The sequence below is a fragment of the Pecten maximus genome, chromosome 7, assembly GCF_902652985.1.
Source record: "Pecten maximus chromosome 7, xPecMax1.1, whole genome shotgun sequence".
NCBI classification, from domain to species: Eukaryota; Metazoa; Mollusca; class Bivalvia; order Pectinida; family Pectinidae; genus Pecten; species Pecten maximus.
The window spans coordinates 7783730-7895334 of NC_047021.1; the positions used below are offsets into that span (position 1 = coordinate 7783730).

The window sequence follows — 111605 nt, forward strand, 5'->3', positions numbered from 1 at the left end:
GGTATTTAATAGAAGGATCAACTTAAAAACACTGGGACGTCTGTAATGATATGACTTAATGTACTTTTGCCTTAAATCAGTATAACAGTTACACCTTAGAAGAAAATGAAATTCATCCTCAACATCATTAGAATTGCATACTTCACATATCCTATGATCTCTAGGACGGTTTCTATACCGTCCTTGTTCAATATTTAAATTGTGTGAACTAAGTCTAATACGTGCTATATTCTTTTGGTAAGAACTACTAATAGGTTTAGTTAAATAAAATTGTAGTGTAAAATTATCGATAAGATGTCGGTATAGAAAACCCTTTGCTTGTATGTTTGATAAAAGTTCTTGACGATAAACGTCGTAAAATCTATTTTCAATAATTTTATAAGCTTTCCTATCATTGCATGTTATATTGTTCCAAAGATAAGATAATCCTAATTTATCTAATTCTGCTCTTATGTTTAAAATCCAACTGTCATTTGATCTTATCCTTTCCTCATAGCAATTTCTTAATATACAATTATATGAATTTCTCAGTTTCAACCAGTACTTAATTATACGAAGTTTTCTGAATGTTGACAATGGTTATCTTCCGAGTTCACAATATACTAAATTATTACATGTACTTTTTTTCACACCAAGTACTTTTTTACAAAAATTAATATGTATCTTTTCAATATCTAAGGCTTTGTGGAAACCCCATACCTCGGCACTGTAACTAAGTATGCTATTTACATATGTGTCAAACACAGAACATTGGGTATTAATGTTGAAATCATGATTTTTGAACTTATTATATATAGCGTAATATGCTTTATTGCCCTGTTCAGCCACATGCTTTTGGGTAACATAAAATTTACCATTATAATTGAAAAGCATCCCTAGATAATTGAATTGGTCTACAATTTGTAGTTCAGTTTCATTGTAAAACCACTTTTCGTTATTTTTAATATTCCCGCCGTTTCTAAAGACCATTATTTTCGTCTTGTCTGTGTTCAAAATAAGACTATATTTATTGTTATAAGATTTGAGAGCATCTATGACCTGTTGCAAATTCTCTGGAGAGTCAGCTAATAACACTGTATCATCAGCATACATAAGAAGAAAAATGCTGATTAAGTTAAGTTCAATTGATGGACAACATTCACTTATAAAATGCATTTCACAGTCATTTACAAATAATGAGTACAAAATCGGGGAGAGGATTTCTCCTTGGAAGAGACCGATTGTGTTGGAGAAGAAATCAGAGTAATAACCGTTATGTTTCACACAAGATTTAACTGAATTATATAATGATTGAATGACTCGTAACATTTTCCCCCTCACACCTTGTCTTATTAGTTTACTCCATAATTGAGACCTTTCAATAAGATCAAACGCTTTCTTGTAATCGACAAAGCAGCAGTATAACCTTCCGCCCTTTTTATTTAAATACTTGTTAATAAATGTTTGAAGTACAAATATTGCATCTACGGTAGAATGATTAGCTCTGAAACCAAATTGTGCATCTGTTATGATATCATTCTCATTACTCCACTTGACTAAACGCTCATTCAGTATGGATGTAAACAACTTACCCATACAACTAACAAGAGTAATACCTCTGTAGTTATTTGTATTATCAGCATCACCTTTCTTAAAAACAGGTGTAATAGCACCAGTAGACCAAGCCTCTGGAAATATCCCCGATTGAAAAATAGAGTTAAAAAGTTTAATAAAAAATGGAGACAGTATATCTTTACAATCAATAAAAAGTTCATTAAGTACTTTATCCTCGCCACAACTTTTGTTTCTTTTCAATTTACGTATAGCCAATAACAGCTCTTGCTCGGTGATATCTACATCCAATTCTTCAAATACACAAGACATATTGTTTTCATCATCGTCAATATTACCTTGCTCACTCGCTGTGTTACTTTGACCTGCGAGATTTTTAAAATGTAGGAAGAAATCATCAATTGGAATTTTGTTATGTATTTTTGATCGCCGTTTGCCGAAGAATTTATAAAAATGTTTTGGATTATGTTTTCTAAGGTATTCCATCATATCACCCTCTTGTCTCTGATATTCTCTTTTAATTCTTACCTCATATCTTTTATAATCTGTCTTTTTTCCTATAAGTGATCTATAATTAGTCTCACTTTTCTGAACATTAAAGTTATGCAAAGCGTTTTTGTATTCTCTGTATTTCTGCCTACACTGAATATTGAACCAAGGTTTATCATCTTTCAATTTAGATTTCTTCCTTTGACATATATTGGTTTCATGTGATTTACAATTAAAAACGTCACACATTGGTAAACAAATATTACATAAAAAGGAACAAACTTTGCCAATACATCTTTCAATATCTAATTCATTGATCAAGGGAGTTCCAATTATATCATTTAATGAGTCGATGTTTTGTAAAAGATTCTGTCTGATTACTTTTACATTTTCATTCTTCCACCGTACATTTTCAAATACACACCTAACATGAAGATGATCTTCCACTGGCCTTACTTCAGGATCTTGTTCTATTATTAACGTGAAGGATATGGGTGAATGATCAGAAACTGTTTCAAATTTTCCAGATTTAAACTCAACTATATTTTGAAAGCTATGTTTTTCTACTAAAAGGTAATCAATAAGGCTGGTGCCATTAGCACTACAAAAAGTAAAACTTCCATCAGGATCACCAGGATGGCGTCCATTCATTATTCTAAAACCAGTGTTCTTACAGAATGACAATAATTTTCTACCAAAAGAGTTAACTGTTTTATCCATATTGTTACGTACTGTTATATCATGTATATCATCAAAACGATAGTCAACAGATTAGCTAATATTTATAGCTAAATCATCATTTTCTATCAAATCGAGTTTACCACCAGTTCTCGCATTCAGATCTCCGGTTATATAAATTTTGCCATAATCTCTATATCTAGCTGATGCATCCTGTAGGTTTTGAAACAAATCAATGTCTTCAACATTCTCATAGAACACACTTCGCACTGACCGGAAGAAAAAATTAACATCCAGTCTTTCATTGTTCGTAACAAGCCAGCATGTGCCGGGTTTTCGTCTGTTGTCCTTTGTTTTTCCGTTACGGGTGATCGCCCTTCCTAGGTGGCGCTGTGACGGATTAAATACACAAGTGATCAGATTAACTATCTGGGCTTGAAAATTGTAATAACCGTACATTTGTTTATTAATTATGGTATTAAAATAATTGATTTGTGGCTGTTGGTCGTTTTAAGACCCGATTACATATAGGTGAGTAAAATAAACATCGTAACGTTTGATTTTTTTCCGGTCAAGCGCAAGTGTACTGAACTGAACTGAACTGTTGTTATTAAAACTTGAAAAAAAACATGTTTGGTTTCAAATATTTCAGTAGAATTATGCTATTCTTTCTCACTTCATTTCTATTTTCGCTCATGATGGCCACACCACGTAAACGTAACGAGTTATCACTAAAAAAGAAAGTTGAACTGATTCAATGTGGCAATGGTCGTAGCCAGCGACAACTTGCTGAACAGTTTGGGATCGGCAAAACACAGGTCTAGAGCATCTTGAAAAGTTTGTGAAATGTACATACAGTACATTGGTGTCTTTTCAAACTTGTAATGACTTAAGAGCATATATTGAAATATTATTTATTAAATGAAGATAATTATTAATTAAATTGTAAGAAACAAACAATTGTCTTTGTTTTTTGTATATAGATTTAGATAAAAGATATTGAGGATCATTGTTTTGCAGATAAAAATAGAAATAGCTACATAGTGTACTACATTGTTGAAATAACTCAGCACGTATATCGCTGTATGTAGGACATCAACAGTGTTCCTCATTTAAGTTTGTGTAACGACCAGTCTCTATCACTAGAGGTAGAAATTGACGTAGTATTCAGAAATAGAATCCTTTTAGAAACATCTGTATGTCCGAAGTTTGTTTCCCTGGTTTCGTCGGTTGTTCCATAGATTTTTTAACCGCGTATATTCATTAGACACGATGAGTGCATTGCTAATGTTATGCATTTTTACTCTAATTGTAGTGTTACTGTTAAGTATATGTAATATATTAAATTCACTCGTGAGTTTCTTCACACGCGCTTCCCACGCATTGCCTCTTCTAGATGACCATGTAAAATCCTGTGCGTGTCTACAATTTGAAGTCGGGAATACATCCTTACGCTGTTTTGATAAACAAGATGACCAGCCCATATCTCTATGAGCTCCGACATTTGATGCGTGCTTCCCTCTGAATTCCGAACACCGGACCGATTTTGAGTCCGGGACCTGTTAAAATATATCAAAAGTTACTTCTGAAAACCGGCTTACCTGAGCGATTATGACACGAGGTCAGGCCAGTCAACCGTGAAACAACACCTGGTATTGTGTGAAGCCTAATTGTCTCGAGACCTCCGTATACATGCAGGTGATTTGTACAGGTATCCAATATATACCCCCAAGGGGGCATTATGACGGTAGGTCTAGTGTATTTAATCAACACAACAATTATGAAACAATGCCACGCTTCATTGAAGCGCGTCGATTTCTTCTCAATGCAAGTAGAGCTAGAAGCCCGATCGCGAGTTTCACATCTAATTTAAATGAGGCCCAAAAATGGGTGTTTTTATATGGTCGTAAAAGAAGCCCGTGGTAGTTTTTTCTTGTAACACATGGAAATAAAAGAATCTAAATCTGAATCTTTAGGCAATACCGATAACAGAAATACGACCAATATCAACTGATCACTTGTAAATAATATTGAAACCAAAACTCTTCACACCCTTTCATATTCTTCGATGTGTATCGGCCACATCCACATGACGAAGCTTCAACGTATGTAAAAAATGTAGGTCGATCGTAAAGTGCAGCTGTACATGTAAACATACTGTTTAAAACTACAGTTATAGTCATTTGTCTGTCTTGTATAATCTGCAACATATACATTGATTAACGTTCATAATATTCATATTATTCAGACAAACCAAATTGGCTACTTATGTACGTGCCGGTTTGTAATCGGGTACTTTCTAACAAAACATCATCCAAACCAATTGTATCCGGAATTCGACCGGTCATTTTTCGATCAAACTTCTCCAAAAAGAACCCTCTGTAAACCAAACAAATATCCATGTCCCGTGCATGTTCGGTTATAGAGGTTCCACTGTATATATCTTTCTCAAGCATTTAATCGTCTGTAATCCATGAGACTATGACATGAGAATGTTGCAGGTTCCAACACTGGTTTTCATAAGGTAGAGATTTAGTCTATTTTCGATTTTGATGATACTATATAATATATAATTTTTTGAATAAATTAAGTGTCATTCATGACTAAAAGCGGGTTTCGTATAGAATATAATGCATAAGTTGAATGTACGTGTGTATCGTTTTGTCTCATAAACCATAGTATCCAGAACTGTTGGTATGTTTATTTGAATATTAATATGTGAATGAAATGGCACATTCTTTTATAAAAAAAAGTGTTGATGCCGTGTTTCTTTTAACAGTATTAAAGTAATGAGTAAGAAATGGTAAACATATACCGTAACTAATATACATTTATTGTTGATTGACTGATTATTGGATTATTGCCAATGTGCAATCAATATTATGTATATATATATATATATATATATATATATATAAGGGTCAAAGAAGTAATATGAACAGTATAATCCAGATAACACTGGATCCTCACATAAATGTATGGAGGATACGAATTACTTGTAATGATTATATGGGGCAAAGAAGTAATTCAAATAGTGTAAACAATAAGGCTTGTTAAATTTTCGAGGCAATCCGCCCCTTTATCAAACAAAAAAATACAAATACAATCACATAATATATATAAGAAGTACTGGAAATACAATAAAATACAATAAGAATAATGTTTTAGTAACTGGAGAAACCACAATGAACCCTTCGGCAAACGTGGGCCGAAGGCGGATACTAGCGTGACTGCATCATGTTCAACACTAGAACGCTATGCGACCAACGGCAGAGATATTTTGAATTCCCCCGCACGTGAAAGTATATCGAAGAGTTCAAAGACGATTCGTCCCTAAATACTGCTAGTGGACGACATTGCATTCATATAAAAAATGTTGCATTATCGTCTCCACAGTGATTGATTAGATATTGTATACAAAGTCTGAAAAACTTTAGAAAAATATGTTTTAGATCATTAGAATTATAGAGAGTGGTGTGAAAAAACTACTACAAATATTTATCAAGACTGAAAATATAAGAAATACGAATGCCGAAGTGTCCCTACAGGACGCTACGGGAAACAGACTATTCGGGCCAACTCGGACCAAGATGCTGTTGCATGATGGCGGGAGGCGACTAAATGTGGGTCTCAAAGAGCAACAATGAATAGATGCCCCAAAAAGTACAGCAATTATGAAAATTTTAACAAATTGAATAATAAACTACATGAATAGTCAAATATAATGGTCAGATGGAGAGTACATCCAGAAGACGTCTTTAACGTTCGTTCATACCCCGAGGGTAGCAGGTTTGGAGATTGGTAATCCAGTATCTTTCTCTGGAACGACGTTTCGTTTCATTCCAGGTAGGACAGTGATCAATGGCGACCACCTGCATATCCTTCCAACTGTGACTAGGTAAATTGAAATGCCTTGCCACAGGAAAGTCTGGTCTGTTTTGCTTGATGGAGCAATGGTGATTGTTGATTCTGATGTTGAGCTTTGTGCTGGTTTCTCCAACATACTGCATTTTGCATTTTTTGCAGGAGAGGAGATATACAACATTGGCTGATGTGCATGTCAGTGTTTGTAAAATGTGATAAACACGGTTGTTTATTACACATTTAAACGTGTCTGTGGACAGATGCATATTGATGTACATGAAACATGACGGTATAGGTTAAGTCATATGACATAACAATCTTAAATTCTTACTTTGCGTGTTTTAATCATATAAGGATCAAGCCAAACCACGTGTGAATGGTCGTAATGATGAGGTAAATTGACGTTAATAAGTGGTCTTTGGGACTGTCCAAAGTGGTTGATATACAGAATAGCGGGGTGACCATGTAATATATAGTAAGACAAATGACGAGGACATACAATTTTCATGAGTCGTGACCCAACAGGGTCTCGAACTCATGATCTCGTTATAACCGGAACAAGGACGTTTAGTCCCATCAATCAAACTAATAACACATGCTATGCTTATATTACACATGTTTTTCTATACGTTATGCATTGTAAAAATAAATTGAATAAAATCGAACGAGCATCGACTTTGTGATCTGTTTATTTCGTTTAAAACAATTTATTATTAAGTAATACATGTATATACACTTACATCAAGATATAATTAAATGGCTTATCATTTACTGGTCCTTTCCAAGAAATCTGGTTAGCTGATTGTTGTAAAAGAAAAGAAACAATGAGGAATAGAAACATATGTATTACATAGTATTGTGATACACAGTGATTTGATTTTTATTTCATTAGGCCGGGTATCAGTCATTTCATGCGCGAATACTGCGATATGGAACAATTGTTATGCATAGAATTCATTCTATTTCTATCACGGGTGCATTGTTTGCAGTTAACATTGTCATTTGAAGACCAATATGAATAATTGCAAAGTCTCTACTATCTTGAAAACGACACATTTTATAATATTACCACTTCCGCATTGCCAATGTGCAATCAATATGATGTATATATTATATATATCGATGTACATGAAATATGACGGTATAAGTGAAGTCATACGATTAGATAGTGAAGAGAATACAACATTGATTTTGAGCAATTTTTAGAAGTTATAGAATCATAATCCAGTTATAATTTTTACCTGTGGTAAGGCAGCGTCACTGAAAAGCGCGCATGCCGAGGTGACCCCTGTTTCCCTGGGCACTGATCTGAGATAGGTCGTCACGCATGACTGCTGTCCAGGTAAAGTAGGAGGCAGCGCGTATGGCTGGCTGTGCTGGCGTTGCTGGTCGATAGATTAGCCAAAGGCTAACAAAACCATAAATTGCTCATTGACCCAAAAACTGAATGGTGGGTCATGAAAACTTTATGGTGTTGCCAAAACTGAACGATATGCCGAAAACTGAACGGTGGGTCGCGGGAATTGAATGATTTCGTTAGACTGAACACTCGAATTCAAAATTCAGCGGTAGACCTGCAAACAGAACAGCATCCGCGAGGTATACACGGTTCCTTCACACGAGAATGCTGTCCGTGAAAAATAGAGACTTTCTGAATACTGAACGGTACAACTTGAAGAATGATCGGTAGAATGTTAAATGAACAGTGTACCGGGAGGGGTGAACACTGATTTGAAGAATTAACAGTAGATTGCTAGATTGAGCGGCAGACACGAACTATGAACGGTACATTGTCATAAATTAACGATTTTCTACAACAGAACGTTTTTTAACGTAATTGAACGGTCTAGGGCCCTCAGTGATATCTTCTGTTTAGTTGTGACGTTCGAGGACAATGTCCACTTTTTAATCAACAACACAGATCCGTCTTGTCAAACAGCTAGATTTACACCACTTGACCGATTGACAGGAAACTGGGGCATACCGACATTCGACCTAGGACATGTTCGTTTATGTACAGGCGTCTGCTTAATTGTGATTAGTATTTCATAGAAAAAAAATTCTACTAGACACTCTTATTATAACAGCAAGGTGTATGTAACACTCGAAGGTCGAATGTGGAACGGAGGGCGCTCGGCTATGGATCTTACAGAGCTGTCGACCAATCAGATTGTCCCCTGCATACAACTCTAAGATAGACAGACTACTTCCGTTCCACAGTCGAATCATTGTCGGCTATCACGATCGCTTTTGATCAATTTTCTTATCTTTAGATAATTGTCCCTCGACGAAAGAATACCATGCATTGCTATTTAAGGATTCTAAACCAAGCTACGCTGATTAAACTTAAATTAAAATTCAAAGTAGATCGAAGCTCAGCCCCCCCCCCCCCCCCCCCCCCCCCCCACACACACACACTTCCGACTTTTCGAGTTTTACATCTTGTTCATGTAGTAAGAGTATGAACTACTAGTATTTCTTATTGATAATAATAAACAGAAGCAGCAGACACCTTATAGGTTTGTGCGGACAAGCCAGTGCGTCTGTTTTCAAATGTAACATTTCAGGTAAGTCCGTCCTAACAACCACCTCTGGTCTAACCGTTTGGATCACGGCCTTGCTGGTCACGTGTGAGAGACAGACTGACATAGTGGAAATGCATGACGTAACTGTTTCGGGTAGAGTGACAAGATTATCATTCTGTGGTATAGGTTGTCATTGCTTCACCTGATGGTGGGTTGATCCACAGCTGTGAGTTGACCAGAGTTCCTTTTTGTCCGAGGTGGTCTATATCCGTCTCCTGTCCGAGGTGGTCTAGTATCCGTCTCCTGTCCGAGGTGGTCTATATCCGTCCCCTGTCCGAGGTGGTCTAGTGTCCGTCTCCTGTCCGAGGTGGTCTAGTGTCCGTCTCCTGTCCGAGGTGGTCTAGTATCCGTCTCCTGTCCGAGGTGGTCTAGTATCCGTCTCCTGTCCGAGGTGGACTAGTGTCCGTCTCCTGTCCGAGGTGGTCTAGTGTCCGTCTCCTGTCCGAGGTGGTCTAGTGTCCGTCTCCTGTCCGAGGTGGTCTAGTATCCGTCTCCTGTCCGAGGTGGTCTAGTATCCGTCTCCTCTCCGAGGTGGTCTAGTATCCGTCTCCTGTCCGAGGTGGTCTAGTATCCGTCTCCTGTACGAGGTGGTCTAGTATCCGTCTCCTGTCCGAGGTGGTCTAGTATCCGTCTCCTGTCCGAGGTGGTCTAGTGTCCGTCTCCTGTCCGAGGTGGCCTAATGTCCGTCTCCTCTCCGAGGTGGTCTAGTGCCCGTCTCCTGTCCGAGATGGTCTAGTGTCCGTTTGCTATCCGAGGTAGTCTAGTGTTCGTCTCTTGTCCGAGGTGGTCTAGTGTCCGTCTCCTTTCCGAGGTGGTCTAGTGCCCGTCTCCTGTCCGAGGTGGTCTAATGTCCGTCTCCTTATGCACTTAACTGGGTAGACTGACCGCTAAGTTTTGTAAAGAAATGTGCATCTGTATGGTGGCACATTTCTGCCAAGTCGACATATTTTTCGTTTCATGTCGGCATATTTTTTGATGACGTCGACAAATTGTCAGAAATATGTCGACATATTTAAGTCGTAAGGCGGCAACTCGATGGCAGAAATATGCCACCATACAACTGAATTCCAATACTAGATTATTTCCCCCTAATTTGAAACATATCCTTGGACGAGAATTATAAAGCTTAATTTCATTTTTAATTGTGGAAAGGTATCGGGCTACTTTCCCGACCATTAAGGTTTCCCCCGGGTACTCCGGTTTCATCCCACAGCAAAACCCCTTGCGCTTCCATCCAGGTCAAAAGTAGTACAGTAAAACTTGTTTCGCAATTGTTGTAAAATGAATAAAGATCACATTTTACATTTAAAGTTTTGGGGTATTAGACAATAGTCTCAACATTCCATGATAGTTAAAAGTTGGTTATTATATCTAATTCTTAGAAATTAGAAAACGGTCTACAGAGCGTTTCATACCTGGGTTCATCTTTTAATTGGTCTCTAGTTGTGCGCAGATATATTTCTAATATCCGGATTTGCCGAGAAAACATGACAAGCTAGACATCTTACTTAACGTGTTTTTGAAAAATATGAAATCGGCGACGACAGTTTTGATATAAGTGTATTCCAGGTATCCGTGATACTCTTTAGAACACTTGTTAATCTGACCCTCCTCCTCAGGCGACTCGTCACGTGGCTCTTCACTCTTTCCATCAAGTATCATGCATGGACTGTTGACTTTCGAATACATATGAATAAATCCGGGACCTGACCTTCTTTCTGACTTTTGACCCGTGTCATGATAATGAACTTGGTTTTAAACTTTACCCCTACTCGATGTTACAGTTCTCCACATCCGCCATTTATATATAGTACTTAGTCATGATTCATGCATGTCCCATGCTATATGTCGATTGATAAACAGCCCCCGGGAGTTTCGTTCGTCAGCGCAAGGAAACAAAAACAACCTTTTACAGTTTCCTGTAACACATCTATAACATTCAGAAATTCTCACAACTTAAAACATCCCACTCTAATTATTTTTTTGATGCTGTATTTTTTTCAGTTTAAATGTTGCTATCTGCACCTGGGTCAGTTCTTTAAAGTTAAAAAACATGTACGGAATAACGAGTTATTTAAAGTTAAACCATAACACAGCTAAATGGGTTATTTAAGGCTAAAAAATACGGAATAATGGGTTATTTAAAGTTAAAAACATACCGAATAATGGGTTATTTAAAGTTAAAAACATACGGAATAATGGGTTATTTAAAGCTAAAACATACGAAATAATGGGTTATTTAAAGCTAAAACATACGAAATAATGGGTTATTTAAAGCTAAAACATACGGAATAATGGGTTATTTAAAGTTAAAAACATACGGAATAATGGGTTATTTAAAGCTAAAACATACGAAATAATGGGTTATTTAAAGCTAAAACATACGAAATAATGGGTTATTTAAAGCTAAAACATACGAAATAATGGGTTATTTAAAGCTAAAACATACGGAATAATGGGTTATTTAAAGCTAAAACATACGGAATAATGGGTTATTTAAAGCTAAAACATACGGAATAATGGGTTATTTAAAGTTGAAACCTAAACAGAATAATGAGCTACCTAAAGTTAAAACATATACGGTATATTTAAATGGGTTACTTAAGGTTAAAAACGGAAAAACGTGCGGAATAATGGGTTATTAGAAATTAAAAACATACGGGATGAGTCAAAACCAATACACAAAACCAACTTACATAAAACCAAAACATAACACCAAGTTACTTAAAACCAATACAGAAAACCAACTTACATAACACTAACTTACATAAAACCAACCTACATAAAACCAACTTACATAAAACCAACTTACATCAAACAAATACATAACACTAACTTACATAAAACCAACCTACACAAAACCAACTTACACAAACCAACTTACACAAAACCAACCTACATAAAACCAACTTACATCAAACCAACTTACATAAAACCAACTTACATAAAACCAACGACAGAAAACCAACGACAGAAAAACCAACCGACACAAAACCAACCGACAGAAAACCAACGACACAAAAAAACACTAAAACCACCGACAGAAAACCAACGACACAAAACCAACGTTACACAAAACCAACTACATAAACCACTTACAAAACCCAACTTACAAAACCACGTACATAAAACCAACCTACATAAAACCAACTAAACCCAAAAACCATACACAAAACCAACTTACATAAAACCAACACACAAAACCCAACCACATAAACACCTACATAAAACCAACTTACACAAAACCAACTTACATAAAACCAACTTACATAAAACCAACTTACATAAAACCAACCTACATAAAACCAACCTACATAAAACCAACCTACATAAAACCAACTTACATAAAACCAACTTACATAAAACCAACTTACATAACACCAACTTACATAACACCAACTTACATAAAACCAACTTACATAAAACCAACTTACATAAAACCAACTTACATAAAACCAACTTACATAAAACCAACCTACACAAAACCAACCTACATAAAACCAACCTACATAAAACCAACTTACATAACCAACACACTACAAACACCAACTACATAACACCAACTACAAAAACCAACACAAAACACACTAAACATAAAACCACTACACAAAACATACACAAAACCAACTTACATAACACCAACTTACATAACACCAAGTTACTTAAAACCAACTTACACAAAACCAACTTACATAAAACCAACTTACATAAAACCAATACATAACACTAACTTACATAAAACCAACCTACACAAAACCAACTTACATAAAACCAACTTACATAAAACCAACTTACATAAAACCAACTTACATAACCAAAACAAAACCAACGTACAAAAACCAACCACAAAAACCAAGTACAACAACCAACTTACACAAAACCCACACATAACACCAAGTTACTTAAAACACCTACACAAAACCAACTTACATAAAACCAACCTACACAAAACCAACTTACATAAAACCAACCTACACAAAACCAACTTACATAACACCAACTTACATAACACCAACCTACACAAAACCAACTTACACAAAACCAACTTACACAAAACCCAAACACAAAACCAACCTACATAAAACCAACCTACACAAAACCAACTTACACAAAACCAATACATCAAACCAATACATAACACTAACTTACATAAAACCAACCTACACAAAACCAACTTACACAAAACCAACTTACATAACCAATACATAACACTAACTTACATAAAACCAACCTACACAAAACCAACTTACATAAAACCAACCTACATAAAACTAACTTACATCAAACCAACTTACATAAAACTAACTTACATCAAACCAACCTACATAAAACTAACTTACATCAAACCAACCTACATAACACTAACTTACATCAAACCAACTTACACAAAACTAACTTACATAAAACTAACTTACTTAACACAAACCCCCCTAACATAAAACCAACTTACAACAAAACTCAAACCTCATAAACTGTAACTTAAAATCAACCAACTTTACATAAAACTAACTTACATCAAACCAACCTACATAAAACTAACTTACATCAAACCAACCTACATAAAACTAACTTACATAAAACCAATACATAACACTAACTTACACAAAACCAACTTACATAAAACCAACTTACATAAAACCAATACATAACACTAACTTACACAAAACCAACCTACATAAAACCAATCTACATACAATCAACTTACATAAAACCAACACACAAAACCAACTAAATTAAAACCATTTTACAAAAAAACATCTTACAAAAAACCATCCTACAAAAAAAAAAAAAAACACAAAAAAACAAACTTGCATGCAACCAGTACCTATGTATCTCTTAGAGATATGTCTGATTCCAGAGTTTCAATTAAGGAGAAGATATGCTCGTATAAGAATTCAGTTACCCGATTCCTTACCAAAAACTTCCTGTTTATGTCGTGGTATGGTCATATTTTAGATTTTAATAATTTTCATCTTAAAACCTTATATTTCACTACGGAAAATGTAATAAAACATCGAGATCATGTATATAAATACCATTTATCAACATCAGAATCCGGTCATGTTAATGTAATAAGGTTGCAGAAAGATCAAGTATGTCAAATGAACTATGACCAACTACATCAACAGTACGGCCCGGAGCCTATCACTAAACATACAATGGCTAGGGGATGAAGTGTGATTTCTGACTAATAGAATCGTGATATAGAAAAAAATGATAAAAACGCGAAGCTCGTAACTAAATCCAAAGTTTGTTTTTTGCGTTTACCGCCCCGTGAACAACCAGGGTCGGCGGGGTCTTCTTGTAGTAGTTGGTGACAACCTCACTGAATAACATAAGGGAGCCCGTCGCATTTCATTCCAAAGGTACAAGAACCATAGGTATTATAAATGAAATAAGAAAAGGGACAACGTATCCTAATGTCGCAGTAAAAATAGAACCGTTTCTCCGGTGTTACACATATGTATCATTTTGTTTACGGCTCAATATGGTATGGTGTTATAATTTCTAGGATAATAGAATACCATTAACAGCTTCTTTTATCTCCGAAATTAAGTAACTTATGCACTCAGGGTCTGGACTCGTTCAAAAAATTATTTTCCAATTGTTTCCTCGTTTTGTCAATGTATAGTTAGAGTGCGGACCTCTCCGATCATATGGTCGTATTCAGCTTAACATTTTAGCTGTGCATTAACAGGGACAATGTAAATGCAATCACATTTACAAAAAACTGAAACCATTGTAAAACACTTAAATCATCCTTTCTATAGATCTTCCACGAAAATGTCTTCTCTTCACACTCCTCCCCCTTTCCCCCCAAAAATGACATGCCTACTGGAGATCGTGTGACGTAGCCAAGTATTCGTCACGCGATATCACCAGATGGGGAGTACGCGGAGTGCTGTGACGCCTTGTTTACTCAGGTTTGCACATTAAAAACGGATGTAGAGGATTGGGCAGTCATTGACCACTTACTGGTCTTTAGTTCGCTTAAGTGACCAGTCGAGTGACCACATACTGGATTATTGTTGGAATTTTGCCTTTACACAGAAACAAGAACAATGAACCCATGGAGAGTTTTGCTTGTTTTGATTTCTGTACTGAAGGTAAGTGCATTGTTTCTTTTAATGCTGTAAATATAGATTAATTAAATCTTTCAAACCTGGCGACATTAAATGAAAAATACATAATGTGCTACCTGAATACTATTTAGATGTCTCAAAGACCTTGTACATTGATCTCAGGAATAAAATGAAGGATGCAAGATTGAATTAATTATCGAAGTGAAACCGAGAGACATTTCCTATAAAAAGACAAGGTTTTGTGATTCGGTCCTAATTCCAACTGCTGATAACTTTATTAATATCAATATCCTCGCACCCTATCTTTCTTATGCTAGACACGAAATGTTCATATGTTGTTTTATTTTGATATATTGTACAATATATATGATAACACATATTACGTCTCACATAAGTTCTGGGTATGAACTTCACCCTTTAAAAACAAACTATTTTGATGGTATAATGGCGGGTAATTGGCCTACATATTCTAACTGAGATTTCTGGGCCAATTTTACGTAAAACGATCCCACGCTTACTAAATTGTACGTGGCCTGTGTATCATTTCTGTAACAAAATGTATCAGAAAACCGATTGCAGTGTAGACGAACAGTAGACCCCTTACAATTAATTAAAAACCCACAGAAAGCTTAAGTTTGTATCAATAAATGGACAAGGATAGTTGATGACCACAGAAGAACCATAACAAAGTAAACAAGCTCGACTAAATTGTCCCTCTAAATACACCAAATGTACCTTTAAAAGTCCATGAATACCAAGATATAGCGCATAGGTGGTCGAAAAAGAAAAATCTTGAGTGGAAAAAGAGTTAAATAATAACATGAAAACTGGCAGGTTTTCCCCAAGTTAGCATATTTTGAACAAAGGAACATATAACGGCAGCATAATTAGGTGGAGTTTTGTGTAAAATGTATTTAGTATTGTCAGAAATAGGACATGTTTATGTGATGAGACAAATGTAGGTTGCAGAACTAAAACAAATATAGCCTTTTTTGTAATTATTGTATGTCAAAAATGTAAAATTTCCGTACTCAAAACCTGTTTATATCCACCATTTCATGAAATTTAACACCAGTAGATTTAGGTTTTGTATAACAGATACCATCTGTATATGTGTAGTGTTGACTGTGGTAGCATGAGTAACTCAGCTGTCAGCCTCTTCATCTACACCTTACCACGTCGGAAAACCTCTTGTCACTGTACGATAGAAAAAAGACGGTTTGGAGGAACCAATTCGGGATGATAATTGTTGATGTGATAAAAAGTCAAACGTTTACATTAGTCTATTTCAAATTCTTGTTATTTGTTCTGAATATTGTTAAAGTTTGGAACCCTTGTGGTAAGAGTTCGGGACTATAAAACAGTTTAAAACCGATCATTGGTTCATGATTCAGACCGTTAAATCTTACTGTCCCTTAAATACAAATGGGCATAAACTATAGTAAATATGAAGTCATACCTCAGGAACAATGTATATATTACATCCCCCAGGAACAATGTACATGTATATTACATCCCCCAGGAATAAGATACATTACATCCCCCAGGAACAATGTACATAACATCCCCCAGGAACAATGTACATAACATCACCCAGGAACAATGTCTATTACATCGCCAAGGAACAATGTCTGTTACATCCCCCAGGAACAATGTCTATTACATCCCCAAGGAACAATGTACATTACATCCCCCAAGAACAATGTACATTACATCCCCAGGAATAATATACATTACATCCCCCAGGAACAATGTATGTTACATCCCCCAGTATCAATGTACATAACATCCCCAAGGAACAATGTACATAACATCCCCCAAGAACAATGTACATAACATCCCCCAGGAACAATGTATGTTACATCCCCCAGTATCAATGTACATAACATCCCCCAGGAACAATGTACATAACATCCCCCAAGAACAATGTACATAACATCCCCCAAGAACAATGTACATAACATCACCCAGGAACAATGTACATAACATCACACAGGAACAATATTTATTACATTTTTACCAGTGAAATATCGAAAATTATTCATTCTATAAAAATATCATTTTTTTCTGATTTGACCAATCAGAACACATCAGAATATTTGCATATATAGCTCTCCGTCATATTAAATGACGTCATAATGCGTGATAGAATACATAACGTCACGTTTTGGCGTACATTTGTGAGCTGTTGACAGTGGACCGCAATGAATTTTGAGAGAGATTGAACTGCCTCGGTATATTTTGCTATAAAATGTAATAAACAGAATATATAACAGTATCTTCAGTAAAACCCTATATATATCACTCGTGTCAATAAAAAATATATAATAAAATATGAAGTCATCATCCAGGAACAATGTCTATTACATCAAAAAAGGAACAATGTACATTACATCACTCAAGAACAATATTTATTACTTTTTTTACCAGTGAAATATTATAAATTATTATAAATAGTAAAAATTATTCTTTCTATAAAAAAAATCATTTTTTTCTGATTTGACCAATCAGAACACTGCTTAAACGACAATGGTGAAAATAAAGATTTGAATCTATAACTCTCCGTCCATTCAAAAGAAGGAAGTCAAATATTTTGTTAAGTTCTAGACTGGGTCTAGAGTGTCCGCGGACATTTTTTTAACGTCCCAAACATCAATAACTCATAACCCTGGTATACGATATTGACAGAAGTTCTATATCATTTCGTTTGCAGACGTTTGCATTGTTATTGAAAAATTTAATGTAGACAAATTGACAAAGACTAAGGTCATGGGCAGTAAAGTACCTTAAACTCTAATGCCAAGTTGATATGTTGAGAAAATTGAAATATGTACTGAAGGAAGAAACATGTGTTAAATATACATCGAATGTTATATCATTAATTAAAGTCATAATCCATGTTATGACGTAACAATCTATTTAAGAAATAATTAACGATGATTAGTGTATTATTGCAGGATATACAGCGAGGACGAGGATATTTTGCAATTGAATTAATAACGAAGGCCGCAGGCCTGAGTTATTAATTAAAATTGCAAAATATCCGAGTCCGAGTTGTATATCCTGCAACAATACACGAGTCAAAGTTGATTATTTCTATTCTACCATGTACTGTTTAGTTCTGAGATCGACCTCTTTCTAATAGAAAAACAGCAAAGAAACCCCGAGAAAACCTCTTGAGTATTGCATAATTTGTTGATGAAATATACAGGCAATACAGTACTACGATCAAGATAATCTATTACATGGCAATGATTTTGAAAATTAAAAAATAAGGGGGATAAAAAAAAAAAGGGGGGGGGGGGGGGGGGGGGGGGGGGCTTGGTAGGATTCGAACTCGCGTCGTGATAAAAAATTATTGAAAGACTAACCCATTAGCCCACTCGGCTATAGTAACATTTTGTTAAACGGGTGATTATTAGATATATAAAATTGTTGCAGCCGTGAATCCCGACCGTGTATTATTGGCACGAGCGTGGGTTATTGGAAAATAATACATGGTTTTAAACCAATCAAAACTGGCGTTTTATAGCAAACATGGTAGAATTCTGATAAGCACACTCATACGTATATCAAACTTTAGCTAGTGGCTATACAAGATATTACATCGGCGAATTCACTACATAACAGGCCGATTATGTGATAAATGGATTTCTTCTAAAGACAATTTAACAAATACCGAAATATTTGTTTTGCCTTTCCTTTAGATCATGATTGTTTTCTATCTGCATCTTCTTAATTCTCGTAAATACTTCAGCCGTGAAATACCTTGCATATTGATGTTAGATCTTTGTCATTTCCTTACAGCCTTAAAATTGTATAACCTTGCAACGAAGTCACATCCTTGTGCCTGCTTCATATTACACACGCTTAACGAATGATTCGGTAAGTTCCCAAAATGTTGACAGTCCTGTTTGTTTGTTTGTTTAAATAAATTTTATTGCAGATAAAATCAAATGGATTGGACAAAAGTTGTACAACTTACTTACGTCCTTTCCGTAACAAGGGGATATATACAAATTTTGTCACGCAACATATTATTTGAACTTATATTGTATTTTAACGAAGACGGAAATAAAGATAGAAAGGGGCAGAATAGATAAGGAACATCAACGAAAACAGAATGTGGAGTATTGTTAGACGAAGATCGAGTATGTGGTTTATCTAAGTCCATGTTGTCATTGTGGCGAATACCACGGGCGTCTGCTTCTGGTTAGTATCTGGGGTCTCGGAACCCAAATTGTCATATATACATGCATGACATTTTAACTGGTCCCTAATCCCAAACGGTTATTTACATACATGTAGTAGGACATTTTAGTCCCGAACTCCAAATGGCCATACACATCCATGTAGGACACATTTTAACGGGGTCCGGAATCCCTGTTCCGTTCCAAAAGGAACGCTGTGGTATGTAAATATCGGCTCTACGAAAACTCTTACAAATAGTCACAGAAAAAACCCAACATAAACAACGCGTTAAAAAGTTAGGTAAACAAAACAGTACAGAATATAATCTAACGCTCATGTACTTTCCCATTGTGATCCACCATACCAAACTACATCGTCGGAATCCCAATCTGCTCTTGATGATTGACCCAAACAAGAGCAGACGACGATGACCAAACCACGTACATTCCGGCGGGAAATATAAACAGGCGGAAGTAGAGTGTCATGACACGGCGACCTTACGACAACGATCTGGTCTAAACACATTTTCAAAAAATGTTGAAATTTTTTGTCAACACTGCAAACCACAAAAATAAGTTTAATAGGGACACGAGCTCATCTTGTCTACAAGTGTGCGCATGGAGATGCTATTGAGCTTCGGCACACATAGAGGACCTATCTTGACCTGGTACTTGTAGTCCCTGAAACCTGAGCAACCCTTTACTCTCTTCACATCGAAAGTGTTGATTCACATAATAGCATTGTCACGTATACGGATATATAATACAATGAACGTATGGAGACGTCCCCGGTAATACTTACATATAAATCTTGTTTTTTTTGGCTATCATCTATTATATATTTTACGAATATCTTGCTATAAATGCAAGATATTCATAAGATATATAATAGATGATAGCAAAAAATATATATTTTATAGTATGCATTTTAATTAAGATTATACAGAAAAATACATGATTTCGCCTTCAATTGGAATACAACTTCTAAGCATTTAAATCATTGAGCTGTTGTCCAGCCTACATGTAACTGTAACAATTTCAAGGTTTGTTCATGTTAGTTACATAAGATTTGTCATCTTAACCAACCCCCACCCCCACCCCCCGCTTTGTTCTGATCATTACGATTTCTATTTGATGTCAACATAAGCCCCGATTAAGCTTCATAATTCCAGGGAACACGAAAGCTTATCGAAAACGTAATCGTGTGGAATTCCACGTATGTGAAATAAAGTAGAGGAAGTGTAGCATGTGTTATATACAGTAGGGGAAGTGTAACACATGTTATATACAGTAGGGGAAGTGTAACACATGTTATATACAGTAGGGGAAGTGTAACATTTGTTATATACAGTAGGGGAAGTGTAACACGTGTTATATACAGTAGGGGAAGTGTAACACGTGTTATATACAGTAGGGGAAGTGTAACACATGTTATATACAGTAGGGGAAGTGTAACACATGTTATATACAGTAGGGGAAGTGTAACACATGTTATATACAGTAGGGGAAGTGTAACACGTGTTATATACAGTAGGGGAAGTGTAACACATGTTATATACAGTAGGGGAAGTGTAACATGTGTTATATACAGTAGGGGAAGTGTGACACATGTTATATACAGTAGGGGAAGTGTGACACGTGTTATATACAGTAGGGGAAGTGTAACACGTGTTATATACGGTAGGGAAGTGTGACACATGTTATATACAGTAGGGGAAGTGTAACACGTGTTATATACAGTAGGGGAAGTGTAACACGTGTTATATACGGTAGGGAAGTGTGACACATGTTATATACAGTAGGGGAAGTGTAACACGTGTTATATACAGTAGGGGAAGTGTGACACGTGTTATATACAGTAGGGGAAGTGTGACACATGTTATATACAGTAGGGGAAGTGTAACACGTGGTATATACAGTAGGGAAGTGTGACACATGTTATATACAGTAGGGGAAGTGTGACACATGTTATATACAGTAGGGGAAGTGTAACACATGTTATATACAGTAGGGGAAGTGTGACACGTGTTATATACAGTAGGGGAAGTGTGACACGTGTTATATACAGTAGGGAAAGTGTAACATGTGTTATATACAGTAGGGGAAGTGTGACACGTGTTATATACAGTAGGAAAGTGTAACACATGTTATATACAGTAGGGGAAGTGTAACACATGTTATATACAGTAGGGGAAGTGTAACACGTGTTATATACAGTAGGGGAAGTGTGACACGTGTTATATACAGTAGGGGAAGTGTGACACATGTTATATACAGTAGGGGAAGTGTAACACGTGGTATATACAGTAGGGAAGTGTGACACATGTTATATACAGTAGGGGAAGTGTGACACATGTTATATACAGTAGGGGAAGTGTAACACATGTTATATACAGTAGGGGAAGTGTGACACGTGTTATATACAGTAGGGGAAGTGTGACACGTGTTATATACAGTAGGGAAAGTGTAACATGTGTTATATACAGTAGGGGAAGTGTGACACGTGTTATATACAGTAGGGAAAGTGTAACACATGTTATATACAGTAGGGGAAGTGTAACACATGTTATATACAGTAGGGGAAGTGTAACACCTGTTATATACAGTAGGGGAAGTGTAACACATGTTATATACAGTAGGGGAAGTGTGACACATGTTATATACAGTAGGGGAAGTGTAACACATGTTATATACAGTAGGGGAAGTGTAACACCTGTTATATACAGTAGGGGAAGTGTAACACGTGTTATATACAGTAGGGGAAGTGTAACGCGTGTTATATACAGTAGGGGAAGTGTAACACATGTTATATACAGTAGGGGAAGTGTAACACGTGTTATATACAGTAGGGAAGTGTGACACATGTTATATACAGTAGGGGAAGTGTAACACGTGTTATATACAGTAGGGGAAGTGTGACACGTGTTATATACAGTAGGGAAAGTGTAACACATGTTATATACAGTAGGGGAAGTGTAACACATGTTATATACAGTAGGGGAAGTGTAACACATGTTATATACAGTAGGGGAAGTGTAACACGTGTTATATACAGTAGGGGAAGTGTAACACGTGTTATATACAGAAGGGGAAGTGTAACACGTGTTATTTACAGTAGGGGAAGTGTAACACGTGTTATATACAGTAGGGAAGTGTGACACATGTTATATACAGTAGGGGAAGTGTAACACGTGTTATATACAGTAGGGAAGTGTGACACATGTTATATACAGTAGGGGAAGTGTAACACGTATTATATACAGTAGGGGAAGTGTGACACGTGTTATATACAGTAGGGAAAGTGTAACACATGTTATATACAGTAGGGGAAGTGTAACACATGTTATATACAGTAGGGGAAGTGTAACACATGTTATATACAGTAGGGGAAGTGTAACACGTGTTATATACAGTAGGGGAAGTGTAACACGTGTTATATACAGAAGGGGAAGTGTAACACGTGTTATTTACAGTAGGGGAAGTGTAACACGTGTTATATACAGTAGGGAAGTGTGACACATGTTATATACAGTAGGGGAAGTGTAACACGTGTTATATACAGTAGGGGAAGTGTGACACGTGTTATATACAGTAGGGAAAGTGTAACACATGTTATATACAGTAGGGGAAGTGTAACACATGTTATATACAGTAGGGGAAGTGTAACACGTGTTATATACAGTAGGGGAAGTGTAACACGTGTTATATACAGTAGGGGAAGTGTAACACGTGTTATATACAGTAGGGGAAGTGTAACACGTGTTATATACAGTAGGGGAAGTGTAACACGTGTTATATACAGTAGGGGAAGTGTAACACATGTTATATACAGTAGGGGAAGTGTAACACGTGTTATTTACAGTAGGGAAGTGTAACACGTGTTATATACAGTAGGGGAAGTGTAACACATGTTATATACAGTAGGGGAAGTGTAACACGTGTTATATACAGTAAGGGAAGTGTAACACGTGTTACACTTTCCCTACTGTATATACCGTAGGGGAAGTGTGACACGTGTTATATACAGTAAGGGAAGTGTAACACGTGTTATATACAGTAGGGAAGTGTAACACGTGTTATATACAGTAAGGGAAGTGTAACACGTGTTATATACAGTAAGGGAAGTGTAACACGTGTTATATACAGTAGGGGAAGTGTAACACATGTTATATACAGTAGGGGAAGTGTAACACATGTTATATACAGTAGGGGAAGTGTAACACGTGTTATATACAGTAGGGGAAGTGTAAGACGTGTTATATACAGTAGGGGAAGTGTAACACGTGTTATATACAGTAGGGGAAGTGTAACACATGTTATATACAGTAGGGGAAGTGTAACACATGTTATATACAGTAGGGAAAGTGTAACACATGTTATATACAGTAGGGGAAGTGTGACACGTGTTATATACAGTAGGGGAAGTGTGACACATGTTATATACAGTAGGGGAAGTGTGACACGTGTTATATACAGTAGGGGAAGTGTGACACGTGTTATATACAGTAGGGGAAGTGTGACACGTGTTATATACAGTAGGGGAAGTGTGACACATGTTATATACAGTATGGGAAGTGTAACACATGTTATATACAGTAGGGGAAGTGTGACACATGTTATATACAGTATGGGAAGTGTAACACATGTTATATACAGTAGGGGAAGTGTAAGACGTGTTATATACAGTAGGGGAAGTGTAACACGTGTTATATACAGTAGGGGAAGTGTGACACATGTTATATACAGTAGGGGAAGTGTGACACATGTTATATACAGTAGGGAAAGTGTAACACATGTTATATACAGTAGGGGAAGTGTGACACGTGTTATATACAGTAGGGAAAGTGTAACACATGTTATATACAGTAGGGAAAGTGTAACACGTGTTATATACAGTAGGGGAAGTGTGACACGTGTTATATACAGTAGGGAAAGTGTAACACATGTTATATACAGTAGGGGAAGTGTAACACGTGTTATATACAGTAGGGGAAGTGTAACACGTGTTATATACAGTAGGGGAAGTGTGACACATGTTATATACAGTAGGGGAAGTGTGACACATGTTATATACAGTAGGGGAAGTGTAACACATGTTATATACAGTAGGGAAAGTGTGACACGTGTTATATACAGTAGGGGAAGTGTGACACATGTTATATACAGTAGGGGAAGTGTAACACGTGTTATATACAGTAGGGAAGTGTGACACATGTTATATACAGTAGGGGAAGTGTAACACATGTTATATACAGTAGGGGAAGTGTAAGACGTGTTATATACAGTAGGGGAAGTGTAAGACGTGTTATATACAGTAGGGGAAGTGTAACACATGTTATATACAGTAGGGGAAGTGTAACACATGTTATATACAGTAGGGAAAGTGTGACACATGTTATATACAGTAGGGGAAGTGTAACATGTGTTATATACAGTAGGGGAAGTGTAACACATGTTATATACAGTAGGGGAAGTGTAACACATGTTATATACAGTAGGGAAGTGTGACACATGTTATATACAGTAGGGAAGTGTGACACATGTTATATACAGTAGGGAAGTGTGACACATGTTATATACAGTAGGGGAAGTGTAACACATGTTATATACAGTAGGGGAAGTGTAACACATGTTATATACAGTAGGGAAGTGTGACACATGTTATATACAGTAGGGGAAGTGTAACATTTGTTATATACAGTAGGGGAAGTGTAACACATGTTATATACAGTAGGGGAAGTGTAACACGTGTTATATACAGTAGGGGAAGTGTAACACATGTTATATACAGTAGGGGAAGTGTAACACATGTTATATACAGTAGGGGAAGTGTAACACGTGTTATATACAGTAGGGGAAGTGTGACACGTGTTATATACAGTAGGGAAAGTGTGACATGTTATATACAGTAGGGGAAGTGTAGCATGTGTTATATACAGTAAGGGAAGTGTAACACGTGTTATATACAGTAGGGGGAAGTGTAACACGTGTTATATACAGTAGGGGAAGTGTAACACGTGTTATATACAGTAGGGGAAGTGTGACACGTGTTATATACAGTAGGGGAAGTGTAACACATGTTATATACAGTAGGGGAAGTGTAAGACGTGTTATATACAGTAGGGGAAGTGTGACACGTGTTATATACAGTAGGGGAAGTGTAAGACGTGTTATATACAGTAGGGGAAGTGTAACACGTGTTATATACAGTAGGGGAAGTGTGACACATGTTATATACAGTAGGGGAAGTGTGACACATGTTATATACAGTAGGGAAAGTGTAACACATGTTATATACAGTAGGGGAAGTGTGACACGTGTTATATACAGTAGGGAAAGTGTAACACATGTTATATACAGTAGGGAAAGTGTAACACGTGTTATATACAGTAGGGGAAGTGTGACATGTGTTATATACAGTAGGGGAAGTGTGACACATGTTATATACAGTAGGGGAAGTGTAACATGTGTTATATACAGTAGGGGAAGTGTAACACATGTTATATACAGTAGGGGAAGTGTGACACATGTTATATACAGTAGGGAAGTGTGACACATGTTATATACAGTAGGGGAAGTGTGACACATGTTATATACAGTAGGGGAAGTGTAACATGTGTTATATACAGTAGGGGAAGTGTAACACATGTTATATACAGTAGGGGAAGTGTAACACATGTTATATACAGTAGGGAAGTGTGACACATGTTATATACAGTAGGGAAGTGTGACACATGTTATATACAGTAGGGAAGTGTGACACATGTTATATACAGTAGGGGAAGTGTAACACATGTTATATACAGTAGGGGAAGTGTAACACATGTTATATACAGTAGGGAAGTGTGACACATGTTATATACAGTAGGGGAAGTGTAACATTTGTTATATACAGTAGGGGAAGTGTAACACATGTTATATACAGTAGGGGAAGTGTAACACGTGTTATATACAGTAGGGGAAGTGTAACACATGTTATATACAGTAGGGGAAGTGTAACACATGTTATATACAGTAGGGGAAGTGTAACACATGTTATATACAGTAGGGGAAGTGTAACACATGTTATATACAGTAGGGGAAGTGTAACACATGTTATATACAGTAGGGGAAGTGTAACACGTATTATATACAGTAGGGGAAGTGTAACACATGTTATATACAGTAGGGGAAGTGTAACACATGTTATATACAGTAGGGGAAGTGTAACACATGTTATATACAGTAGGGGAAGTGTAACACATGTTATATACAGTAGGGGAAGTGTAACACATGTTATATACAGTAGGGGAAGTGTAACACGTGTTATATACAGTAGGGGAAGTGTAACACATGTTATATACAGTAGGGGAAGTGTAACACATGTTATATACAGTAGGGGAAGTGTAACACATGTTATATACAGTAGGGGAAGTGTAACACGTATTATATACAGTAGGGGAAGTGTGACACGTGTTATATACAGTAGGGAAAGTGTAACACATGTTATATACAGTAGGGGAAGTGTAACACGTGTTATATACAGTAGGGGAAGTGTGACACGTGTTATATACAGTAGGGGAAGTGTGACACGTGTTATATACAGTAGGGGAAGTGTGACACGTGTTATATACAGTAGGGAAAGTGTAACACATGTTATATACAGTAGGGGAAGTGTAACACGTGTTATATACAGTAGGGGAAGTGTAACACATGTTATATACAGTAGGGGAAGTGTGACACATGTTATATACAATAGGGAAGTGTACCACGTGTTATATACAGTAGGGAAGTGTAACACATGTTATATACAGTAGGGGAAGTGTGACACGTGTTATATACAGTAGGGAAGTATAACACATGTTATATACAGTAGGGGAAGTGTGACACATGTTATATACAGTAGGGAAAGTGTAACACATATTATATACAGTAGGGGAAGTGTGACACATGTTATATACAGTAGGGGAAGTGTAACATGTGTTATATACAGTAGGGGAAGTGTAACACATGTTATATACAGTAGGGGAAGTGTGACACATGTTATATACAGTAGGGAAGTGTGACACATGTTATATACAGTAGGGGAAGTGTAACACATGTTATATACAGTAGGGGAAGTGTAACATGTGTTATATACAGTAGGGGAAGTGTAACACATGTTATATACAGTAGGGGAAGTGTAACACCTGTTATATACAGTAGGGGAAGTGTAACACGTGTTATATACAGTAGGGGAAGTGTAACACGTGTTATATACAGTAGGGGAGTGTAACACATGTGTTATATATAGTAGGGGAAGTGTAACACGTGTTATATACAGTAGGGGAAGTGTAACACATGTTATATACAGTAGGGGAAGTGTGACATGTAATATATACAGTAGGGGAAGTGTAACACATGTTATATACAGTAGGGGAAGTGTACCACGTGTTATATACAGTAGGGGAAGTGTAACACGGGTTATATACAGTAGGGGAAGTGTAACACGTGTTATATACAGTAGGGAAGTGTAACACGTGTTATATACAGTAGGGAAGTGTAACACGTGTTATTTACAGTAGGGGAAGTGTAACACATGTTATATACAGTAGGGGAAGTGTGACACGTGTTATATACAGTAGGGGAAGTATAACACATGTTATATACAGTAGGGGAAGTGTGACACGTGTTATATACAGTAGGGGAAGTGTGACACGTGTTATATACAGTAGGGGAAGTGTGACACGTGTTATATACAGTAGGGGAAGTGTGACACGTGTTATATACAGTAGGGGAAGTGTAACACATGTTATATACAGTAGGGGAAGTGTAACACGTGTTATATACAGTAGGGGAAGTGTAACACATGTTATATACAGTAGGGGAAGTGTAACACATGTGTTATATACAGTAGGGAAGTGTAGCATGTGTTATATACAGTAGGGGAAGTGTAGCACCTGTTATATACAGTATGGGAAGTGTAACACATGTTTTATATAGTAGGGGAAGTGTTTTCATTTCAACAAATTTTATTGCAAAAAGCAAAAGGATTTGGCATCAGGCAAAGCCTATTTTAGCCATCTCCAAACAAATCCGGTATGGTACAATGGTAACAAAACATATTAACAGTAAACAACATATTATATTAGTGTATCTCCCCAACCCATCACACATAGTAGAAAGAATCTAGGCAAATCTTCCAGTTTCAGTTACGTATTCTGATATACATTTTAACAGATATAAATTTGTTTCTTCGTTACAATCATGACAACCATGCAATAGGGTTTTAATGTTAAAATGTGAATGGGGAATAATAGGATTACTCACTTGGATTCTGAGTGTTGCTCTTGGTTCATTAAATAATGGACATATAAATAAATAATGTTCAGCTGTTTCATTACCGAGGTTGCAAGAACATACTGGAGAATCTCGTAGATGATCACGAAAGAGGTCAGAATTTAGATTGCTAGCAGAATTTCTGAGCTGGCACAAAATAATATTCATAATTCGCGAACCGTTATTCATAAAAGCTTGTGTTGCACCAGATTCCACTTTGTTAATTTGAGAAAGAAGTGTTTTGAATTGCGTAATAGAATGAACATTAGATAGATCAAAATTTAAAGCAAAGGAATTAAATTCCCTAAAGGTACTAGGGGAAAAGCTGCTGTAATAACTTGCTGTTCTACATATAGGAGTGTTAAAATGTCTGGTCATTCTTAGCGGACATCTTTCATTTTCAAGCTGATATAAAAAAATAGCTGTACAATTTCATTCAAATGTTGTGGGGACATGCCGTGGAGTATCTTAAACATAAGTATAAGTTTGTGTTTTTGACGCCGATCAGAGAGAGATTCCCAGGCAAGTTCTTTATATAGTATATTATGGGAGTTACCTCTGCGCAATCCCGTTATAACCCTGGCAGCTTCTAAATGAACAGATTCTAGTAGATTTTTACATTGATCAGAGCAATTATCCTATAAAACATCTGCATATTCTAAAATAGGTAAAATATAAGTTTTGTATATGTTTTAGAGAGTTTTACGTGAAACTCTTGATTTTAATGTTTTTAGAATATTTATTCTTTTAAAAGCTTTCTGGTATACATAATCAATATGATGAGTCCATTTACAATCATCAGATAGTATTACTCCTAAATGCATATGGGTGGTGGAAGATTGAACTGTATTAATATCAAAATATATATCGGGATGAACAACATTTCGTTTCCTGGAGAATATCAATGATTCAGTTTTTGTGGGGTTAAACTTTATATCCCATTTCTAAGCCCAGGTACTAATATTTGATAAGTTATGCGAAAGTGTATTGGCTGCATTAATTTGGTTATTATCAATGACTTCACTTAATGAGGTGTCATCTGCAAACAATTTACAATCACTAGTGACAACATCAGTAATATCATTTATATATAATAAAAATAAAAACGGGCCTAAAACCGATCCCTGGGGAACCCCAGCATTAACATGTTTAAAAGTGGAGAAGATGCCTTCAGTTAAAAAGCGTTGCTTTCTATCAGATAGATAATTTTTAAACCACCCTAATAATTTTCCTTTGAAACCATATGATTCTTATTTATATAATAATCCATCATGCCACACTCTATCAAAGGCTTTACTTATATCACAGAAAATAGAAGATTGCTTATTATCAATTTTTAATAGAGATTTAGCTATTTTCCACCACTTATCTGGAGGCAAGTTTTTTTTTATTTAATGATGCTTCAAGTTTCATGAGGTATTGATTTTTTGTTTCTCTAATTAGATCAATAGTTTCATTTCGAACTAACCTGTACCTTTCCCAGTGAGTAGGAGAGTTAGAAGTAACAGCCTTTTTATGAATACGATTCCTCTGTCTAATTTTTAATCTTATCATATTAGTAAACCAACGCTTATCATTTGGTCTCACTGTTACTATTTTCTGAGGCACATAATCATGTATTTGCGTATTGATTGTTTCAACTAAAATAGGAAGTGTAACATATATCAGATATAATAGTTGAAGTGTGAAACGTTTAAGACACAATAATGAAAATCCAGTGAACATCCTAGGTGCGTTGTCCGACGCTTCCTACCAGTTTTGGTTTGTGTTTATCGAGAGTCACCAACTACTACAGGGAGACCCCGCCTCAAAACGACCCTGGTTGTTCATGGGTCAAAGCAAAGCATGAACAAAATAGAATGTTAAATCTGAATATATGATTTTTTCTTCTTAAACCAGACTAGAACTGATTTCCAGCAACGTAATTATATTATACATTTTTAGAAATATTCCTAATGGAGACTGGAACAACACAAATCGAGGAAGAATTTATTAGGAGGCATTGGTATTGGTAATCATTAAAATATTTGTTAATTTTTTTTTACTCGTTTGTACACAAATGCTATGTTAATAATTAATGTGATAAGTTGTTACAGTTTAATCTTAATTCGGAATTCAATAAAACTGTTAAAAAATGCCACATTGGGGATATATCTAGTTGTTTATATACGTTGGTATTGGAACTCTTACAGACGTTTTTTTGGGAGGTATAGAATACTTATGATTAACAATGTTCGCTGTTCTTCCAGGTAGTTTCCGGAACAGCCAATATAAAGATCCGCCTGTTGAGATATGTTAACCCCGGAGGCAATGGTAACAATGGTCATCCTTGCGATGGACGCTGGATATTTAACGGAAGTCCATGTGACCACAAGATTATCCTGTGTATGGATAGTGTCAGTGGGTGAGTAGTGATCAGATCGTCAAGTGGTCACTCAGTTTAAAGCTCTATACTCCCCAAAAGATATATATAAATGCTTACATTTTACTTCTTCACAGTTCAAAACTTAATATATACCTAACAAATTATCGCGAATAAAAAAAAATTGGAGGAAAATGTGTATTTATGAAAGTATATGGGAAATTATCAAAATTAATAACTGGGTCCGGCGGACTAAGTTTCTATGCGAATTCGTACCACAATGCAACGAGTGGGTACTCAGTCAACACAAAATGGCGGAACGCCGAAAAGCGTGGTCCTGCCAAAACGCAGACTGATTCTGCCAAAAAGAAACGTTAAAGGGACTGGAATCGACAAAACCTCATAATTTTCTGAGAAAAAAAAAAATGATTCGTTGGAACTTAGTAAGAGAAGAATATGAGAAGAGACTTGAATTCCGATTTTCCCGGACGTCTATTGGATTGTTGGTTAGCGTTTTCCGTATTCCTCGAACATTGCCAACTTCACCCATCTGAGTTTTTTTTATATTTTGTTGTATTGCATATATATCAAGTATTTTGTTTTACGATAATATTTTGCTAATATGTTCAAATGAAGGCATTATGAGGCAAGTTCACGTATACTCGATATGTAAACAACGGCTATGTGTGTAGTCTATGTGAAGTGTACGATGTTGTAGTCTCGTTCTCGGCTACGTTACAAATCTCGCGATAAAAATAAATGCGGAGAGTAATTTTTATACACTGATGTTGCAAGAATTCCCCCAGTCAACCCTCTAGTCTAATGGTCAAGCATCTTGAATTGCAATTAATACATGTTTGCAATTAGAATTTTAGGTTATTTGGCTTTAATAGGGTCACAATATGTGATGATTAACGGCCAGTAGGAAATTTAAACTTTCGGTGTTATTATCCCTTGAGGGAACCTCACAACAATAGGCCGGTATTTGTTCAAACCTGAGATATTTGACAGATCGCAAATGTAATTTAATCTTTTAAGCCTTTTTAGAATATTATACAATACATGTACATGGCAGGTTGTTTGCTCATGAAATGATACACTGTATCAACCCCAACGGCTCCATGACTGTGGTTTTATAAAAAGCAATAAGACAAATGAACGACTGATTGAAGATATTGATTACCAGTTATACTCTCTTGTTTCAGCTCCTCGTCCACAAACAGGTGCGCCTTCGGGCGAGCGGATACTGGAGAAATCAGTAATGCTGACACCATCACCTTCCATCGCCGGGCGGGCCGTCTCCCAAACCCATTTACCTTCAGAGTGGCATCATGGCCGGTCAGTTGTTTACGGTATTTTAATATGCTGGCAATCAAACCAAAATATACAGTATGTTTACAGAGATTTTGCATCTCTGAGTAATGCAAAACACCCACTCCTCTTCCTAATTAAGTATTTGTTTATAATTGAAATTGCGATGGCATCCACAATCACTCGAGGTTTGTCAGAAATTAACTCTCCCTCTGACATTACTCAAGGATATCTGATACTGGAGCTAATTTATGTTGTATAATTATTTGGACAAATTTTCCTTCTGGGTTCCGTCTAGTCCCTAGCATCGCTAACATGTCCTAGAACGGCTGTAGGTCAAGTTTTATATCCATTATGCGAAATTGAGTGTATCTGATGTAAATGTATGTTTAAAAGTGCTGTTCAAATTCTAAAGAATAATCACTGACACTACTTAAATGACGTAATTACCTGATCATGACCTGGTAGTATATTACGCTGATTATTGTTTATTTGCCGACATGGGTCTGCTGGTAGTATATTACGCTGATTATTGTTTATTTGCCGACAGGGGTCTGCTGGTAGTACATTACGCTGATTATTGTTTATTTGCCGACAGGGGTCTGCTGGTAGTATATTACGCTGAATATTGTTTATTTGCCGACAGGGGTCTGCGAAGATCAAAGTGAGAGTGTTTGATGTGGATGACAACAATGATGATTTTGTTGATTACATGCAGAAAATCTTCACAGTGGTTCCAAGTACTTCACGAACAACTCGTTTAGTCGTCAAACAAAGGACTACGTACGTATATAATTAGTCGTCAAACAAAGGACTACGTATGTATATAATTAGCCTGAACTAGTATAGTCGATGTCAATGTATTGAGGAGGTACGGGAGTAATTTAGAGTCCCACCTTCACTGTTCTCAGTTTGTATTGTGCACAGTAATAAATATGTCCAATATATTTTTCAATTGCAGTGTTCAAATTCATTGAGAATACATAAAGGTTGAAAATATCTATAGTATAAAATAATCCATGTTCACGTGTATGTATCTGGTGACGTTTTGGTTGGTATAGAGGTAAGGATGTGATCCTCCGTTAGTATAGAAGTAAGGATGTTATCCTCCGTTAGTATAGAGGTAAGGATGTGATCCTCCGTTAGTATAGAGGTAAGGATGTGATCCTCCGTTAGTATAGAAGTAAGGATGTTATCCTCCGTTAGTATAGAGGTAAGGATGTGATCCTCCGTTAGTATAGAGTTAAGGATGTGATCCTCCGTTAGTATAGAAGTAAGGATGTGATCCTCCGTTAGTATAGAAGTAAGGATGTGATCCTCCGTTAGTATAGAGGTAAGGATGTGATCCTCCGTTAGTATAGAGGTAAGGATGTGATCCTCCGTTAGTATAGAAGTAAGGATGTGATCCTCCGTTAGTATAGAAGTAAGGATGTGATCCTCCGTTAGTATAGAGGTAAGGATGTGATCCTCCGTTAGTATAGAAGTAAGGATTTGCTCCTCCGTTGCAGACTATCCATGGACATCAGTGTGTTGTGTGATCCAAACTACTTCGGCCCACAATGCAGTTTATTCTGTCGTCCTAGAAACGACTGGATGGGACATTACACATGTGGCGGCACAGGCGCGAAGGTCTGCTACCAAGGTAATGGTTTCTACTTCACACACCTTTCATAGTATAGCATATACAAGTCAAAGAGTGTTGTGACACTGTGAGACAAGCAAACACACAATTGAAAAGCCTTGTTTTAAGAAAGATAAGCATGAAAACAAACTGGATCTCAATGACACCTCCCAAGTCATCAAACCTGTCTTACAGAATTTTAGAATAACTTTAACCAAGCATTTGTCTTCAGACGTCTTCTTATATAACTTGATTGGAGCGATTAAAATTTGTATACTGATTCTGTGACAGGATGGAAGGAACGAAACTGTAATCGTCGTATAGACGTATGTGCCCCATGTCAGCACGGATCCTGTGACCAAACGGCGACTGCCTATAACTGTGTGTGTGAAGCTGGCTTTACAGGTACGTAAGGTGATGCTGGCTTTACAGGTACGTAAGGATTTAGCACACCTATAACTTTGTATGTGATGCTGGCTTTACAGATACGTAAGGATTTAGCACACCTATAACTTTGTATGTGATGCTGGCTTTACAGATACGTAAGGTTTTAGCATACCTATGACTTTGTATGTGATGCTGGCTTCATATATACTTAAGTCTTCAGCATACCTGTTACATATGTTGTAACTTCCGTTTTGGTAACGTGTGTTGAAATTCGACGTGATACATAATTATTGGCTTCCTCCTCTGCCGTATCTCATATTGTTTTAAATAATTTTCATTTCATACCAGGAGAAACTACATCCACAAGACCATTCACGCGATTGAATTGTGTAGATTTAACTTCATCTGCCATGCGTGAGATCACTGCTATGCAAACATCTTTATAACTTTAAGCTGTTCCAGGAAAAGTGTTGGCATTGATGATTCATTCATAACCTCAACTACATCAATATATCAAGAAATTCTTTAAAAAGTCTATCAATAACTATCAGTTTGTAGATATTTGTTTCAAAGCTTATCGATCCATGCCTTAGTTAAAAGAAGCCCCAACAACAGATATTTTTCAATTTTGATGTTTATACAAAATGCTTTATGAATAAAACATTATACAAGAAATGTTCAATATATATATTCTCTGTTTCTTGCTAGGAACTAACTGCCATATCGACATTGACGAATGTGCACCAGAACCGTGCCAGAACGGTGGTCAGTGCTCCAACTTCATCGGACATTACCTCTGTTTGTGTTCCGTTGGTTGGAACGGCCCTGACTGTGGTGATGACGTGAACGAGTGTCAGCAGGTATCGTGTCGAAATGGTGGCACATGTGTCAACACACCTGGCGCATATAGATGCGAGTGTGACGAAGGATGGGAAGGGACGCATTGTGACGTCGACGTCAACGAATGTAACCGAGGTCATCCATGTAACACAAACGCTTCTTGCATCAACGTACCTGGAACGTTTGAGTGTGTGTGTTCTGAAGGATTATCCGGAGGTACATGTGAGGATATAAATGAATGTGTAGAAGATAATCCTTGCTTTGGAAACTCCACATGTATCAATGAACATGGATCGTTCCAGTGTTTCTGTTCAGAGGGTTGGACGGGAGATCTTTGTGACGTTGATGTAAATGAATGTGAGGCGAACCCCTGTCTATCCAACTCAACATGTACAAATCTAGACGGGTCCTTTGTCTGCGTTTGTCCTGTAGGGATGACTGGGATGTACTGTGATGTAGATATCGATGAATGTGCTGCTGTTCCGTGTGTTGGGAAAGCTACATGTGTAAACCAAGAAGGCTCCTTTGCTTGTTCATGCGCCGAAGGATTTGCCGGTATGTTAAGCTTTGTTGATATACATGTTCAGTGTTCTACGCTTTGTTTTCATGATCATGGTTAGGTCTTCTGTTTTAATCCGAATGAATGATTTATAAGTGAAATAATTTGAATACATATAATTATATGAAGTAAAAAAGGGAATGGTATGTTTAAGAAGTAAGAAACAGTTATGTATTTATTGAAGGTTCTTTGTGCGAGACAGACATTGACGAGTGTGCCAGTAGTCCTTGTGCCAATAACGGGACGTGTGCAGACGAAATCGGAGGCTTCAATTGTGAGTGCCAGAGCGGCTGGACTGGGGAGACATGTGAAGAAGAGAGGGACGAATGTGAAGGTAATCCGTGTTACAATGACGGTTCTTGTATCGATATGTTTGATGATTTTGACTGCATCTGTGCTCCAGGGTGGACGGGGAAAATCATGCGATGAAGACATTAATGAATGCAAGGTGATTGCTCCTTGTTCCAATGGAGGGAATTGTACCAATATACTTGGGTCTTTTACTTGCGAATGTCCGCCAAACTGGGAAGGCCCTACTTGCGATGATGATGTAAACGAATGCCTTTTGTCACCATGTAGAAATGGCGGCACCTGTGACAATCTGATTGGTCGATACTCATGTGTGTGTGTCGCAGGATTTATGGGACAGGATTGTGAAGAAGACATTGATGAATGTGTAGCAGACCCTTGTCTCAATAATGGAACTTGTCTTAATATGAACGGTACATACTCCTGTGCATGTTCTTTAGGTTGGAAGGGGGTAAATTGTGAACAGGATCACGATGAATGTCACACCAATCCTTGTACTAATGGCGGGTCGTGTTTAAATTCTATGGGATCATTCACCTGCAGTTGTTCGCTAGATTACACTGGAATGTTATGCGAGACATTCATAGACAACTGTGCCAGTCATCCCTGTTTAAATCACGGAAACTGCACCAGCGTTGATGGTACCTTCAGATGCGATTGTTCCGGCCCATGGACCGGCAAAACATGCAGCGAAGATGTCGATGAATGCGAGGGAAACCCATGCCAATCTGGTTCCACTTGTATCAATACGAATGGATCTTTCACTTGCCAGTGTCCACCTGAAATGACTGGTCCAATATGTAATACAGATGTCAACGAATGTTCCTCGAATCCATGTAATAATGGAGGTTTATGCATTAATGAAGTGGGATTATTCCATTGCGATTGTCGTTCAGGATTTAAAGGACGTCTTTGTGACCAGTTAGACTTCTGTGGGTCGTCCCCTTGTCGACACAATGGGACGTGTCTTGCTGAAGGAGAGCCACGCTGCCTTTGTCCTATGGACGTTTTTGGAAAATTCTGTGACATCACCCTGAGAAATGCATGCATTAATGGTGAGTCATTGGATATCTTGATGGATAGTGCATATCTTGATTTCCGGCCTACTATATTTTTCTCATGGATCACACACACCATTCTGTCTTTCTTCTTGACCATGCGCACCTTTGTTATGATTTCATGTCCTTAAAGGGACCTATTCTGGATAGTTGTTTTTGTTGCTCCGTATCTTGTATCTTGCATTTACAGTTTTATGAAGCGCTTGTGTGATTATAAACAAGAACGCAATTTATAAGCTTATCTGAAAAAAAATCACTAAGAAATAATTTCCGATGCCTGATTTACAAATCCTTTTATGTAGATTTTGCTTCCTGATGTCATTTACACACCTTTTACTGTAAATCCTGTTTGCTGATGTCATTTACACACCTTTAACTGTAAATTCTGTTTACTGATGTCATTTACACACCTTTTACTGTAAATTCTGTTTCCTTATGTTCTGTTTCCCGATGTCATTTACACACCTTTTACTGTAAATCCTGTTTGCTGATGTCATTCACACACCTTTTACTGTAGATCCTGTTTCCTGATGTCATTTAGATACCTTTTACTGTAGATTCTGTTTCCTGATGTCATTTACATACCTTTTGCTGTAGATCATGTTTCCTGATGTCATTTACATACCTTTTGCTGTAGATCCTGTTTCCTGATGTCATTTACATACCTTTTGCTGTAGATCCTGTTTGCTGATGTCATTTACACACCTTTTACTGTAGATCCTGTTTCCTAATGTCATTTAGATACCTTTTACTGTAGATCCTGTTTGCTGATGTCATTTACATACATTTTGCTGTAGATCATGTTTCCTAGTGTCATTTAAATACCTTTTACTGTAGATCTTGTTGCTTGAGTCGATTACAAACCCTTTACTGTAGAAACTGTTTCCTGATGTCAATTTCATACTTTTTATGTAGATCCTGTTTGTTTCGAAATGTTATTTACATACCACCCTAAATGCAATAAAAAGACCGTTCAATGCATATATTTACATCAAACAAACTGTCGAAATACCTTAGGAAGGAAATAAAAGTTGTAATATGTAACGACGTTGGTAACTGCGGCAGCTGTGGTTGCTAAGCTAATTATTGCTTTCTATCACATTTTGCGCTGTCAGTGAGACCTGTTCTTGTGACGTCATGACTACAGGCAACCGTTTCCAAAGGAAAACGTAGTGGAAATACAATGTAATATTTGATGGAAATAAACACAAAATCATCAATTTGATTTCAACACTTAAATAAATATATTCCATTACGAGAGTTTTCAACAAATTTTAAAATAAAACTACATAAATTGGTGCAAGTTACATTGATCAATCGTATTATTTATCCGGTAGCACGAATTTCGTTACATTACCGATGAAAGTGATATCTGACCTGTTTCCTAGTTACCACTGACAGTGATTGCTGAGAAGTTTCCTAGATACCACTGTCAGTCCAATCTGACATGCTTTCTGCTTCAGAGTTTGTGACATTCGACATAATTATAGAGTGAATAAAGGAATGAACAACTGACTGATTACTAATAAGATACGTGAAATAACAAAGTGTGTTATGATATATAACATGACAAATCATTGTCGAAATCATTATGTAATACAAACCTTTCTCCGTCTCTACAGATAATACAGATCCTGTTATGGTGAACGTCCATGGGAATCTTGATACGACTGCTCTGGAGACGTTAAACGACACACTGCTGAATGTTCTTACTAACATGTTTATGATTGCCAGAGAGGACATACGCCTGTCGGTGACATCCGAGGACTGGGCTGACAATGAAAAGTAGGTATCAGTTGTTTAGAAATACATCATTACATCATGTAAGGTATCCAGGTTAATCCTGTGTAAGCAAAATGTACATTGTCGCTCCTTTACAGGTTTTAGATACTTAAAATAAACATTGACATAACAATTCAATTCCTTTCTAGGTTTCAGCGTATCAATTACATTTTACATATAATGATAAGTCACGTGACACATTAAGTAGTAGCGTGCTTATTTATTATTCAATGTTACATGCATCTTTACGTTCATGCGCCAAAAGAATGCTGACGTGAGAAAAACGTGCTTTATCTTATTTTTGTACAGATGAACGACATCTTAAGGAACAATCGATGCAAATGAGAGTTATTTTCAGCAACAAATCATAACAAGCTTCATGTTTAGAGGCATTACCGTATAATATGTTTGGAGATTTTTTAATAACAGTGCATATTACTCTTTCATTTAAAGTTATGTTATATTATTTTCTATAATTATCAATATCTTTACCTCATACAGCGAACCCATGACGACTGTTTTTGTGTCCGCCTACGTCCAGGAATCTCAGATATGCCGGGATGAATTGACAAATATCTTCAGCACCGAAAACATTTTGGAGAAAGCTCTGGCACTCACTGCTTCAATAGTATATCAAAAGTCCATTTCTGATGGAAAAGTTGGTAATCTTCATGGAACTGCCATTATTGATACTAAGGTGAGCTATTCATCATATTTCATTACTTTTTGTTTGCTTTATGTTTTCATTGTTAGACGATATTTCATGAAGAATGAAAAAAAAACTATTAATCATTATCAACCGATAGATGTAAGCCTTAGTATCGCACAACGCTTTTTGGTTTGTGATTCCTTTTAATCAAATTAGATTTAATATCAATTAATGGAAGTTAGATATCGGACGTCCTGGCCTTACACTCTTTGCTCTGATTTCCAGGAGAGCTGGTTGATGTCCCGTTGGTACGTACTGGCGGTGATAGCGGGTGTATTTATAGCATTAGTGGCCATCTCCATTGTGATATTCAAACACAAGCGGCGGTGAGTACATCTAAGAACGGAATGTAAATCATCACTATTGGTTGACGTCGAACAACCTTATATTATAGTGTTCCACATTTTCCGTTAGAATATCATTCAATGAGCGATATAGTATCTTGCATTTAAAAATTAAAACATGATTACAGCGAGAATAAATGGTATGTATTGGTATTATTAGTAGTTCATATTTGTAAGGTAAACGTTCAAGTATATCCGACCATTAATCACTTTCAAGATGTCACTGTTTTCGTGAGAAAATTAATTCAAAGCGTTTCACACATTGGTGTACTCGGTTATGTGTAATGTAAGCTCTTTTTCGACCTTACAGACCGAAGACAAAGGTAATCGCCGGACGGAACGGTTCGCTACACCAAAACGGAAGTCTGACCATGCCTGAGGATACAGGAGACGAGACGAGCGCCATAGCCACTCTGTCGTTTGATAATGTTCTGTACACTACATTCCAGCCCCAGGGACCAACCCCTCGTCCAGACAATTCTGACAATGAAAACGTATGTTCGTGATAGTAAATCGAACCATCAAATTGTTGTTGTAATTAACCAAGATCATGTTAAACTACAATGTTCCAAATGATCCTATATATAGAGTATTGTAGTAAGAAATGTAATACAGTTGTTGGGGCCATATTGTGTTTGATATATGATCGTTGTGGCATTTGAGCTACTGCCACATTAACCATCTTAATGCCGTTTTTTTTTGTATTTATGTTTCATTAACTTTGTACAGATTATGACACGCATAAGAAAAATCAGACGAATATCGTCTGGTTATGTTAATGATATTGAAAGTTGATGACGGAATAATAACAAAGAAATTTATATATGTTTGTTCATTAAAACCAGTCCAATTGTCATTCATATAAAGATGATTTGTGACGCCAACTTTCATCCTTTGTTCAAACTCAATTGATCATGACACTATATGATATATTATATATTACGGCGCTAACATTTAACCGTGTCCTAACTCAGTTGATCATTCCAGCATTTCGATTACAAAAAGGTACCTACAAAAATGTATATTCATCTATCGTCCGAATTCGAATCGAGATTTGCATTTAGATACGTGAAACCTGTAAACGTTCGTGCTTCTGTTTGCACCGAAGATGCATTTTAACCCTGAAAAAAAATTCTTTATTTTCGAAACACAAATATCACGTGTAAATTTCCATTAACAGACCACTTTTTTTACAAATTAGACTGACATTTACTCGTCATACAATTTAAATGTCACCATAAACCTGTAGGTGTTGATAAGTGGTATTCATCAATGTGTGACGTTTTTGTATTTAAACTCGCACTTGATAAACCTTTAGTTGATATTACAATGATGCGGTTGATATTTTTTCATTTGTTGATTTTTGGTTGAATTGTTACTTTTGTCAGCGTCCGAGATGAATGCTTTTTTTTCTAATAATGACAATTGTTTCACATTTCAAGTGCAAATGTAGATTTATTGTCATAAATGCAATATAGGATATATGAGATGTTTTATGTACCAACAAAAGGAACTGGTGAATTTTATGGCAACCATGAGTGTTCATAGTTACCATAAAATTCCTTTCGGTAATCCGATGAATAATTCTGAGAAATAAATGTCACATCTTGCATTCGATAAAAGCGATTAACAAATCATTAATGAATATAGGGAACTCGATACAACGAAATAACATTTATAAATCAATAAATCACTTCAGAAGAATTCGCTTTACTTTATATATATATTGATCAATCACTTCAGGGAATTCGATATATCACAATTCATAATATGAGGGAATGTCCTCATAGACACGAATAAACGTATTCACTAATCACGCGAGGAATTTTGATATATCACAATTCATAAATAATGTCCGCATAGACCCGAATAATTCACGCGAGGGAATTTGATGAATCCCCGAATAGAAATCATGAGTGACTGCTTTATACCATCCTCGATACTCCAGGGGTTACGATCACATAATTAGATATTCATCAGATAGATATATAGACTATTTTGCTGTATTACTGAAATAATCAGGCTTGCTTTTGATAAAATACTTACTTGACGTTAGCTTTTCATGCACATATTCCCCGATAACACCAGAAAACGCTAAAATTGCGCTGATCAGTCCTTTCAAAATGGCGCCGTCATGTTGACGTGGAATAACGTCAACATATGACAGAATTTTTCGATATTCTGTCATACTGGTGAAATATAATTATGTTATAGTAAACGGGAAACCTATATACTCGTGAAATATATGTTATATTCAAAGGGACACCATCCAATAGCCTCTATACATTTCACTGGCAAAAATGCAATAAATTGTTATAGCGTGTTACGCATTTTAAGATGCTTTGCTTGTCGTATATTTTATGATTATACACGTATATAAGGTATATCTGTTAAATCTGAATGGGAACAATATGTCGACGATATTTGATATGTTAATGAGAATGATATTATTTTGTAAGAATATATGGATTGCATGATACTGGTTTAGTACTTGAATACACACATAAAACATACTTTTTATACTAAGTATGCATGCAGTCATACATGGAGGGAAGAAGGCTATTCCATGTTAAAAAGTGTTAGTGTGCTGATTTCCCTGTAATTGGAGAACGTCTTTCGCAGGATATGCTGGGATTAAGGTTCCAGACAGATCTAATTATGACCCGTATCATGTACATAAATATGTCTATTGCAGAAATTTAGTATTATTTGTTAAACTAATGTTTTATTATCTGTAAATATTCATTTATGTTTTTTCTCAAAATGTGTTTTTTGAAAAGATGTTTTCTAAATAAACGTATTAAAGTGAGCACTCTCTTTGTTAACCTTTTATGTTTTGTATGTTTTATTCTTATATTTATCTGATAGCTGTATAATTACGTTCTCATGTGAAACAAGTTTATTGTTTTATTCTGTCATAGCACAATTATTTACGCTTTATTAACGTTTAATCGAGCTAAAGACTTATTTTTGCTTTGCAAAACTTTTTATTTTCCTTTTGATACAAAGCTTATGAAAAAAAAATTACATTTGAGGAATATCAAAGTAAAATAAGGATTATAAAGGAATACATAGGACTGGATATTAGCCGCTCCGTAATGGGTAACTTAAAAATATAACAACGTTCACTTAATATGTTCCTCTTAAAAATCGGGTATCTCCAATTTTAGAGGGAAAGAAACGAAAACTAAAACAAGAATCATATAATAAACATACGTAGATATTTATATTCACGAAAATATGTCAAATTATTAAGTGTCGTTTAAACGTTTCCGAGTGTATATAATTAAGGGAAGTAACTCTTTCGCGACATTAATTTACAAGTCAACGTAATTCGGCAGTCCAGAAAAATTCGGACGGTGTGAGCAGGGAACGAAGGTTTCCAGATTATCGAGGGTCCAATGTACAAAAATGTTTGTTTTAGAGTAAGGCTCTGTGGTAATTAGAGTTACCACACTAATAAGTAGAAATGTTCATCAAAACCTGATCTATACCTTATGTAAATAGAATCTGCTCTATTCCTATAGAGTCATACATGTAATTAGTCTAGGCCAGCATACCACTTCTAATATATAATGATGGGAGACTAATTCTTTAAAGTAAATCAATGTAGAAATATCAGCATACGGTCTAATTAAACCCGTATTACGACTATTCGTACTAAGTAAAATTATGGCTCTCAAAAGGATTGTTTTCCTCATTTTTAAAACAATTAGTGACATTTCCTTTCCCTCGCACTTTCAATCCCTAATTATTAAAATCATGACAATGACGATAGGATATAGGGACCAAATCTATCCAACAATAAGATCATTTAAATGCACACATTTTTTAATGGAAGTTTTCTAATGTCATGTTTTTTGTTTGTTAATGTATTCTTCTATTCTAAAGTAGTATTCAAAATCCTTTTAAAAGCCGATGATAGAAGACAGTGTATGTTTGAGTTTCTGTTTGTAAATATGAAAATTTGCTTAGATTATTACCATGGTTATGTTTTTAATTTTGTGGCCAAGAAAACCATAAAATACACTGACATTGTTGAAGTGTACAAGAATGCCTGTATAGGTTTCTATCCACATCGCTGAATCTTCCAAGAAGTTGGATATTGTGGGACATCACCAAAATAAATGTGTAGTTGATTCAATGTTTTTATCAGAGAACAGAATGGGGAGATTTTAATCTTAATTGTGCAAAGATATATGTTTATAGATATTATCCTGTGTACAATCCTATACTGAAACCATCGGAGTTTGGAGTCAGATGTTGTTTTCACCTCAACGGCATTTATCATTTCCACCAAAATTGATAATTTTGTTCATTAAGATCAATCGACCATTGGTCTTAATATCTTGTAATTATTTTTAGCTGTTTAATAAAAAGTTCGTATACAGAGAGTCCATGTTTCTTATTTGTTATTACACGATACATACAGATAGGTCAACTTGGAATTATGATAATGGCACCTCGATTACTCGAATTATTCCCATAAGCTAGAATTGGATTCCTTTTACCATAGAATCCTGTTATTATAGTATCAAATGGAAATTTCTCACAAAATAAGTGTATTTAAAATCATCTCCCTCTGGCCATTAAGCATGTCGAAAACAATATGTATGCCTTTGTTTGACCAATGATTAAGACAAAGTGATTTAACCAAATGGGTTCCTATTTAGCACTTTCCTCTATATTTTGGACATCACAGAAACAGTGTAGATCAGCTAAAACGTCTTTCTAGAACTGATGTAATGATTTTGACTTTTTTAACTTCAAACAATCAGGACCAATGATTACAAGGGTATTCATTTATTTCATCCTGATGTCTGTAATATCAGGTAAGTTGAGACTAAATTTTACACCTAAGAAGATGAAAGGTTCGTCAGACCAACAGAGCAATCAATAAACAGTCTGTCATCACTGTGCTTCTTGCTACCTGTCGTTTTACACTATATTGGGCTAAAAACCAGAGTATTTCACATACTGCTCTATTAGATCTAATACTCTTTAAAGGCTTTTTTGGAACCGTATAGATTTAAAACTGTATCATCCTCACATTGGTGTATTTATATTTCCTTAGTCCCAATTTTGAATCTTTTGATTTCCTTGACATTTCTTAGCATTATGCCTGAAATTTCTACACAGATTATATAAATATATGGCGAAATCGAGTTCCCTATCTGAACCCTCTACCAATAGTGAAAAACTAATATTTCACTTTTATAAAATTACCAAAATTAAAAATGTTAATACCTTTTCAAGAAAACTCCATGATCCTTCTCGAAGTCTGTCTGTAACAAAATACCCGGAGTATTATTTTCGTCTGCACCCTGTAATAAGATCATATAGTTGACACAAGTGGGATCAACAAAAATCGAAACAGAAAATATAATGTAAAGTAACATCTTTATATAAATGTTTATCGGGCGTCCTGAGTATTCATATGTATTAGTATTGACTCTGTACAAACATCTGTTAACAGTTCAATATTTATATTTCTTAACCTGAAAAAACTGTTTCATTTTGCCACTTACCAAAACCGTGACGTTAATAAGTTCAATTACAAGAACAGCCGATACTTTCGGCAAACAAACAGTATAGTTCTTGGTGTCATTAAAAACCATCTGTATGCTGTAAGATTCAAGATTGAGGATTAATTTATTTCTCATCCAACTTAATAGTACAGAGATAACACATTAATATAACATAACATACAAATATTTGTGTGTTCAGAACAGCATATATCGTAGTTATTGATTTACACAGGAGAACACACTTTGACATTGATACATTTGATAAACTTACATAAATGTCTGAGCTTTTCTATACTACTTGAACAGTACATAACTGGTATTTCAAAACATTAACTATTTAACAATAGTATTTACCAAATAATTTTCTTCTTCTTATTTTAAATTCTGGACATGTTAAAATATAATGAAATTCATCACCAGTTGTATTACTTCTACATAAGTTACATATCAACATCTCCTTTCAGCTCTGTCTTACACATCCTTTTTTTACATCTAAATCATCATGGTATTTTTATAAAAAAAAAACACAGTTCTTCTTTTAAATTTCGGTAACATATAGCTTTGGAAGGGTTTTCAACATTAGATTTGCATTTGTGTATAAACTGGTATTTCGCATTATTTGTTTACATAATTACGTACCCATACAGGATAAATATTATTATGCTGTAACCAGGTATAACCAATTCCAATATGCGTTTTATACATTTTAACCATGGGCAAATCTTATTTTCAATGATTAATTTAAAATACAATTCAGTACATTAACATCAGTACATCAGTGTAGATTTTTTTTCCAAACTAAAGTCTTGCCCAATAATTGATCATTCTGTTTTTAATAGTAGTGGACAATGGTAAGCTCCAAGTTCTCCATATACTTTAAATGAAGAAGTACTTTTCTTAACGCCAAGTAAATACTTACACAATTTTAAGTAAACTCTCTCAACAAGGTCACTTTTGCCAAAACCCTATATTTCACATCCATTTAGAAGAACAGGTTTCAAATAGGTCATACTGACGGCTGATAGATAGAGTTTTCTCCCTTTCTTCAGGATATCAAACATTGCAATATTTGCCTTTTAAATATTGTTATTTATTTTCTTAGTAAAGGAACCAGTGCGGGTGAAGACAGTTCCTAAATAGTTAAAATTGACAACAATATTATATTGTTCACCTCCAAATGTCAAACCTATGTTTATTCGGCTTCTTGATAAACCATTGCTTTTGTTTTATCAACATTAACTTTGAGCCCCAATCTTTCACAATGATCATAAATTAAAGCTATCTAACTGTGCTTGTAAGTCTTCAACACTCTCCGACAATAGGACAGTATCAGTAACTGCATTTAACATAAAAAGAATTGTGATATGCATATTCAAATTTTGCCTAATGTCTTCACTTAAACATTTTAAGCCCATGGCATTGTTGTAGAAGTGTTGAGGCGGGGTTCAAACGGATTGTATCGAGATACTCGATAGCTTCCATGAGAATGTTTCTATTGGCTAGATTGACGTTATTTTTTAGAAGAATGTCCATTCGGGAATTCTAAACGAAACTCGTCCTGTCAGTAGATGACGAGGATTTCACGGATACTTCGTTTGAAACAGATTCCATGTTTTATCGGTCAGATCAGCGCCGACAGCAAACGACGTTGACAAACTTAATTGTTAATTTCGTATTTGAAGTAGTGTTTTTTGAAATTTCGTTTTAGACAATAGATATATAATGTCATAATTGTAGATTCGTTCAGTTGCTTTATTTTTTGATGACTTATATAGCTCAGTTGAAGATACCGAATGCAACCGACGGCCATATTTATTTACCCTGGGTACCCCCGGCTGTATTCATACATTTGGGACCCTTACCACACATTCCATATATCGGAAAATCTAAAAACGAATACGACATGCCTCTAACGACATCGTACCTGAGAAAAGGTGAGATAATATCCCATTTAAACTTGGGAACCTGCAGATAGGACTATTAAAACCAAGAAATCACAAAGAAATTAAAATATTTAAGGATTTGTTGTAGCCATTGCGTGTTGATTACCCTTTCATGGCAAACTAAACCCCGCCTTAAACCAAATGAAACTTAAGTAAAGCATTAACGTTAATTAACTGCGTTGATTAAATACACAACAGAAAGTAATGTATTGTTCAAATACTTTTGAACAAGTAAGGACGGGTTATCTCCCTTGATACTTGATATGAAACTTGTGTATAACAGCTTTGTGATAGTACAAAAGATACATACATGTGACAATCTAGAAGGAAAGTGGTAGAGATATATAAGGTGAGGTAACTTAATCATGTTATAGATGTATAAGGTGTGGTAACTAAATCATGTTAGAGATGTATAAGGTGGAGTAACTAAATCATGTTAGAGATGTATAAGGTGAGGTAACTTAATCATGTTATAGATGTATAAGGTGAGGTAACTAAATCATGTTAGAGATGTATAAGGTGAGGAAACTCTAAATCATGGTAGAGATGTATAAGGTGAGGAAACTCTAAATCATGTTAGAGATGTATAAGGTGAGGTAACTTAATCATGTTATAGATGTATAAGGTGAGGTAACTAATCATGTTATAGATGTATAAGGTGAGGTAACTAATCATGTTATAGATGTATAAGGTGAGGTAACTAATCATGTTATAGATGTATAAGGTGGAGTAACTAAATCATGTTAGAGATGTATAAGGTGAGGTAACTTAATCATGTTATAGATGTATAAGGTGAGGTAACTTAATCATGTTATAGATGTATAAGGTGAGGTAACTAATCATGTTATAGATGTATAAGGTGAGGTAAATAAATCATGTTATAGATGTATAAGGTGGAGTAACTTAATCATGTTAGAGATGTATAAGGTGAGGTAACTTAATCATGTTATAGATGTATAAGGTGAGGTAACTAAATCATGTTAGAGATGTATAAGGTGAGGTAACTTATTCATGTTAGAGATATATAAGGTAAGGTAACTAAATCATGTTAGAGATGTATAAGGTGAGGTAACTAAATCATGTTAGAGATGTATAAGGTGAAGTAACTAAATCATGTTAGAGATATATAAGGTAAGGTAACTAAATCATGTTAGAGATGTATAAGGTGAGGTAACTTAATCATATTAGAGATGTATAAGGTAAGGTAACTAAATCATGTTACAGATGTATAAGGTGGAGTAACTAAATCATGTTATAGATGTATAAGGTGAGGTAAATTAAATATGTTAGAGATGTATAAGGTGAGTTAACATGCTCATGTTAAAGATGTATAAGGTGAGGTAAATTAAATATGTTAGAGATGTATTAAAAATTATTCCTAGAATATAATTTAATTTATCATAATGAAGACTGCTGGTTAATTTCTTTATTGGTAAGTTGTTGTTAGGTAGCAATATAGTTTGATTTGTCCTGTACGGTTACTTCCCTTGGTTTGGTAGTTTATTCCCATATTTGCAATTAGAGTTATCGCCCTTGGCAGTTCCTGATATTTGGTAGCCATTGCTAGCGTGTGAGATACAAATGTCCGATTTATTTCCTTCGGGACAGCTACCAACCATTATTATCAATCAACCTTGAACGCTGCTGTATCATTGTCATTGATTGAGGGTTTGTATGGGCCTGTTGCCCTCCGATGGTATAATCGGACTCAGATATTTAAAGATTGTTTTACCGATAAGTGTACCTGAAAATAGACCACGGTAGCCATGCGGCTACAGTTTTGCTATGCTATTCTTGCCGCAATTAAGCGAATTATTGTGTCCTTCTTACACTTTACTGTTCAGCATTTCATATCTTGTATTGTTGTTTTCAAAATTTAATCGGTATCGTGTTTCAGAGTATTTTTAAATGGTTATATATTATACACGTGGGACCCCCGCCCCCCCCCCCTCTCACCGGCATGACACGCCATTACGTTCAATATAGGGTCAGTGAGTGCATCGTTCCTTCTCAGGAAATGCTAGTTACCTCTGTAAATTAATTACCTCATTGTAACAACCTTTAAAAGGGATTAAAAATAATCAATTTTGTGGTTACAATCTGGATCAAAGGATTGTAGCATGTTATAGGGAAATATCTCGCATATATATGCACGTGGTTCGTTATTAAAGTTTATATGTATTATTAATTTTCTTAAATTACATGTATAGACTCAATTTTCGTGTTTGTTTCATATTAAAATGTAGGGCGAGTTGCTTAATTTTGATGATTTTTAGTGAAAAAAATTATTTAAGTGAAAAGAAATTGTTTTCTCATGTAAGGTTTTGAGTTGCAGATTAATTTATCATCAAGTATGAGAGGAAGAGGCCAGAGGCCCTCAGCCAGGCAGTCAAGAAGCCCCTACACTAGGACAGGGAGGCAGTCTGGGGGTTCAGGTCACGCGCAGTCACAGGCTGAGTCATCAGGGCCTGAGCGACACGATTCAAGTGCAGGCCCTCTTTCAGCATCCCAGATGGAGGAGGTCGTGGAGGCAGTATCTGCCAGAGTTACCCCTCGCCTGGTTGAGGCAGTTCATTCAGCAATAGAGCCAGTTACCGCCACTCAGCCAGCAGGTACAGTAGCATGTAATACTGTTAATCCATCCCTTGAGCCCTCTCAGTCTACAATATTGAGCTGTGTTAGTCAGTTTGACCCAAAAGATTATCAAGTTGCCAGTGTCAATAATGATTTAGGCAGTAACATTTCACAATCCATAAGGCAAAAAATGATGGGCAAGGAATTTATTGACCTTGGTCATATGTTATCAAAGCCTTCTAGGATAGATGACGAGAAACGCTTGTCTTTAGTTGGGGGTGAATTTGTTGTAAAAAGTAAAAATAAAACCCCTACAATAGTCGACTTGGATATGTGGACTGATGCGTTCATCGTGTTCATGTCAATATACACATCAGTTCATCCAGGAGAGGTATCTGGCATGTTAAAGTACATGCTTACAGTAAGGTTAGGGGCAAAAAGGGTTGGAAGTCTTGAATGGAGGAGTTATGATGAGCAGTTCCGCTTAAAAAAGGCCCAAAACCATGCTATTCCTTGGAATACAGTGGACCAGGAGCTGTGGCTCCTTTATATGCATTCTGGGGGCGCAGCTTCGTCAGCCATAACAAAACCTCCCAGGATGGTTCAGGGCATAAAGAAATGTTTTGATTTTAATTGGCAAGTGTAACAGGTCTTTTTGTTTTTACAAACATAATTGTCTACATTGCTCAGGAAATCATAGGAAGATTAACTGTTATCAGCTGGGGGCACAGACAAATAATTCTAATATGAATTATTCTTCTAGGTCAGGCAACAATCCTTGAGCTAGGGTCTGGTTTTCGTTTTGGTTTTTCATTACATTATCTAGGTCCACGTGTACATTCTAATTGTCGGAATTTACTTTCGGTTAAGGGTAATGAAAATGAGGTTCACAAGAAGATACAGAAAGAGATAAATGCAGGTAGAGTAGCGGGGCCTTTCGGTTATCTCCCTTTGTCCACATTGATGAGAATCTTTGTAGGTGCTTTATACAAATTTTGACCGCATAATTAATATAGTTCAATGTCTTGGACCCAACACTTTGATGGGAAAAATGGACATAAAGTCTGCATTTCGTTTATTACCTATCAGTCCTTCTGACTTCGATTTGTTGGGGTTTAAACTTGGGGAACATTTTTTTTTTTTTGTTGATAAATGTTTACCTATGGGTTGTCCAATATATCCTGTTCATTATTTGAGAAATTTTCAACGGCTTTTGGATTGGATTGTTCGGGAGGTGGTAAATTTGGATAGTTCACATCACTGTTCAGATCTAGATCACTATTTAGATAATTTTTTCTTTGCTGGTAAGGACAGTACTTCTAAATGCTTCTATCTCATGAACACTTTTGACAGGATCTGTACTGATTTGGGGGTTCCTATTGCCGTAGAAAAAACTGTTTTACCAACCCCTATTTTAACACTTTTAGGTTTGGAAATAGATTCCATAAATATGCAAATTGAAATTCCCAGTGATAAGCTGGTGTTGCTAGTTGGGTTACTGAATGAGGTTGCTGTTAAGAAAAAAGTCACACTAAAACAACTTCAGGCCTTGACTGGGTCTCTGAATTTTTGTGTAAGGGCAATTCCAGCTGCCGGTGCATTTATGCGGCATTTCTACAATGCAATGTCAGGAGTTAACAGGCCACATCACTTTATACGAGTTTCCCAAGCATTGAGGGATGATATCCATACTTGGCTTACCTTTTTAGAGCTTTTTAATGGATATTGTAGTTTTCCTGAGAAAGATTGGGTCAACAACTCAGAGTTACAGCTATTCACTAACAGTGCAGGGGTGACAGCACAAGGGGTGGGGGGCCTTCTTTTATGGTAAATGGGCATTTTTTCCCTGGCCTGAAGCTTGGATAGCTTCACCAATCATTTGGGACATCGCCTTTCTAGAACTTATTCCTATTGTCATGGCAATTTCTATTTGGGGCTCTGAACTTGAAAAAAAAAAAAAATCATTTTGAATACAGATAATGAAGGCCTAGTAGCAATTTTGAACAAGAAAACTTCAAAATAGTGTAGAGTCATGGGTTTCATTCGCCCATTTATACTGAGGTGTATGTTGTACAATATTCAGTTTAGGGCAGTTCATATTGATGGGAAGTTAAATTGTATCGCTGATGCTATCTCCTTAGAGCTTCCATTTCATCAAACTCTAGACAAGTGTATGAGACTGGAATAGTTTGTTTCGAACAGTTTTGTAAAACTTACCTCTCAAGCTGTTCTTGGCCACCAACCCAACAGAGTGTAATGGAGTTTATCACGTATTTGTCGTCACAAGGTATTGCTCCATCTACTGTAAGGGCTTATATTTCTGGTATAGGTTTCAAATGTAAAATGAGTGGAGTTATTGATGTGACTCAATTTTTCATTATCAAAAAATGCTTCTTGGTATGGCAAGATTAGATGCTAGATGTGATTCCCGTCTACCCATTACTCCAGAGCTCCTCACCAAGATGATCAACATTCTACCTTATGTTTGTATTTCACCTTATGAAGCAAATATGTTCGCGCCCCCCTTTTTTCAGTAGCATTTTTTGCATTTTTTTTTTTTTTTTTTTTTTTTTTTTTTTTTTTTTTTTTTTTTCGTGTTGGGGAATTGGTAGCAGCTAAGCAGGGGGAGTATGGACATGCGTTATTGGCGCATAATGTCTCAGTTTCTACAATAGAGCGCCTGGTTCAGCTAAAGCTTCCTCATTCAAAAACAGATCAGTGTGGATCTGGGGTTGTCATAACACTACAGGAGAACAAGGAAACTGTTTGCCCATTTAGGTTAGTTAAGAATTTTATAGCCTCCCGTGGCCATGCCCCTGGGGTGTTTTTCTTTCACTGTAACAATGTTCCGGTGACTCGCTATCAGTTTTCAGCAGTTTTAAAAAGGCTTTGAATGTAATTGGCATTCATTCAAGTGGCTACAAGTCTCACTCCTTTAGGGTGGGGGTAGCTACCGTCGCTTCGTTGAAGGGTTTCTCTGATGAGAAAATTAAGGAAATGGGTCGTTGGGAGTCAAGAGCATATAAAAAATACATTCGAATTTCAACTGTATCCTTATTGTAGATCAATGGAATTCATTTGTAGTCAGAATACCAGGTTTTTCCTAACAATGTAGCAAAGAAAAGAATTTCATATGCAGGGTAGCTTTCTGTTCATCATTAAAAATTGGCTCAATTGCAGTAACTTATTGTAAGTTTAAGTCTTCACAGAGTACCACAAAAGAATTTGTATAGTTGGTTCATCCATTATAAGAAGAGCTTTCTGTCATGCACGGGCCTCCAAGGAAGGATCACGCCTTGACCTGGGTCGTTATGGTGCCTCCATCTTATGGCATGCCAAAGGAGGTTTAAGGTGGAACAGTGTTATCCGTCATTAAAACTTCTACTCCCCATTGGGAATCCTCCAGACATTTTAGTCATCCATTGTGGAGGCAATGAGGTGGGTCAAGTGAACTCAGGATCATTGAGGTATACAATGCTGTCAGATCTGGAAACCTTACAAACTATGTTCCCACGCACGAGAATTGTGTGGTCAGCAATTTTACCGCGTTTACAGTGGAGGGGGTTTACAACATCAGTCAGTTCGTAAGATACCTGTACGTATTAACAGTCAAATAAGTTCTTACCTAATTAGGAATGGGGGCGGGTATATCAGATACCCAGAGATTACAGATGAGAACACAGGTCTATTCCTGGATGGGGGTTCATCTAAGTAACTTGGGAAACGATATTTTCCTATACAGGTTACAGCAGGGTCTTCATGCGTTATTGGGCACTAATACTAGTATGACCCCTGTTTTTGGGGAAAGGGGCCATGGTTATGGTGCTAATTTTGCGTGCTATTTTGTTCAGCAAACATTTAACTTTTTAAGATGTGTGAGAGCATTGCCTGGTCATTTGATATAGTATCTTAAAATTTGTTTTGGATCTTTATTTAATTGTCTTGCTTTTACGTGACTGCTTTTTACTTTGGTGTGGTGTATTTGCTGAAGTCTTGGAGGATGCCAAATCGCCCATAATCTTGTTTGGGTCGGCTCCTTAATCTTGATATACTGCAATTGGAATGCAGTATTTTTGTACATTGGCGTACATTTTTCAGCCGGGCACTTGGGCCCCCCACCATCGTTTTCAGTTTTTGCTGAATATATTTTTGAATTTGATTTTTGCGTCACGGTTGCACCGATTTTGTGGTGTCCTTTGTTTACTTGCTATTCAGTTGCTGCTGAATATTTTGTTTTTGAAAATTGGTCGCCTTTTAACACCAAATTTTTGATTGTTTAAAACATCAAAATTTAACAAACCAGGCTTTTCTCTCGCACTCTGTTGTGGCGGTGGCAAGCACTCACATTCTGCTTGTGTTGCCATTTGGCTGAGTTTCTCCTGCACAACAGATTGCTGCTACATGTTTTTTGAACTTTGACTTAAAATTTGATTTCAAAAGATATCAAATAGTATTGGTTAGTATCTGCTATGATTTTGTGGGGGAATTTTCTGCTCCCAGTTTCCTCCCCAACTTCATTAGCTAGCGTGGTTGAAGTCATTGGCCATCATTTGCCACATTAATCATAACAGTTAGCAAAAAATAAATCCAACATAAAATGTGTATTTGTTTGTTTGTTATTTGTTTTAGTTGTCTTCTATTTGATAATAAAAATTATTCCTAGAATATAATTTAATTTATCATAATGAAGACTGCTGGTTAATTTCTTTATTGGTAAGTTGTTGTTAGGTAGCAATATAGTTTGATTTGTCCTGTACGGTTACTTCCCTTGGTTTGGTAGTTTATTCCCATATTTGCAATTAGAGTTATCGCCCTTGGCAGTTCCTGATATTTGGTAGCCATTGCTAGCGTGTGAGATACAAATGCCCTCCCACCCTCCCAATTAAGATGGAAATCTGGGTCTGCTGTGGTTTTTTCCATTGTATGTTCGCAGGGTTCACTAAGGAAACGTCAAGACTTCGACCACAGACCATGAGGTAGCTGAGTTTCTCCTGCACAACAGATTGCTGCTACATGTTTTTTGAACTTTGACTTAAAATTTGATTTCAAAAGATATCAAATAGTATTGGTTAGTATCTGCTATGATTTTGTGGGGGAATTTTCTGCTCCCAGTTTCCTCCCCAACTTCATTAGCTAGCGTGGTTGAAGTCATTGGCCATCATTTGCCACATTAATCATAACAGTTAGCAAAAAATAAATCCAACATAAAATGTGTATTTGTTTGTTTGTTATTTGTTTTAGTTGTCTTCTATTTGATAAAAGGTGAGGTAACTTAAATATGTTAGAGATGTATAAGGTGAGGTAACTAAATCATGTTACAGATGTATAAGGTAAGGTAACTTAATCATGTTAGAGATGTATAAGGTGAGGTAACTAAATCATGTTAGAGATGTATAAGGTGAGGTAACTTAATCATGTTAGAGATGTATAAGGTGAGGTAACTAAATCATGTTAGAGATGTATAAGGTGAGGTAACTAATTCATGTTAGAGATGTATAAGGTGAGGTAACTAAATCATGTTATAGATGTATAAGGTGAGGTAACTAAATCATGTTATAGATGTATAAGGTGGAGTAACTTAATCATGTTAGAGATGTATAAGGTGAAGTAACTTAATCATGTTATAGATGTATAAGGTGAGGTAACTAAATCATGTTAGAGATGTATAAGGTGAGGTAACTAAATCATGTTACAGATGTATAAGGTGAGGTAACTAAATCATGTTATAGATGTATAAGGTGGAGTAACTTAATCATGTTAGAGATGTATAAGGTGGAGTAACTTAATCATGTTATAGATGTATAAGGTAGAGTAACTTAATCATGCTAGAGATGTATAAGGTGAGGTACGGTCTATACAACTGACATTCTTCTGAAAATAACGTAAATCCAGTCGATAGAAAGTGTTTCCGGGGAATCGAGTCTATCCTGTGCAATACCGGTTCAACGCCGCATCACAAGTAAATGTTAACCGTATATCATTGCGCAGAAAAACGGTTTTGATTTAAACAATCAGAAATTATGCAATGATGAAAAATTTTGCGATACCTACAAACGTATATGAAATATAAAACAAAGCCAAGTTGTGCAAAAAACATTTTATGTTTTTGCTATTAATAACGACACGAAGGACTATATTATTCCTTCTGGAAATTCGGCTGTTCCGGTATTTGAATTTGATGACGTCTGTGATAGGGTTAGCGGCAAATTTAAACGCTTCATAAGCTACAGTAAATAAAACAAATCTTTATGAATGTAAATATAAGCATTAAACTGTTACCAAATGGTAGTATACAGTCGATATCTATATAATTTGGGTGTCAGATAAATATTTAGTGTCGCCCTAAATTATATTTATCTGTCATCAAAATTCGTATCGACTGTATACTACCATTAGGTAACAGTTTCAATGCTTGAATAATTTACTGCAAAATTGAGAGCTGTAGTCATGATTTGTAACCTGTTGTCACAAACGTGAAACATTAAAGAGCGTAACTTAATGAATCGTTCATTCGTCAACACGCATGGGGAATGTTGCAATTACATTGTTTAAAGCTTTGTTTTTATTTTTCTCGAGAAATGGACGTACAGTCCAACTATTTTTCTTTTTTCTTCTTATGACATCAACGTTTCTGTCCTGAAATCCTCCTCCAAGGTAAATTTAAGCACAACATCGGCACAATAAAATGAATATCTAGAAAACATTTTCCATCATTATCATCTGGTTTCCTTGTAATCATTCAATAAACAATGATTCTTTAATTATCGTCACAAACAATGATATACCTTCCATTTATAGACGCAACAACTTATGCCCGATAAATCGCCAGCCTACAAAATTATAAATGTGTAGAGATAGCTTTAATGTTTGCATTCCTTCTACTTTACTAATAAAAAACCTGCTCGCGTTGACTAACACATATGTCGTGTTGGTGTAACGTCGGTGATTAGAGAAGCATAACCCCTTTACTATGATCATTCTCGTCTATGGGAAAACATTTATGTTTAACAGTGTGGCAACAGGATGTATCCATACCATTATCAATAAGAACGTAATATATTTTTTTCATTACGATAGTGACAGTCGGTTTAGATAAGAAACCCCCATAAATCTGACATGTACTATCACATATCCCATAACGAACCTCATGAATAAATTCACATACTTAGGACGTGACACAAGGGCTCATCAATTACGCCTCGAAAGACTGGGAAAATAGTCACATCGAGGTAGCCTTCCGAAAACGCGAATAACCTATGTACCTACTGACTAGAACCATGTGATGAACCCTCTTCTCATGCGACCAGTAAGTCCTAGTTGTACTGTTCGAGATCAATATGTAGTAACTGTTCTAGTTAGATAATACAATGGAAGATAGATTAGTAACTAATCTAGCTAGATAACAAAACGGAATATATATAGTAACTAATCCAAATAGATAACAAAACGTTATGTATATAGTAACTAATGCAAGTAGGTAACAAAGCGTAAGATATATAGTAACTTTAGCAGCTAGGTAATAAAACGGAAGACAATATTAACTTATCCAGCTAGGCATCAAAATGGAGAATACATAGTAACTTCTGCACATAGACATTAAAACCGAAGATATATAGTAACTAATCCAGCTAAGTAACCAATCGGAAGATATACAGTAACTATTCAAGCTAGATATCAAAATCGATATATATTATAACGAATCCAGCTAGGTAACAAAACAGAAGATATATAGTATATGTAACAAAATTGGTAACAAAACGGAAGATATATAGTAACTAATCCAGCCAGGTAACAAAACGTAAGATATATAGTAACTTACCCAGCTAGGTAACCAAACGGAAGATATATAATAACTAAGGCAGCCAGGTAACAAAAACACATTTCTTATGATAGGCATACGGAAAGAATCAGCCCGTAATATTAATAAAATATAATATTGAAACATTTTATATCCTAAATGTATCTTATACATTATAACTTCTAATTTGAGATTCTCATATTCTTGAAAAATAGTTCTTTTGGCTCTAAATTTAACCTTATTTAGTCAATGGTGCACTTGCCTAATTAACTAATTACACAACTGAATTACTTAACCAAGAACGCAGACTGTCGTCACAAAAAAAAATAAAAAAAGCAAAGAAAAATATATACTTTAACGAAATAGGAGAGTTTGAATTATAAACTAAATACCAAAATTCTAAAACAGTTAGTTAACCGCCGATAATATTGATTTTTTTAAGCATTTTTTGTTAAAAAAGTCTTTTTTTTTATTAAACAAATGACATTTTGAATGTCTTCCATATTCAGTCCATTTAAAATTATTTAGCGAACAGAGAGTCATTAAAACGTAGATATCTGCTGGAAACTTCGCAATCACAATTGGTTACTTCATGATTCAAAGGGAGATAACTTCACCAATGATCAAAAGATTCGCGTGTGTGCGAAGCATTTCAAGAATTATCCGAAACGAAAGCCTCAACCTGAAGATCAAAACGTTGGTGTTAATGATGATATGTGGCGGAACGTCGCATTATTATCCATAGAAGATCTATGTTATGGCCAGCTTTCTACGCCAAATGCATACTTTGTATGAAGAGTTTCAACTAGGCCATTTTGCCCAAGGATACAAAACACTAATTCATATTTTATCACATTGTTCACATCATCTCATAGGGAAGATCTTAACCCTAGCGTTGAAATTAGCAATAATGAAAGGGAAGTGTAAATCTCATGACACTGGTATTTACACTACAAATCACGATGATGCACTACTGTTGTTCTAGGTAAAAATGAAGACACACATATCGTGGAAACAGAGTTAAACTCTTTTTAACATGTCAGCTTCTAGTATATCGAAAACAGTTCATTCCAGAGTAACAGCATTAGACATCACTATTGTTCCATTATTCCTTGGACGTTAACATCTTACAAGAGACACTATGCTGGAGCACAACACAGTGTTCTCCGAAGCATTTTGGCAAGCGGTGACTGTCATACTTAACGGTAAATATATTTCTAAGAGTTCTGATCATAAGCTCCAGAGAGTCTCCTACTTTGGCCAGAAGAAGCGGAATTATTTGAAGTTCGTGAACGTAGTCCTGCCTAATGTTTACACTCTGGACACAACTGGACTTTTTTCCCTGGAAACTATAATAATGCTAAGATTAAAAAAGACATACTGGATAGTCTATCATGGCTGGATACAGATTATAATGTCGTTGTCGAGGATTGTTTTGCCAGATTTGGAATCACGTGGTTTGACAAACCAGTAAGCCTTTGCATCCAAAAGTAATATAGATTTCGCTACCAACCATCATCTTCCGGTTATCAGGTATGGTCGGCTTTGACAATAAGAACTACGTTGTAGACCAACACTGACATTGCCAATCCGATCCTCGGACGAAGATGCAATATTTAGTTCCAGATTAGGTGGATTAATGTGCAAACCAACATAAATGTATCCTGTAGCGTTCTTGTCACAAAATTGATTCAGCAGTTGTAAGAACATTTAGCATTTGTTGTTACCAAGGAACATGACGGCTATTTCAAAATTTCATATTAGTTGGTTATTTTTGTAAGTGTCAGTCCCTGTGTACTAATTAAACCAAGTATAAAAATATTTCAGACCGCTTTATAATATTCAATGCAAAACTGATTTTCCGCTATGCACGTTTTTCTTTTAAATATTATATAGCAATATTGCCAATCAATTGTAATTACTTTTCACAAAGCTCCTAATTACCATTTTTGGGTAATGTATTTTATACTCGCTGAAAATTGTGTAGGACATAATTACGAATAGACTGCAACAGAAAGTTTGATTTTTGACCTTCAGAAAATTTCGCGTAATGTTCTAACTCAAATCTACCACATTTTTATCTCCTGTTCCTGATCTATTCAACAAATAACTTCTTGCTTTGCATATATGATATCTAACATGTCACTATCAGCATGTTCATGTTTGTTTTTCTGAAAAAGAAATGGTATTGTAACATTTTCCCTCCAAAAATACATTTTTTGGCCAATTTTGCACAAAAAGCGTGCTATATTCTTGCGTATGTATATAACTGTCTATTTGTAAACGCTGGACTACGGAGGCTTAGCACATACAAGCTATTTTATTTGCTTCTCAGTCCATTTTGATAATTAATGCTTTGCTTTCTGAAGTTTCTTTTATAGGATTAAGCGAGATCAATTCGCATTTTTTTTCTGTTTACATAATATTTGAAGTACAATGATGATACAGTTTGACACAATGCGAATATATTTTCGTATTTTTTTTGTCTGATGTGGGGCGATTGAGTGTAATCATTGAAATATTATATTTAACAATATGAAACTGATCGCGATATACAAAAATCATGCTACATTTTTACCAACCAGAAGAAAAAGATTTCCATGATCTGGAATATATAATCAGTCTGAACTTATACAAGCCTCAACTTTCGCGGTATAATTGTCACATCAAAGAAATCCTCGTTTGCACTAGGTTCAGATTTCCGTTAAAAAGATGGTAGTTTGCTATCACAGAAGCAGCTGTGATACATAAGTGTAAAATTGAAGACAGGAGACAGGTCAGGATAAGTGCATTATCATTCCGATCATATACTGGCGCCCTGCTGTTTAATTCACATCCAAACCACTGTAAACATGTCCTCATTTTCTAGTATCAGTACAATTTGGTATCAAACTTCGTTGACCGGTATGTAAATTAACCTTATAGAAGATTCATCGTCAACACTCTCAGTATCACATGTTTGTTTATGATAACCACGGAATGATACTCTGCGTGCGTTGTCACTTCGGTATTTCCATCATACTACTACACAAATATGTTCTAAACGTGGACATTTTTGGTATTTTTCGCTATCAAAGAACCAATCATGCTTAATAAATTTGCGCGAAAAAAAGAAAATACGCGGCGGGAACCATTAGAATAACCTCTTCAGCAGAGGAGGACATTTTTGTTAGGTTTGATATGAACAGAATATCTATATATCGGACTGATATTGATTACCAACTCTGTATTTATATACTAGGACAGCACGAGTACGAGGTAGAATACAGAAATTAGTGGTGTTCCCACGAAGCGATATCAAATATAGACCTTTTTGGTTCAAATCGATTTGACAAGCCGCTGTATCTGCTCTTGACCGTAAACATGACGACCGTCATATGACCCCGATTGTAAATTGGCGTATTATAGCAGTTCTGACCGAATTGTGTATTCACCGATAAGATTCTGGTATTTGGAGCACACGACATTCAATGATATGATGATCATCTTAATAGTAGTATAGACACATATATCTGCAAAGAGGACGAACATAAAAGTCCACGTTTTGTACACGTGTGAGGTATAGCAGGTTCACATCAAATTATTCCATCCTCCTATAGCCTTAATTATGGGGTTTCATTATTGTATGATTATACAGTTAACATCATGGCACCGTAAATCAAACCACTTCATACATACATACCAATTATTCCATTTCTATTCTAATGGAAATCCACCACAGCGGAAAATATTCTGTCACATAAATCGAAAAAAATAAATTTACTTATCAATCTCTTTCCTAGGGCAATTTGAAAGATAAATAGCGAGATAGATTTTGATTTTCTATGATGAGCGGGAATACGATTTGTTAAACAGACGGATATTCGGAGAAACGGATTTTTACAACTTATCGTTAGAATGGTAATGATTCTAAGTAAAGTGTGGGATTATTAAAAAAACGCACTGAAAAGAGAGTGGTTCGGGAGATTACAATTAGACGATAAATATAACGTCGACCAACACAAAAACATAATGATAGAGTATTTCGAAGCCTCCGTTTACATTTTCCCATGCTACCTGACGCATTTTCAATGTAACATCCTCTGGAGAAGGTGCGGCTGAGTCAGGTCATCTGTATCCCCACTGGATGTGGGCACCGCTATACCTCACAATGACGTGTGTGGTTAGTTATTTGTGTAGTGCGAGACAACGTCAGGCCTACCTAACTTGCTTCTTTTTATGACACACTCACCTGTCAGGTAACGTCACATTTGTTTGGGCTTCCTGACGGAGTGTATGTATGCTTACAACCGGTCTGTAACCGCCATTGTTTCTATTGTAGATTTTGTACGAGGGAAGGAAACGTGTGTTGGTTCCTCAGATTGTCTGTGGATTATACCTCAGTGAAAGCCTACGTTATTCGGCCTTAGTATGGAGTTGTTAGGCGTTATCTTTCTACTCGGATCGCTTGTAAAGGTTTGTAGTTTTTACCTGAATAATTGACCATTATATGCATTAACTATCGCATTTTTGTTTTCCCGATAAATCATTTTCTATTATAGACGTATATTATTTCCACGAATGAAGGTGTTATTTGGACGATCTATAATATAAAACTGGTAATTTCCAAAGCAAAACATCATGATGCTATTTCAGTAAACAATGAGAAGATAAACGTCTACACGGCGTTTTCCTGATTAACAATTTCATCAGTGCTAGTACTATAATGTTAAAGATGTCCAGTAAATATCACATTCATATCAATTTACGTTTCAAAATGTCTTCAACTACTGCTTGTCCCGTGAATGGCCAAATTGCTTAAGGCATACCATCATGTTCTTTAAGGTACATCATTGTTCAGGTTTGTAGTGTGTGGTTAGATAGTAATTAGGGGTACAGTGAGTTATACACTGAGGCAACATTTAGGACAAACATTTCCTTAACGACTACCTGTATTGGTGCTATGAACGCTGCTGTCATATCATGCCCCGAAGGCATTACTATAAGATATGCACGGCTGGTGAGACCTGCCATGTACTACATAGTAAACAAGAGTGTTTGATTGGCTATTGGTACACACACGTTAATATAGATGTGTTTATATTTGTATGTAGTTTATGGTTAATGTTGGAACATAGAAATAAATATGTCTGAAATAAGATTTTTTGACTGGTATACTGTTCGATCTTAGGATCGACATTCTCAAATCATGATTGAGACGAAAGATATCCATAGCTCGTACTATAGAACAACTCCATATGGGAAGGATGCTTATACTTTACAATTCCAAACACCTTGATACCATAGATGAGAGCATTGTGAACAACAACAAAATTGGGTACCCGTCTTGAAAATACTATCATAGCATGTTAATTGTAATATGTCTAATGTCTGTCTCTCGCATTGTTTTATACCACTTGGGGGCTTTTATGTGTTCGTATTTGTAATCAGTGTTGCTCCATTATACATTATATTAGAGTTTACCTTTATCTGTAATTTGTGTTGTTCAATCAGAAATGCCATTAGAGTTTGCCTATATCTGTAACCAGTGTTGCTCCATTGTAAAGTATATAAGAGTTTACCTATTTCTGTAATTAGTGTTGTTCCATTATTAATTACATGAGAGTTTACCTATTTCTGTAATCAGTGCTGTTCCATTATTAATTACATGAGAGTTTACCTATATCTGTAATCGGTGTTACTCTATTGTAAATAACGTTAGATTTACCTATATCTGCAATCAGTGTTGTCCCATTATGAATTAGAGTTGACCTATATCTGTAAGAAATGTTTCTCCATCGTAAATGACGTTCAAGTTTGCCTTTATCAGATGTCAAATTTAATTAGAGTTTAATGAAAATCTCCAATGAGCAAACCAATCCATAAATAAGTGACCTTGACTGTAATGAAATATTAATATTGGTATGGGGAAACAATTATCCCGTTTCATGTCAAAGTAATCTGTCTGATGGTGATGTATATTACTAGGCGTGTGTATTCATTTCCTGTTATTACAAAAAGAAACATGCTGATTGTTATGCTCATTAAAAAATGGAAAATCATTTTAGGCGTTGGCCAAGGCCATTGTACGCATGACTGAACAGACGTGTATACGATACCTTTATTTTACCTGACTATTAACCAACAATATGTTATTATACAGTTTTTATATCACCATCACTTATCCTTACACAAACTGAAGATGTAAACATATGTACATAACTCATAATGATGAAATAATTTTCTAAATTGTTTTATAAGCATTGTTTTATTTTATAAAAACAATGGAAGGCCGCACATTATATATTTCATATGTACACATAATGTACAGTTACAATGTATGCTGTTTGCCTAAGGCCAATCTAACCGCAAATAGATATATCGTAATTGTCATCACTGCAAACTGAAAATCGCTGTCAAACGTTCTCGGATACTGTTAGGTTTTCCCTGATAAGGTAATACGTCCTGTACTTCAGGAGTTAGGAAATCAATCTTATAGCAAGTGCCCACTGGGGCGCCAGGTTAGGCTTTAATCACACATTAGGATATCCATTAAATTACGTCATATCTCTAATTAAAATTCTAGGGAAATGCACTCCGCTCTATTTGAAAGACACAACAAGGTAACCATGGTACAATGGTTTATGTATACTTCCAAAATATTTGAAAATGAATAATTCATGAAGGAAATCTGGCCTTTGGTTAAATTCAATCTTACCTTTGTCGTTAAGATTTGAGATTAACAATAATGTCCCTTGATCGGTATGTATTTAGTAAGACATCTTCTCCCTATTACTATGATATAGCATTATCATATGCTCATCTAAAATTTGGACGCTGTAGACAATTTGCATTGATATAATATAATTATCAGTTACTTAAACAAACACATCCTCGTAAATACTCTGGACAATCGGCAATCACAGACTTCTACACGGGTCAAAATGGGACTAGAGCCTCCTCATTTGGTAATGCGCATATCTATTGCACAAAAGGATTTGGGGGCCGCGGTGGCCGAGTGGTTAAGGTGTCCCGACACTTTACCACTAGCCCTCCACCTATGGGTTGCGATGTCGAAACCTACGTGGGGAAGTTGCCAGGTACTGACCGTAGGTCGGTGGTTTTTCTCCGGGTACTCCGGCTTTCCTCCACCTTCAAAACCAGGCACGTCCTTAAATGACCCTGGCTGTTAATAGGACGTTAAACAAAAAAAAAAAAACCCAAAAAAATCAAAGCACAAAAGGAATTGGGCAACAGGCAAAGTCAAATATCGCTATACAGATTAACCAGTATATACAAATTATATAGGTCAAATGATTTAGATATACATAACTGATCATTAGACATACATAACTGATCATTAATAAGGTATTAATATATGTATAATAGTCTACTATGTCTCAGGGAAGCCTTCTTTTTGTGTTTCAAAAGCTGAATTGTGATACTCATTTTAGAAACAATTTTCTTTTACAATTAAACACATCATACAAAATATCAACTTACATTCACACCGTAGCTTTTTAAATTTACACGTTTGTGGCCCCTAGCTTAACTAAAATGTTACATAGAGACGGAACAGACATGCGATGATGTGGGATTCAGAATTCGGCGTATAATCAAACTATGTTTTTATACGTGTACAGTGTAAGCCCTTTCACAGACGTTGCAAATGTGCTTGTTATCTTTCAATTTTTTTTATTTAACAAACGTGTAAAGCTGAAAAAGAACTGCATCCTTCGATAAAATGTCTTACTGTCATGAAACTATTTAGTGTTATTTCCATGAATCCGTGTTACATCTTTGGTGTCTGTTATTCTAGATCGTTAGACTTGTAATGTGGTTATTGTGGCCATTGTTCTCCTTACTGGTGTCTTATGATGATGACGGTAAAGAATTAGTCATTCCCAACAGGCCGGAATAAAAACCACAGTAGTTGTTTACTGGGTTGGTGTGATGGAAGCCTATGTATTCTATCAAACACGGTATACTCTGTAACTGTCAAATTAACAAAACCCAACCGTTAAATATATAGCGACGTCGACTTAATTTTTATTCTGCGGTGTTTACTGAAGTCATCAGTTAACATAAATCACAGTCGACAGCTGGTGTTAAATATCCACTTATCATGAAATGTTCTACGCACAATAAAAACAATACCACATCATTATCATCAGTTATAATACTCATTGCATACACTATCATTATACAGTTGCTACCAGTACACTACCATTATATCATTGTTACAAGTACACAATCAGTATACAGATGTTACCAGTACACTATCATTATACAGATGTTATCAGTACACTATCATTATACAGATATTACCAGTACATTATCATTATACAGATGTTACCAGTACACTATCATTATACAGATGTTACCAGTACATTATCATTATACAGATGCTACCAGTACACTATCATTATACAGATGTTACCAGTACACTATCATTATACAGATGTTACCAGTACACTATCATTATACAGATGTTACCAGTACATTATCATTATACAGCTGTTACCAGTACACTATCATTATACAGATGTTACCAGTACACTATCATTATACAGATGCTACCAGTACACTATCATTATACAGATGTTATGAGTACACTATCATTATACAGATGTTACCAGTACACTATCATTATACAGATGTTATCAGTACACTATCATTATACAGATGTTACCGGTACACTATCATTATACAGATGTTACCAGTACACTATCATTATACAGATGTTACCAGTACACTATCATTATACAGTTACTATCAGTACACTATCATTATACAGATGTTATCAGTACACTATCATTATACAGATGTTACCAGTACATTATCATTTTACAGATGTTACCAGTACACAATCATTATACAGATGTTACCAGTACACTATCATTATATAACTGTTACCAGTACACTATCATTATATAACTGTTACCAGTACACTATCATTATACAGATGTTACAAGTACACTATCATTATACAGATGTTATCAGTATACTATCATTATACAGATGTTACCAGTTCACTATCATTATACAGATGTTACCAGTACACTATCATTATACAGATGTTACCAGTACACTATCATTATACAGATGTTACCAGTACATTATCATTATACAGATGCTACCAGTACACTATCATTATACAGATGTTACCAGTACACTATCATTATACAGATGTTACAAGTACACTATCATTATACAGATGTTACCGGTACACTATCATTATACAGATGTTATCAGTACACTATCATTATACAGATGTTACCGGTACACTATCATTATACAGATGTTACCAGTACACTATCATTATACAGATGTTACCAGTACACTATCATTATACAGTTACTATCAGTACACTATCATTATACAGATGTTATCAGTACACTATCATTATACAGATGTTACCAGTACACTATCATTATACAGATGTTACCAGTACACTATCATTATATAACTGTTACCAGTACACTATCATTATATAACTGTTACCAGTACACTATCATTATACAGATGTTACAAGTACACTATCATTATACAGATGTTATCAGTATACTATCATTATACAGATGTTACCAGTTCGCTATCATTATACAGATGTTACCAGTACACTATCATTATACAGATGTTACAAGTACACTATCATTATACAGATGTTACCAGTACACTATCATTATATCATTGTTACCAGTACACTATCATTATACAGATGTTATCAGTACACTATCATTATACAGATGTTACCAGTACACTATCATTATACAGATGTTACAAGTACACTATCATTATACAGATGTTACCAGTACACTATCATTATACAGATGTTATCAGTACACTATCATTATACAGATGTTACCGGTACACTATCATTATACAGATGTTACCAGTACACTATCATTATACAGATGTTACCAGTACACTATCATTATACAGTTACTATCAGTACACTATCATTATACAGATGTTATCAGTACACTATCATTATACAGATGTTACCAGTACACTATCATTATACAGATGTTACCAGTACACTATCATTATATAACTGTTACCAGTACACTATCATTATATAACTGTTACCAGTACACTATCATTATACAGATGTTACAAGTACACTATCATTATACAGATGTTATCAGTATACTATCATTATACAGATGTTACCAGTTCACTATCATTATACAGATGTTACCAGTACACTATCATTATACAGATGTTACAAGTACACTATCATTATACAGATGTTACCAGTACACTATCATTATATCATTGTTACCAGTACACTATCATTATACAGATGTTATCAGTACACTATCATTATACAGATGTTACCAGTACACTATCATTATACAGATGTTACAAGTACACTATCATTATACAGATGTTATCAGTAAACTATCATTATACAGATGTTACCAGTACACTATCATTATACAGATGTTACCAGTACACTATCATTATACAGATGTTACAAGTACACTATCATTATATCATTGTTACAAATACACTATCATTATACAGATGTTACCAGTACACTATCATTATACAGATGTTACCAGTACACTATCATTATACAGATGTTACCAGTACACTATCATTATACAGATGTTATCAGTACACTATCATTATACAGATGTTACCAGTACACTATCATTATACAGATGTTACCAGTACACTATCATTATACAGATATTACCAGTACACTATCATTATACAGATATTACCAGTACACTATCATTATACAGATGTTACCAGTACACTATCATGACTATATACAGCCTATAAAATATCGTATTTATAACGTATATATACTGCCTACTTCACAACGTTTGTATACACGTACACTGTAGTTCTTACTGCCTATACTTCATAACGTATACATACAAGTACACTGTAGTTCATACTGTCTATACTTCATAACTTATACATACAAGTATACTGTAGTTCATACTGCCTATACTTCATAACGTATAGACACAAGTACACTGTAGTTCATACAAGTATACTCTAGTTCACACAGCCTACTTCATAACGTAAAGACATAAGAACACTAGTTCATACTGTCTATACTTCATAACGTATAGACACAAGAACACTAGTTCATACTGCCTATACTTCATAACGTATAGACACAAGAACACTAGTTCATACTGTCTATACTTCATAACGTATAGACACAAGAACACCAGTTCATACTGTCTATACTTCATAACGTATAGACACAAGAACACTAGTTCACACAAGTATACTCTAGTTCACACAGCCTACTTCATAACGTATAGACACAAGAACACTAGTTCATACTGTCTATACTTCATAACGTATAGACACAAGAACACTAGTTCATACTGCCTATACTTCATAACGTATAGACACAAGAACACTAGTTCATACTGCCTATACTTCATAATGTATAGACACAAGAACACTAGTTCATACTGCCTATAAAATGTACTTCATAACGTAAAGACACAAGAACACTAGTTCATACTGCCTATACTTCATAACGTATAGACACAAGAACACTAGTTCATACTGTCTATACTTCATAACGTATAGACACAAGAACACTAGTTCATACTGCCTATAAAATGTACTTCATAACGTATAGACACAAGAACACTAGTTCATACTGCCTATACTTCATAACGTATAGACACAAGAACACTAGGTCATACTGCCAATACTTCATAACGTATAGACCAAGAACACTAGTTCATACTGCCTATACTTCATAACGTATAGACACAAGAACACTAGGTCATACTGCCAATACTTCATAACGTATACATACAAGTACACTGTAGTTCATACTGCCTATACTTCATAACGTATAGACACAAGAACACTAGGTCATACTGTCTATACTTCATAACGTATAGACACAAGAACACTAGTTCATACTGCCTATACTTCATAACGTATAGACACAAGAACACTAGTTCATACTGCCTATAAAATGTACTTCATAACGTATAGACACAAGAACACTAGTTCATACTGCCTATACTTCATAACGTATAGACACAAGAACACTAGGTCATACTGCCAATACTTCATAACGTATAGACACAAGAACACTAGTTCATACTGCCTATACTTCATAACGTATAGACACAAGAACACTAGGTCATACTGCCAATACTTCATAGCGTATACATACAAGTACACTGTAGTTCATACTGCTTACTTCATAACTTAAACATACAAGTATACTCTAGTTCATACAAGTACACTGTAGTTCATACTGTCTATGCTATATAACATATACATACAAGTACACTGTAGTTCATACGAGTACCCTGTAGTTCATACTGCCTATTTCATAACGTATACATACAAGTATGCTGTAGTTCATACAAGTACACCGTAGTTCATAATGCTTACTTCATAATATACCATCCTCGTCATAATGTGTATACATTTTCCACTGCACTGAATACCATTTGTCTTCTCCATTTCATTGAGGTAATGAATGTTTTAAACTATGGTTGGTTTGCTCTACAATGTGTGTAATTACTATTTCGGAATTTTATGCATGATTTAAGTTGATGTGTAATTAAGCAATGCGTGTAATACGATAATGAAATACACCGTGGTAATTTCACACTCCTATTGTCTTTTCCTCAATTCTTTACATCGGCGAGGTCGGTGGTTTTATAATAAGATCCATGATACAATACTTTTTTATGTCACATAACAGTGGTTGTTAAAGAATACAGAACAAATCTGTGATTGTTTTTGTAAGTTTGTCAGTCTATATGTTATATGTGCTATAGGACTATTGTACCTTTTAAAACTATACCTTACATGATCATATTTATACTCTTAACACCAAAACAGAATAGTTTTGGAATAGTGCCATCATTGTTGTCACATAACATGATTAAACTGGGTTGATGTGTTATGACACGGCTCGTTGACCTGACATATCAGTTTGATTTCCTATTCCGCCTATTAGTAATCCTGATTTCGTACTTTTTAAAGACATTACATATTTTACGATTCATTTTGAATTTTAATATCCTTTTTTACTGTCCAAACTGAAATGACCTCTTACAGGAACAATGTAATTTTACCCACGAACAAATTTCACCAAAATAATATGTTATATGTAGCAACCCCAGAGACAACCCATGAGGTATGTTAACAAATTTAAAAAACGGTCCAAGAGACGTTTGTTATGGCCTACTAATTGTTGCCAATCAAAGGTGAACGACAGTGTTAGACATATCAAAACAGTCTGTATACTGTCAAAAGAAATCATATTACCAAGGGTATAATTTGCTGCAAATTACGAGCACACAATATGTAGGTAAATATTGAAAAATGAATATGTACCGCAATCTTAAAGACAATTTTCTTTTCAAATATTGAGGCACATTTTTGGCAATGTCAATATTCTATTATTTAATAAATCTTTAGAATCAGGGATTGTACCTAATAGTTGGAAACAAGCAAATATTAATGCTATTTACAAAGGAAATGGTTCTACTAATGATGTCCTAAATTACAGACCTATATCAATAACTTCTTGTTTTAGTAAATTGATGGAAAAAGTTGTTTTTAAATATCTTCATAATTACCTTGTTGAAAACTCTATTATAACTAAGCATCAGTCTGGATTTACACCAGGTGACTCTACAGTCAGTCAGTTATTATTCATATATAATGAAATTGTTAGTAATATGGATCAGGGAAAGGAGTTAAGGTTTGTATTTTGTGACATCAGTAAAGCCTTTGACCGAGTTTGGCACCAAGGTCTTCTTCAAAAACTAAAAAATTATAGAATTGATGGAAATTTACTTGTCTGGATTCAAAGTTATCTTACAGATAGATTGCAAAGAGTTAGCACTGAAGGTTATTTCTCTCAATTCAAGGTTATTAATGCAGGGGTTCCTCAGGGATCTGTTCTTGGCCCACTTCTCTTTCTTCTTTACATAAATGATATCACAGAAAATGTTAATACTAATATTAAGCTTTTTGCAGATGACACTTCCCTTTACATAATTATTGATGAAAACCCCGCTCAAGCTGCACAAGCACTAACCTCTGACCTTACTAACATTAGTGAATGGGCAAACATATGGGACATCAAATTTAACCCCAATAAAACTAAATCAGTCATATTTTCAAGGAAACAAGACACAAATCACCCAACATTAACTTTTCAAAACAGCCAAATTACTGACACTACATCACATACACACCTAGGGCTTACCCTTAAAGATGATGCATCATGGAGACAACATATTCAGATAATTTATGAAAAAGCATACAGCAGACTTAACATTCTTCGATACATAAAAACAAAAGTCAATCGAAAAACATTAATTAAAATTTACACTGCTTTTATTAGGCCAATATTAGAATACGCTGACATTGTTTGGGATAACTGCACACAACAATCTGCCGATCTTCTGGAATCAATACAATTAGAAGCAGCAAGAATCATCACAGGCCTTCGCTCTGGCACTTCACATATTAAGCTGTATACGGAACTTGGTTGGGAAACTCTGGCTGCCAGAAGAATGAAACATAAACATATTATGATGTATAAACTAATGCATGGACTCGCAACGCAATATTTACAAGATATATTGATTCCATTTACTAACAATCCTAACGATAATACTTATCCTCTCTGACACATCAGACTTTTTAACCCACCTTTATGCAGAACTAATAGCTGCTTTGATACTTTCTTCCCGTCTATGTGCCGCACAGCTAACAACACAGATACTAACTACTCTGATTATCCCTCACTTGCAAGCTTTAAACATAAACTAAATAATAATAACACATTGGAAATTGAATCTGTTAAAATCTTTAAAACTGAAGGAAACAGAAGGGCGAACATAATTTTAACTCAGCTTAGAAATTATTGCAGTGATCTAAATCTTGATTTAAACCAGGACCATTTAACAGACAATCCTTTATGTAATTGTTCAGATGACCGTGAAACAGTTTCTCATTTTTTTTCTAGATTGTCCTCTACATAATGATTTACGGATAAATTTGTTTACTTCCCTCAATAATTTTAATATTGACCATAACCATATTTGTATTAACATTATTTTAAATGGATGTCCTAGTTGTGATGGAAATATTAACAGAGTAATACTTAATGATGTCCAAAATTTTAAAGGAAAATCTCATCGTTTTAACTTATATAAGATCTAGAAAGCCATCATACTGTTCATCTTGAAAAATACTACTTCTTAATGAAATTAATAATTTTTAACTTAAGTTAAATATCATATATATATATATGAACCCAGTTGAACATAGCTGATATTTATTTATGTATTAAACTATACTTGCATTGATTTTAGTTCCTGTTTTCTATATATTAAATCAGTGTGTGAATAAAGTCATTAACTACAGTATTATTAAAATTACATAAATTATATGCATAGAAAATTCCTATACAGTTCAGGTGGTGATGACCTGTGCAATATAGGCACATGGACTTTTGGTCTAGCCACCTGTTACTGTCTCTATATTAATTAACTTTGATGTCTACAATTGTTTATTTATTTCATTCGGAACTGAATCACTGTTATATTTGTTTATATTTATATTAAAGTGTGTATGTGTGTGTGCAAGTGCTTTATGTAACATATTCTGTGTTTATCTTGTGTTGAAAAATAGTTACTTCCCTTAATTCCTTTGTTTATATTATGTATTTCATTTCAAAATATTTAGACCAATTAATTTAAAAGATTGTAATTATATTCTATCACTCAATCCACCATGGAAAGAATTTATATAGGCTTGCCTGTTATTCGATCCAATTGATATTAACAACATGTCAATAAAATTTGTTGAAATGAAATGTCAATATTTTAAAGAAGTGATACACCCATTTCCGGTTCTTTTAAACAAAAAATATCTTATATTGTGTAATGATGGTAAAAATTTAAGAAAAATAGGGAACCTCTAAATTTGCTTTCTAAACGTCAACCGTCAAGTTGTGGGAATGGCTGTTTAAAGAAAAAATCCAATAATTACAAGATCAGGTTCGTGATTTCTAATGTAACACAAAAACAAAGTAACTTATCCTCACATCTGTTCATACTGTCATCAGTTAAGGTCGATGTAGATTTTAAGCTCAACTAAATAGCAAGACCCTGTATGATAAAACAGTAGTGAAATCTCGATAAAAACAGTAGTGAAATCTCGATAAAAAAACAATTAAGCTTTTGATGCATATTTTAGGTGTTTCATTTTTAATGGAAGTCATTACCAATTTCGATTTTTGTACACCACTATTCTTGGGAATCTTCATAGGATATTATGTTGATTGACTGAAGTGAAAAGGTCGACAGAATTGGATGCTGGACAATTTATCTATACAAGTCATATTGCTGTATCTGTGACAATTAGGGTATTACTAGACTCAATTCAATACCGTTGGACTAGTATTAAGGATTTCATAATTAACAACTAAGATCACACCAACAAAGTTATCATGATAGATGATAGTGTTATCTGTGGAACATGATGATGAATTTTTTGAGAACTAATCTATGTAGGGACATGGGATGTTAGTCAACACAGGAGAATATTGGCATTTCATGCATGTCAATACAAAATAGTTCTACACTTACATATGTTTTATATTAATCGACACGTTAAGCTCTTCTGACATAAACGACAAAAGCAACAGAACTGCATTATTATTTGTTTTTATTTCACATGCAATGGAGCCACACCTAGCAACTGAAATGTGCTGTGTAAGATAAAATCTATCCGTGAACATGACCTAAGGTGGACGATAAAAATGATTCTATTTTAGTATCATTAACCTTGACCATTTATCAACAGGCGCAATATTATTTGTTCAGTACAAACATAAACACATGTGTGATGTACTGCAGCAATGAAAATGCCTCAGGTGAACCAGTATTTGTATTAGCAGAGTATGCCATCTGACCAATCATACCGATATTCAAACAGTGTAATGCTGGGTATTGCTTTGATGTGATAAACTTTTCAGAAAAAAGATATTAAATAAAATATTTATATATGCGTATTTACAGCCATTAAATACTCTCTAGTATATTGCCACATACAATCTTGATTTTATGTTTCACTAACACCATCCAATAATTATTGAAGATCCATGACACTTACCACCATGTTTTAATTTGATTTACATAAGAGATAATACCTCATTTCACATCAGTCATTCAACAAAATGTACTAAATCAAATAAAAAATATGTTGATGTACAATAACAGCAAGGTCGTGTTCACTTCCATAAAATGATATGACAAAATGATACTTTACCCAGGTAAATGTTCTACTGTGTAATATTTTTGAGAATGCAGAACTTTATTATTTCATGACATCTGTCTATAAAGTTGAACTCAAAATTTACATCAGACTTAACTCACCGCTTTATCAACAGATACGAAAGTACAATTCTTTGTTTTATGTGTTAAGTATTGAACACAAACGTAGTCCTGTAATTAATGGATTTTTCTAACACTAGACCCTTCCATGATATGACGTTTACATCACTTCACCGGTTCCCATTTTGTTTCTGAAATTATGACTATCATTCCTCAACATAATTTGCTGAAGAAAAGAAAAAAAATCTGTGTGCAAGACCCGGAAGTAGGGTTTTCACTTCCGATAAATATCGACATAGCTAAAAGTGTGCCTCAAAAGTTTGAACATTGTTTGTCTTAAAGATTGTGGTACATTATTTACCTACTTATTTGAGCTCATAATTTTGCTGTAAATCATACTCTTGTGAATAGATTTTTATTTGACTGCATGCGATATTGCTTTGATATTTTTGGATAAAACAACCAACTCTGTCGTACTCCTCTGATGGACAACACTAAGTAGGCAACGGAACAGGACCCTGGGACCTTTTGATGTTTTTAAAACTTACTTCATGGATTGTCTCTAAGAGTGCTATGAATTACACCTGGTTTTGGAATTGGTTTTTGGGCAGGATTCAATTGTTCCTTTCAGAGGTCCTTTAAATTCGTCCTTGTGAGCATTCAATTATGTAAATATACAACAGCTTGCATTAATGACGACCCTGATGGAAGCTCGGGATGGGTCTTAGTCTGGGAGTACCCGGAGAAAATCTACGTGGCCGGCCAGGTGACTTCATACCTTTCACGTCAGATCGGGGAATCGAACCCCGAACGGCTAGGTGAAAGGCGAGTGTGTTACCACTGTGCCACACGACACCCCTGCACTTAACGTCTCATCCCGTGTTTGTACTGAAATGTCTTCCTTCATGTCCAATATGAAGCTTGATTTAGTGTGTTTGTTGAAGTTTCACTTTTAAACATGAATTTTGATTTCGTTTTTGTCTTGATATGATCTCCTTTACCTCATAGTGTGTTTGGACTTGATATTTGGTGTTTGTGTTGGCTGTATGTACATCAACACTCTTTGTCAGGTCTCTTGCCATTGGTCATTGTCCTACTAAAGACGACACATCCTGCTTGACGTCTATAAGCCACACCGTGACATAGCCATACATCAAGTAGCAATACGCCATTATTGTCATAGAACATGGATATAAATAAACATATCATTTTATGTATACATGTGAAATAGATGCACCTAATGCAAACGGGTAAAAACATACGCAAGTGCAGCCGTCACTTTTCAAGACTCTGTGACGTTTAGATCATGTTCAAGATCTGGAACATTTAGAACAAGATGACATGAACATGATGTCAGACAAAACATACATTGTAGCTCACAGTATATTCATTCGAACATAGACTTAAACAATGTCTGTATTGTACAAAGGAGAAGGAATACATAAGTAACGCATTCAGTTCTCAATTGTTTACAATCATGAGATAAGTAAAAATAAATAAAAGAAATGAATAAAGCAGGAGATAAATTGATGCATGAATGAATAAATAAGCTAAAATCATCCACTCTGAAACAGCTTCACACCTGCTGTATCGTAGTTTTTCTTGTCCAACATTTAATTATTGATGTTGTAACTGCTAATGGATATTTTGTGTATGCGACATATATCTTGATTATAATTTTGTCATTGATTAATTGTTAAAGCTTTTCAGAACCATTATAATATATTTGACTACTTTATTAGGAAAAATAGAATGATTAATAGCATCATTATCCTTCAGATTAGTGATGTTAATTGTTGTTTGAGCATAGAAGGACAATATATGATGTCAAACTTCTACTTCTATATATGTAGGAAATAGTGACGCTTTTACACGTTAAACTTTGGCCCCATTGCTGGCTCGAGGCAATACATTTTATTTAAATGACTTCAGACTATCACAGCCGGGGTGACAATGGAGGTGAAATTCGTCCACTACAAGAACCCGGATGGAGAAGGAAGCAACGGCGAGTGTTGTGACGGGAAATCTGTGTTCTGTTTCTCAGCGTGTGATCACAAGTTCAATATCTGTCTGGATAAGGCAACAGGGTATGTCAATATCACACACACGTGCATACATCAATGTTTACGGACAGGGAATGCTCAATATCTAAATAAATTTTCTTGTCTACATTAACGAAAGTTAGGGGGAAAGAAGGCCATTTTTTTCTTTTCTATTTATTGATAGAAACACAAAAGTTCAATAACTGCTTGATAAAAAGCCGAAAAAGCAATAAACACGTCTAAAATAGCAGGAAAACACTATGTCTAGACGAAACTTAACAAGAAGACCACCGAACAAATACAAGGGAATTAATACTACAGGCACCGTCAGGGTAAGCGTCTTCTCCTTCGACGTCACACGTCATGTATTCAGGTCACGCTCTAATAATGAAAACACTGGTGGCGACGGATCAGCAGGCATATCGACAAATATCCAACTAGGCTAGTAACGGTATCTCACTAAACAAGTTAAAATATCTCACTAGACTAGTTAAATATATCACTAGACTACTCACAATATCTCATTAGACTAGCAACAATATTTCACTTGGCTAGTAACAATATCTCACTAGACTAGCAAAAATACCTCACTAGACAAGCAGCAATATCTCACTAGACTAGTAACAATATCTCAATAGGCTAGTAACAATATCTCACAAAACTAGCAACGCCACCTCACTAGACTAGTAACAATATCTAACTAGACTAGTAACAATATCTAATTAAGCTTGTTACAATATCTGACTAGACTAGTAACAATATCTGACTAGACTAGTAACAATATCTCACTAGACTAGTAACAATACCTCACTAGACTAGTAACAATATCTCACTAGACTAGTAACAGTACCTCACTAGACTAGTAACAGTACCTCACTAGACTAGTAACAATACCTCACTAGACTAGTAACAATACCTCACTAGACTAGTAACAATATCTCACTAGACTAGTAACAGTACCTCACTAGACTAGTAACAGTACCTCACTAGACTAGTAACAGTACCTCACTAGACTAGTAACAGTACCTCACTAGACTAGTAACAGTACCTCACTAGACTAGTAACAATATCTCACTAGACTAGTAACAATACCTCACTAGACTAGTAACAATATCTCTCTAGACTAGTAACAATATCTCTCTAGACTAGTAACAATATCTAACTAAGCTTGTTACAATATCTGACTAGACTAGTAACAGTACCTCACTAGACTAGTAACAGTACCTCACTAGACTAGTAACAGTACCTCACTAGACTAGTAACAGTATCTAACTAAGCTTGTTACAATATCTGACTAGACTAGTATTGTCTTACACTGTACATGAACACTAGTGTAAAAATACAAATTGAGAACATTTTTATTTTCATTTATTATCGACAATCTAAATGCTCGTAAACCCAATTAATATATCAGGATATCTTAAAGATGTTTACTAAAGATGTTTTATAAGACATGTTGGTCATCCAGTATATCGCGCTATATATAGCTGACGCTACCATTTATGATAAAATGCGCATGTGTTTGTTTGATATTCAATGTTTTTTTTTGTATGTTTTAAGGTCCAACAGTATAAGCGACTGTCCCTATGGGAATTTCATATCATCAGAAATAACAGATGCTGACACAATAACATTCGGATCGTCCTTTGGTGGAGTGAAAAACCCGATGTTCTTCAGAATGAAATCCTGGCCGGTATGTTTTAACTTTATGTTACAATTATAATTGTATGTATTGTTATTAAAATGTAATCATCAAGTGTTTTATAGCTAGCCATACCGATATAAAGAAGTAATGTGTAGTTAACCTCAAATTTTCATAAGGTTAAGATAACGACATAGTGATGTAGAGTTAAGATAACGACATAGTGATGTAGAGTTAAGATAACGACATAGTGATGTAGAGTTAAGATAATGACATAGTGATGTAGAGTTAAGATAATGACATAGTGATGTAGAGTTAAGATAATGACATAGTGATGTAGAGTTAAGATAACAACATTGTGATGTAGAGTTAAGATAACGACATAGTGATGTAGAGTTAAGATAACGACATAGTGATGTAGAGTTAAGATAATGACATAGTGATGTAGAGTTAAGATAATGACATAGTGATGTAGAGTTAAGATAACGACATAGTGATGTAGAGTTAAGATAACGACATAGTGATGTAGAGTTAAGATAATGACATAGTGATGTAGAGTTAAGATAACGACATAGTGATGTAGAGTTAAGATAACGACATAGTGATGTAGAGTTAAGATAACGACATAGTGATGTAGAGTTAAGATAACGACATAGTGATGTAGAGTTAAGATAATGACATAGTGATGTAGAGTTAAGATAACGACATAGTGATGTAGAGTTAAGATAACGACATAGTGATGTAGAGTTAAGATAACGACATAGTGATGTAGAGTTAAGATAACGACATAGTGATGTAGAGTTAAGATAATGACATAGTGATGTAGAGTTAAGATAACGACATAGTGATGTAGAGTTAAAATGACGACATAGTGATGAAGAGTTAAGATAACGACATAGTGATGTAGAGTTAAGATAACGACATAGTGATGTAGAGTTAAAATAACGACATAGTGATGTAGGGTTAAGATAACGACATAGTGATGTAGAGCTAAGATATTGCATGAAGTGATATTAACTCGTGTTAGTTTTATTCAGAAGTGACAAAAAAACACGAGCCTCAGCGTAATCGAGTTTTACAAGTTTTTAGGCCGTATATAAACACTTTTTTTTTTAATGTTGTGATATTTCACTGTTGCCGTCACGTTAACCCTGTGTCTCAAGTAACCAAATCACATACATATTATACTATCAACACTGCACTTTAAATTCGTATTTATATGGGTATGGTAAAGTTTTTATTATAAAATATTTCAAATATTTGTTTTAAATGAGTAATTTATGTTGAAAATATCGTACTTATGTATATCAACATCGTAATAATCAAAACGTGTTTGGAACTATATTTGGTGTTGCATTGGTGACGAGAGTAGCTGACTGACTGCTGTTCCACCACGTACGATAAGTACGCCATACCGTTGCGACCGAATTTTGCATTCTGACGGTGTGGGATTTTAATTTGGTTAAAGTGAAGGCAAATGGTACATCGCAGTTCATTTCATTGCACGAGGTTCATTTCCCTTCAACAGTCCATACAAGCAACACAACTGACAATTAATCTTTAAATAAAGGTAAAAATGATAGTTTTCCCGTTTAGTTCTGAACGATAATATATGATTGAAATCTCACCAGACAGACCTGCCTGAGGCTACAACGGCAGGTAGCTTTAGTAGTGTAGTCAAATAGGTCAAAATATACCTGCCTGTCGAACAATACAATTTATGTACTTTCCGTGACCTCAATACTTCATATTACAGTGTACGTACATGGATAACTTGCTGTGGTCGTAATCTAGAATTTGTATAAATTCCGTAATATGGTCAGGACACTGTATTCATTGAAATGTCATTGTGACAATAGAACGTATTAAATTCATACCATCCCGTTAAATGCAACACCTTTGTCATACAGTAAATGGTAATGTTAGATATCTGTGTCAATGATATCTACATCAGAAGTCAGCCACGACTTGATGTCAGCCAGTGATTCAGTGATACTACCTTACATAATAACTTAGAAACATGTTACATAGTTCATCCCAGCTTTATGAAACTCGATGAAGAAGAGGACGCTTCCCTCTCCGGAGCATATGATGTTATTTCCATAAGTAACACTGATATATAATTAGTCCTTATAGAAACACACACGATTTCGTACCTAAACCTTGTGTTAAAGGATATAAGGTAAACATACACTTACTTAATATGTATCAGATAAGAATTTGTGGTCTACATTTATTGTATACATTATGCAGGAGGTACACCTCTTCGTGCAATTTACATTATGCCTAGATCCTGAGGTAGAACAATACGTACATACCACCTTGTATATTATACCTGTTGAAATCACACCTGTAGCTTTCTTTAGTGTTAAGTCTCTACCTGTGACGTAATATATTATAATATCTCCAATAAAATTCCTCAGAATGTGAGTATAACTTAGATTATCATGATATAATGGGTTATATCGTCCTGTACTGTTTACCTATCGGTATTATGTCAGTAAACAGTAGATCGCTAGCAGCACAAATCGAGGATTATTAGAGGATTATCATTTACATTATCAGAATGTCCGTAACGCAATACTGCTTTCCACACGGAAAGAATTCGAATTTGACCAAAAGAAAATGTTAAAAAAAAATATATATCTTAATATAGCAATCCGATATAGATTCATATCACATAAAACACATCTATATGTAGTCGATGGAAACATTTGGCGTTCGGTCTCAACACAGAAACGGTATAAAGTTTATCCAAAGGATGTACACATGTAAAACTGAACTCGATTAAAGACCTTATTTCTTAGTTATCACAGCATGTCGAATCAATATGGCAAGAATACTTCTTCAAGGATCCTCTTTTGCGGTTGTTTGTTTTTCCTTGTCAAAGGCTTCTATCTAAATTACTTTTGTTCCTATTGTAATTCTCGTATATGTTTTATAAGACAGATTTAGTAGATGCGCCAATATCTAATCACTTTGAAGTACACCATTAGAAACTTTTACAGTTATTTATCCATTTTTTCGAGACTTTTGCCGAGTAAAGAAAAGGTATATACATTATGTACATCATATCATGATATTTCCCCCTTTCCAACAGGGTTCAGTGAAACTGAAAGTGGTTGTACATGACGCTGATCCGGGCTCTAATCCGTCAGATCACGTAGAATCACTACAAAGAGAGATATCAGAGAAAGTGTCACCCGATAGAGCATCAGCTACAACCTCAAGTTATACACTTAAGAAGAGGACTACGTAAGTATCCTACCTATTAATATCCACTTTAATGTTCAAACGTTTTGCTTTACACTTTTGGTATGATTGAGTTTTCTCTCTTCGGTTTAGTAGTTCGGATAACACAGACAGTTATATGCAGAGAGCGTAATAGATAGCATAGCACTTTTAGACATCTTAACGCGAGCATGGCATTCAATGTACATTTGTATATCTATTTGAATGCGCCTTTTTTCTGATGAATCTGCGACACGCACCATGCATTAATGCCAAATCAAGGCAATGCCACGATCTCTAAATTAGACCAGGGGAGTGACAAGTTATATCATATCATTTCATATAAGGGAATAGATTTTCTAATACAATTACAAATTGAACCAAAAAAGGTTCCCATAAGATATTACTCCTGCAAACGATGGCTGCAGCCCGTCTCTTGTGCAAGTAGTGCTATTTACTCAGACAGTGACCTTTGGCCTCAACATATCACATGCATTCTCTTAAGCATTAACATAATTTAAGAAAAGAATTATGTGTGAATTGTGTGTAACCACTTTCTAGGCCTCCGATTGGTCATTTGCTCTTATTGGCTAACCTCTGGTCTTCGACCACGGAGTATTTTGTGGTCTGTCTTCAAAATATCAATATGGACACGTTTTGTGGATTTGCCGGTGGTCAACATCATAATATCTTGGTGAGAGAGGTGTCCTCATGGAAATGTCGATTAATCTGGGGTTTGAGTCGTACGAAATATAATTTGATGATGGTAAAATAGACGACGCACGGAAGCGAGATATTGCATCAATTATAGCGAACAAAACTGACACCCCACCTCCCCCTTGATTCTCGATATGCAGTGGACCCCGGTAGCCATAAATGAATTATCAAAACAATGAACAAATGTAATACAAAATGATTAAATCGCTGTCTCTAATCTTAGTCATTGGAATGAAACGGTTGCGGCATCTAACGTAGGCCTAAGCCTAGAGCTTCCCTTTTCCTGGTACAGTAGTATTTATATATACATGTACATGTAGTTCGCTGTCATTCGGTACGGATATTATACCAACAGACACAAAACAAAATCAACGAATAAACACTTTATCATTCCAGTTACCTTTATTACGAATATATATATATCCCAAACACAAAACTGTAAAAATCCTTTTGGAACATTTGTCTCATGTCAGTAAACTGATGACATTTCATGGTTACAAACACACTGACAAACGTAAAAAAAACATATTGCTCAGCACTTCAGCTCGCTTTTCGAAATATTTGTTGAAATGCACGGTACGGTGTCTTGAATGAATAAATCTCAGAATGAAATTTAACATCGCAATAACCAGTAATAGTATACCTATGAAATCCAGGAAAGGACCGATAATTGAATCTGACAATGATTAGTTTAATATTCAGCGGTGACGTTCGACTTCGCAATAACGGTGTCGTCTTCGAATACATTTGAGCGGAGTCATTATATAACAAGTTACCTATTAATAAATCACACAGACACAAGGATTGTCAAACTAACATTTCGTTTTGTAAAATTATATAACTTACAAATATAGTACAGAAGATACGAGTCGTGCATCTAAAATAGATGATAAGCTTTCGTTTATAACGAACTATATTTTGTCGCGTAGTGATTTGGTTCACGGAATTTAGTTGCTAAGTTGGGAGAATTTGAACTTGACAAGCTTACATTTGTAAGAAAAGAAGTTATGGGATAAACAAGTTCCCCAACTCGTGACGATTGTTTATCATTTTTATCCAACTTTCGTTAACTTTTCAAAATTAGAAAATTAACTAACGAAAGTTTGATGAAAATGATAAATAATCTCCACTCGTTGGGGAACCTCTATTTTAGCATCATTTTCTCTGATATTAAGTGCTGAAAAGTAAAAAATTCTTGTTTACTGTGTCGATTTGAATGTGACGGATAAATCTCAAGTAATTACAATGTCAATACATGGTAAAGAGAACAAAGGTTTACTTACTTTCGTATATAAATATGGCAAAAAAGTCACAAAAACATTATACAATAAAGTAAAGACTAATTAACAAAGAATGTGAATTATTACTGTGAAGAAAAATGTGATTTACTCTGAAACCTTCCTTCCAGGCTGTCAGTGAAGGTAAAGACCTATTGTGACAAGAATTACTATGGAGCAGCATGTGACACATTTTGTTTACCACAAAATAACACAAAAGGACACTACACGTGTGACAAGAATGACGGCAAACGTGTATGTCTACCTGGTAGGTAATACGAGTAATTAAAACAGCAAGTTAAACAATTACGTAATGGGAATGTACAATTGATAATTGATGAAAGCAATGCTTTTCGTCCAGACGGTAAAATCATAACAATTCAATCATGATATACATTAACATGTTGTTATGACATTGAGCGATTAGTATTACACTTTAAACCATTTATCCCATTGATCTTGGTTTGATCAAAGCAGTAGTGTAACAGCAATATTAACCCATGAGTCGACAGCTTTTACTGCATATGACTAGTAAAATAATCCTGGTGTTGTCTCTACCAAGGCTGGCAAGGGACTTTCTGTGACGACAACGGGGTCAACGAGTGCTTCGACAACGACCCCTGTCATAACAATCACGTGTGTCTCGATAGACCTGTTGGATACGAGTGTGCATGTCCATTAGGAACATCTGGTATGTACTATATTTGTAATGATATATCAAATATACCAACATAAAAGACCATATCTGTCAATTAAAGAAGACAGAAGTTTGACAGTATGATATTATCCACGTCATTTCCAATTTAAATCTTACTAATTGATTGATTTCATGTGCCAGGAAACATGACTGTTCTGACATTGCTTTGTATAGAAAATATGTAAAAGGGGAAAATCAATGACAATCAATAAAACAAAAAGCACAAAGCTTAATAGGATTTAATTAAATCTAAGCTATGCTTCCTTCTAAAACAGTGACAAATGGATTTGTACATTGTTTTGGTTTTGTGAAAAAAATACACACATGTATTTAATTCATACCTCCCATATTGTTTTAGACTCTAAGTATGGTGGAATAAAATTTTTCATTTTTTTAGTTTTCAATTTTGTTTGATCTTTTATAATTACAAATATAATTTGATACAAAATACTAAATCAAACTGGTGCAGGCTTCTTCCTCAGCTCCTGTGACAGTTTAATTAAAAACGAAAAAGAAAAAATGACAGGTCTGAAGTGTGACCTTATTTTACGACGAAATGATATTTGTAAAATCTGTGGAATCACTTAGAGTTGGATTTATGATATCCGCAATCTGAAGACAGAACTTGCTACTATCATATTGGAGGTTATTATCAGATGATGCCGAGAAAACAAGGCGATACTGATACTGAAGAAAACAATCATTCTAAGATATAAGTCACAAAAAAAGATCAAGGCAAAACGTGATCAAAAGAAAGGTTTATACGCAAACACTTGAATGGAAATAATACCATGTATTTCAGACGGGTAACCGTCTCCTTTTCTACATCATAAATACTCCATGAAGTTAAATAAAGACTCAAAGATGTGACACGTTTTCAGGCTAGGTAAAGTCAAGGGTCATTCATTATGAAGAAATGTACATGGCATACGAAGGAAGGGAGATCGCGATTATTAACAGATTATAGGATTACATAGAACGGACTGATGAAGAGAGGAAAATCAAAATCTGGCTTTAAATATTAAAGTATAGAAGTCCAAATACACTGATTTATAATTCAGTATATTTTGTAAATTTCGGACATTGATGATTGAATTCATATTAATTTTCAGGAGAAAATTGCAGTTCTGTGGACTTCACGTGTGCTGACACGCCTTGTAAAAACGGAGGAAATTGTTCCATAGAATCTGGAAACCTAACGTGCACCTGTCCGCTGGGTTGGAAAGGCGATTTGTGTGAGGAAGCCGTGAATCCATGTGGCGATAGTCCATGTGAAAACAACGGCACGTGCTCCATTGAACACTTCGGATTTTCGTGTCTTTGTCACGAGGGATTCGTCGGTGATGTTTGTAATATCACAGACGTGACGACAACGACGTTCATTGAGACGACAACTATAACCGTCGATACAACAACTGGAGAAATGACAACTGACACAATAGAAATTAACTCTACAGAAGTTATTCCAACAACTACGCACCTTCCTGAAACGTCAACAGGTAAACAATACCCCTGTTATAAATGTTTAACACGGTTGAACTGGCAACGTCATTCATATTAACAAACTAGCGCTGTACAATTACTAAGTATATGTTAACTTTACTATGAAAAAATACAGTTGTATAATGTTACTATAGAAAATACATTCTACTTAAATATAATTGATCTTTTTATCGGGATCTCGGATTCGAGGCATCTTCGTATCATTCTATCCTCTCATAATTTCACTAGACTGATCGTAATACCTTTATAAACATTGGGAATCAAGATCATGAAACGCAACAAAATACTATTCAGATCAATTTTGGCAACAATCACTAAAACGTCATGTTGCGTTCGTATTTTTGTGTGTACGGATGGCGCAATTGCAACGAACTCTCATTTCATCTAGAGAGGAAAACTCTAAGGACCAACAGTCCGACCACGTGGGATTTCTCCAGGTGCCCCGCTTTCATCCCACAGTCCCTAGCGCACTAACACAAGGGTCAACTCGAGCGATTTATATAAATTGATATTTATTGATATAAAATAAAGCTTACACGTGTATTAAACTCTTGTTATTTCAGCATTGAGACTAGCATTTATAATGCTCAAAGGGAGATTACTGGGAGGTAACAAAGATGACGTTCGAAAAGGTATAAAGAATCTCCTGATGGATCAAATGAACTTGAAAGGCGACGTGCAGATTGTTCTTCAGAATAAACCAACGCTACTTAAAAATGGGTAGGTATATTGTTTTTTGTCTATGTTGGTATGTTTGCATGCTAATCGTAGCGTTGAATCTAGATTGAACAGGTACATATATGTCAAGCAATCATTTGATGTTTGTACGTTTGACTTAGTCCAACTGCACAGCAACACAGGAAATGTGCACAGATAATAGTTTGACCCTCCCTATATTTAGCTCAAAGGAATACATATTAATACTAAATGTTATGTTAAAATGTTATACATTGTACAGACTTTAATTTCTCTGTTAAATCTATGCTAATTTTTTGATTACAGAGAAATAGTCACCAAAGTTATCGTAGGTGTGCGGGAAAATGGTAACTTTTTGGAACCAGAGTCCATACAGAAGGTATTCCAGGAGACAGACATGGCGGTGCTGGAGCAATACATACCCTTACCTATCTACCGAGAGGGGGCGCCAAGGACGGCACCACTACTTGAGGGTGTAAGTATATACAGTTTGTACTTTGTAATCGACAAGGGGGATCGGGTTGGTTAATTACCACTCTCTCAGGGTACAATATATACTGTCTATCAACCGACGGGGGTGTCAATGACCACTCCCTCAAGATAAAAAGGTTATGTAATTGCCTATCTGACGAGTTGAAGTGTCATTCGTTCTTTACGGTATTTGTTTTCCCATTTCCTATCTACCATTATGAGACGGTAAAGAGGGCGGCACCATCCTATACAGTGTAAATATGTGACAATGACAACTAATGATGGTAGAGATATACATTTGTTATCTATATCGTCTTGAATGTCTTGACTTCATTGCAATAAACGTATGTACGTAATATATTAATTTGTTTGACATTGAGTTTCAGCTTGTGTCTCAAATCTATAAGATCGACACGGAATTTGAGCTGGTTTTAATGTCTCAATATCAGATTCTCTGTCATGTTTATGGCAAAAATTACGATCGTGATAAAATAAAGCCATGCCGCTGTGATATTTAATCAGGGCATTAGACAAATGACAATGGCTGAACAGGGATAGTCTGCTGCCAAGTGTAACAAACTGTTCAACTTTACAATAACCACTCTAGTGTTCTTCTTTTACTTTTTCTCTCAACTTTTCTTTACATCTTTTTTAATCCAGTATTTACATGAATACATCTGTAAATGTGAAATTATTCGTAAAAAGCGTTGATATAATTTCGATGGGAGTTTTTTGGGATCACATTATGGCTAACTACATCAGTGTGATAAATAGTGTACCCGTTGTAATGTTGTACATGTATATTTATGTTCCAGCACAATAGTTGGATCCATGATAACTGGTACGTCGTCCTTGTCGTTTTCGTTGTCATCATCGCCTTGTGTATATTACTCACAGCGTTCATCGTGTATAAGAGGAAAAGGTTCGTAACACAATCTTAACCACAAAAAAGCAGTATACATCGTGTAATTAACCCCACAAAATCAGCATACATCGTGTATTTAATCACAAAATAGCAGCATACATTGTGTATATGATTACAAAAGAGAAGCATAAATCACGTATTTTATCACAAAATAGCAGTATACATCATGTATGTAATCACAAAATAGCAGTATACATCATGTATGTAATCACAAAATAGCCGTATACATCATGTATGTAATCACAAAATAGCCGTATACATCATGTATGTAATCACAAAATAGCCGTAGATCATGTATTTAATCACAATAGCAGCATACATCCTGTAACTAATAAAATAGCAGCTCAGATTGTGTATAAGAGGAAGAGGTATGCAATATAATTATAAAAATAAATCAGCTTTCCTATGTTTTGCCTGTTGCCTAATTCCTATTGTATTAAGGATATAAATGATGAAATCAAATGCTTAAATGAAAACAAGAATTGTAGCAAACATTGCATATGCTGCTGAATCAATAGGCATGAGCCTTCAATTCACAAGCGATTTGTTGAGAATGTTTTACTGTACAAGGGGGATTGATTGTCCAGACAACTGAACCATTTATTTATAATTTAATTGCACTGTATAATTCTTCAAATGCATAACCAATTACGAAGTGTAATGATCAATTTTACCAATTCCGATGACTTTTAGGATGTTCAGTTTTAGCCCTATTCACATTTAATGAAAATGTTAATTTCTACAGATCTGTTGGCATGGGACAGAAGGATGTTGTTGCCAGACCTAACTCCAGTGTAAGTGACGCGTTTCCAGCCCAATCCTTCGAGAATTCCTTATATTTTGAAATGAACAACCATCAGCGGAAGAGCAGTAACACAAGAGTTAAAGTCAACGTGAATCCCACATCCTAACATTTCGCCTGATCAATCCATTGCCATTACAATATTTCCATACCTGTCACATTCATGTGCATGTCATTACAAAAAGGAGAAACACCTAAGTCATGGGAGTTGAAGAATTTTATAGGGAAACAATGAAGAAATCATGACCATTAGAGAATAGTGTGGAATGCACGACAGTGTTACTAGTGTAACTACCAATAACACGTGGTAACTGATACGTCTGGTTATCGGGGAAGGGACCAAAGCCTTCGGAACAAACGGGATTTGGAGGATGAACGACGTTGATGTGAGCTTGACTTACAGGCCATTTTTGGTATAATTAACCGTCAAACGGAAACGATAAATGGTGTTGTGATAAAACTTTATTTTCGTACTAACTGTGGATTATAGATATTCAATTAAATACAATAACAGAAATTACTGATTTTGATAAAGACTTTCATATAATTCAAAATGTTGTGTCTTCATATAACGTCACCTTAAGACTGAACAATTACACATGTACATTTTACCCTCTCAAATCAACTGCTTTCCTTTACAGACACATGTACAGATACATTCTCATCACACACATAAATATATCTACTTACTATACAACTTGGTGCATGTTTGATTATAAAATCAATCTATATATATATCTATTGTTTGTTTATGTATGTTGGTTAATGTTACATATAGATAATCGTTTGATGTTTTAACTGTAAAGCTACTTAATTCAACGAGTCGCCATTAAAGACACTATATCTGGTTCTTGTGACCGTTCGTCAATATTCTAACGGTACGCGATCAACACATGGTTAAAACAGGCCTTTTAGAATTAGATCTTAGTGCTAACGTAAATATCGATTCTGACGATAGTGTTAATTTATCGACGATATATATTATATTATATTAAAAAATGTTCTTCTCTGTTATATTATGAAATAAGTAAACATGGAACTCTACATCCTATTACTATTACAATGTACGTAAAACCATATATTCATCTGGTAAAATTCATTCAAACTAGTTAAGTAGTACATAAACACTAGGTTTAATAAATCACAATATGGCGACTGAAATGTTTCCTGGCTGAACATATGTTTTAAATGCAAGATTTTGAACCGTAATATATGTTAACTCTGTGTGTGTTTGTGAAGTGTGCATGAAATAAATGAACTTTGAATATTGATGTAAGATATGTAGAATGGAGTTTACGTGTTCCTGAATATTAAATTGTTTTATGATAATTTCAGATGTTATTGTGTTTACACAACAGTTGATATATAAATGCTGTATACCAGTGTGTGACAGTAACGGATGCGGGCCAATAACACATCACGTCTGACACCTTCACTGTATGACAATACGAAAAAGTCCAAACCTACATTGCATGATTGTACGAAATAATCTACAACTAAAAAGTATGACAATACCAACTTTGTTCTTACACAGGCATTGTATGATATTACGAAATAATCTACAACTACATTGTATGACAATGTAATATAGACTTGTTCACTTACAGTGTATGACAATACGTTATAGACTTACACTGTATGACAATACGTTATAGACTTACACTGTATGACAATACGTTATAGACTTACACTGTATGACAATACAATATAGACTTACACTGTATGACAATACGTTATAGACTTACACTGTATGACAATACAATATAGACTTACACTGTATGACAATACAATATAGACTTTCACTGTATGACAATACAATATAGACTTACACTGTATGACAATACAATATAGACTTACACTGTATGACAATACAATATAGACTTTCACTGTATGACAATACAATATAGACTTACACTGTATGACAATACAATATAGACTTTCACTGTATGACAATACAATATAGACTTACACTGTATGACAATACAATATAGACTTACACTGTATGACAATACAATATAGACTTTCACTGTATGACAATACGTTATAGACTTACACTGTATGACAATACGTTATAGACTTACACTGTATGACAATACCAAATGATCTACACCAATATTGTATGACAATGCGAAATAATCTACGCCTACAATGTATGACGATACAATATAGACTTTCACTTATACAGTGTATAACAATACTAAATAATCTACACTTAGGAAGAAAAGTTGTTTTATTTCATCATATTTTCGAGTACTAGTACAATACATGGTGAATAGCAGAACCAGTTTAAAATGGAATAGCTATACGAGGATATTGTTTTTACACTAGTAACATAAGGAGGAAGTAACAGTTGATCAAAATTAAAGAAATTCTGCTTCAGTTTAATTTTAACACCTGTAAGACATAATTGTTATTCTGAATTCTGTAAACTTGTAGTGTTTGAACAGGACCATTGTCTTTTGTAATAATGCTGTAAACTTGTAGTGTTTGAACGGGGCCATTGTCCTTTGTAACAGAGATAAGGTGAGAATGTTTTGATAACCTTGACATTGACACCTGGACTCAACAGATAGCAGTACCTGTATGTATCATTTGATACATAAAAATGCCAGGAAGAGGTAAGTGCTTCGTTCGCCTCCAATTCCGTGTTTTCTCTGTAAACAGATATGGAATTGATCTGACAAAAAAGTTTTGTGGTACCATGTCATTCGATTCGATATCTTGATAAGGCAACAGATGATTTGGAAGACATAGACAAATATATATCTCCGTTATTCAGTTTAAAAACAGGCATGGCAAGGTAAAATAATAATGTTTGTACCAGACCACAACACTGTCTGGCCCAAAGTTTTCGTACGTTCAAGCACGTGCATACGTTATTTTTCGTAGTTCATACGCATGTATACGTTATATTTCCGTTGGTATATACATATGTATACGCCAAAAGACATTTCAAGTTAAATATATTTCAATCGGAGAAAATATAAAATTATATACCAAGTACATATTTACAATTTCACAATGAATATTCCGATACGCGCGTCATATGTATGAAAAACAACATCTACAGATAAGGTAAATGTACGTAGACGGAACCTTCACCTTCACATTCGACAGGTGTCCCCAATAGATCTGTTTATTTAAAGGTCATCAAAATAGCAAATCCTGTGATATTTTATAAGCTTATAAATCACTAATAAAAGAAATGTACAGCTCAATAATTCATTGTCTCAACCATAGTATTTGTCTCTCTAAGCACTGTCTGTGATAAAATTAAATGTGGCCTTTAGTAGACTACACGTGAGTAATTTTCATAACTTCAGGAAACCCCTGATGGGGTTCGCGATTTTTTTATTAGCTGTTTAATATAGAAATTATATGTAAAAAACAGGCTCGATCTCAAACAGCTAGACCATAATAAACTTCAACATAATTTTAATGAAAACTTATACAATATCTTTGCTTTAAGACGATAAATATGAACACATGTAAAAGACGTTTGAGATATGTTTCGTGGGTTTCTGCTTTCAAATTGCTTTCCCCAATAATTCAAATGCAACGGACTACAACACTCACGCCAGGTGTTACATCTATTTATTAAACAATGCGTTTGATTTTCCTTAACTATACGCATACGCTATATTTCGAACTATGCACGACTTAAATGACTATTGCACGGTTACGTGCGAACTATTGAACACTGTGACGTTATGGAATTTGGTCACGTGCGAACTATTGAACACCTATGACGTTTCGGAATTATCCCTATCTTTTCAAGCGTCTAAGTTACTCAGGTGTTAACACTGCAAAACGACAGTCAAGTGTGGTTTAGTGATTATATAATAAAACAAGGATACCATGGGTGTCTGTGCAATAGTAATTGCACAGATGCACACATCTTATATTTGTATAATATAGCATGATATCACACTTGACAATTTGTGTGCTGTTACTTATAGGCTCATTTAACTTAAACACATATTAGCAGTTTGTTCTCTACAAACTAAAAAATGACAGCAAAAGGCAAGGTGTTTTGAGGGTTTCAAACAATAATTGTCAACATTTGGTTCTCTTTTCAAGAATTCAAAAACCTTAACGCAAACTTCACACTGACGATGTCTACATGTAATTATCCAACCGTATCTGATTAACATTGGCATACCACGTTGATTCACGATGACCTACTATGGAATATAATATTCTAAGGACGAGTTTTAGATTTTGAGGTTCTAAATATATGACTACATGATATATGTTTACTTCAACAAAACACAAGCACGTTGTAAGGAAAGCCAACCAGAACTGATTGCAGCGTAGATTTCTTCAGTTAAAATGATGTTACAAACTGCAAAAACCTCAGACATTTCCGCGCTTAACTCAATGTCAACAAATCACCTTCGATACATCCTCTTCTCCCCATAAGAGGAAGGTAACTGCCTTAGTTCAGTTACCATTGTGTTAATCGTATTACATATCACTAGATAATGTTATAACTATATAATGTTATAACTGTATAATGTTATAACTATATAATGTTATAACTATATAATGTTATAACTATTTAATGTTATAACTAGATAATGTTATAACTATATAATGTTATAACTGTATAATGTTATAACTATATAATGTTATAACTATATAATGTTATAACTATTTAATGATATAACTATGTAATGTTATAACTGTATAATGTTATAACTATATAATGTTATAACTATATAATGTTATAACTATTTAATGATATAACTATATAATGTTATAACTATGTAATGTTATAACTTCATAATGTTATAACTAGATAATGTTATAACTAGATAATTGTATTACTAGATAATGTTATAACTATGTAATGTTATAACTTCATAATGTTATAACTAGATAATGTTATAACTAGATATCTTATAACTATATAATGTTATAACTATATAATGTTATAACTATTTAATGTTATAGCTATATAATGTTATAACTATGTAATGTTATAACTACATAATGATATAACTATATAATGTTATAACTATATAATGTTATAGCTATATAATGTTATAACTATGTAATGTTATAACTACATAATGTTATAACTAGATAATGTTATAACTAGATGATTTTATTACTAGATAATGTTATAACTATGTAATGTTATAACTACATAATGTTATAACTATATAATGTTATAACTAGATAATGTTATAACTAGATAATTTTATAACTAGATAATTGTATTACTAGATAATGTTGACTCAAGTGTAAGGCGGTAGTCATTCACCATCGTGCCATATTATGAGTTCACCGAAAGTGTATGTAAAAATATTAATAATTACCACCAAAGTACTGAATATCAGGATTACATATTGTGACTATACCCATATAATATTAAGATATATCTAAGAGCCTATATCTGAGCATAAAAAAAAGGATTATACATCGAAATATATCCAGGAACTTTCAGAAACTGCCTTCGCGATAAAGTTAAACAAAATAACTATCACGGCATGACTTAACACATGCTCACTGTGGGGTTTGATATGATAGCATTAGGCCTAGCTCCATTCCATAGAATTAAACGACAAACGTATGGCCAATACACTATAATGTAGAACGTTTGCTTATTTTCTATCTTATCATCAGTGTGGCGTTATTTGTTTCTGTCAATATTTTAGGGTTGTTGGAGAGACTGCGGTCGGGTGAGAATGTGGTTGTAGCGGAGGGATATCTTTTTGAGTTTGAGAGAAGAGGTCATTTGAGAGCTGGAAGTTATGTACCAGAGGTTGTCCTTGAATATCCTGAAAAAGTCAAAGAGTTACATGAGGAGTTCGTCCATGCCGGAAGTGACGTCGTGCTAGCTTTTACGGTATCAAAACTAATAAAGTACATATAACTGTAGATAAAATTTTCAAATAGGTGGTTTTGATCTGTTGAAAATTAAATGTTTCGGACACTGAAATATTTCAATTCCTCACACAGGATTTCTTACATCTATTCTTATCTTTTTAAACAGAAAGTATCATACATCCGTTACAATTATTAAATCTACAAATATGATATACAAACCAAAATCTTTGATATTTTATCTAGTACTATGGACATCGTGAAAAGCTTAGGCATGTAGGACGTGAAAGCGATCTTGAAAAGTTGAATGTCAGCGCCCTCAAAATCGCACGCCAAGTAGCAGACGACACTGGAACTCTTATGGCGGGAAACATATGCAACACGTGTATGTACGAACTTGACAATCCAACAGCAATAGAAGCAGCACGAGACATGTTCAAGGTGTCATTATTTCTTACAATTTATCAGATACAAAAAATTACTTACACTTATGCATATATGAAAATAAATTCTTTAATAGTGCGATAATCACTTTAACTACCAAACATAATTGTACATATATCTCCTATCTTAACGACACTTACCCAGAATAACTTTACATATATATCCTACATGTATCTGAACGACACTTACTCAGAATAATTGTACATATATCTCCTATCTTAACGACACTTACCCAGACAGTATCGATACATTGGTAACCCGGAAGGTATGTGTTATCTACATTTAAGTAACGGGAACCTCTATGCATAATGCATGGGTAAAATTAATTTTCTTCAGATGATCTGAGTGATAGGAATGCTCGTTTTTATCACACTTTAAAAAAAATTTATTTCTATATTTGTTTTCTTAGTATATTATCACTGATAAGAATAACCTGTCAATCCTAACTTGCCATATACGAATTCATGGTGTCTTATATTTCCCAGGAACAGATAGAATGGGCAGTAGCTGGTGGAGCGGACTATATCGTGGCGGAAACGTTCAACGCCCTGGGGGAAGCCTTGTTAGCACTGGAGTGTATACAACTGTATGGAAAGGGTAATTTTCTCAAATATATATAAAAAAGGTATGAGAACAGAATAAAAAACCGGTTATTCTTAAATGATTGATAGCGGGAATGATGTCAGCTAAAGGTATAAACCATATAGTTATTAAACGTTCAAGTTACAAAAATGGAGCACAATTTCTTCAGCTGTTTCTAGAATGATTAAAAACTTAATCGAAATGTGAATTATGTTCGTTTTAATTCTCTAATTGTTAGTGCATTTGTACAAGAAGGAATATTTATGGCAAAGTGTGTAGTCACTTAGTAACAAAATGACTTAATAACAATAGCCAATGAGGACTCTAAAATAATCTCTAAGATGTCTCTTAGTTTCGAATCGCGAAATATGAATTATCACCAATTCATCTCCATGATATATTGCCCAGTACCTGCTGTCATCACAATGTCCAGTTCGATGAGTGGCCTGTCCACTGAGGGCCTGACCCACGCTGAGGCGTGTCGCCGGTTAGAGGAGGCCGGGGCTGACGTGGTGGGACTCAACTGTACACGTGGGCCAGCTACCATGATGCCATTATTGAGGGAGATACGACAACAGTGTAAAGTATGACTCTGTGTTTGGTATATTACAGTTTTAACTTAATCATTATTATACCAAATAGCATTCATGGCTGCAATAATATGATTAAATTGAAACTTACTGGTATTGGGAAAAACGATACAATGATGACAGAAAATATAGTAAACTAACTCCTATTGACATGATCCACATCATCAAGTCATTAATGATATCCCAATTTAACCACTTATGTATATCTCTTCCTAACCCAAGTGAAAAGGTGATAAAGGAAATAAATTCATTATTAGTAGAATTTTTGTATGGGATAGTAAAACTGACAAAGTTCATAGAAGCATTCATTTTCATTTCAACATATTTTATTGGAAATCAAATGGATTGAACATCAGGCTAAGCCTATATTAAAGTTCTCTCCATAATTTATTACATTTATTTCAAATAATTAGTATTTGGTTATTAGTCAAGGATGAAAATTACAGTATATATATAGAAAGAGTATTTGTGAATAATATATAATGATAACCTTATGTATTTTTTTTTTCTTTATAATAATTTTCAAATTATTGTTAAATATGTATGTAGGAATATATATATTTACTCTATGAGTGAATGAGAATGCAATTGCAAAAATATGAACATGAATTTGTAATACTGTCTCTATGTGTTATGTGATTATACATGTATATGTTTTGTACAATATGATTTCAAAATAAAAAAAGAAGAGTTTTGTTTGAAGGGACCGATCGCCGCATTGCCTGTTGTATACCGGACAACGCCTACCCAGTCGACAATGCAATCTCTCATTGCCCCAGAGACAGGTACTGGCGTCTAGTTAAACTTCAAGAAAATCAAAATCAAATGGAGTCTTCTTCATTAAAAAAAAAACAAAAAAACAAAAAAAAACAAAAAAACCCAACCTATCAGGTTGAATTTAATTGTACTTTTAAGCCTTTTAGAAAAAATACAGTTTGCATTTCTTTAATGTTAAACACAATAATTTGATGAAACTTAAACATTTGGTTGAAAGATTCCACATTCTTTGATATACACAAAACCATGAGGAAATCTGTTTTGATTAAGGAGTTTTTACAAACGGGTATTTGTTTTTTCCTTTAAGGTAAATACGCCTTTCCACTTGATCTACCTGCCTTCTTAAGTTCAAGGACAGAGGTTCGAGAGTTTGCACGAGAATGCCAGAAGCTTGGGATACAGTACATTGGATTGTGTTGCGGAAACAGTCCTCATTACACCCGGGAAGTAGCGGAGGAATGCGGAAGAAAACCTCCAGCAAGCAAATACTCCCCGAATATGTCCGAACATTACACATTTGGTACCAATGTAAAAGAATATCACGTCAAAACGTTACTTCATGAGTTACGAAACTGAGCTAAGTTTTGTTCGAAACATCAAAGTATAAATGTGTTTCTATATATGAGGTATAAAGCCTATATATAACAATATTTTCATTTGTCAATAAAGTTAATGATATCCCTGATGTTTTTGTGTGTCTTTTGTCTGTTAGTGTACCATCACTGAAATCAGACGTGCTCCAAAACATTATTAACGTAACATTATTATATACCGTTAGTTGTTTCCCTAATAATGTGTATTCGCTTCAACTTCAATGCATGGGTAATATATATATTTTGACCATAAAGAGGAAGTGTCATAAACTAACAATTTTGATATTGGCAAACAATGATGTGTCCTAGAGGGTGAAACAGGTGTATGATGTCCCTAACATCACTGATGAGTCCTAGAGGGATGAAACAGCTGCATGATGACCGTAACATTTTTGATGAGCCCTAGAGGGATGAAACAGCTGTATGATGTCCCTAACATCACTAATGAGTCCTAGAGGGATGAAACTGTAATGATGCAGTTTAATTCATTTTTTGACACTGCAGTATCTGACTCTCAATTTATATTGAAAGGTGCTAATATCTTGTGTGTCTAATGCAAACCTTTAAAGTGTTCTTTATTACAAAAACACAAACCAATGCAGGTTGGAATTTTAATATCGCACCAGTCATACAAGCAAGCAAACTAATTTTTAAATCATGTAGAGAGCGTTCCTGTCAAAACATATATGTATCATTACATACTGTTAATCCTGAGAAAGTGATAAATTCCACAAAATTCTCCCTTTGGCTTGATTTGGGTACTAACCATATTTTGTGACCAAAACTCAATTGCTGTAATTTCATATCATCATGGTTTACAACGTTTGGGAACAATAGAATAAACAGACGTCCCTACTCGTTACCGCATACCATTTAATGAAAGTGGAGTAAGTCACCAGAGGTTATTCACAGGAGTTATGATGACCATTATAAAACAAACTATCCAATAAACCAGTGATTTTGACTGGTCGTACCCAGGATTGAAATTGAAGGTATGTAAAAAACACACATGACAGAAGTGGCGACGAGGGAGCTAAAAACTACTCTTTTGGCTAGTATAACTTTGATTCCAACCGATCAATCATAGTTTGAATTTATCCGAGATATGTGAAATGGAAATATACCCATGAAGTTTCAAAAATATTAACTGAAATTCCTATTCGGTACCAATAACCTTGGCCCTTGACTAGAAGTGCCGAAATTCCAACTTCTCCAAGATACGTCCAGTGGAAACATACAATGAATGCAAGTAAAATCTCTTATATACCACAGGGATGATGAAGATGAATATGACCCCCGCATTTGACCAATCATACCGATGATGGATATTCAATACAAACATATTTGCGGTGATGAGACTTTTCCTTAATATTAAAATGGACACTTTAGTTTAGTCAGGTATGTTTTTTTTATTTTATTCTTCAATTTTCATTTACTAACAAGACAACCGAAAGATCTATGAGTTTACTATAGAGTAATCACTGTCGAATTTCTACAAAAAGATATGTACACCTAACAGATAACAGATAACTTTACCAAATATAAATCTGTGGTACATATTTGACTAACATGGACGAATTCATTTTCCTAATGATTGGGGAACAGTACACCAGACACATTTTACAAACACCAACCATTCTGACCTAGATAAAAGATAAAATCTTTTTTGATACAACTATTTTACATTTATTTAAAGATGTTTGCTGGCATACCATTACAATAATTAACACATTTATACCATAATGATAATCTGAATTGGTGATGACTTATAATGTACAAATGTACTATCAGCATGTTATTATTAAAAAGGGAAAGAATAAAACCCTTTACAATAACAATCACCACGAACTCGTATTCAATGTCTTCAATATGCATAGACGAAAAACAATGTTGCATATTTAGATAAATGAATTGAAATCAAATTAATGTCTTTAGACATTAACGTCAAAAGCCATAATCTATTTTAACGGAGGGGCAAGTAAAATTCTAATTTAAGTACATATTTATATTTCTTATGTACGTATTCTGATTCGTGTGTATATGTTATAAAAAGAACACCTACAAAGCAGATAAGGTGGTAGTATTGAGACCAGTAATATTCTTTATCTCGACAGGCTCTCTCAATTACGGAAGCCAGTTAGGGTCACGGCGAAAAAATATATTATGTCGTAATAACGACATAGTATCTCGTAATAACGACTTAGCTATGTCGTTATAACGACTTAGTATCTCGTAATAACGACTTAGCTATGTCGTAATAACGACATAGTATCTCGTAATAACGACATAGTATCTCGTAATAACGACTTAGCTATGTCGTAATAACGACATAGTATCTCGTAATAACGACATAGTATCTCGTAATAACGACATAGTATCTCGTAATAACGACATAGTATCTCGTAATAACGACTTAGCTATGTCGTAATAACGACATAGTATCTTGTAATAACGACTTAGTATCTCGTAATAACGACATAGCTATGTCGTAATAACGACATAGCTATGTCGTAATAACGACATAGTATCTCGTAATAACGACTAAGCTATGTCGTAATAACGACTAAGCTATGTCGTAATAACGACATAGTATCTCGTAATAACGACTTAGTATCTCGTAATAGCGACTTAGCTATGTCGTAATAACGACATAGTATCTCGTAATAACGACATAGTATCTCGTAATAACGACTTAGCTATGTCGTAATAACGACATAGTATCTCGTAATAACGACTTAGTATCTCGTAATAACGACTTAGTATCTCGTAATAACGACATAGCTATGTCGTTATAACGACTTAGTATCTCGTATTATCGACTTAGCTATGTCTTAACTTGGAGCAAGTCATGTCTGGTATTATTGCGTGTACAAATATACAACAGATCAACAACGACTGGGGTTAAAGCAACATACTCCCAAACAATCTAAAATTCTAGTTGCACACATGTATTAATAGCAATCCAAGATGCTCATTCACTCTCTCCTAACATTAAAATGACCACTGGCCTGGACGCTTGTCCGGGGGAGTCCTTGAGACATCAGTGTATACAAATATGTATCGCGAGATGTGTCACGGAGCCGAGAACGAGGCTACTACATCTGTATAACAACGTGCACTGCACATAAACTACACACATGGCCGTTCACATATCGAGCATACATGAACAAATGTATGTATGTATGTATGTATGTATGTATGTATGTATGTATGTATGTATGTATGTCTAATAATGCTTTCATTTAAACATATTAACAGAATATTCGCGTAATAACTGAACAAGATAAACATAGTTTACATTTAGATACGTAGTTTTTTAATGTAGCAATATTCATACAACAAAAATTCGATAAAATTTAGATCGGTGAAGTTTGATTGAAATGCAGTGATTTGGTTGATTATTGGATGACAACTTGACTTGCCATACAAAAAGTCAAAACATTAAGATACAGGTTCAAAACTTCGGGTCTTCGTGACCGTCTTGGTTTAATGAGGACCATAAAATACTTACCGACAATGATAATACCTTGAAACTCCTATTTATGGCTGTACGTATAATCTATTTTAATACACTTGCTGTGTAAAACCATCGAAATAGTAGGTGATGAGTAACACTGTTGTCGGTGCTAAGCAGAATTCATGTCTCAACAGTTGCAATATGTTCGTTCTACTCATTTCTGAGTGTGCTTACCATGAACACCATAGTACAAACTTATTGAAGTACTCAATCCCATGGACATATATCTTTAACCGGATGGTACTTAGCAATACCAAAACGAACATCAAGCTAACATCTATTTCTTACTTTTAATCATTTCGTTGATTTCACGTAAATTTAAACAATGATAGTTCAATCACTTTATAGTCAAGTGCATTCATCGTGAGTCCCAAACACTGGTCTCATTGTTGCATTACTCAATCCATGTTCAAAGAGTAAGAGACGTTTCACAAAACGTTTGCTCGAGTCAAGTGGTTGTAGCTATTAGTGTGTAAACATTTTACAAATTCAACGATGTTTGCATTAAACCGATCAAGTTGATGCTACAGTAACTAACTGTTACATTTTGAAAGAAATAAGGAACACAATACAAAAATGTAGTTACATATTTTGTCATAAAAAGTTTGTACAAATGATTGTTTTTAACTTGATGGACGTTGGACCATCTATATTCTATCATGTTTCGGAGTTGAGAAGCAGATTTTTGAAATATATGTCATTTTGACCTTTTCTGGCCCCGCCTCTCCGGTTTCCTGGTGGTGAGGACCACATATTTCACAGTTTTGGTTGAACATTCATCGAATTTTGTCGCAGGTAAATTGTTTACAAACTCACAAAGGAAAACGATGGACAAAGGGCAACCTAAAATCATGTCTGAAAGTGACACTGGAACAAAGAGCTTCACCTTTACCTCTCACCAATTATGATCTTTCAAATTGTTCCTTGCCAAAATGCCAACAACGTATATAATATTTAGATACTAAATGACTTACTAAGCCATATTTTACACTGCGCTCCAATATTCCAAGATGAACTTTTAATGTATGCATATAATGTACCAAACTTGTAGAGTCCAGTTTAACATTACCAGTTTTTGTGTACTCTTAAAACCCGAGATGGCCACTTGGTGGCGATATTGTGATTCTGGTCAGTCCCAAACAGTAAAATGCACAAGGACTAGATTCTACTACATTAGAATGTACAACTAAATTAAAATGGGATTTGAAAAAGTTATGTGCAATATTTTCTGATAATAAGCAATCAAAAGCTGAAACTGATCAATCCAATGAAGTCACATGTCCCAACAGATGACTTGCTGCAAGTTAAGACATAGCTAAGTCGTTATTACGAGATACTAAGTCGTTATTACGACATAGCTAAGTCGTTATTACGAGATACTATGACGTTATTACGACATAATATATTTTTTCGCTGTGACCCTAACTGGCTTCCGTACTCAATAGACATAAACGATTGTGGAGGAATATGACGACAATTCATGCCATAAATGTATTTCAGAATCAAAAATTTGATATTCATACTTTTCGTGAAATGAACAAAATTAAGATGCCAACCTTGGTAACAGTGTCGTTGTTCTAAGTTAAGATTTTTTTTAAATTAACGTAATATGTTATTTGTGAATTACTTACGAAATGGTATTAAGAGAATGACAAAAACATTTACTCCACTGTGAATGAAAGTTTAGTGCTATTTTGTATCAATAATGGAAAGAACATACCGTGATTCATACCCGATATCGATGAAACATCAGTAAAAAAGAAAAAAAAAGAGATATTTAAATATAGACCTTAAGAACAATAAAACTACATTATTGTACATGGTGTAAGGAAGGTAGTGGGTACGCATATTCATCAATTACGTCTGAAATATAAATTAAAATCAAATTAAACTATTACTGATCTCAATTTCGTAATGAGACTCGAGGGAGTGAAATCACAAGGCACGGGTACAATCATGCTAACTTTCGTATGCCGTAACGAAATAAGATTACCATTTAATGGATTCTGGAGGTCGCCATTAATATTTGCCCACAACATCCCCGTAAAAGGATTTGCATTCGTTATAATGCGTTTCGTATTATAGAAGTAAATATAAAAGTAGGTTGATGCTGCCAACATTTATACCATAACCAAGTATAGTCATTATGTAAATGAAAATTACACATTTCCATTTTCTTTTCTTAAAAGCGGTAAACGACAACATATGAAGGGAAATTGAGATTAAAGATCATTTTCTTGGATATATATGTTTTCTTATCTTTGTTAGCCAATCATTTATTTACACTGCATACAAATGACTTGGTTACTCACGACCAGTGTCTAAATATAGTACGATATCTGCCATATCAGACGTGTCAAAAGCGTTTAGTGTTGTTTCCAACTGGCTCCTCTAACGTGCATTAAGTGCTCTCTAATCCACTCCGAAAAATGACAGCGAAAGGTAAGGTGTTTTGTTTATCGCAAATAATAACAAGGAAATGTGTTTTGCTAAATACAAATAATAACTACCATGACTTTTTTTTATCAAAAGTTACTGTTCAAAAATGCAAAACCTTAAAGCGAACAGCACACGGACAGTATAAGGACGAAAATCCAACTGCAGTATTGTCCAAGTAATCTTGGCATATCACAATTCAACGAGTTTAGCGCAAGATGTTTGATTCGCGACGACCTGCTTTAGAATATAATATCCCAAGGACGAGGGTTAGATTGTGACGTCCCTCTCGTAAAGATATGATCACAATATACTGTCTACTTCAAGGGAGACTGTAAATAAACACAAACACGATGTTAGGTGACCAGACAGAATTGATTGCAGTGTGGATTCCACATCTTAAAAGGTGTACCAACAACAAAACATCTTTAACAAGCCCGTTGCATGCTTAACTAGGTGTAACAAAACACCTTCATTAGTATATACTCTCACCGCGGCGAGTATGTTGGGTTTTATATAGACGCAATTGGGTTTGTCGCACCAAACATTGTTCATTATTAAGCCACAGAGATCACATTACCATTCATATAGAGTCATATTCACAATGATATTGTAAGGTCAGAAAAAGTTAATAGTTTAATATTATTTTGTTAAACTAATGAGATGCATAAGCTTACAATATCATCTGGAACACTCTCCGACCATGTAACTGTTTTATTATATATCTATGCATTAACATGTTATTTTCACTTACGGGCCGATAGGTCCTTGGAAAAAATTGAACTTGAACTTTATATTCATAATCACCAGATTCAGCTAATGCAATGTCCTTGCTCAGGATAGTTAACATAGATAAGATGTCTGTTAGCGTAAGGAGGTATATATACGCCAAGGTGACATTTTATCAGAATTCTCTACGAAAGCAAATCACCAGTGTAAAATATTACATATTATTTCATTATGTTACCACTAAGCACATGCATGTGGTCACCGTATGTATATGCATGTTCTGATTTTATCAAGTCGAGCATCATGACATTAGACATCTAGTATTTTGACAATGCAATTGCATGTAGCGCCTAAACCATACTGAGCACTATCATGGTTACACAAATTTGGATTAATATTTAATTTATGGAGTCAACGATTGTAAATATGTTATCACAATGTTGGTTTGATTTCTATTTTAACAGCACTATGGGACGCTATATGAGTATTTCTTTCCTTTTTACGTTTAAGGGTTGTTATATTTTATCATCAGTTTGGAGTTATCTGCTCCTGTTTACGTTTAAGGGTTGTCGGAGAGACTGCGGTCGGGTGAGAATGTGGTTGTAGCGGAGGGATATATTTTTGAGTTTGAGAGAAGAGGTTATTTGAGAGCTGGAAGTTTTGTACCAGAGGTTGTCCTAGAATATCCTGAAAAAGTCAAAGAGTTACACGAGGAGTTTGTCCATGCCGGAAGTGACGTCGTATTGGCCTTTACGGTAATACTAGTAAATATTTCCTAAGAAATAAATGATACTTTCAAAAATGATTAATATAGCACACTGATGGTTTTATTTTCATGAATAAGATACCAAATTTATAAGTGATATATCATGTTCATTAATATGCAAAATAAATAAAATTTCTTTAAGTTCATTTGCATAATGATTATATCACATGATCCCATAGTACTATGGACATCGAGAAAAGCTTAGGAAAATCGGACGTGAAGGAGACCTAGAAAAACTTAATATCACTGCCCTCAAAATCGCACGCAAAGTAGCAGACGACACGGGAACTCTGATGGCGGGAAACATATGTAATACATGTGTATATGAAGATGACAACCCAGCAGCAATAGAAACAACCCGGGGCATGTTTAAGGTAAAGCACAAATAAAATCATGTATGGTTTTGGATCTGATATGACTATTGGGTAGAGTGTTCGCTTTTTGGTTGTTTTGTCAATATAAATGTTGTTGATTCAGGTTTGTAATGATTTTCGACTGGAAAGTCAATGAGAGACAGCATGTACAGAATCAGATACTGGAGTTCATCTACTTTTTCTCTGTTGGTACATGCCCAAATACACTGATATAACTTTATATTTATAATCATTTTGTCTTTGAGCTATCAATGTATGAAAATAGCGTAACAAAAACTTGCGACACCTGAGAAGTTGTATTTGGTGATTTAGGGACTCCCTATATCATTCCTACTGTTTGACATATCGTATTCTGATAAACTCCTACATCAGAAATGTAATGATGTGCTGAGTTACATAATGCTCACGTTTATAATCATTAAGCTTTTCATGAATAACTTTAGCCGCATTTTCGTATTCATGGTCAGAACCATATACTATTACTCCAGTAAGAACCATGAACCCTAGCATCAACGTTCATGACTGAGAATATAAAACGCATATATATCACACGTAAATGTTCCAACTATAATGGCATGTGAATGATATTATCTTAACGTATATTGTAACATTGAAATATCATTTTCCTGACAAAAACGATTTCCATATAATTTAAGAGCACACGTTCTTATGAATTTCGGATATCTTATGTTTCCGTACCATTCGTCACGGTTTACAATAACTTACTGTATATAACATAGATGATATGATATCAATGTTTTTCAGGAACAGATAGAATGGGCAGTAGCTGGTGGAGCTGACTATATCGTGGCGGAAACGTTCCATAGTGTTGGGGAAGCCGTGCTAGCACTAGAGTGCATTAAACAATATGGAAAAGGTACTACTGACTTTTGTTGTTTCATAAACAATATGGAAATTAGAAAACTGAATTTTATTATTTTGTTAACAATATTGAAATGGGAATATCGAATTTTATTTTGTAAACAATATGGAAAGAATACTACTGAATTTTATTATTTTGTTAACAATACGGAAAGTATATTACTAAATTTTATTATTTTCGCTGCTATGAACAAATAATTTGTCTGTGGATTGCATTTTCTCTAAACGTCATAAGATATATATAACAAATAGCTGATGTTTTACAAGTACCTGCTGTAATCACGATGGGTAGTTCGTTGAGTGGTTTGTCCTCCGATGGTCTCACTCACGTTGAGGCGTGTCGCCGGTTAGAGGAGGCCGGGGCGGACGTGGTGGGACTCAATTGTACACGTGGGCCAGCTACCATGATGCCATTATTGAAGGAGATACGACAACAGTGTAAAGTATGACTTTGTAATACATGTAATTATGTCATAAAACGGTTAAAATTCTATTTGCGTAGTAATGGCCACAGTTATAATATCAAGTAATTTCAACACCAATGAAAGTAGTCATTATATTCCATTATAGTTTACAATCCAACTCATATGATCTTCACTTAAGTTTATTCAGGAAAACATGTGATTTACGTTAATTACGTACATCTTGCTTCATATACTTTTTAATAGAAAACCTAAGATATCATTCGACTATTAATTGGAAATTTTCTTTTAAGGTACCGGTAGCTGCTTTGCCCGTGTTATACAGAACCACGCCTACCCAACCAACCATGCAGTCCCTTACTGTTCCAGAAACCGGTAAATCCGCTTTGACCAATTTAGACTTCAATATCGACTATGTTTAAAACAAATGTCAGTACTTGTACATGGGTATCAAAACAACCAATGTTCCTCGTGTTTTCCAGGTAAACATGCCTTCCCGGTTGATCTACCTGCATTCGCCTGCTCTAGGACAGAGGTTCGAGAGTTCGCACGTGACTGTCGGCAGATAGGGATACAGTACATCGGATTATGTTGCGGAAACAGTCCTCATTACATTCGTGAGGTGGCGGAGGAATGCGGAAGAAAACCTCCGGCCAGCAAATACTCCCCAAATATGTCTGAACATTACGTGTTCGGTACGAATGTCACAGAGTATCATGCTAATACGTTACTTCACGCTCAAAGGAATTGAACTAATATTCCTGGAAAGTGAAGCAAACTTACCTGAAATAATTTTAAGAAACATAATATTTTACTGGATTTTCAATAAAGGTAATTGTCTTTAACATATGATGTTTTGTTTCAATACAGATAACTGTCGTGAAGATGGGAATTGTTTCAATAAAGATAATTGTCATGAAGATGTGATGTTTTGTTTCAATGAAGATACTTATCTTGAAGAAGGGATGTTTTGTTTCAATAAAGATAATTAACAATCGCCAATAAGAGAGGACGCGATAGAGAACCAACCCATGCACGGTCAGGGTAGCAATTGGGAAAGCTAGGCAAGTGAGAGCTGCTTCTTTGGGGAAGAATGCCTTCTGGTTACAGTCGAAAGTCGTGACTGAGCGAAATGTGTCGTATGCAGTTAATGCAGCATTTTTAAGGAGATGGGTATACCTGTTGAAGAGATAATGTGGACTGCATTGTGTCCTTTGAACGTCTTACCTGGGTCGTAATAAAAGGCAAGTATATTTTGTGGAAGATATGTTCACCGTGACATGTGTACGCATTGACAGCCCGCACAAACTTGTAAAGAGGGGGTTACGGGAAAGGAAGGCCGTTGCATATGATCGAATGGTTAAGAAAGCGCAAACGACTGTCTAAATTGCGAAGTCGTGAAGAGGGAACGGTGGTGTCAAACGTTTTGTTGTTATTCCACGGACCCCCACCATCCCTCACCCTACCCAACCACTCCAAACAATTGTCTTCAGGAACGGACTGATCACGGAATGACAGAATGTAGGAAGCAAACAAAAAGTAAAGACAGAAGTACCACAAAGTACCGACAGACAATCAGCAGTAGGAGGCGAGGTGTTTATCGGTAGTGCATGGCTGGTTAGGTGTACCGGATTCTGTGGTCGACAATTATGTATATCGGTAGTGTATGGCTGGTTAGATGTACCGGATTCTGTGGTCGACCACTATGTATATCGGTAGTGTATGGCTGGTTAGGTGTACCGGATTCTGTGGTCGACAATTATGTATATCGGTAGTGCATGGTTGGTTAGTTAACCGGATTCTGTGGTCGACAACTTTGTATATCGGTAGTGTATGGCTGGTTAGATGTACCGGATTATGTGGTCGACCACTATGTATATCGGTAGTGTATGGCTGGTTAGATGTACCGGATTCTGTGGTCGACAATTATGTATATCGGTAGTGCATGGTTGGTTAGTTAACCGGATTCTGTGGTCGACAACTTTGTATATCGGTAGTGTATGGCTGGTTAGATGTACCGGATTATGTGGTCGACCACTATGTATATCGGTAGTGCATGGTTGGTTAGATGTACCGGATTCTGTGGTCGACCACTATGTATATCGGTAGTGTGTGGTTGGTTAGATGTACCGGATTCTGTGGTCGACCACTATGTATATCGGTAGTGTGTGGTTGGTTAGATGTACCGGATTATGTGGTCGACAATTATGTATATCGGTAGTGCATGGTTGGTTAGATGTACCGGATTATGTGGTCGACCACTATTTATATCGGTAGTGCATGGTTGGTTAGATGTACCGGATTCTGTGGTCGACAACTATGTATGTACCGGATTCTGTGGTCGACCACTATGATTAGTAGTAAGACTGTTACGCAATGAAAGGAACAGGCAGATGTGGAGGAAACGAAAGAGTTGTCAGCTGACATTTAATGTTAGACACCGTGAGACAGGCATCTGATGGGACTAAGGTCGAAGGTCGCAGTGTACAGTAAAAGTGCCCAATTCTGAAAAATAAGGCATATGTTTATATGTAAACATAGGTTGTTAACCTTAATATTAACCATAGAGTCGTTTATATATATATATACTTGCAATCTATAGAGTAAAAGTAAGTTGCATGTGAAGTTAGCATTTCCTTTGTCGACGCATTTTTGGAAAATTACAAAAAAATTAATCTCAAACGATGTTTTTCCACAAATGTGAAGCCTGTATAGATCACTTCATATCGAATACCCCATGTCGTAAGCAGGCAATCCCATAAAAGGGGTTGCCTGCTTAACAAGCAAAACGCCCATGACCTGGCTATCCTACTGCGGTCTGCTATATAGCCAGCAAATCAGCTATAACTTTAATTCAGTTATTATAATATTACAGTACAATGATATACCTTCCCGTTCACTGACGATACAAACCCCCAGTTACATAATGTACTATGATATCATCCCGTTCACTGACGATACAGACACATAGTTACACAATGTTCTATGATAACCATTCCGTTCACTAACGATACAAACCCCAGTTACATAATGTACTATGATATCATCCCGTTCACTGACGATAAAAACCCCAGTTACATAATGTACTATAATCGTCCCGTTCACTGATGATACAAACCACAGTTACATAATGTTCTATGATAACCATCCCGTTCACTGACGATACAAACCCTCAGTTACATAATGTACTACGATAACCATCCCGTTCACTGACGATACAAACCTTCAGTTACATAATGTACTATGATAATCATCTTGCTCACTGATGATACAAACCTTCAGTTACATAATGTACTATGATAATCATCCAGTTAATAGGACGATACAGACCCTAAGTTACATAATGTACTATGATAACCATCCCGTTTACTGACGATACAGACTGCAGTTACATAATGTACTATAACCATCCCGTTCACTGAATCCTCTGGTGGTGATCCCCCTCCTGAGGTAGTTTTGGGTCCTCTAGTTTCCCTGTCTACAGCCTTGATTGTCAAGTTCATCCCCATCCCAAAGAGTATGACAGATATCGTGCATCCAGTCACGATGTCCTTCTCAAGTGGCTGCGATGATGTTGTTATCTCTCCAACTGTAAACTGGGGCCTGATGTTACTAAAATAGCCCTTCACAATTCTATGAGTACGTTCCGGGATGAGATAATGTTCCAGAGCCTTGAAGATCAGTTGGTGGGGGACAGAACCGTATGCATTGGTGAGGTCCAACCAAACAACTGTTAACTTTCCGTGATTGATATTTGCTTCCCGGATAAGCTGCGTGATTGCGCTGGTATGTTCGATACATCCTGAGCATCCCGGAATCCCTCTTTTTGCACAGAAGGATCTATGTAGTCATTAGATATCATGTACATAATGTATGTTGTCATACCTCTGGCAAGTATGGCATAGACGATTTTTCCTTCTACACTCAAGAGTGATATGGTTCTATACTTGTTTAGGGATGCAGAGTTCTTCTCCTTCGGCACTAATATTCCTTTTGCCGTCTGCCAGCATTCCGGAATTTTCTCCTTCCTCCAAATTACCTTCAGCAGAAGCCTTCAGAGCCGTCGAAGAAGTTTCAGGCACATCTTGTAAACATTGTAAGGTATACCACTCGGCCCCGGTGCTGATCCTGATCTTGCTTTCCTCGCCACTTCTACAACTTCCTTCAAGGTTGGTTCTTTCTCATCTAATGAAATTGTTTGCTCTTCATCTGATGGTATCTTGTCACACGCGCTAAGAGGATCGTTCCGTTCAGCATCACAGTGTGTCTCTTCCAGATGTTGCTCTATTTCTTGTTTGTAGGCTTCCAACTTACCGGATTACTCTCCACCCAAAAGTGACGTTGTAAACTTGAATAGGTTGTGTATCAATGCTGCCCTTTTCCTTGGTGTCTCTCGTCTTCTCTTCCTAGAATTCTCTGCCTTCTTTAGTGTGGTTAACTTTCCT

At 35.2% G+C, this 111605-nt stretch overlaps 2 protein-coding genes and 1 pseudogene across 2 annotated transcripts; all 3 read left to right on the forward strand.

Annotated features, from left to right (window-relative positions):
* The first annotated feature begins 15066 nt into the window (after window positions 1-15066).
* On the forward strand, window positions 15067-44413 carry LOC117331489 (protein jagged-1a-like). Its single transcript, XM_033890224.1, has 12 exons — window positions 15067-15274; window positions 30987-31141; window positions 32305-32437; window positions 33057-33193; window positions 33919-34052; window positions 34323-34436; window positions 35127-35813; window positions 36002-36151; window positions 38807-38969; window positions 39468-39663; window positions 39901-40001; window positions 40330-44413. The coding sequence occupies exons 1-12, from the start codon at window positions 15230-15232 to the stop codon at window positions 40523-40525; spliced, it is 2211 nt and encodes a 736-aa protein (XP_033746115.1). The 5' UTR covers window positions 15067-15229; the 3' UTR covers window positions 40526-44413.
* Window positions 44414-62105: 17692 nt separating this feature from the next.
* LOC117331490 (protein jagged-2-like) lies at window positions 62106-90545 on the forward strand. Its single transcript, XM_033890225.1, has 11 exons — window positions 62106-62317; window positions 77146-77300; window positions 78816-78948; window positions 81998-82152; window positions 84254-84390; window positions 84685-84813; window positions 85932-86318; window positions 86886-87042; window positions 87325-87493; window positions 88305-88411; window positions 89160-90545. The coding sequence occupies exons 1-11, from the start codon at window positions 62273-62275 to the stop codon at window positions 89323-89325; spliced, it is 1740 nt and encodes a 579-aa protein (XP_033746116.1). The 5' UTR covers window positions 62106-62272; the 3' UTR covers window positions 89326-90545.
* Window positions 90546-94806: 4261 nt separating this feature from the next.
* Window positions 94807-107985, forward strand: LOC117331026 (annotated as a pseudogene).
* Window positions 107986-111605: the final 3620 nt, after the last annotated feature.

Bases quoted from the DNA above. Each gene is read 5' to 3' on its own strand.
- LOC117331489 (XM_033890224.1), top strand. From the start codon at position 15,230: ATGAACCCATGGAGAGTTTTGCTTGTTTTGATTTCTGTACTGAAG. The intron at 35,814-36,001 runs GTATGTTAAGCT...TATTTATTGAAG, and splicing joins ATGCGCCGAAGGATTTGCCG to GTTCTTTGTGCGAGACAGAC. The intron at 40,002-40,329 runs GTGAGTACATCT...TCGACCTTACAG, and splicing joins ATATTCAAACACAAGCGGCG to ACCGAAGACAAAGGTAATCG.
- LOC117331490 (XM_033890225.1), top strand. From the start codon at position 62,273: ATGGAGTTGTTAGGCGTTATCTTTCTACTCGGATCGCTTGTAAAG. The intron at 82,153-84,253 runs GTAAGTATCCTA...CCTTCCTTCCAG, and splicing joins ACACTTAAGAAGAGGACTAC to GCTGTCAGTGAAGGTAAAGA. The intron at 86,319-86,885 runs GTAAACAATACC...TTGTTATTTCAG, and splicing joins CCTTCCTGAAACGTCAACAG to CATTGAGACTAGCATTTATA.